The sequence below is a fragment of the Manacus vitellinus genome, unplaced genomic scaffold (genome assembly GCF_001715985.3).
Source record: "Manacus vitellinus isolate BGI_N305 unplaced genomic scaffold, ASM171598v3 scaffold_5_pilon, whole genome shotgun sequence".
In the NCBI taxonomy this organism is placed as follows: Eukaryota; Metazoa; Chordata; class Aves; order Passeriformes; family Pipridae; genus Manacus; species Manacus vitellinus.
Genome location: NW_021940682.1, coordinates 12111078 through 12252401, shown reverse-complemented (window position 1 = coordinate 12252401; position 141324 = coordinate 12111078). Strand labels below are relative to the sequence as shown.

The window sequence follows — 141324 nt, the reverse complement described above, 5'->3', positions numbered from 1 at the left end:
TGGGTGCTTGGCAGGTCTCCCTGATTCCCAGCACTCACCAGGGCGACCATCCTCCCGGGAGCTTGTTGGCACTCCTCAGCCCACCCTCAGGGCTGTTGTTTATCCATCAGGGGCCCGCTGGTGTGCGGGGACACGGGGACAGCTCCCCTGTGCCGGCCCTGCCAGGGAGGGACAGCGTGATGAGCAGCTGGGATCTGTGGTACCGCTGCTCAAGAGATGGGACATTCCCATCCTTTTCCAGTGTCCCTTTCAGGGATTGCAGCTTGTGAAAAAAAACCACAATGCGTGCAAATCCTGCAGTGCGTCGGTGTTAACAACTTATGTTAACGAAGTGCTTGAAACCACTTCTGACCCCCTACCCACCCACCTTGCCATACTTAAAAAATCTGCCCAGGCTCTCATGTGCCAGTCACCCGTTTCAGTTTACACATGTACAACACTGGATTGGGGAAAAAAACACTAACAAAGTGACAATCACTGATTTAATGGACTTTGTACTTGGAGAGGAATGTGTTGGAAAGATACAGATCTGTGATGTTCAGTACAAAAAATAAAAATCCTCACTGGGTTTACAACTTCACAAACACAGAACTAGGTCTATCAGTAGCTAAAAGTCTTGGCAAAATGAAGTTTAGCACCTTTAGTTTTACAATGGGCCGGGTAGTTTTTTGTTGTTGTTGTTGTTGTTGTTGTTTTTTTTTTTTTACTTCAAAACTCAGTGATGTACCTTTTTGTCCTGCTGGTAATTAAAGTACATAGAACTGGAAAGGAGCCTCTGTATTGTGGTAAATAATGGTTATCATTGGGTTCTTCTTAATGAAGTGTCACGGTTCAACCCCAGCTGGCAACAAAGCCCCACACAGCCACTCGCTCACTCCTCCCCCCAGGGTGAGGGGGAGAATCAGAAGAGTAACAGTGAGAAAGCTCCTGGGCTGAAACAGAGATAGTGTAGTAGGTAAAGGAAGAGCCACGCATAAAAGCAAAGCAAAACAAGGAATTCATTCACCACTTCCCATGGGCAGGCAGGTGCTCAGCCACCCTCAGGAAAGCAGGCCTCCAGCACACATAACAGTGACTTGGGAAGACAAATGCCATCACTCCCAACATCCCTCTGTTCCTTGTTCCCCCAGCTTTATGTGATGAGCATAACGCCATATGGTCTGGAACATTCCTTGGGTCAGTAGGGGTCAGCTGTTGTGGCTGTGTCCCCTCCCAACTTCTTGTGCCCCTCCAGCCTCCTCAGGGATGGTGGGGTGAGGGGCAGAAAAGGCCTTGACTCTGTGTAAGCTCTGCTCAGAAATTATGAAAACACCCCTGAGTTATCAACTTTGTTTTTAGCACAAATCCAAACCCATACCAGCTAAGAACATTAACTCTACCTCTGCCAAAACCAGGACATTAAACCAAAACTCAATCTTGACCTGTTTAAAAATAATCATGTAGCCCTTCTCTGTGATTTGTGGTTTTAGTAGTTGTTTTTTGCTGATCACAAATTATCAGAGAAATACAAAGGAAAGCTACTCTCCCAAAATGTATATGAATGACTGTGAAAACTAAGTATGAGAGGTCGGTGTCGGGGTTGCAAGTGAAAAATTATCTGTCAGGTTTTTCTGGAGACCTGTGTGAACCAGGAGAATTATTTTCCAAAAAGTAGTTTTACTTATTTGAAAATACAATTTGTTATTCAGAAGTCTAAGCAGAGAAAGTTTGCCTTTTTCCAAAACTCACTTACAAGCAGTTCAGGATTTGATTTTCTAATTGTACCTGTATGATTCCCAGAGTGAGATATGTTGCTTTATGACTGTGAATTTGAGGGCCATAGGGATTCACAGAGTAATTATCCCTGTCTTGTAGAATCCTTGCATTACCAGGTTTTTATGGCATTTCTGGTTTTGCAGTCATTTTGCTGGCAGCAGGAAAATATAATGCTTCGTGGCAATCTTTTTGAACTTTGGTAACTGGAATAGTAAGAATGCAAACCAATTCTGTTATCAACTGTGCTAAACCAATAGAGATTTTAGATTAAGTTTTGTGGAATTTGAATTTAATTGGCTGCTTTGCTCCTATGATTATACAAAGTATATTATATGTTGCTTTTGAAGGAAATACAAAACCTGATAAATCTGTGTTTGTCTGTTGAATTGAAGCCAGACTAGTAAGAACTGTAATGAGTTTAGTGACATTCATTGCTTTATGTAAATTATACTGTTTACTTTCAAGAATGCCCAGTTGGATTACCCAGGACAAACTGATAGGCAAGAATGAGGCAGCTGAGTACTTATGCTCTCAGAGAGTTTGTTCTCTTTACAAGGAGGTTGTAAATTGAAGAAAATATCTTCTTTGAATATTAAACTTCTAAAAATACTTTCTTTAGTCTATTTTAAAACCATACATATACTATCAAATACCATTGTCAATGTTATAAGCAAATCTGAGTAGAGTTTTCACTGAAAATTTATTCATTTCAGCTTAATTTCTGCTTAAAAAACTTAGGGGGGTTTTTAAGATCTTAGTTGCGCTGACTACAGCTGCCATTCAGAAGAAGTCTGAGTATCACCTTTCAGGATTTAATACAAAAAGAAAGGTGTAACAGTCAAGTGGTGATAGTTCCTCAGCAACTTAGCTACATTACAGAGCAGTTAGATATACTTTGATAATGGTGTGCATAATGATTGAAATAGTCTATTTTAGTACTCTGTTGTTCTGTTAACTAAAAATTCAGGGTCATGTGGTGATAAGATGAATAGAATAGAGGCAGTGTCTCCTTTCATGCCAACAGAAGAGCAAGACCCTCTCCAGTCCTCTGAATGCAACTTTATCAGGTCATCCACATGTCTGTGTGGAATTCAGCTCACTGAAGCAAGCCATGTGATTCCAGCTCTAAGCTGCAACCAGCAAGAAGTATAACCTTGACAGAAATAACTGTAAAGATAAACTGAGAGGAGTTCATAAGACCTGACTGTGGATATTTGACTTTAACAGCTAAATTAGCCAGCTACTCTGCCCAGGCTCCATCCATAATAGAGAGCCAGTCCTCCTTTCACTGTCCTGTTTTGGTGTATGTGAGACTCTTTCCTGAGCTGATTTAACTCTCTAGCCCAGCAAAATACTCCGTAGTTAAATCAGTTTAAATCAGGTCCAGGCTGCACCAGACTAGAGCATGGTAAAGAGGAGGACTTTATGGGTGAGGGAAGGTGATGTCCTCGTTTCCATGGTGGTGGGCTGAACCTGGGATGTAAATTACACAGGACAAAGATTTTGTACATAGGTGCAAACATAAGGAAGCCATAAAACCAAACACTGTGTTTGCATTGTCAGAATATCACCTCTTTTAATACACAGTTAAATTGAAATCTGTAACTAATGCAAGTTACATTTTTGTTCATGGATAATTAAAGTGGTTTAATTTGTGTCACTGCTAACTAGCCATTTACTGTCATAGTGTATTTGAAAAAGACACGTGATTTTATTTAAGAATAATTAATGCAGTCTGAAGTTTGTACCATCAAATTGAGTCCTGTCCTTCTTACAATATAATGCATTGGAAATATGAAGAACTACTTATCTGTATTCTCTGTAATTTGAACTTCATTTGTGTCTTTTAAAACAATACACTGAGAGTTTATATTCCCTTCTTCTGCAATGTCTGCATCAGAGACTAAATATTGTATGTACAGCACAGACTGAAGGCTTAACACTTACACAAGATGCTCTACAATATTTGGGACTGAGAATATGAAACAAACAAAATGCTGCCATTGGATAGCTTTTCAAGCTGATTATCCAAATATTAGGAGATTTTAACAGTAACTACATACAAGAAGGATTAAAATACTACTGTTTGTAAACACTGACAGCTTTACTAAATGCCCCTGCTATGTAGCATTCCTACCTGCTCTCTTTTTATCAAGAACTTGACCAAAATACCATGCTTTGATTTCAACTTTTTTTTCCAGTTAGGAGAAATACATCCTGTATCCACTGCCCACAAAGTCAGTCTCAGAATTAGTAATCTCCACCAAACTGGGAATCCAGTAGTACTCCAGTTTTCAGAGCTGAGAAGGCTAATGAAAAAGTGAGCTCTTTCATTCCTATACTGTGAATGGCTGTGCAGCCAAATGTTCTGCAGCTTCATTTCTTTGAATCTTTTGTTCTTTGCAAAGGAACTGTAATATGGTTTGTTTTATGAAAAATTAGGCTTTTATTGATTTGTTCTCTTCTTGTCCTCTGTTCTTGCCATGGCATCCACAACTGGCTGCTGCTGGAGACAAGATCTGAGATGGCCATTCTTAGGAACTATCTAGGAACCTCTTCAGCTCTTATAATAACTGGAATGCCTAGGGACCTGAATGCAATGAATTTATCCAGGAAACTACAGGCCAGTCAGTCTGACCTTGGTGCCTGGGAAGGTTCTGGAGCAGATTGAGTGTGATCACACAGCACATACAGGACAACCAGGGGATCATGGGTTTGTGAAAGGCAGGTCCTACTTGACCAACCTGATCTCCTTCTACGATCAGGTGACTGCCTAGAGGATGAGAGAAAGACTGTGGTTGTTGTCTACCTAGACTTAAGTAAAGCCTTTGATACTGTCTCTTACAACATACTCCTGGAGAAACTGGCAGTCCATGGCTTGGATGGGTGCACTCTTTGCTGGGTAGAAAACTGGCTGATGGCTGGGCCCAGTGAGTGTTGGTGAATGGAGTTATATCCAACTGGCAGCTGGATATACTACCCTGGAAGTAGTGCTTCCCAGGGCTCAGTGTTGGGTCAGTTCTGCTTAATATTTTTATTATTAAAAGGAAGAGGGGATTGAGTGCACCCTCAGTAAGTTGGCAGATGACACTAAGTTGGGTGGGAGTATTGATCTGCTGGAGGGCAGGAAGGTTCTGCAGAGGGATCTGGACAGGTTGGATTGATGGGCCGAGGCCAATTGTATGAGGTTCAATGAGCTGAGCTGCTGAGTCCTGCACTTTGGGCACAACAACCCCATGCAGTGCTACAGGCTTGGGGCAGAGTGGTTGGAAAGCAGCCCGGTGGAAAATGTCCTGGGGGTGCTGGTCGACAGCGGCTGAACATGAGCCAGCAGGGTGCCTGGGTGGCCAAGAAGGCCAATGGCATCCTAGCTTGTGTCAGGAATAGTGTGGCCAGTTGGGCCAGCAGCACCAGGGAATTGATTTTCCCTCTGTACTTGGTATTGGTGAGGCTGCAGCCTGAATCCTGTGTCCACTTTTGGGCCCCTCAATTCAGGAAAGACATTGAGGTGCTGGAGTGAGTCCAGAGAAGGGCAATGAAGCTGGTGAAGGGTCTGGAGGACAGGTCCTATGACAAGCAGGTGAGGCAGCTGGGTGTCTTTAGCCAGGAGAAAAGGAGGCTCTGGGGAGATCTTATCACTCTCTACAACTGCCTGAAAGGAGACTGTAGCCAGGTGGGGGTTGGTCTCTTCTCCCAGGCAACCAGCGACAGGACAAGAGTACATATCCTCAAGCTGTGCCAGGGGAAGTTCAAGTTGGACATCAGGAAGAATTTCTTCATGGAAGGGTTGTTAAGCATTGAAACAGACTGCCCAGGGAGGTAGTGGAGTCACCATCCCTGGAAGTGTTCAAGAAATGACTGAACGTGACATGTAGTGCCATGGTCTAGTTGACGAGGTGGTGATATGTCAAAGGTTGGACTCGATGATCTTGGACATCTTTTCCAACCTAAATGATTCTGTGATTCTGTGAGTGTGGAATACAGTCAGAGCCAGATCCACAGGGAGCCTTGGGCACTACAATATTGTCAAATCAATCCTTCATTATTCAGCACAAAAAATGGAACAACTGTAATGAAATGTGTTGCTGCATGTTTTCAACCTTTTCTTCCTTTCCCCACCATTTTCATATCACCATTCAGAGTAATGAGAGATATGAGGGTGAATACCCTAAGGTAGAGAACTAATTGAACTGAAGTTTCACTCAGCTTGGGTTAATATTTTAATCACTGAGTCACTGGATAGAAATGCTGTGAATAGCAGCTAGTTTTTGAAGGAAGGAAGCAGTCTCCACCTGTTTTTGAAACTTGATCTAGAAAGTATGCTCTGGGCTTCCTTTCTGGACTAAAATCACTCTGGCGTGAAAGATGGAGGGAAGTTTGTTTTGTGAAGGTCAGGAATGAGCTAGGTTCTTCACTACTTGACACAATAAACATTTGCAGTACCAGAAAAGAGAGTTTCTGTGCTTGGAAAGCTTCAGAGTGAAAACTGAGATGCTGACAGAGCAATACAGGGTTGTTCCCGGGCTGGAGAAGGATTTTGGAGACAGCTGGTCTCCAAAGAGACACCCATATGTCTGAAGAGGGAACTAAAGGTGAGTTATCACTGTCCATGAATTTAAAGTTCAGTAATGTCCAGAAGGTCAAAAGGATCTAGTAGAAACTGGGTCTGAAATACCTAACATTTCAGATGCGACATTTACAGGAGACATAGTACTTGTATTGATATACAAGTCCCAGGAGACTGATGAAAGATTCATTGATGTTAGACACACTATACATGTGGTCAGAGCTGGTGTTTAGACATCTAAAGGACTGGGGTCTAAGTTGTTCCTTCAGCAAGCACTTTTGGTATAAATGTTTCTTTCAATATTACAACTGCTATTCACAGCACTATCCAATTCACATTAGGAAAAACCCTTCATCTGTATCTTTTGTCATTTTATATTTGTAATAATGTCCTAAAAAATGTTAAACACTGACTTAGACATCAATGTCATATTTACAGTAGTTCTAACTTTTATTTCTGCTCTGCTCTAAGTTTGGAAGAAAGTGTTTGTTCTTCAGGTATTATTTGGCTTTTAGTTGTCTTTATCCCATTCCTCCTGAGACTGATGACTGCACTGCAACTGGCACTGTTAGTGAAAAGTCAGTAATCTGTGGGGCTTCCCCCTGCCCTTCATCAAGTATTTTTGAAATTTGCAGGGTGTTCCTTGAAGTTTAGTGCTCTGTAGAGGAATTCATAGAAGAGAATGGATTTCAAGGAACCTAGCATTAAGGGCAAAATTAGTTAAGGTGAGGAATCATAACTAAAAAAACCTTTGTACAAATAAAATAACCATGTTTTGATCATTATAAAAGCCTCCCTGACTCTTCAAATACTGAAACCTCTGTAAGTTTCAGTATCACTAGAAATCTGCACCTGCAGCAACATATTTCTGTGGCTAAGAATAAAAAATACATCACAGTGAATATCACTCTTCTCAAAATAGCTATGCCTTATTCTGATCTGTAAGTACTATTCTCCATGGCTGAAGAAAGTCTAGCTTGAAATGGCTGGCCACAGTGAGTGCTCAAGTGGTGACATCAGCTATGAGTTCCCTTTGGTTTCACAGCAGCTTCTGCCTTGTGGTGCATGATTGGATTTAGGGGGTCAACTCCATCAAAGCACATATTTTAACTAAAACCCAAGGAAATTATTGACATCTTTGAAGTTAATGCTCCCATACTGTGCTGGTCTGAAGTGTTAGTACAGAGAAAGAGAGAAAAGCCAAAATGGTCAAATATTCTATTTGTGGAAGAGGGCACATTTCTGTTAACAGAGGACGAGCTTATTGACACCTGCAGCGGAATGGGCCCAGCAAACCCGTGGTGTAAAGAGTATCATTTCTGCTTCCCCCCGGGGATGGCAACCGGGGAGTCTCGGCAGCAGAACAGAAGAGCTGCTGGTGAGGAGGTGTCGCCCTTCGGCTGGGGCAGGTCCCCAGGGCTCAGCTGGGCTGGGGGAGCAGCTGCGGCAGCAGAGACTATTTGCATGGCATCACCCAGATGTGTCGGGATAGCTTCCGGCCTGTTCCTGCGAGCTGGGCCAGCTTTCTTATCGCTCAAGAGAATGTTAAATTTTTTCAGTGTAGAGCCCATGTCCACAGCGACTACATCTGAACGCATCCGCGGGAAATACAATTTCTGCGCGCTGGCACTCTTCTTTTGCTCAAGAACAGAGGCACGAAGGTATAAAAGGTTTCGAAGAGACGATATTAAGCTTTAAATAACGTGCTTTCTTTTTTTCCCTTCCCATGCGTGGAAGCACGGGAAGAGGGAAGGACCCAAAGTGGTGGAGCTGCAGGGCTGGGGCTGGATTTGCTGGGCGAGAGCTCGCCCTGGTGGCCTGTTGGCAGCTTGTCCTTGCAAGAGTTCACCGCTGCCAGGTCCTTACGAGCACACGGCTGTGTTACATTTGTTGTTCCTCTTACTTTACCATGGTATTCTCCTTTTCCCGCTGCTTTTATATATTTATCCCAGTGTAGAGACATTAAGACTAGAAAGAGACATTTCTCAAAAATTTCAGTTGTTCTTTGCATGTATGTTTTTGTGTGAAGTAAGTATTTCTCTAACTTTTTAATAGGGAAAATACATTTTTTGTCATTATAGAAATTGCCACCTCCTTGAAAATGTGTCATGACTTCTCTCTTGTGTCCCAGAAAGAGGCTCTTTGCAGTACTGCCAGAGAAGGTTAATAGACAACCTTTCAGGAACCTTAATTTGTGTCAGAAGTCCTTATTCCTTCATTCAGAAACATCATAAGTAAATACAGTAGCCTGAAAACTCCAGGCCTGTTGACTGTACAGAAAGGAGTGCCAGGATCTCTCTGAATAGCTGGAGGTATAGTTTAGCTATCTCTGTTTTTTGTTTCTTATATGTTAGGTCAAATGTAATTTGCCTGGAAAATAGATAGTATAGGACTATTGACTAGAAAAAAAAAATCATTAAGCTTTCCCAAGGTATGGCAAGATATTTTCTTTTCAAAGTAATTTTGTGAAATCCGAATTTATATCACTGTAAAACCCATTTACTGATTGCATGTCCAAATATACCTAGAAATAAGGAAAAGCCTTATACCATGACAGTGAAATGAATTTTAAGGATGACACCACAATTTTTTCCTTACTAGACTTTGAATGATGGTAGCCCAGGTGGAGTTGAGCCCAGCCAGGAAGTCACTTTGCCTATACCTAGAGCACAGCCTATATGGGGACTAAAGCACAGGCTTGAACTTAAAGGCAACTGGTGAGGCAAAGGGTGGGAGGTGTGTAGGTGGAGGCACAGATAAGGCTTCTGACAGCTGTTCCACAGGAGCCTGTTCCAGGTTACAAAGCTGTGCCACATCAGAGCATAGCTTGAACACTGGCAGCCAGAGCCTGGATGGACAGATATATCATGATGATGATAACAACAAAAGTTTTGTAGGGAAGAAAGGTTACAGGCTTCTCAAGGTAGTTAGAGCCTCCTTGTTTGCCTTGGGTTTTGATTCTGAAATATTTCCTGTTTTGAGTTAGGAGGTAGTGACATACCCTAGCCCAGGTGTTCTAGCTGCGTACACAAGTATGAAATCTCTCTCTCCTTACTTAATTCAGGAAACTCCAGTGACCCCTTGTACTTCCATCACTGTAAAAGCCCCAGAGAACATGAGCAGCTTGGTAAGTGAGCTACTGGATAATACAGTAGAAAAGAACTGAAGTATTTATTGATCAGGACAATGCTCTTTTTTTCCTCTAGGGTGTGTTAGTCTTCTACACTGGACTTGGTTTCTTGGTTCTGGAGCACACTAGTCACAAAACTCCTTTTCAGGTCTTCTCTATGATGTTGGACCATCCTTTCTGTTCTGGGGCCAAATGATTTAATTATTGTATGTGAAGTGAAACAGCTTTAACAGGGGTGATTGAGAATATCTATTGTTTGAATACTCAGAATTACATGTCTAGCTACTTTTCCCATGTGCTTTTAGCCTGGCATTTCTCAGTCATTGTACATACTAACTCACTTGAGTCTCTGTTCTGTCTCTTGGTGTACAAGTGTTTCATCCATAGCTGCCTTGCTATCCTTATGTATTAAGAGCTTTTTTCAGCACTTGTGAAAAGTGTGTGCTTAATGTGGTGATAAGGCTGATGTAAATTATTTCCTTGACAGCATGTGAGTCCTTCTGCAGATTTAATCCAGTCTATCACTTGAATATTCTGTGTGAAATATGGTGGGGTATTTAATAGGAGAAAGAGTGTGTTTCCTAAGATAAATGGTATTCGTAAGAGGAGAGTATCCTAGCTAGGTGATGAGTTGGCTGCACAAACCCAGCTATAGGATACAACACTGTTAGACTCTAGCACGTTTAAAGCATTAAAAAGCTTTATGAGGGCTTTATGTTTGTAAGCTGCATTTTATTCAGCTTTATCTGAACGGTGGCAAGCCAGTATGTGGTAGTAATTCTCAAGTACTTCTGAAAGCAAAATGATTTTTAGATTGCATGGGAACTACTCTGACAGATTTTCTTTGAGTCACAGGTAATTGTAAGCAATCTGATACTGATGGATGTTACAATAAAGTCACTATACCTCTGTATCCTGAACTATGATATGGGTTTGGAGGGTTGAATATAAAGAATTAGTTTTGAAAATTTTTTGAGAATTCATTCTGTTTGTATCCAACAGCTGACAAGTTGTGAAAATGCCTGTAGGAATGATTAGGTAATGAAAGCAGACAGTAATAACATTTAGGATAGAGAAATAGACTTTGGATATGACAAGGTGCTGTGTAAGACAAAATGCTGTCATGCCTGCCCATTAAAGCTATGGGGGAAAAGGGCAGGAGTGAATCTTCTGCATTCTTCTGAAAGACAGAAACTGTCAAAAGAGACAGATTGAAATCTGTGTTAATAGTTTTGTACCAAGTGATTCTCAAGTTCTCCGGCTACAAGGCCTAGACACTTTTAAAGAAATAAATGCTTTTTGGTGTGAGTTTTTATTAATAGCAATGCTAAATATACTGCTCTATTAAAGAAGCAGTAGAATGCAGTAGATGATGTGCTGAAATTATCAATCTTAAAAAATTAAGAACTCTTTAAAAGGATTTGCAGTAGATTTTTAAGAGCAGATGTGTCTGTCTATGGCTTTAGATCCTTCTGAGTAACTTGCATTTTAAGAATGGTGTATTATGATGTATTACTACGGCTGTAATACATTTTGCTGTACATACTGGAGTAGCATTTCAAAGGCCCCCATTATCTGAATTTAGATCTATCAATAGGCATCCAGATCTTAAAAGATATAATTGCTCAATAGAACATGAGAGTCAAATCTTAACCCAGACTTCAAACTCAGGCTGTACCCAGCAATTCCTTATTATGGTTGTTATTAAGTGAGAGCTACTTAGCATTTACCAGTTCTGGAAATGTTCCCTATAGTAATTAACTCTTGGAACACTCCTAAGGAAATACAGCCAAAATTCCTATCAATTTCATACGTGCATGATTAAACCTCTATGGTCTTATTTTGTAATTCAGCCACTTAAAGATATATGTTACCTTGCAATGACAGGGTTCTGTTATAGTTTAATGGAGTATTCTGTGTTACCGTGTTGGCACTGAATTTTCCTGAACTCTCAAATGCATGAGAAGTTTTGTATCTCTTTTTTTAAGGTTGCTCTAAAGAAGACACAAAGATAGCTTCAGTTATTTGCCAAAAATGGATTTCCATGAGAACAACTTGAATTGTTCACACTAGAAATTAAGGGTAGATTAGAAAGTAGGGTACTTCATTTTGGGTGAATTATTATTGATTTAAAGGGTGTTGATGTTTCCTGACTGGCTTGTTAAAAAATGTTCATAGTGTTTAATTCATGCAAGATACACACCATGATTTTTCCAGATGGCACAGTGATGCACTGGATGGCTGTAATGTTATGTTTCTTCTGTCTACAGTCCTTACCAGTAAGAAGTTCCCAGCATAAACAGGCTGATTTGATTTATGGTGCTCTTGATCTATCCTGATTATAGCATATAACTCACTTTGCCATGTTTGGTCAGCAGACGTAATTGGACATCATCCTGTTTTCCAAGTCCATGTCCTCCTTGACTACAGAATGGCCTGCCAGTGATTGCCATCACTGATGGTATTTCTGCTCTGCTTCTGTAAGACTGGTATCATTAATCCAGCAGTTGTGCCATAAATTCTACAACACGTGGTTCATTTCTTTAGGATATTGAGATTTCTTGGCTGGGCATCTGCTGCTTAATATATCAAAAACGTAAAGACAAAAGCAAACGTATTTAATTTCATATCAGAAAATGTAGAGAATATGAAACCCACTATAAATTAACTGTCTATTTACTCTTTGTGAAATGAAATAGTCTGAGCCTTTCTTCCAATAAAACTAATTATAGGGTTCAGAAATTACTCAGATTGCAGATTGAAGCTGTACCAATTTTATCTGACAGATCACTGTAATTGCAGCAGTAAAGTGCCTGCAAATTTGTGTTGCTTAGTAACATTATGGACAAAGTTATGAGGAAGGAGTCATACTTTTTAACATATACATACTTCCACTGACTTTTCTGTTGGAATGTCATTCACTACTTGCATACCACTGTTTAAACATTATGCCCTGGCAAGACACAGTCCTGTGTTCCTGGAGCTTGTGCCGGTGAAGACTTATCTTAGGGAATACCTTTGTGCAAGGAGGAGTTAAAGCTTCAAGGAGACTCCTAAGCCAAGTGTATCCATAAATCTTTGCAAGCTCCAGACACGGTGTAGTTATGCTAAACTTAGTTACAACTGGGATGCAATGTAATGTAATGGATTTTGTAGAAAGGATGCACAGGCTTGCCCCATAGAAGGGAGAGCCATACAACGTCACATTGAAGGAACATTAACAATATGGTGTATCTATCTTCACCTTCACCTCACTTAATGTTTATCCTTGCATATTATTATGGTTATAGGTGGCAACATTAACCAATAGAAAATTATAATAGCAATTAGCTTTAAAGTTTGATTCCATGCACATACTCTCAAATCTAGGCCCAAAAGAGGAAACAAATTGTCTTCCAACCAGTGAATACTGGCATCCCGGTTTTGCCAAGTCTTAGAAATGTAAAATGTTCTAAGGAGTATGTATTAACCCAGAGATGGATACATGTCAGGAGTATTATTTCTGCTACAAACTCAACAGTTAAATGCTGATGTGGATGTCTGGGTCTGCCACAGCCTTGTGCTCAGCAAACAGACTCCTTTACCAGCATAAAGCACAACTCATGTTAGTGACACTTTGTGAGAAGAGAAGAATTCAACATTTAGTCAGACGTCAGTTTTGAGGTTTCCAATTTAATTCGTGATAAAATGTGTTTAAATGTGTTTTCCTTTCTTCCTTCTTGAAAGGGCAATGGAGATAGAAACTTTGACCAGTCTTTTCTGATATAATTCAAAAACAAATTCAAATACACAAGACCAGATAAAGTAATAGGACTGCATGGTTGGAGGCAAATCCAATATGTCTGGCATTAGAGTAAATTTTACTTTTATCTTCTCTGAATAAATATCTGTTTTCAAGGAAGCTTCTAAGAAGAGAGGTTGCATTTTTACAGTATATGTGTGATATATTCAGTTTGAAGTAATACTGTACACCCTTACATTGTCTCTCGGCTTTGAGATGTTGATATTTAAAAGAAGGTAAACCCACCTTTTTTTTACAGGATTTTTTAAATTATAGGCACTGCCTCTAGTAACAGGAAACATCACAAAATCTTAGTAAGGCTGTTTTCAGTTGGTTTTGACTTTGGCAAAGTTTTGCTATGTGGACTATAGGGTTTACAACAGGCTTTTCTCCTTTGTTTTGAAATTTCAAGTAGAGATTGCCTAGGAAAAAGTATACATTGTTAATTAAACGACTCTGGTTTAGAACAGGGGATGGAAATGGGAGGCTGTGTTCCATATGCTACAAATGACCCTCTGAAAATCTGCTTAACTGTCTAGGTTGCAAGTGTTTGCAGAATTGCAGTTTGTATGAGCTCAACAGGGACTTGGCTAAACCACCCTGACAGTGCTACTGTGTGCAGTCCCAGCGATCCCAGTGGGCTGCAGTGTGATGTTCCCACAAAGTTTGTATCAGGTTTCAATATAACTTTATTTGATCAGTTAAGTCTATTCAGGCAAACAAACTGTCCCTCAAAATTAATCCTTTGGTTTTGAGCCAACATTTGTTTTTGCTTGCTTCTCTTCAGGAATAAAAGAAGTTTTCATTCACTTCTTGCTGTGGTGTTTGGTTTTTTTATTACTTCTTTTTTCATCTTCAGACTTTTTGGGGTGAAGGATATTTCCTGTTTTGCTTCTACGTTACATTGTGCATGACAGGATTAATCCTTTAGTTGGAGGTCAAGGACAGCTGGTAGAGTTTTCAAGTGATCTCAAGAAAAGTCAGGGCTATATATAAAGTGTTGAGTAATAAGTGACATATTATATGATCACCTCACCTAAATTTGTCAGTAAAGGAAATAATGTTTTCGATATATTTGAACCCTTATTCAAGTTTCATTAGTATCTTTAAAGATGGAAAACTGCTCAGTTTTCCCCAAGATCTTCAAACTTATTGTCAGTGTTATCTCTGCTTAGCTGGGTGAGTGACAACAACCCAATTCCCCAGGTGTGGGGGAACCCTGACAGCTGATGGATTACAGACTCTTGGCTTTTACCTGCTCATAAACTCATTGAAAGCAAGACTTTTTACTGAGCTCTGGCTAAGTATAGTGGGGGGAAACCCCCCCCAGACCTACTTAGTCACATAATGTGATGTCCTGTGTTATGCTGATAATTGGGTCAGTTATGTAAAAAGTGGTCTTCTAGTGATAGAGAGCCAAGATAGCAAACGCTATGACATCTTCTCTTTCTGCAACTCTAAGGTGAGGCAGGCCTTTGGAAACTAATTCCTAGATCCTGCACTTGGAACACCTTGGCTGTCACTTTTTGAGAGGGAAAGGGCAGCATCAGCTGGAGTAACTCGGAGGATACTCTGGCCCATGTTAGCATGTCTGTGCAATTCAAAAATATTCTTTGCTCTTTGAGCTATTCTAACTCAGATTGGTGTAGCATAGAGATGCCTGAGCTACAAGACCAGAAGCAGTTTGGTGTGATAGCACCAGCTTCTGTATAGGCTAATTTGTTCCTCTCAGAGGCAAATATTTTGAATTATTAGCTAGGATCAGAATACTGATGTGTCTGCAATGCAAAACTGAATTAGTTGTAGTTAACAACACTTGGTGGGCTTTTCTTAATTCAGGATATTTTTTTATGAGTGTTAAACAAACTTGTGCAAGAGCTAATGGAAATGGTTGAGGGTGGTGGCAGGCAGAGGTGTCTGGGATGCGACCCATCTTCCAGACAGTTTGACTGTCTCTGGAGTGTGTTTCTTTACATTTCCTGTCCACTGTGAACTTAAGTAAAGACACTCTTGGCTGTGCCTCCTTTGCCAGCATTATTATTTTGAGGTTTGGTATAAAATAGTTAAACATTGCTTATTTTTTACCTTGTGGACTCAGAATATCCTTTGGACCAGATACTGGTTAAGTGCTCACCTGTCACATAACAGGTAGCGTGTGCTGTACTGGATGGTATTAACAAAAAATAATGACAGGCATCTAACTCCTCTGGTAAGTTTGCTCCTAAGTGATATATAGTTCAAAATGTATTTCATGTGAAAAAAAAGGTGGTTTTTTTTAATTGCCATTTAATCTTCTCAGTATAAGGCTGAAAAGCTAGAAAGTTGGCCAAAAGCAGTTATAAAACTCATGTCCCTATTTTTGTTTTTCCTAAGTCTGTACAAACTTAATGTGCTACTTCAAATTATATTAAAAAACCTTGAGAGTTTTGGCGATGTCTGTAGTGGATGGAATAACGTACCAGAATTCACATTCCAAGTTTTCTGGATAGCAAAATTGTCCCACTTTGAGTTACCAGAAAATCCCCTAACTTGTTTGGATTATGTATTTCTTCTCGGGGGAGGGGTGGCTGATAAATTTTCACCAGGCAGAACTAAATAGTTGCATTATGGAAGTGTAACACTGGAAGTATTCAGCTGTGGTTTATAGCGAAGTTTGTGTGGAACAGCGCACGCACTAATGTTTCTGTCGATTGCTTTATTTTTCTGCTCTCATTTTAACCATGTATTAATATGCACAGGTAGTGTGGGCTTATATTCTCATTTTTCCACTTTGGAAGTGGCAAATTAATTTTACTTAGTGATAGTATTATTGAAACAGAAGCAAAGGAAGCAAATATGTAGCTCAGGAAAAAAAGTTTTTTTTCTTCTCCAAAGAGTTAGATGCTTTTACGAAATAGCTGCACATGAACACAATTCCACTTATTTTTAAATACCAATACGAAAATGAAAAGCATGTAAAAATTTAACATATGCAAAAACTTTCCATATGGAAGTATTTGTTAGTGGGAGAAGTACTGGCTGGTTAAAGGGACTGTAACAGGGTGTGGTTTCCAAGAAGACTAGAATCAATAGCATCTGATGGCATTCTGTGGCCATTAAAGCGAAATAATTTTCACAAACACATTTACGAAAATTTGTGTAAGCAGGAAATATGTTAAAGATGAGGAAACTAACATACCTCAGAATCTTTTAAGGCAGTAAGAAAGACTGTTCTTTCTTTATTCTTTCACAGGATGTTGTTTCTGTGCTGCCTTTGCCCATTCTCTGTCAGTCCAGGGTCATTCAGCTCTGTAATAAACAACTGTCTGATAGAATCTGTCAAAAGCTTTTATTGCTTACCAAGCTGTTCCATTTGGAATGTTGCACCACAGAAGCTGCAGTAAGATATTGTCAGCTTTCCTAGCCTTGCATTTTAATTTCATTCAATGGCACTTTAATGAATTGTAGTATCTGTTAGCCCAATCTGAGGCTTTATTTGAAGGCTGTACTAGCTGATTAGAAATCCATCCCTCAGTGACTTAAGTGCAGGAGTGTCTTTATTAGCCAAGTGGTTTCCAAAGTGTTGAGTGCTCTCGGTGATCTCAGACATGAGAAGGAGCTGGCAGGGCTGAGCAGGCTGTGGGGAAATTTGCATGTTTCCCCTTTGTGAACAAAACTTTCAAAAGCAAGAAATTAGAGGTGGTGTAATCATAGGTCTAGCTCGTCATACATAATATATGTGAAACACTTGACAAGTTCTCAAAGGTGTTTCAAATATGCACACGTGGAGATCACATGGCATCTGTGTCTTGAACCTTCAACATTGTTAACAGAGCTGGTGTTTGTGAACTGAGGATTCTATGTAGCCTCTCTCCAAATTACTCCCAGCCATAAAATTCAGTCAAAAATAAAACTGTTAATAAGCATCGTGTGTATTATCCCCAACCAGACCCTAGTTAATTCCACAGGCCTTGAATAGTAGTGGGATGCCAGTTATAAATCAGGCTCTGTGATATGTACATAACACAGCTTATGCTGTTTTGCTTTTAGGCCCATGCTTTCTCTTGTTCTATCCATGCAGTAAGACAGCCCTCTGAGACTCTTCCTTGAAAGGATAAGTCTTCTGTGAAACTCTTTATGTCGGGTAGGGGTTTTCATTTTCTTTTTTTGTTTTTATTTTTTCATTGTCAGCCTTACCTAAACACCTTTCAATTTGTACCAAGTAAGTATCATAGGTGTGGTAAATTCTGAAAATAACATGAGGGAAAGTCTGGGTTCTTTTGTGCATTGTGTAAAGTATTGGAAATTTCTCTTTTATTCATCTCTAGGATCACTTGGACTGATCTGATTAGAAGGGACATTTAAAGTAAGACTAGCCTGTAGGATTATATTTCATGTTAAGTGCCATTTTAGAAAAAAATTGACATCCTCTACTTCTGCATGTTGTATTCTGCTTAAATAAAAACTGATACAAGTATTGGAAGATGGGATGTGTATGCAAATAAAGGCTAATTAATTTCCACGCATGCTCCTTCATACCAGTTTACATTACCACATATTTTCCAGCATTTGAGTTGGAGATGAGCAGACTCAACTTTAAGCAATTCAACTTCAGACACCTCTGTCCTTTCCTACTGAAGTTGAGTTGCTTAAAAACTTATTTTTAAACACCATTACTTCATGTTTTAGCTCTGTCTCCAGTCTTGCTGCTAACACTTAGGGATTACATTGATTTGTGAGAATAACCTGCTCACTAAACACCCCACTGAAGTTGTCTTAGCTAACAGAATCACATCAAAGAAACAACTTTTCTTTTAATTTGTACTGCATACATCAAGCATTAAAAAGGCATGTTGTCTGATATGCAGGGACAATGATCTTTAAAAGCACTGGGACTAGATACTTAAGCACACATCTCTTTTTATAGGTTAGTCCTGGCTATCTGGGGAGCCAAACTTTCTGCAGCAAAAGTATAGGTTTCTACCAACAATAGTAGTTTTCACATTCAAGCCTCTGTCTTGCACATGCCTGCAGAAGAAATAGAAGTATTGTCATTCTAGTCTATTAGTATAAAAAAAGAAATGAATGTGAAACTTCAAAGCCTTCAGGTTTCAAGGAGTGAGTGATATTGCTACTGTCTTTTTCCAGATTTCTATTAGAGACAAGTTTTCTAACCTTAATCCTGGTGTAACAGTGAGGGAACATAAATCTATGTCTGCAATACTCTCTTATTGCTTATGCCAGAACAAGCAACACCTCCACTGAACTGCTGGAAATGGCTTCTTCATTACTGCTCCTCCTTGTATTACTCAGAGCAGTCCTTGTAACTTTTCCTTGAGAATGCCTCACCTAGCAAAGTGGTTATTGTTCACAATATTTATAGTCTTGGGACTGGGAGACCAGGCTAGGCCGTGTTCAGGAGAAGAACAATGTGACTTTTTCTATTAATTTCAACTGAATTGCATGTGGGATTAATTAACCCATTGGCTGGAGTGAAAAAGCTGTCCAGTTGTAATGCATTTTTGCTTTGTTGAAGGTGATTGATTAGGAGTTGGAGTGACAAGAAAACCTACAATACTCTAGAACTATGCCATGAATTCAGAATTTGTAATTTCATAGATGACTTAATTTTATTTTCTAGTTGTACATGAAAAATCTGATGCCAAAACTTAAATGGGAGTTTTCATTTTCTCTGCCGTAGGGTGTTGCAATGAAAGCGTTCTGTAAAAATCTTCTCTGACTAGAAAGATCAAAGAAAGCAAGTACCAGCTCAGGCATTCTCTGTGAAGCTGTCTTTCCTCTCACCTTGTCTGTTTTCTAAATATTGACCATCTTGTTCTCTCCTTGTTCCCAGAATTTATCATGATGTATTTGTAGTGATGTATACCAGAATCACTTACTGAAATAACAAAATGACAGTGTAACATAAATGATAATGTTGGAACTTCGATGAAAGCTGTATCTTGTCTCCACCAATAACCCAGTGTTGGAAGTCTGTAGAGTATTAGACTTTTGACGATCACGATTGTAATGTCAATCAAGGACTCAGCCTTGCTAGGAAGGATAGAGCACATATCTCCCCAGTGACAGACACTTCAAAATCCAAATTGATTGTTTTTCTTTCAGTTTGTTGTGGTCTTGCCTGTAAAAATAAGGTGAGCATCATTCTTTGTAAAAAAAGAGAACGCTCAGGGTAGTATTTAGCCTGAAATCCTTCAGTTTTGTATAGGATTGCTTTATTTAGAGATGTTTGGGGAGGAATGGCTGAGTAACTTCCAGCCATAAGTGACAATGGGTTATGTGGATCTCCTTGGTATAAGAACAAGTTGTATTTGATGTTTACTGTACTGGAAAAAGAATATGTTCCTTTTGTTGTAAAGAGTTTCTGAGCACATCAGGAATTCTGTTTTGACAGTGGTCTGGTCTTTGTTCTTTTTCATCCATGCATCATCTAATATATATATTTTTTTACAAGTGTTTATAGATATGGCTCAAGTTCTCAGACTGCCAGAATCTACAGCTATCAGTGGCAAGTGTTTCACAAGCACATGGGGGGCCTCAAGGCAGCAGTAGAACTTCTGTGGGTTTCACTGTATTTTATTCAGCTTGTGTTTTGAGCTTGTTTTTCTCACGGATTTAAGCAGGTGTATAGAGCACTTCCGAAACGCACGCTGGCTGAAAAGGTAAACATCTGATGTGGCGTTTGTGGTAAAAGGACCCCAGGCAGCTCCGAGCACAGCAAAGACCAGAAGAGCAGCAGAGGCATGAAATTGGGGGACACTCCGAGAGGCTCCACTTGACCTTGACCCTGACCTTGACCAGCAGGTGCTGGAGGCGGTGACGGATGGGGGGACGCTGCTTTCCCTCCTCGGCTCGGCAGATCCCAGAGTCCCGGCCCGGCGGCCCCGGGTGAGCCCCGAGGGCTCGCTCCTGCCGGATCCCGCTGCCTCACCCCGCAGCGCGACCGCCCCGCCTCCTTCCCCCCGGCCGTTACCTGCGCCGCAGCCGGACCCGCCTGCCCGCCTCGGTGCGCGCCCGGGGCGGTTGGGGCCCCGAGCGAAGTGACTTCCGCCGGCGGCCGGCTGCGGCGGCGTGTGGTGCTCGGCCGGGCTGAGCGGCGCGGAGCGGTGTTGCGAGGGCATGGCAGCGGCAGCGGGAGCAGCGGGGAAGCAGCGGCGCGCCGGTCGCTTGCTTGGCGGCGGGCGGGGCGGGCACGGCCTGGGCGACGGATGCCGGGTCCTGGCCCCCTGCCCCTGCCCGCGCGCGGGGCCGCTCCCTTGTAGCACCAGTGGCCCGCAAGTCCAAGCAGCCAAGCAGCCGTCGCCGACATGAAGACCGCTACCTGTTGGTCCGCGCTACAAAGGCAAGAGGTCCGGGTCCACCAAGGGTGAGCGGCGCCCCGCGCGGCGGGCACGGCGCCCTCGCCCCCCCCGTGCCCGGCAAAACCTGCCCCGGGGGGTCGGGCGCCGCCGCTCCCGGAGCGAATGCTATGCGGGCTGGAGGGCTGGGAGCAGGGGGAAGGACGAAGGGCTGTGGGGCAGGTGAAGGCCGGGGGGCGAGCGCGGCGCGGGTCCCGCTTCCGACAGTGCCTGGAGAAGCCGCTCTCCCCTCCCCGTGGTCTGCCTCGGTGCCCGGGCTGGGAGAGGGTGTCGGCGCACCGTCCCCTCGGCAGGTCCGCAGGGCTGAGCCCGTCAGAGCACCCGCCGGGGCTGCAGGTGCCTCGAGGAAGGAGCCTTTTGTGCAGCGTGGGCAAGGTGGCAGGTGCTGGAGATGCGTTGTGTGGGGAAAAGCAGGTGTAAAAAGGAAATCGAGAAGTTGGTCGTCTGTTTGAGGCAGTTTCTGCAGTAAGCTGCTCTTCCGAAAAGTTAAAATCCTGTGAAGTTTTGGATGATGTTTTTCATTTTTCCTGTGGTTCCATTATAACACTATAAAGCGTTGTAAGATGCTCGTGATACGTCCGACTCTGGGGAGCCCTCTTCTTTGGCCCAGCTAGGCAAAAAGCTAGGGGACAGATGCTTGCTTGCTTCCTTGCTTCTGCTTTTGCTCTGATGGGACTAGTATTACTAAGGTAATACTTGATCTAGTGCAAGCTTGAACATGTGATCTTTTTTGGGAGCTGAAAGTGAAAGAGGCAGTGTGTTCTACAATATCAAGTGAAAAAGATTGTCCCGTAGTGGCAATGGATAACCTTTAGATAGCATGTTTTGGCCTTACAAAAAGAAATTACTTTGTTATTCTGTACCTAAGAGTTCTGAATGTGGGCTTCACAATGCTGGGTACAAATAAAGCATTTGTGAACATAAAACAGCATCAGCATTTCAGAAGTGAAGTTAAAAACTGTGTTAGAGATCTCAAGAGAGTGCTGTGGGATTTTGGAGGGTCAGATAAGGGATAGGAAAAAGAGAAGAGCCTTTTATTTTGAACCTTTTTTCCTTTTCTTGTTTTGGGAATTAACTTTCTCTTATTCTAAGCCACACCCAAATAATACTTCAGGGTAATGTTATGAAAAAATAAGTCGGTCAGTGGGTGTGAGTTGGCAAAAGATGAGGCAAGTGCTTCTAGAATATTTCAGACTCATATTACAGCCTAAGTCGCCCAATGGCTTCAAATACGTGATGTTTCATTCAGTTATGATGTTGAGATGATGTTTCAACATCTCCCCTGATTTTTGAAATAAGGTTTATAGCATTTTGGATGCTTTCTGCTAGCCAGAATGTCTAATAGCTACCAAGCGTTTATGCTGTCTGTTTTCAGACAGGCAGTACTCAAGCTCTTTTTTAGCTGAAATATCTTTTTATCTATGTGTAGCTATATAAATGTCTTTGTTTTTAAAACAAGTGTTGAGTCACCAGGCTGAACAATTGACATTTGAAAAAATACTTTAACTATAATGCAGAAATGGGTATTGTAACGTGATTTTAGAAGTTCACAAAAAACTATGCTTACGTCTTGAAGTTAATTGAATGATTCATGGCCCTTTTTATAGAGGAAGAGTATTTGCCTTAATTGTAGCATGTCAAATTGCATTTGATATGATTCCTGGGCTTTTTTTGAAATTTGAAATTAAACTCAGTGAATTTGCCTTTCTTCCTCTCTTAAAAATTAAAAAACTCAGGTATCTGCATCTGATAAAGTTGAATGGTTTCAGATTACTGACTGTAATTGGGCATCTCTATGTTTCTTACTATATCTGCCTGTCAACTGTGCAGCAGTTAAAGGCATTGCTTTTACAAAAGAAGTGTAATTTCTCATTCCATGAGTTGGCCCGTTTTCAAAATGGAGTGCTATTTAACAGACCTGGAGTCTCCACACCTACCCCCACCTTGTTGAGATGTTCCTCTGGTGGTGGAACATGTAGTGATCTGTACTCAGAGCTGAAGGTGTTGAGATAAACTTGAACAATTCCTTTTAAACCTATATAGAAAGTAACCAAACAGACCATATTCCCTTTAGACTTACCTTTCCAAGCACAGATTTAAGATGATAGTTCCCCTTTTTTTTTTTTTTTCCCCAGCAGTAGGGAAGTCTGGAATATATAAAGATAGTCTATGATAAAGGAAGGAAGGAAAACATACTCGTGTTTTATGCTGACAGGAGAGTAGTATTTAGCCTCCTAATGTTGCTGTTTCAAGTTTTCTAAACAAGAAATATAAACATTCTTAATGTTTAGTTCTGACATTGGTGTTGGTCTGAAGTTACTTGATATATTATGGACTTAACTTCTCTGTATACTTTTCCATCAAATATCAAGAGAAACAGCCTTAAAAATGGAAGTGGTTTACACACTCTAGGCACGTTAAGTAGAGAATAAGCAGAATATTTTTGGTTTCCTGATTTGCTAGAAGGTTAGTAAGCATAGCAGTGTGTTTGCAACAGTTGTTTGGAAACTATGGCAGTCATATAAAGTTTACTGAACTCAAATAAGTAATGTGGTAACCTTGAAATGGTGAAGCAAAAAAAATAAAGCAATGTCAGTTCTGCTTCTGTGGCAGGAGCTGGACCAAGTAATGGGAGGAGAAGACAAGGTTCCTAGAGGAGTAGTAATAATAATAATAATATCATTCTCCAACTCCAAATTAATTTTCAAAAGCCTTAATAAATGTATTAACAGAGTTAGCAAGAAATTATGTCTGCCGTTCTCTGATAAGCAAGATGGCAAAATGCATTTTCTCTCCAACTTGGGCTGGGCAGAGAAAAGTGTGCTTCAAATAAAAACTATGGGTCATCCAGACAAGTTTGGGACAGCATGTTCAATAGCATCATATTGTTAAGGAATAGCTGCTTAGTGTGAATTAGTTTGGTAGTTTCCATCATCATTTATCTATATTTAACAGTTGCTCATTGATTTCTATGTCTTTATTTAAATAAAACTGCAAGGCTGATATAACTTTTTTTTTTTCTCTTCACAGAGTTGGTTCCTTCAATTATGAGTAACATGCTGAATCCAGATGCTATTTTTTCAAACAATGAAATGAGCCTGTCGGACATTGAAATTTATGGTTTTGATTATGACTACACGTTGGTCTTTTATTCTAAACATTTGCACACGCTGATATTCAATGCTGCTCGAGATCTTCTTATCAATGAACATCGGGTGAGTAAAATTAATGGAATAACAAAAAATTTATGAATAAAGAGTATAATAAATAATTTCTGACTGAGAGGCATAACTCATCTTTTCATACCTCATTCCTAGCTTGTCTCCCTTGTAGCACATTTTGTACAACAGCTACATATGAACAACAGAAGTGCTGGTTTATTCTCAGCTGCAGTTTTGAGCAGAGCACAGTCTGTTAATGAGTACAGTTATTTTTGTCTTATTTTTTAATGTGGTGGTGTGGTGTGTTGTTTGTTCCCGACTGTCATTTATTTGAGTCACATTAATGAATAAGAAGCTTAAAACTTACCATTACTCTGTTTTATCTACTGCTGTGAGTGCAGTGATTATTTTCCATATGGAGTATTTTTAGATTGACTTCTGAGGAAGGTCTTTGATTGCACTGTGTGCTTGCAAGGTGCTCTGTGTGCACCGGGCGTCTCAGCTGTGTTTGCTGAAGGGGCAGCGTGTTCAGTGACACTGTAATCAGAGCCTGGATATGAGTCAATGTTCAGCTCAGGAGTCCCCTGACCCCTCGCCACTGTGTTTGCAGGGGTGACCAGTTGACATCCAAGCATTTTGGAGCTGGTTGTTGTGTAGTTTGGGGATGGAAAAAGTTCCCGTGTGTTGGGAAGCAGGGCAGGGGGGAGATGGGTGACGAAGGAAACTGAAGGTGTTGCTGGCATAAAGACTGGGAAAAAAAAGGTGGACTAAAAGAGACAAAGGTTATTGAACTGTAGGACTTGCAGGAAAATAAAAGACAAAGTCCATGGGAGAACTTAATAAAACTGCTTGTGTATTTTTATACAACCTAAATCTGAATGGGTGGTGTTATTCTACTTTCGTATTTGAATCTAAAGGTTAGGAGCTATATATAAACATCTATAAATATCGCTGCAAGAACAAACAAAACTTCGTGGGTGCTACAAGCATACACAGCTTGATCCCCCTACAATTTTGGCATGATAGTGCCTTGGTAGTGATTTCTGTAGGATGTGTAAATACATTTTATTAAAGCTGTGTGGTTCTTGTGAAAAACAGTGTTACTGTAGGAGTCAAGATTTTTTTTTATAGACAAAAATTGAAATGGTTAAAATGATTAAAAAATGATTCTTGATTAAAGTCTCGAGCTTTAGTAAACAAAGCTGTAATTACTTTTTGAGACAGCTTACCAAAATACATTGTCTCCTCTTGGAATTTACTGAGGGACAACAGTTTTTATTGGTGCTATCTATGTAACTGCTTATGCTGCTAATTTTTTTTTGCCTTTAACATTAGAAAAAAAAAATCTAGATATTATTGTCTGTTATGACTGTTACAGTCAGTCTAAAAGATGACCAATTTTGGTCATTGCAGTCTGAGGTAATTCATCAGAAATTGCAAAATGCAGTGTAGGAAGCAAGGAATTTTGAAGTATGTCCAAGAGAATAAACATCAGTTTAGTGCTAATCACGGAGGTGGCAGCAGGTGCTCAGTGTAAGCTCTTGTTCTTGGGTTTATTTCTTTCCTAGCATACAGGCCTTGTGCCATCCTATTGGGACTGCTCTTTCAGTCCAGTTATGTTTATCCCTACCAAAAGCAGAGTAAGCAAACAGTACAATTTTTATAATTTTTGTTTGGTTTGGTTTGTAAGGAAGCTTTGATTTGTGTGCTGGGGTAGGCTCAATCTTTATTTCTTGTGTACTGCCATGTATGTGAAAACTCAGCCTTCTGGTAGAATAAAGTAGGCAAGTCAAGTATGCAGAAATTTGATAAAAGTCAGAAATAAATTTCATTGTACATGCTTGATGTGGTTGCTTTCGGTCATGTTCTGCACATGGTAACTTTTAATTGATCATGTTTCTGTATCCTTCATTGATGTCCCTTGTGCCTCTGCTTCATGTCCTCTGGCCAAATCTTTGTCTTCTAACCTCTTTAGGCTTTTGATGCTGTTTTTCATTCAGATCAGTAGCCTACCACATGTTTTCTTGAAGTGGTAGTAGGGATGATAGTTAGGAGAAAGGACTGTTTTCTTTAATTGTATATGCCCGTGCTCAATGCAGGCAGGGTCTGCAGGGCAAGTTGCAGGGTAAGTCCTCTTCAGCAAGATAAAAACTTTGGGCAAAATTGCAATTAATTTATTTATTGTAAGAGTGGCTAGAGCCTCCACTGAAGCTGCATGATGTACCCCCCCCACCAAGGCTTGTAAATTAGCCATACATGCATGGAGACTGTTGTAGACAGGGTGAAAAATGTGCCTGAGATGGATTTGTCAAGATCTAGGACTACTGTAGCCTGTGGGAGGGAAATGAAAGGTTGCCTTTCAGAGGGTTAATCAAAGAATTGATAGTTTTCTCAGGCCTTGTTGAAACGACTGAAGCATTTTACCTTTTAAAAACAAAACCCTTAGCCCCAGGCACACATCTAACTTTTTTTTTTTCATGGCAACCTATGGTTAAAGCAGGACAAAATTACAATGGACTGAAAATGAGCTTGTACTGAAAAATGCTAGAAAACTGTATAATAGTGGTGTGAGCTCCCTATGTTACATATAAAGAACATGAGGAAAGGGTACATGACAAAGTCATTCAATTCACATGCAACTCTAAACAATGAGCTTTTAAAATATATTAAGAATATATTAAATTAACTTTTCTGAATGAGAGGCTGATGTTCAAAGTTAATCACTACAGAGTATACCTGGATGTCCAGCTTCAAGTACCATGATTGACTTAGATTTAAAACAATGACCTTGGATTTTTGGAAAAATTGTTGACTTGTCTTGCACTGTGTACATATGTTCCTGCAAATCTTCACCAGCCTATCAAAAGCCTCTTAACAATTAGAGAAAATGAAAAGCATAGAAAACTTAGACTTTTAAAGTTCTGCGGAAACAATTTTTATTTGTTTCTACTATGGATTTAAATTAACTGCTCTCTTTTCTTAGTATCCTGCAGAAATAAGAAAATATGATTATGATCCAAATTTTGCCATCAGAGGACTTCATTATGATGTGCACCGGGTATGTATAAATAACTTTGTGATGTGTTACTTGGTGCTAAGAACCCAACCAAAGAAACTAAATAGAGCTTTTAAGTCTTCCAGCTTTCCACTCTATGTTGATTTGTAAGGATTTTGTTTCATATTTTCCTCTTTCATAGTAAGCATCATTATTATTAGTAGTTGTATTTGAATAGCTCCTAACTAGAAAACGTTTTGGGTCTTTTGTCCTCATGGTGGGCAGGGGAAGGCAACTTAAGAGTGCAACAGAATAAACCCAGGTAAAAACAATTGATAAAAGTTTTTTGGAAGCTGTGAAGGAAGTTGAAGTGAGGGTGCTCAGGTGTTCTTGAGACAGGTTAAAGGTAAAATCGGTTTGACTTTTATAATTTCATGTGAAATAGTTGATGTGATAAAAACTGTTACTTTCTTTTTTTTCCTGCAAGGCATTGTTAATGAAGATCGATGCTTTTCATTATATTCAGCTGGGAACAGTTTACAGGTGGGTAAAATTATTTTCTATTTATAATAAGAATGTTTACTCTTATTTTTTGAATCTTTTAACTGCATTTATTACTGTACATCTTGGTTTCGTATCAGGAACTGTGCCCTGACAAGCACAGACCTGAATGAACATTGCAGGCTTACTGAAAGGGGGTTTCTTTGCACCTCTGTGTGTACACACAGACATGTGTACACGTTTACTGACTGATACAGTACAGCTGATTCCCTGGTCCAGCTGGGGAAGTTGGCAGGCTGGTTGGTCACATAGTGCTGACTCACTTTGTTTCCGGCTGTTAAATTGTGCTGAAAGACATCTAAAAATACACTGATGACTCTTCTGCTGTTGCTTTCTATGTAAATAGTCACAGAGTGCCTGTTAGTGTGACTTTGGTGTGGTTGTGGAGACATTTGAGAGGTCTTGCTGTGTTTGCACAGAGCTTTTAAGTTTGGACACATCAACCACATCATACTTGCAGAAGAAAGCTTGATACAGCCTGACACCTTTTGAATTTACTGAATTGATGTAACATGGGTAATCTCTGTGCTGTTCTTTGTTGCATCATATAGACCTACTATATGTGAACTTTGACAGGAAAGTTTTTGGTATGGCTCAGTTTGCTGTAATGAAGCAGTACACATTTGACTGACTTGAACACCACACACAGTACCAGATTTTAAATCAAGCAAGAAGCCAGACCACCTTTCTTAAAGTCATTGGACAAAAAGTTTTCATCTGGGACCAAAAGATGATGTGACCTTGAAGTGATTTACTGTGGGGGATTGTATATGGTAGTATGAAATGATGATAATATGCTCATTACTTATTTTTGTTTGCCAGTTGTGCGGATAGGCAAGATGATTCAGCCATAGTCATTCATCTGTTATTGTACTAATTTGGCTGAGATGCCTTTTGGGAGAGGGTAGAGGAAGGCAAGGAAAATGAAAAAGGACATGAGATGGCACGGACCAGCATTAGGCTCCTACCATCAACACAGTAGCTATCTAAATCTACCAAAACAATGTGTTCTGTATGTATCATCAGAGTCTGAGGGGAACTTTATACCAGTTATTTGTGTGTGCTGATGTAGAATAATTATTGTATGTTTCAACTGACAAAGCCTGTTGTGGTTTTCAAAGAAATCATTTATGCAGGGCTAGGAGGGAATCAGAGAACTCGGTGTAAAGGTTACTGGTGGTAGGATTTGCTGTGAAAAATGCTGGTTTGTTAGATTAAAGGCCAGGTGGGGTAACCAAAGCTATGTTTATCTGTAGCAGTATGTAGTAGAAATGTAAAGATTGGTGTGGATGGAAACATGTATATATGAGAGCACCAGAAGAAATGTTGATTGAGGGGACAAAAGGATGGCATGTGTTGGTGGTGCCTGCATGAGTTGGTCATCAGAATTTCATCACATTTGCATGCTGTTTCCCTATTCACCTGTACAGTCATGAGGGGAGGAAAAAAGAGGCTGGAGGATGTGAGAAATGATGTCAGGAAGAGCAGTGGTAGGACTGGAACCGTATAGGTGTCCTAGATGAGAAGATGAATGGGTGGTGAGTCCATCAGCAGTGTTGTGTTATGGCTCAGAGTGAGACAGAATAAAGATGCAGAAAATCAGGTTGTTGTCAACTCCTAGTACAAAAAGCACATCCAAAACCAAAACATGAGGACCATGCAAGAAAACTCTAGAAGGATGTTGAGATTAATGAAGTGCTGGTGGCCCTTGTTCTCCTTGTCACCCAAAGTAATTCTGGATGGACTGCTAGGCAGCACATCTTGTTATTTATGAACCTGTGTGAGCGTGAGAGTGAAAGCTACCACTTCACTTAGTACTTTCTCTTAATTTTGTTTAAAACGATATTACCTTTTCTCTTCTGTACCAACACTGAGCTTTGCTGTCAGGTGCTGCATATCAGTAGTTGTTAGTTTTGTCCATGCTGTCAGTGAAATAAAACAAACTTTTTAGTTTTACAGCTGAGCTGTGAACTGTGTCAAGACTGTGAGTCTTCTGGTGAAACTAATCTGCAGCTTTACCTAGACAATCATCTCTCCACTTTGGCTTTTACAGTTGTCCTCTCTTGATTTGTTCTTAAGTAGTTACAGATCCACAAGTGTTTTCTTTAGCAGTGTTCAAATACCACTTGGCATAGCTGTCTGCAGACCAGAAGGTACCTTCTCAATTCTGATGGTATTACTTGGTATCCTTTTAACGTTTAGTTGCATTTAACATTTGTGTTTTCTGCTGTGGAATGGGTGATGTTGAACTCTTTATGTTACAAAACCGAAGTATTATCTGCCCTGTTTGTGTGCAATACTGACTTGAATGGTGGAGTCCTGCCAAGAATAGCTCAGAGTTATGTACTAGTCAGTGTAGCATTGACAAGAGCAGTAAAGGAGCTGGTTAATGTGGGACTCTGCTACCACAGAAGCCCTGAGGAAGTTGATGTAGCATGCCTTTTCACTGCAAAGCCGGTGTGGATGATAAGCACTGAAAGTACTAGGCTAATCAATTTATTTATTTATTTTTTAATGCCTGAAAACACTTCTTGGTGAGACCAGGAAAGGGAGGCACTGAAATAACAGCCTGTTTTAAAAAGCTGCAAAACACCATAAGTAGGCATAGAAAAAAAGAGACTGGCTGATCTGGTTTTCATTTGTGGTTTTTATTCCTAAGCAAAATCTCAACACTTCTGTGTCCTTTGGTGAGGATATTTGCATGCCTGCAGTCTTTTAGATGCTTTAGTAAAAGATGCTCGATGATGCAAACATCTAAAACCAAACCAAAGCCTTTACTCTCTTAATAGTTCATAAAGAAACTTTGGGGAGAGATCATATCCCCTCGTTCCCTGTTTGTTGTTGTATTTTTTATGTTTTAATTACTTGTCAACCATCCTTCAAGTAATCTTAAGTTCTGTGAAACTGAAATGTTGGTGCAGTTTAAAACAAATTCTTATTTAGTTAAAGGCTGTGTATGTTTTTCTTTCTCTTGAATCTTCAAGGTCATGATGCAGAATAGTCTGGTTTAAACGCTATCACATCATTGATACTCCATGAAGGGAAGGCAGTGAGAAATTACTTTGTGATAAGAAACTGTAAGCTCTAGCTACTTACAAACCCTTGAGGCATAATTTCAATGGACTAATTAGCTCTTTTTCTGTAAGAAAGTAAAGTTAAATTTTAAAGTTAAAATTGGAATGTGTTCTGTGTGTATCAGTCTGTTAAAATGTTGCTTGTTCGGTAAGAAAAGATGCTGGTTTAGCTTATAGACAAAAGTGTTCCTGTGACATTATTAGTATTTTAATAAGGTCCAGGTCTAAGTGTTAATCCGTTGGACTTTGGTGATTACTTGAAAATTTTAATGTGACTTTTGAACTAAAGCTGATGTTGTTTTCCAGAGGCCTCAGTGTTGTCCCAGATGAAGAAGTTATTGCAATGTATGATGGTTCCCATATCCCTTTAGAACAAATGAGTGACTTTTATGGAAAGGTAAAACCACAAATTGATCTTTATAAATGGTTGTGGGGGGATTTTTTTGTTGTTGTTGTCGTCACGTGTGTTTTTTTGTTTTGTTTTGTTTGTTTGTTTGTTTGTTTTTGGTTTTGGGGTTTTTGATTTTTTTTTTTTTTGGTGCGAGGGTAGTGGTGTCTAAATTTTGTTCTCATTATAACTAGCAGTTATATTTTCTCAACATGTGATTGACTTATAGTACTAGCTGTGAAGTTTGCCCTCTAAAGTTTTTTTTTTTCCTGCTTCTTGTAGTTTCTTCTTTGACTGCTCCTTTGCCCAGTCATTCAGACAGAGTAGTGGAACATGGAAAATCAAGTGACTTGCTTAGTGTTGCACAGCAAATCTGATAAAGGCTGAGAAATGAACCATATCTAGTGCTTTACCCAGGCTGTGTACTTCTTCCTGGTGGTCTGATGGCTTGACTGATGTAGCAGCAAGTCAATGTGTGGAGACATCTCCTGTGTGCAAACTGGCAGAGTGATAGTAAGAGGATCTGAAAAAAGAGGAATGATAAGAGATGAAACATTTAGGTTTAAGATCTGACTTTCTCAGGAAGATTGATCTTTTGCTAGTAGGTTCCTTCCTCTTTTCCAAATGAAGAATGGTGCTGTCTTTTTACTGAAAAGTCAAGTTTATTTTACACCTTTTACTTAGGGGTGTTAATTCCATTTTGGCATGAAAGGACCTTCTTTGTGCTGTGGAGCAGTTTATTGTTCTTGCACTTGTTCTTTTTTTAAGGAGCTGAATTTAGGATTCCCGAGTCTGTTCTCCGCAGCAGTTGTGAATATCATCCTGGCATTCCCTGTAGGCCTCCCTCTTTAGGCCTATACTTTCTTAAATCTTGGAAAGGAGAGTGACAGGACAAGAGGCAAGAGACACAAACTGAAACACAGGGTGCTTCCTCATCAGGAAGATGACTTTTCTTTACTGTGAGGGTGATATGACTATCATTATAGCTTTTACAGACTAGAAATCTCTTCCCTTGTTACTGCATTAGCTGTTGTAGATTCTTAAAGCTTTTTATTATCTTATTTTAAGGAGGTGAATTGTTTTGCAATCCCAATCAGTATTCCACTTACTAAAAAACCCCCAAACAAATAAGAAAACCTCCATTCCCCATCACAATAGCCAGTGCTCCTTATTTGCAGAAGTGGAGATTTCCAGTGAAGACCTTTAAGGGCTTTTCTTGACTTTAAGCTGAGTGCTGTCTTGTTTTGATGAATTAAAATACTGCTTTTAAGAGTAATGAGTTGGATTTATTTGAAGAATTAATCACAATGCTTTTGTTGGAGATACTTTATCGAAGGTTTTAGTTCAAGAAGAATCTGAAGCCATGTGAAAGGGATGGCAAAACCTGAATATCTGCAACTAAGCTGAAATGTTTATACGGAATGAATGAAAGTGTTTTAATCTGACAAATGCCTGACCTTTTTTTTTTTTTTTCCCACCACTGTAGAGCTCACAAGGAAACACAATGAAGCAATTCATGGATATATTTTCCTTGCCAGAAATGAGACTCCTTTCTTGTGTGAATGAATATTTTCTGAAAAACAACATAGACTACGAACCTATTCATCTGTACAAAGATGTCAAGGTAGTAGCTTTGAAGATTTAGGTAAACCTCTATATTTGTGTGTCTTCTCTGTGAGCACTTCAGGAAGCTTACACCTATTGTGTCAGCCTCAGTGAAATACCTCACCTTAGGTTTTGTATGGAGTAATTATTGCTATATAACCTTAAAAACGTAAGTAAAATTAAAGTAGAGCTTGGAAAAGAAACACAGAATTTGAAATTTTTTTGAAATCTGACATCCTCTAGGGCTGTTGCTCTTTTTGTAGGTTTGAGGAGTGGATAGAGGGAAAGTGGAGAAGTTCTTTCAAGTTGATAAGACTTCTTTTGCTTGTTATTAAACAAAGCCTTTTTCTCACTATCAGGAATGTGAGAAGCTATAGGGTATTCCAGTTTGGAGCTTTCAGTTGTAATGCCTCTACATCTTGGCTAGTATACAATCACTTGCTATCTTATGCTTCTGGGCTATCTGTTCTGCCTGTTTATCTCTCTTCCTCTTCCAGAAAAACTCTAGTACTAATCTAGTAATTTGACCCTCTTGATTCCTCAGGATCTATCCTGCAGAGGAGATCATTTTATGTCATGGTTGTGTAAGAACACAAGAGATAATGCCCAAGGTGATAGTATTTGTCTGCACAGGCATTCCATCCAAAACCTTTTCCTGGTTCCTTGTTGACTTGTATTCAACTTGTGTAGTTGTTCAACACATGTGATGCACTCATATGTTGAATTTCTCACTTTTCCAAGTAGATCATATGGATTTTAAGAAATTTTTTACCTCTAGAGTAATTTTCGCTTCTGCCTGTGGTTGCATAGAGTCAGAAGGCTAGTTCATGTAATTCCTGCTGAAGTATGTGTAGGAATTTCTGTACTGTTCAGCATTACCAGCATTTTGGAAGCCCTTTACTGGTATTTTTTGAGGATTTTGAGGACGTAGTCCATGTAAGTACTAAAATGGCAGTGCCACTGATCTAAACAAAGTGATCTGGTGCAGAGCTGGCTCATGAGAGCTGCTAAATGCCTCCAGAGCTCCTTACGAGTGCTTTGCTCAAGCATTTAGCTTCTTTCATCTGTTCATAAATTCCTTATTTAAATAACCAGGGCATTTGTAAGTGATTGTAATCTAAAATCTGTCAGATGTAAAACTTTTGGTTAGTTTTTTTTTTTTTTTTCCCTGCAAGAGGAGAGGAATGTGTTCTGCTCCAAAGGTCACTAGAAATCTGTGGTGACTCTGCTGCTGCAGAGGGCTTTCACCCCACTTCACCCTTCTCAGCAACCTTTCACAGTAGTTATGTAAAACAGCCCCTCTGCTATACAGTTTTTGTACTTCCCAAAATTATAAAGTTAGTGTCTTGGAGGACAGGCTTACTCTTTTAGTAGTGACATATATATTTGATGAACATTACATGGGATTTCTGTAAAGTGCAATTCTGAGAAAGGAATTGTTTTAAAAACAAATTGCTACTGCTATGCAGTGAGCATGGATTTTATACTTGAAAAGATTTTAAAGTTCTCTAGTGCTCTGTTGCTTTCCTTACAGGACTCAATCAGGGATGTCCATATCAAAGGAATAATGTACAGAGCAATTGAAGCAGATATTGGTAAGTACTAACAATACAATCTATCAAAGCTTTTTTCAGTGATAGTATACTGATCTTTCTGGCTTCCATATTTAAGAATACAAATTCTAAATTTTTAAAGCTTGAAAGCTTGTCAAAGGTGCCTTTGTTAAGTGCTTTGTGTTCTGAACCCCTTGGTTGAATGCAGAGAAAATTCTTTTGAAAAACTTTCTCAATTAATACTGTGTTTTCCCCAATCCTGACAGAGAAATACATCTGCTACGCTGAGCAGACTCGTGCAGTGTTAGCTAAGCTGGCTGATCATGGCAAGAAGATGTTTCTCATCACAAACAGTCCCAGCAGCTTTGTGTAAGTGAGCAGTTGTTTTTTCTGTTTAACTATACATTTTTAAAGCATGGGGAGAATGAGCTTCTCCAGTGTAGTTATGTTGCTCTGATAACTGCACATCTGTTATGCTTCACTGTTAATATCCCTCTGTCCTTTCTAGGGACAAAGGCATGAAGTTCATAGTTGGCAAGGACTGGAGGGATCTCTTTGATGTGGTCATTGTCCAGGCTGATAAACCAAACTTCTTCAATGATAAGCGAAGGTGGGTGTTTAGTCAGTAAAGAATGACTCAAGCAGCTTATTCTATATAAGGCTGTAGAGGGTGTTACGAAATATTTTAATTTGGCTGCAACGTAAAATGAAATCATACTTGGTGAAATCCTGTATGAGGTCACTACAAAATGCAGCAACATGCAATTCTGAAGTCTAAATATTTACCATGTCTTACCTAAGACAGTTTCAGGAGCTATCACAGCTACTGGAGTCAGGGTCACAGAAGCTATTTTTAACATCTTGCTTGTAAGTTGGTGAAGTGCACTTCTTTCCTAAGAAACATGAGACATTTTGATGCCTTTCAGAATCATCCCTTTATCTGGAAATGTCTTCCGTTGCTTCAGGTTTTTTTTTAGTTACAAATTATATTTAAAGGGTGCCTCTCTGGCTGACAGACTGGAATATTTGGACTAGTTGTTCAATTAGGTAAACACATTTGTAATGTGCATACACTATTCTTACATTAGAAAAAGACCTGTTCCTTTATGTGTAATTATGATTTGAAAGTGAGATAGAGGAAGGTGGGATTTTTTCCCCTTTACTTTTCTTCATTTTATTTTAAAAAGAACTTTGCTGTACATCTTGCCCCCAGTCCTCTACTCTTTTCTTCAGTTGTCCATGTGTAGAAAATGAGGTATTGGGCAAGATTTTTACACATCTTCAGTTTTTTTGTGTTCTCTCCTTCTTGGCAGACAATTCATACTGTGTCTTCCCCTCTGCCTGGGGTCCCTGCCTTACATCTCAACAGCTGTTCTCAAACTAATAAACGTCATAGGTATACTGGAGAGATACATTGCTTTTCACTGGTTAAAATGGAAGTTTTGGAATCTTGCTTCTTCTGTTACACAATGTTCAGGTGCTAGACAGCATGTTTTCCTTTTGAGAGATGAGTATTGTTAATGTTAAGATATTAATCTCCTAAGAAGTGACAGAATTTCTACAGCAACGTAACAATTGTATATCTATTCTAGACCATTCCGGAAGGTGAATGAAAGGGGGGTGTTGCTTTGGGACAAGATTCACAAGCTGCAGAAAGGTCAGATTTACAAACAGGTATGCTTTCAATAAACTTTTTTGGTTCAACTTTAACACCTATTTCCTAGAATCCCAAACTTCTTTAGACATAAAAGCTTCTAAAATGTAATATGTTCTTAAAGTTATTTTCATGTCTGAAATTGTAGAAATTCATTGTTGGTATTGTATGTCCTTGCCTCTTGAAATGATAGTATTACTGAAAACCACTTGCAAAATTTGGGCTTCATAATATGTAAACTGAGAACAAGATTAATGATATGAAAGTGTTTTTAGGAGTGTACTAAGTACCTTTTTCATGCAAGTTTTATGCTTCTGCAATGTACATGTCATTTTTTCTGCAGGGTAACTTGTATGAATTTCTGAAGCTTACTGGCTGGAGGGGCTCTAAGGTGCTCTACTTTGGTGACCACATATACAGTGACTTGGCAGTAAGTAGTTTGCTTTCACAAAATAAGATAAAAGAAGAGGCTTTTTGTTAGTTTTCCTGTCTCCCTCCCCAGTTATTCAGTATAAGACATTTTCATTTGAGATTTTGAAATACAACAAAATTTGGTTTGTGGTTAAGCCATATTGCTTTTTTCTGCAGTGAAGAACATTGGTTTCTTTAAAGGCCAACCATGTTTTCCACCTGACTTGTAGCATTTAACTTGTTTACTAACTGTGGTCGGGAATGTGTGAGTTTGTATACCTGATCCAGATACTGATTGTGTCAGATGTAGCAGAGTAAACAGAGATATCCAAATATACAGTATACACGTGATTTGGATGACATTTACTGCCAAGTGTAATATGAGCTGAATGAATTTCTGTTTTGAATGCAAGAGGAAATCTTCCTGTCACTAATGGTAAACTTCCTTCTTAAGACTTTGCTCTGATTTGTATCCCAACTCTCTGAGCATTTTCTTACCACCTTATGAGAAAATGTATTTTAGCTGTTTAATTTAGGGTAAGTGAACACCACTTAAGTCTTTTGTAATTGATATCATACAAATGCCTGGATAGGACTTTTCCACTGCCAAGCTACGGATGTTTCAGCAGCAGATGATGTTAACATTTTTTTCCCCAATGTGCTTTTGAAAAGAAGAGTAAGTTTGGGTGCTTGAGAAGACTGAGGATCAAAAAAAGGAGGATGCAGCTGTGTTCTAGTCTGGCACAATGGATAAGAAAGCAGAGGTGGCATCTGCCTTGTGTTGTACCTGTCAGGAGGAGTTTGAATAGCTGGGGCTCCTGATAGGAGCCTTCTGTCAGCTGAATGTTAGGGTAAATATCACAAACCCAACACATGGTTCTTCCAGGTACTTCCGACAGCAACAGTGGTCTCATCTACAAGAGAAATGTCCTGCTGTTTCTTTTAAACCTAATGAATTAGTGTTTATTTGCAAGTGCTCGTGTGTTCTTTATCTCTCTTCAAAAATACAGGATTTGAAGCTTAATTTGAAATTAAGTTTTATTGCTTATTGGCACAGTTAAGTCCCACGGTTTCATATTCCTGCTTATACGTAAGAAGCAATTAGTGCCTCTGGGATACACAATAGTCAAATTCTTCAGTTCTTTTTAAGCAGTTCTTCTTAAGACTAATACCTGTATTTTGTAATTCTTGGTAAATAGGACTTGACCCTGAAGCATGGCTGGCGCACTGGTGCAATTATTCCAGAGTTACGGTCAGAGATTAAAATCATGAACACAGAGAAGTACATTCAAACCATGACCTGGCTGCAAACCTTGACAGGATTATTGGAACACATGCAGGTTTGTTCTGTGTGTTTGTAATCGGCTCTGTGTAGCAGAAGGGATCCAGCCAAGTTTCTACATGCTGGACATCGATGTTGCAAGTGTTTTGAGTCTCATTGAAGTGTTTGACTGTAGATAAATAAATGCAGTTATTTGTGTGGCTAGTTAATACGAGTTTTCTTAAAATCTCATCCCCTTTCTCCACTGGTTAGCCTGGATCAATTCCTGCTTTTGTTTGTTTAGAATGCATGTGGATAACTTCTGTATACTGATCTCTGAAGTATTGCTCATGTCCCGTTGGCTGATAAGGGTTTATTAATGGAAAGGCTTATCTATGAGGGTATCCTTAGTTACAGGTTATCCATACTTTGCATTCCAGGTTCACCGTGATCCTGATTCTCAGATGATTTTAGAAGAATGGAAGAAGGAAAGGAAGGAAATGAGGTAAGACACAGGAGGTGAAGATTTGCAATATGCTTAGTGATAGCCAAGGGTTCTATGTAATGTCTTCCACAGTTTTTTTCAAAATTTCTCTCCCCCCCAATTTATATTCCCTGGTAGTTACAGACCTTATAAAATGTTTTTCTATAGCAGTATTCTACCTGTCTCTTGTGTAGCTCTTCTCTCCTCTGACACTTTGTGCATATGAACCCCTTTTCCCTGTTCCCCTTCTTTAGAACAGATGTTATTTCTCTGCATGAAAAGGTAACATCAAATCAAATACTTTTCTCATTTTGGTTTTCCTCTCCCTCTGTGTTCAGCTGCTGATTACACAGCTTCTGCACAATTAATGTATTTCTTTGTCAAGGCTTAGGTTACTTTTTTGGTTTTTTAGATGATTTCTTCAGATGACATGTAATATGTTTTAGAATACATAGAAACTGGGCTCTGCACTAGACTGGATTTAGCAGTGGATTTATCACGAAGATAGGTAATGGGACTAAAAGTCTAATAATCTCTTATCGCGAAGGAGAGGAGTAATCCCTAAATGCAGGGGGTGTGAAGGGCACAATTGGCAAGGCCAGCAGCTGTACCAGCAGCAGCCTTCCCTAGAAACATGGAAGTGAACGAAATAGGAGTGATGCTTGGCAGCAACTAATGACAGAAATTAATTCTGTCAAAAGCGTTTAAGCTTTTTGTGTGCATTAGGCCAAATATTTGACTTTTTTTAAAAAGTCTGTTATCTTTGGAACAAGTGGATGTCATTAGGATATAGATCAAGGTAAAAGTCTTCTTTCACAGTCTCTAGAAAGAAGGCTTGAGATGTCACGTTTCTAATGTCAGAATCAACTTGTCAGAATGTCAGAAGTTTGAAGCTCTTCTGTTCACAGCTGTGATTTCTAGATCTGGGCTACGTGTGTGCGAGGGGTGAGAAAATTTCTTACATGGTACATTTAAGTGTTTAGAAGTAAAATGGCAAGAGAACAATGCATAGACCATCTTACAGGAACTGCTTGCTTCAGGTTCTGGATGCTGGCTAGCGAAGAGATGTGTGCAGGTGTGTTCACTTCATTGTCTTTGTTTTCTTTCTTCGGGGGACAGGGAGATGAACAGGAATTTCTTCAACGCACATTTTGGAAGCATATTCAGAACTGATGAGAATCCAACTTATTTCTTAAGACGTCTCTCTAGATTTGCGGATATCTACATGGCATCACTGAGTTGTCTCTTGAACTATGAGCCTGATTACACGTTTTATCCAAGAAGGACTCCTTTGCAGCATGAACTTCCAGGCTGGTCAGATCAGCTGTGCACTGGTACATTCAGAATACCTTTCCTACAAGAAACAGTTCAGATCAAATGAAAACTTGGTGACTTCTGTCTAAAATGGACAAATATATCTTGGTTTTTTTGAACGTTATGTGTATTTTTATTTAAGTCACTTAAATCTGTTACCTTGGTTTAGATGTATCTCATACTTAATCTCATTGTAACTGTTTTCTCCTCTTCTGCTCAGACATGTGAAAACTCCTCTTACACACAGAAGACATGATGGACTGCCAAAACAGTAGTAGGCCAGGAGGGAGGGCAGCACATCTGAGGGGAAGGACTGGTGGTGTTCTGAGGTGGTTGTTTTTGTTTATTGGAAACTTTGATCTGCAGCCTTGCGGTTTACAGAGAAATACCTGTACTCTCATTTCTGGCCCTTTTCAGCACTCCAGCTGGAGCCTCTGATGGATCTTGGCACTGAAAAGCTTAAATCCAGTGTTAATCAATTGTCATTGTCATGGCTGGGCTTCGCGAACGAAGATTTGGGGAGGGCTCTACCCACGTTTGTTACAAGCGCGTTGGTGGCTGAAAAGGCCAATACGAGATAGACACGTCCGGTTGCAAAAGGCACAGCAGAAAGAGATAAACAGCTAATAACCAGGTCAGGGTGAGACTCAGAGGGATAGTGTACATATTGTACCTTTCCTTGCTGCTGTGGCTAGAGCCTGACTTGACTGAGCTGATGGCTGTAGTGTCGGCGTGGCTGTGCTGCACTGACGGGCTCAGGATGACGGGCTCTTTCTACTGTCTGTGCAGTTTCTGTTCTTGTAATGTTTGTGCTTGGCTGCAGGTGGACCTGAGCCTAAACCTGAAACTGCCAGTAGCTTGGGCTGCTTCGGCTTCCTCTTGTTAACTTTTAGGCACCTTTCTTTTTAAGTTCCAAAACACTTCAAATATCCACTCTCTAGTAATAAAGTAATTTCAAGAGGTCTTGCATTTTGCATTTCGAAGTGGAGAGAGATCTTTCCATCAAGCTTTAGTTTGATCCTAAATGCTGCTTTTAAAATTTTTAACAGTGTCTTATTACAGTGGTATGCAATGTGGTTTTGCTGTTTGCTAGGAGAGAATGTATTTCATATAGCCTTTTACAGTCAGAAGTAAATACGCACAATGGGCAGAGGAGTTAAAAGAAAAATTAAGAAATGAGAAAATGAAACCCAGAGTATTTCTGTTGACATGTTTTTAGCTCAAGCCCTGAAAGCTGAATTAGGGATGGTGCAGATTTTGCATAAAGAAAAATAGTTTTGGTGGTGCAGATTAAAAGTTTTATTGAATTACTGAACATGAAGGTAATGCATAAACACAAACTCTGGGTAGCATTTGTTCCAAAGATTTGAGCTGAAAAATGTCTACTTTGCACAAGGAAAACATCTGTTGATGTGTTTCCTCTAACAGGCACTTTATAGAACTGCTATATAGTTGTTTTTAAGTAAGAATTATTTTCTTTCTCTGGATCCAAAGGAAATGGGTTGGGTTTTTTTTTGTTTGTTTGTTTGTTTTTTTTAACTGGTGCTTCCCAGTCCAGCCATTTTAGCAGGTAGAATATGATTAATAACTTCCAAATTTTAGTTATTAAAGCCTTGGTTTTAAAAAGCATACAATTAACAAAACATATAGCACTGGTGTTCTTAATTTCACTTGCTTTCTCATGATTGTCAGGTAAACAAACTTTTGGTGACCAAAAGTTTTCTCGTTTTGGCTTTTTCTTTTTTAACCTGTCTGTATTATGTGCAATTACCTAGATTGAATTTCATATACAGTATCTTTCATGTTTTTAAAAGCATGTTTGCAAAGTAAAGAATGTATTTTAATCTAGTCTGCACAGTTTTATAAGTAGTTTTCCTGTATGCTTGAAATCAGTATGATGTCCTCAGAGGTGATTGTGGATTTTGTTTTCTTGTGCTCCTATTTCAAACTTGACGTGCAACATGCCTGAAGTGTGTGTGTGTATTTAAACAGATGAATACAATACACTTGAAATGAGGAAGTTCATCTGACTGTCCTGCTGTTTTGCTGGATGGAAAGATAAAGTTTTGCAGGAAGTTAGTCTGACTTTATCAGGAGACTTGTTGGTGAGGCTGTGCAAGAAATATTTAGCATAACTTGTTAATGAAATGTGGGGATGGAAATATCCCGATTTGCCTTCAGTTCTTTATTCTAATGCTCAGCTACAACTGAACTTGGTGTTACAGGTGTGTAGCACCACTCGTGCTCCAGAGATTTTAGTTCACTCTTTAAGAAAAGAAAAAAAAACCACCAAAACCACTCTACATTCTCCATCTTACTACCAGCAAATAAGAAGATTGTATTATTCAGTTCTGTATTATTGAACTTCATCATGTTTTGTTGATTATAGCTCTGTGATGTTTATTCTTTCAAAGCTGGCTAGGAGCCAGTTTGTTTGCTTAATTTTCCTGTGTTAAGCAGGAACAGTTTAATTGGCTTGGATGGTGTTATCCACATAATACGCATTTTGTTTCAAGATTTTCTTCTTTTACCCTTCCGTTCTCTTAACTTAAAAATCAAACTTCTGTACCAAGTTATGTTACAACAGCGAGCTCAAGTAAAATATTGTTTATATTGCATGAGTTCTTGAAATAAACAACGTTGCATGAAAAGAATTAAATATGAGAGGGTTGTGTTTCCTTAAAACAATCCAACTATATGTAATATGAGTTTAAGTGAGAATATTGAAGTGTATTATTTATTTTTCAGTGCTAGAATGCAGCTCTTTAACTTTTAAAAATATCTTGCATTTTTTTAATGATTTCACCTTGGCACTCTCTGTGTTACTTATTTTAACCTTGTTATGCTATTGACTTCAAAGAGATTTTTGAGCATGTTTAAAAGGCAGTGTTTCTTTATATTAATTTTGAGAGTACAGTTCATTTGAACACCAAAGCAAGAAGAAATTTTTGTTCTGTTCTATCAAAAACACAGAAGTGAATAGTCTGTCAGTAAAAGAAAGAGTTTTATGAACTGTGGGGCTTTTTTTGTGATAAAAATATTTAATGATTATTACAAAAATAAATGTTTGGACTTTATCTTCTGGTCTCTCTGAGCCTTAATATTTTGGGTGACTGGGGAGAAGGAAAGAACATGATCTGTATTAATTGCAAAATTCTCTGGGGAAAACTCCTAGATACATAAGTGTGTGTTTTAACTCTGTTTGTGTTCTAAACTTTTTAATATAGGTAAAAAAAAAAAAAAAGCAGGCATATGTAGGGGTGCAGGGGAAGAGGTTTGGGGAATTACTTCGGTCTGTCTGTTAAATCCAGGTGTTTTTACACATTAGATTCCCTTTGTTGTGCTCGAAAGCTGCATCAACAACCCTGGGTTTGCCTGCTTATCTTGTCTTGACAGTAGACATCCTGGGGTGACACCACCTAATGCCCCCCAGGCATTAGGGGGGTGTTACTGCTGCCAGCAAAAAGATCTTCCTTTGCTTGCTGTTTTGTGGTTTCCTTTGTGTTCTCGCTGTATTGCTATGATATGAATATTTTGGTTGAAAGAAACTTATTTGATTCACTTCTAACAGTGTGGTGCCAGTCACAGCTGTTACTGCTGTGCTTTGTAAAAATACAGTTTGTGAAGAAGCAGCTTCTGCTCCTCCCGGACCCGAAAACCTGAATGTGGGCATTGCATGGTAAGGGGATGTTCATATTCATTGTCTGTCACAAAAGTGGGTCGGGTAAAGATTGATTGGCATTTAAATGCTCTCACATAGCCTGCATGTCTTGCTAAAGATGCCTCAATGACTACTTCCCTTTGTACAATGAGATGAGATGTAAACAAACCAGCCAAGTTCAAGGAAAGACAGAGGCAAGTGGGGCAGACGGGGTGGTTGTGTTTCCTGCTGCTGAATATCTTACCTGGAAGTACACTAGCAAAAAAATCCCCTCAGTTTAAAAATAGATGTTTAACACATATTGCGTTTCATGCTTGTAGCTGAGCCAAATGAAAGCACAGACCTAGAGAACTAAGAAATGTAGGATATTTGCCAAGTTAGCAGCCCTGTGTGTTTGTGGCCATTTTAAAGTCTGTGAAGAAGAATAAAAGCAGTTAAAAAGCAGGCTAGTGAAAGTTATCTACTTTTTCAGAGGAGTCTGTTTTTTCTTCTGGTTAGGTTTGTTGAGACTCAATCTTGCATTTAGTGCTCATAGTTGGTACTGCTCAGATACAGCCAACACGTCTGAGGTTGGTAACTCTGTGAGTTATATAGACTGCATCTTAAAGCCAAGCTTTTTTGGTTTTTAATTTTGAACAAGATTTTATTCCCTGTAATGTGTAGGTGCTGGTTTTCTTCACAGTAACTGTAAATAGAAATGTGTTTAATAACTGACTAATGCCAAATTCAGTCTTTAGTTCTGATCATGAGGACCACTCATCACAAGCTGTTGGTCATCCGAATCCTATAAAATAGAACAAAAAGAAAATCAGGCTTGCACATTACGTTAAGAAATGAAAGTAACTTTTTGGCACATTTGTCCATACAGGTGGCAGAGTTGGCACCCAACATTTTTGCATCAAGTGACTTTTTACTGGATGCAAAAAGGTATATTTTGATTTTAGACTCTGCATGTACATGAGGGTATTGCTAACTTAGAGCACTGAAGCTATTCAGATACTCTGGCTTTACTCAGTCCTTTCTTCTCTTGATCCCCGGCCCCCTCCCCCTTTGTGTTTCAGATTCTTTGGAGTGCTGGCATGGCACTCGGCTATGTTTGCAGCAAGGAGACACGAAGACAAAATTAGAAGGCTTTTACAGTTTGTATACACATATCACTGTCATCCAGAGGCATTTGAAGTCCAGTTTAATTCAGCTCTCTTTGAAGGTGGACTTGAGATACCACTGTAGACCACAGCCTCAGTTTTGCTACAAGAAACAACCCAATTCCACACACTGGTGAGACAGGAGAACCAGGAACTTTTATGTTGTTTTCTTGAATTAATTTCTCTTTTTTTCCAACTAGACATTTTCCTTTCATGAAGTCATTCCCTCTTAACCTTATATTCGTAGTTTCTCAAACCAAAATGAACACTTACTGAGAAAAGATCATAAGTAGGTTCTGGTGGAGTCAGCACAGAAGAACTTTCATATGAGGGGTTGGTGATATTTGAAGGCTGTGACTTGTCCAGTGATGATGTGTCAGTGTCATCTTTTGACTACACAAAAGCACATAAGCCTGCTTAAAATTCATCCTCCTTCCAGTGCATTAAGTGGAGCACTTATGCTTCACTGCCAGCCAGTGCAGTGTTGTGACTGAACTGGCTGTGTCATCTAACTCACTATCTCTGAGCATAAACTATGTTTTGGATTGTTATTGTATTACTCAGGTCACCTAACACTGATTTTCCTCTCCCTTCTTATTTTTAAGCCTTAGCAAAGAATGGGAGAGGAAGTGTGGCCCTGACCTTGTGCCTGGGGTAAAAAGTACCTGATTGGTCCCGAGTGCTCTCATTGCAACTGTATAAAAATACAGGCATTTCCCCTGGCTCTTGGGTCCTGTGTTTTGTTTCTAGAAGATGATTCATATTATATGCAGGGACTAGAACAGGAAGGAATTTCTGTTTACTTAAAGGTGGACTTTCTTTTGGATTGGTTCTTGTGTAGTCTTAACTTTTTTTGTCATCCCTTATCTCAGAAGCTTGGCTGTTGCTGGCTGTTTTCACATCGTCATGTGACGTGAGATAGCAAAGTTAGTTAAGAGAAATCAAACATGAGAGCACCTCAATATAAAAACCTGCACCCATTTAAATTTGCTTGTCTTTTGAATCTGGCCTTTTTCCTATCAAACATTTCAACCTCCAGAGCAACAGAATGATTAGCTATGCCACAGAGGAGGGGGAGGAGAACTTTCAGCGGTTGCAATTACCTGCTGGAAGCTTCCATGCATGCAGGAGCCCATTGGGCACCCTGGGTGGAGATGTCTGGGGGCAAATGTAAGCTTGTGCCCAAGACCAGTGTGGGAGCCTTCCCCACTTTCTCCGTCTCAGTCTGAACAGTTCAAGTGGGAAGCGATGGGGAGTATTTCTGTCTTAACAAAATACGCAGAGAAACTGGAGGTTGTGAATTTGGGAGGTGCAATGGGTCTGGAGAAGCCCCCCCTGCTTTGTGTTCCTGTCTGCCACCTACCTTGAAGTTCTGGAAGCTCGTGTTTCTCTTCTTAAACCTGAGGTAAGAATATCCAATAAGAGCCACAACTCCAGTCACTAGACAGATGCCAAAGAATATTCCCGTCCCAGTACTGGCGTGGAGAGGAACCTGGAAGCAAGCAGGAGGGTGAATGAGCTCTGGGTGGGCACTGGTCACCTTCCAACAGCCAAGCACATGTAGTGTTCCTTGGAGGTATGCTCTGATCCTGAGCTGCTCTCATGCTTGAATTCCTGGTACATGTTCCCTAGAGACAGCTGAAGTGGCCTTTTGATAGAATCATAAATTGTTTAGGTTGAAACAGGTCATCGAGTCCAACCATTCACCCAGCACTGCCAAGTCCACCACTAAACCATGTCCTGAAGTGCCACATCTACACATCTTAAAGCCTTCCAGGAATGGTGACTCTACCACCATTTTCTGGCAGTCTGTTCCAATGTTTGACAACCCTTTTCATGAAGAAATTTTTCGTGATATTCGGTCTAAACCTCCCCTGATGCAACTTTAGGTCATTTCCTCTTGTCCTGTTACTCGGGAAGAGAGACAGGCCTCCACCTTGGTACAACCTCCTTTCAGGTAGACTTTTGTGGGGGTACTGGACATTGCCTCCAGTACACCTTCATCTTCTTTATGGTTTTAAAGTTGAAAGTTTTGAAGAATGCCTGAGGCATCTTTTCCGGTCAAGTTTTTCAAAGGAGCAACAGGGGCTACAATGAGACTTAAACCTTCCTGGCTTGAGGAAGAGAAACAGGTACCAGATTTGCCTGAGTAGTTTTGTAAACCTGTCCTACAAACTCTAGAGGGCTTTGCATGGGTTCAGGCTCACTCCCCACTGCTTTGTGCACTGGGGAAGCGATGGTTATTGCCAACTATCAGTAGCCATAGTATCCTCTAAGCCCTGCTTACCAGGGCTCAAAGCAAACCGAATCTGAGACCTAGGCCCATCTCATCACTGGTCAGAGGGACTGTAGCCTGTGCAGAGGGGTTGTAGGACTGGTCTTGGCTCTGCCAGTAGCCCAGCACCTGCTTTCTCTAGGTCCTTTTGCCTCAACACATGCAAAGCCTTTATCCTGAAATCATTCTTCAGTCAAGCTAGTAAAGTGCCAATCCATATAACTGTGTATAATTTTTATAAATATTTTAATAAATATGTAGGTGAAGGACTGAAAACATTCTCACATGATTTGGATTTAATCTATAGGGAAGAAATGCTTCTAGACTCTGACTTGATTTGCCTTCTGCAGTTCTGTGGCCTGACAGACAGGTATCGTGAAGGTGACTGATAGTTTAGGGGTCATGGTAAGCTTTAGGGGCCCCAGGGCACGCAGCCACTCAGGCTGCAGTCTCCCCAAAGCATTGTGCTCTTTGCTGACATTCTGGGAGATGAGGAGGGTCTGGAAACAGTTAAGAGGTTTGTATTGCTTTTCATACAATGCCTTAACTCTGTGGCCTTGTACTTAGGAAAAAAATTATTAAACTTACCCTGACAAAAATAATCATATTGTTGTCTTAATAGATATGCTGTCTTTGTGTTTGTTTGTTTGTCTTTTTTTTTTTTAGAAAACAATTTATATGGTGCAGCTGGACAGCTAAATATTAGAAAAGGTTTAGTTGCCCTATAGCATGTGAAAGGTATTATAATGAGTGTAATATCATGATGCTGTAGACTGACAGAAATTGCCTATTATTTTGAATCATTTGCAGGCATTAATTTATACTATTACCCAAGTGTGTCGTTTCCTACTTCTGAGAATTGTAGGCTGCAAGAGGTTTTTGTGAACTGAGATTGTGCAGGCATGTTACCGAGCTTCTTGCAATATGCCTGCACATAAAAAGCTGGTTTGTAAAGGAAAAAGGGTTGCTCAGAACAAAATGAAGGTGAGAAATAGGGTGTCAATAGGATTAACCTTGTGGACCAAGGCGATGGCTGGATAACTAGAACCTTTGCAGAAATTCATGCAGGCAAAAAAAAATATCCGTTTTCAAAACACCGTGTTGTTTTGGATAGGAAAGAACACCAGGGCAAGAGTAAACAATGTTCCTTAGAAGCTTGAAAGATCTTTTTGGAAGAACTAAAATGGAGCTTTATGAAATCTCCATTACATACATGAGCTCCATTATTTTATATAAAGAAAATAAATTTATAAATGTGGGAAGAAATTGTTCAGATGGCAACATTTTGATTAAGCTTCAATGGCACCTTGTTTTCAACTTCCAGTTCTCTTTGAAAGTAGCCTTTTCAGTTGAGAACTGCATATATGACAGGGAAACTGGGAATATATGAAGTTCGGCAATGAGTTTAGGATCATATAAGCCACAGCCACCTCCCATCACATCAAGAACCTAAATCAGTATGTACTTACAGGTTCTGGTGGAGCCTTTAGAGGTTCTGAAATGATGTGGATTATTCCATTGGAGGCAATTATATCCCACTCAACGATAGCGCTTCTGTCCACATATCGGATCTCGCTCTGACAGGAAAAAGAGGAATGAGAGCTGAGCTTTGCTTCTCCCTTTGGGACTGAAATAAACATTGCCTACTTCCCCAGCTCAGTTACTGGCACCCAGAGAGAAAAAAACACATGAGAGCTTACACTGCTGCCTCCATGGACATCAACCTGGGATGGCCCTGGGCTGGTCATGGTTCTCCTGTGCATGAAGTAGCCATCATCATGAACTGCATATTGCCTTCAGGCATTCATCTCTCCTTTTTTTTCCCCCCTTGGCCTTTTCTCTTTTCTAAGTAAAGTGTTTTGTGATGCTTGTGCAAGTGCCAAGCTCTTGGCATCGCTGTTACTCCCAGGTACCAGGCAGCTGCTTTCTGGGCTGAGGCTGTCACTTGTTTGCAGGTTTAAGAGAGCTGGGTCAGCCCTGATGGGGAATCACTGCACATGTTTTATTTGGTGCCCCCATTTGGCAGGTTATCAGAATGGGATCAGTCGCTGCCAAGCCAACACTTCTCTAAACTCTGCTGATAATGGGAGTCTTTGACTGCTTCAGGCTGGTCCTGAGTCTCTCCAGCCTGCATTTGTGCTTTGGGAGGGTAGGTTCATGGGCATCTGCACTATTACAAGCTGTGCTTTCAGTTGCATCCTGGCAAAGTGGTTTCTCCTCAGTGGGCAGAACCAGGAGCTGCTGCCTGCTCTTGCCCCTGGCACGAGGCAGTACACTGCTGCTGAAGCATACAGCACCTTTCTGTGCCCAGGGAGGAAGGGCTCAGTGTGGTGTCAATGCAGAGCACTGTGGGAGTCACCTTGTGTCCTTCCTCTCCCTCACCCCTGTGCTGCCCTGCCAGGGTCCTGGTGAAAGATTTGTGGGCTCCAACCACACGTGCTGGGACAGGTGGGTGCTTGGCTGCCACTTCTCCTTCCCACCCTGGCACCCAGCTGAGCTTTACTGCAGGTAGGTGAACCGAGAACTTGCTCAGGTCCTCCACAAAGGAGGAAAATCAACAGATTTCTAACCAGGTCTAACCCGGAACAAGATGTGTGTTAATGGCCTCAAAGTCTTCCCTTGGCAGCTTTTGAAGAGAGGAGATTGCGGGGTTTCTTTTTGTTTGTTTGTGGTTTTGGGTTTTTTTGCCTTTTTTTTTTTTTTCTTTAAATGGAGAATGTCTTCTAGCTCATATATCAGATCAAAGTCACCCAAAAATGCTCCTGGTGTGCTACTGAGTGATACAGGTAAGCCTTGTGCTGGTGCACCTGATCTCTCTGAAGGATATACTTTGTTAATGCAGTTACTGGGTTTGCAGTATAAGGTGGTTTTAAAAATATAAGTGGTGATTCTTGTGCCAAAGGAGTTTCCTCTGAAAGGGGGAGGAGGAAGGCAGCAAAGGCAACAGATGAATCATTTGTGCACCTCTTCCTGCAGCACCTATTTCTTCATGGTTGGTGTCCATGAAAATCCGCCCTGGGCCCCAGTTGGTACGTTAGGCACCATTCTCTAGAGCACGTTTTAATTGCAAGCCCACAGCTGCAAAGCTTCTTATTTTTGTATTGATCTACACAGCATTACCCCCATCAGAGTCCCAGACCTGGTTTGAAGGGGTTGCTGCCACAGAGGTCATTTGAAACACTTGAGCAGTGAGTGTTTTCTTAATAACAAATGAGAAGCTGGGTGTGTTTTCAAAGGATGCATTCCTCTAATGTGTCAAAAAATACTTTCCATTTGCAAAAAGAATACACATTTTCATATTTAAACCCCACCAAAATAGTAATAAAAAGGCAAACCACTCTTTTGTCTGCTTTTGCTCTGAGCAAGGCTGTGTTGGAGTCTCCTGCCTCTCCCAGAAAGTTACTACGAAACTTTACAAATGCCAACACCTACCTTTAATGATACACTGCTGCTCTCATCTCCTCACCTATCACAGCCATTTCCCACAATCCTGCCAGGCTGAAGGAAGGGTTGAATCAAGCCTGTATCCCCATCCTGCCATTCCTGCAGGTCACTTGAACAGCTTCCTTTGAGTTTTGCAGGTCAGAGCTTGCTTGTTTGCAAACTTGTAGATTTGCAGTTTGCCAGTTGTTATCCCACAGTCTCTGGGTAGGAAGGAGCCTTCTGAATTCAGTCCCTCATTGCTGCCCACTCTAACCTTATGGAATTGCTCTCCAGAGCAGTGTGCTAACCGATTACAGGGTATAGCATGAGCAGGGGGAAAAGCAGGAGGACAGGAAATTTATTACAATGGTACCTGTTCAGCAGTGGGGGCTTGATGTTCCTGGCCCCTGGTGTTTGTAATGAGGAGTTTTTTCCCTAGATGAGTTAGAAGAGTGGTTCCATTGGTCAAGTCCTCGTAAAACACTATCCTGGCATTAGATAAATGATACTCGATGTCTCTCCCTGAAAGTGTCTGCAAATGAGGGCAAAATACAAGGAGCGTTAATGGATCTCATTAATCCTCTGGATTTACTAGTAGGCTAAGTGCCTGTGACCTTTTTCCCCTCTCTGCTGTTAATGCTGCAGCCAGTGCAGAAGCAATAGGGGCTATGGGGAAATCTGCATGTGAACAGTGGGACCTTGGTCCCTGCTGGCCTCTGACAGCTGCCTGCAGCAGGCAGTACCTGAATTCCTGCAGGAGAAAGGATTTTACTTTTCTGTATGATGAGCTGAAGTGATGAGCCTCAGAGATATCCCAAACAGCTTAACGATGTAAGCCAGTGCATAAACCCATGTGAATAGCTTGAGACAATGTTTAATTGAAGGAAGGAAAGAAAGAATAGAAGGGATAAGCATAGAAAGGAAGCTAGGAACAGATGCTTTTAATGTGTTTGTGGGAAATACCAAAGCTGTGTGCTGCTTTCTTCAAATAACTTCTCAATATTAATAAACCAGAACAGACTTCATCTCAGGCAGACTCCTTCATAACTGGGTAACTAAAATCCCTGATGGAAAAGTCTCTGTAGTTACTCAAATGCTTGATAACCTTGCACTTCTATCCGTGGAAGGGAAATGGAAACAATGAATTCACCTCTTTCAGGAGCACAGTTTAAATTATATGGGGTTACATAGAAGTCACATCATACTAAGATTTTTTTTTTAAGCTTAAATTTCACTGGGATACAGAAACCCCTAATGGCTGTTTAAAATGTGTTATTAAAATGAGGAAGGAAAAAAAAAGAAAAAAACCACTGACCTCATTTTCCTTTAACCCACTATCATTTGGAGCAAAGAGAGTGGCATGCACTGACAGGTCCGTGAGGAACTGAAGGAACTCTCTCCCCTTTCTAGAGCTGTTGGAGTAAGCCATGATGTCCTAGGCAGAAACAAAATCCAGCTTTACTAAAGGCAATTGTGCACTCCTGTGTGGAGAGTGGAAAAGATGAGACCATATAAATAACAAAGGAACTTTCTCTTATTAGCCATGAAGCAGATGTGGAGTGACATTACAAAGGAAGTTTGTATTCAAAATCCAGCTTTAGCTGCTGATTGGATGAGCACATCTTAAACTGAGTTGTAGTTGTACATATAATGCCTTTCTGAGTACTGGCAAGGAAAGGATTCTTTTAACATTTTTTCTTTTCCCGGTAGCAATATAATAAAGTTCCAAAGCACAGTGCTCCTTGTGATGTTTAAAAAGCCAGGAGCATTTGTGTAGAGAATCTCCTTTATGCTAAAGCTGCACCAGCATTTTAACTCCAAATACATTTTAGAAACCAGAAAACTGTTTGGAGCCAGCAATTACAAAAACAGTAACTAAGTTCTGATGTTGATGGTGCAGGTTTAGATCATACCCCCTTGCTTTACTTGTGTGTTGTGGTTATGTGTGTTTGCTGTGTTAGTAAAGCAAACACTGAGATGCAACCCACAAATTCCTCTTCGCTTCCCTCCCCCCCTAAGCAGCGTGTCAGCCACGGGCCGTACCGACAGGAAGTTTGTCAGCGTTGGGAAGGACATCAGCACTTGCAGCAAATTCCCACTGCAGGAGAAGCCGTCCCCCACGTAGCCTGGCTTGCAGGTGCAGTTCACCTCTGAAAGATATGAACACGGACAACAGTTTGGGCAGACTCCCTTCCCGAGAAGGCTTTAGGCTGCCCTGTGCCTGAGGAACAACTTGCAGGCAACATATTTTTTTTTTTTTAAAGTTAAAAAGCACCAGATTCTCTTGCAGTGTTATCTAGCAGCCTGTGGTTGATGAAAGGAACCAATACCTGGGCTGCTGCTCCCATTTAGCCCAGAGGGATGTGGCAAAGGACCCTCTTACCTTTCTCCCTGTAGCAGAAAACATCCCAGGTTTCACTCAGATTGACTCTTTTCCCATAGTCCACGATGCCGACGTAGCCAGAGCCACAGTTTGGAGAGGAGAAGCCGGTCGGGTAGCCCACTCTTTCCCCATCTAGCCAGCCAGCAGAGCACAGGTGGTACCTTGCCTGTGGTTGGCACAGCCATAAGGGGAAAAAACACAGGGAGTTGCTGGGTGGTGGGGCTGGAGAATTTTGGATGAAATGAGCAATCCCCCCGGGGTGCTCAGGCAGCACCTGCCTTGCCAGCAGCACCTGCCTTGCCTTTCTGTGCATCTGAGTAGTCTCTGTCCATCCATCTGTCCTGCAGCCTGCCCTGTGCAGAGCTAAGGGGCTGCAGAGACTGGAGCACCTCTGAAAGTTGGTGTCTCCTGATACAGACCAATAGATCCTTTCCTGGAAAAGCTTCCCTGAGTGCAGTATCAGAGGTGGATGTGAAAGCCAAAGGTGATGTGCAATTCTATTGTGTGCCAGCCCACCTTTTGCCAGTGTGGGAAGGACTGACAAAGTAGCTCAACACAGAAAGTAAGTCACCAGAAGTTCTGGAGCCAGCCCCATTGCCAACTTTGCTGCTTCAAGGGAAGTATTTAGACTATGGAGCACAGGGAACCTGCAGCTCTGGCTGCAATCTGAGTCTCCTTGAGCAGCAGAAGGAGGTGTATGTCCTGACCGAGGTACAGCCTCACATTTTGCTAAAGGTGTCTCTAAATGGTGTCTTTCTTCCTTCAGTAGGTGTGAATGGATCAGAAAGAGGCAGTCAGTCTGACCCACCTTCTAAAACAAGTTTTGCAAATCCAAGTTGTGATGCTCATCCCACTGACATCAGCCATGTGTTGTCTATAACACACTCAAGGAAAATAATACAGAAATGGGTCTGCTAACTTAACAGCATTTGGGGAAAAGATTCCTGGAGACTTACTTGAAAGAAATAAATTAAGCATAATTCTGAGGTGCACATTTCTCTAAGAAGCATTAAAACCCACATGAAAATACTCTGAAAGTCTGACTCTACCTCTCACCCCAGTATCACTGGAAACAAGAACTTGGCAAGTGGTTTCAGTGCTGCGTGAGCAGGCACAAAACCAACAAACAGCCTGAAAACTGCTCCTGGCCAAACATGGCATGAGGGAAGAAAAGGAAGGAAAATGAAGCTTATTAGCACAGAGCAGCCCCCTTGCTCCTCCCTCTCCATCTGTGTGGGGCTAAATCCACTCTGGGGATCTCCTCCCACAGAGAGGCTGCCTCACCTTCTGCGCGTACAGCAGCTGGGTATATGTAGCAATGGTGGCTGACTCGTTGGCACAGGCCTCCTTTGCCTTCTCATAAGTCATTTTGTACTGCCCTTGTGGGGATCGCAAATGGAAAACTCCAACCGTGGTATCTGCAAAGAGAGAGAAGAACCAGCTCTTCCTGAAGGGGTTTCCATGTCTGGATGCAGAGTCAGCTGTCCCACGCAAATACTCATGAATTTTGTGAAATGTAGTTAGGACAGATTGGTTCCTTAGGGGTAACATTCCCACCTGGAATGCCCTCACATCTTGCTTCATAAATCTGGTATTGCACGGCATGTAAGCACACGTTCTGACTGCAATCTTCTCATGGTTTCAAGGGGACATAGGTGAAGGGCTGAGTGAGCTCACAGATCCTGGCCACTGGCCTCAGTGCAGCGGCTCAGGAATGATGGTGTGCACGGAGTGCCATCCTCACCTTGGAAATGGAGGTCGGCACAGTCAGCATCGGGGTGGCACTGCCCGTTGTCTTGCAAGCAGCGGTCAAGAGGAAGCTGCATCACGGTGCAGTTCAGCCCATCACCAATGTAGTTATTTTTACATTCACACTTACGTTTGTCCTGGTCAGAGAGAGAATGAAAAAGGCCAAGTCAAGTACTTAGCTGACATAAAACCGCTATTTCAAGCAACATTCTGAACTGTTGGAAGAATTTACTTGATATAAGCAGGAATAGACAAACAGGAGAGTTGCTACTAACAACTAACCAAAATGTTTACAGATGTACTTTGGTGCTTTGCTGAATTAACACCAAAGCATAATTTCACCCACAAAATTAGTAACATGCATAGCAGAGTTATATGACACATAATTTACAAAAATGGATGGCAAATACATAAAAATTATATTTAAATGACTGGTCATGGAAGCAAGATAAAAATTTAACAGCCCACTGACAGTAATAAATGAAACCAAGCAGGAATTGGTGACATCCAGGGGTTGTGATGGTTGACAGCTGGAATGGATTAGTGGCAAGACTTTTCTAGATCACTCCTGGAAGGCAGCTCAGGCAAGACACCGAAATGGAACAGACAGGTGATCCTGAAAGCACCAAGACAAATGCTGGGTCAAGTCACCAGCACAAGTTTCCTAAATCACATTGACCATGTGGGCTGTGAAATTCTTATCATGTGGCTGCAGAGCTTTTTATTTGAGTCCAGCAAGTGACATTATTCCCTTGACTGTCCCTTTATTTAGCTTCCAAATTGTATTTAGTTTCAATCCAACAAACTCCTATTGCAAATAAAAGTATCAGTTAGGGTGAGGCAAGAGTGGGACAGAAAAACTGTGCGTGCAAAATATCCCATCCTCTGTGGTACCTCATTCCCCAGAGCAAAGATGTCAAACTATTCTCACCCTTCAGCTGAAAGGATACCAAACTGATGTGGAAAGTAGGTTAGAGCTCAGTAAAGGTTGTTTTGGAAAACAGGGACTTAAAGGGGTACAGAGCATGATCCAACCAGAGGAAAGGCTTCTCCTGGCACCAGGGAGAAATGCCCCAGATTTCCCTGCTGGGGACTGAAATCATTCAACTTACAGGTCCTATGACAGTGCAAATGGCATGCTCATGGCAGCCTCCATTGAACCCATCAGCGCAAGGATTTATTGGAAGGCACGTAAACCCATCTCCCTTGTATCCTTTCTGGCAGTTGCAGAAGACTTTCACCCCAATTTGTGTGCAGTCAGCTGCCTTGTGACACCCACCATTGTTTTGTTTGCAAAGTTCTGCAGCTGTGTGGGAAAAAAAAGCAAGTGAGTAAAGTTTACTTTTAAAGATCATATTCTTCGTAAAGACAAACCTTCACCGGTTCTTTCAAGGTACACTAAAGTACTAGAATAATTTTGCTGGGGAAAAAAGGACTGTTTCCTTTTCCTGAGGCATTACTGAATTTCTGTGAAGGCTATCCTTTAGGTCTCTGTAGCCCTTGTCAGAATGTTCTTGATTTAAGAGACACAGCATCACCCTACAGACTTCTGGCCAGGCTGACTTTGGAAGATGCAAAATACCTGGCTGAGAAAGAACAACTGTTTCTGCAACAGTGTTACCAGGGTACTACCTTGATAAAGGTCATCAAAGAAAATCATAGAATCATTTAGTCTAGAAAAGACTTCTAAGATCATCGAGTCCAACTCTAAATGCTGTCTGGGAAACCCTGCTTAAAACCCTGTTGTCTTCCAAACCTGACTGAGGTGCACTTGTTGCTCATGCTCCTGGTTGGTAAAGTGTGGCAAAATCAGCCTTATGCTTTAGAAAACCCTGATCTCTATATATTCTAAATTTGTTTCACTTGCTGCTATGTGGAATTTTTTAGGTTCAACAGGCATTTCATACTGGACATTAGCTGTGTGCATGTGTATGTGGCAGAGGGAACAACCTGCCTTCCTGTTGTGAGTGGGAGGGGGAGCTCACCTGTGCATGTGATCCCATCCCCGTCATACAGTGGCTTGCACTGGCACGTCTTATTCTCTGTGCAGACAGCGTTGGGGGAGCAGCTGGGGGAACACACTGGTGGCAGAGCTGTGGGGAAGGCAGAACAGCTGGAATGAAAGAGCTCTTTGTATCACAATGCCCTTGTTTTCATGCAGAGGGAGAACTCCCTCATACCAGTCTTGCTAACTGGAAAACCTGTAAGAATATTTTTTTTCTTGACTGCTTGGCCCTGGGGTGATACCTTCTCTCATGCACCTCCACAGGGGAGGTAAGAACTCCTATTCCCCTATCACAAAGGAGGAGACAGTGGGGTGAAGGGACTTGTTCACAGTCCAGAGTCCCTTAGTATTCTTTGATGGCTCCTGACATTAATTAACTCTTTCTCTCCCTTATCTATGGAAACCTTCTGTTGAATTGCAAGGGCTTTCAACCCATAGCTCCATGTGACAGGGTCTGATGAGAGGAGGCAGAGACCTAGCTTGGTTTCACACAGCCGGCCAGTCCATCCTGTTTCACAGAAACATCGTCCTGTTCCTGAGTATCCTTCATCACACTGCCCGTTGTTCTTGCACTCGCAGGCTGGAAAAGAAACACAGAGAGATCACGTGCAGAGCTGCCATTGGGAAAGGGGAAGATCTTTCTCCACAGAAACATCACCTAGACTGTCAGTTTAGATCCAGTATTATCCAGCAAGAATTTGGATGAGTCTAACCTCATGGTTTTTCACCATGAGGCCAATCAGCAGAGGACCAGACTTTCCAGAGCGGCTGAGCAATCTCCATCCTTGGAGGTTTGCAAGTCCTGAGAGGATAAATCCTGAAAAACATGAGCTCAGGACTGACCCTGTTTAGAGAAGAGGGTTGCACTAGAGACCTTCTGAAACCCCTTCAAACTTGATTTATCCTGTGGTCCAATGATTTTAGAGCTGGCATTAATTCAATGTGCCTCTGAAAATGAGTATTGATCTGCATTGTGGTGGAGTAGCAAACTCCACAAAGGACTGTGGCAGGAAGGAGTTAATGGCTGAGCTGAAGACCCAGGTGAATCAGTCCTAATGAGCAGCAGCTGGTAATTGTGAGGAAGCCAGAGAAAACCAAGGTGTGTAGAGGGAGAGGGTTTGATTGCAGTGTGGGAGAAGGTCTAGCTGAGGAAGGAAGCCGGCGATGAGGTTAGTGAGCTTTGCTGTAAAACATGGACAAGTTACCTGTATTTTTTTTAAGGTTTTAGATATTTTTGTGACTAAAAGCTTTTGAATTCCTTTTACACATGGGATGTTACTCCTTGTGCCCTGCAAACTGAGGCACGAGGGGGTGATTTAATCTATAGGTGATGTTTTTTGCCCTACTCTTTGGGTCCTGCAATAACTTCTATGCTGAGTCATTCTTAAGGAATTATTGATGGCTCTCTGCTTTATAAGGTAATGCTGTAGCATCCTTTCTTGCCTTATCTTTCTTCCTAAAATATTGTTGTTTAAAGAAGAAAATGATGTGGGGTTGGTGGAACTGATTTTTTGAAAACCTGTCCTGCTGAAAGGGAGCTTCTCTTGCTGGCTTCATTTCTTTTCACCTGGTTACTTAATTTCTGGCTGACATAAATACACATCAAAAATAAGGGGTTAGAAAACTTTTTTTTCTTAGAAAATTTGGGTTTCAGACTAACAGCTCATACAGTTTCTGTTATGGTGTGCTATAAATTGGATAAATTGTAGGTGAGCATAATCTTGAACATTGGTGTCCAAGGCTGTTTTCTTGCATACACCCCAAGAATATCTAGCCTGTAACCTCCCCATCCTATGGGCCTCAGGAGAAGTACAGGTGTACATGGTTAGGGTGGAAGGTTTAGTGTTACAGCGTCTTATCTGAAGGCTTTATGTCAGGAAAACCTTGAAGTCTAAAGGGTGATATTGATCCTGATTTCACCTACTTTACATTTAAAACCACAGAGAAGGGGATTATATGAGCAGTTGCTTGACTGTCTCTCTTCACAAATTGCCTTCATCTTGGTGTCCTTTTTCTTCTCTGCAGAAGTAGTGCATGGCCTTGGCCTCCTGCAGTCCTTGAGGAACCACATTACTAAAATGCTTAAAAAGTCTTAAGCTTTATGTGGATGGGGGAGAAGGCTGCGCTGTAGTTAAAAACATTTTTTGCTGGAGGCTCTGCCTCTATTCCCTGTTCCTTATGTACCATGTAAGAGTAGGAGGGGCTGTGCGGAGACAGTTACACAGCCTCTGCACCCCCTGCCTTCTCCTCCCTTCCGAGACTTTGTGCCATCTCTCCATGTGAGGAGGCACCCAGGAAAAATGTTGGTGTTAAGTGGGAAGCATTCTTTGACTTGCTTAGAAACTCATTGCTGACGAAATAGTTTAGGCTTGATGTGGGCATCGATGTGGAAAGGAAACTTAAACGTACGTCTGCAGTTGAAGCCGTATCTGCCTGGCAAACACAGCTCACACGAAGTCCCGTTGAAGCCCCTGTTGCAGTGGCACTTTCCTGTCCCTGTGTACCCGTCATTGCAGAGGCCATGGTTGTTGCATGGGGTCTCTGAGCCACCAGGGCAAGCTGAAAGGTTTAAAAAAAAAAAAGAAAAAGAAAAAGCAGCTCTTTAGCTCAAGTGTTTATTCATTGTCACTGTTGGTTATTTACTGTTCTGTAAAAATAATTGAGCAGGGAAATGCCTCTGAATGCACCTCTGGTGAGGCATGTAAAAGCAGCTGTGACACTTCTGACTACTGCAAGCCTTTTGCTCTGAATTCCTTGACACACTTTTACAACTCCTATTAGTAAGGTGCCGAGGACCCTTCTGGCCCTGGGTTGTGGATGCTGTTATCTGGCTGCTTGCTCAGTCAGACCCATCTGTGAATGGCACTCCCCAGATCCTGCCAATTTTGAGCCTTGTTTGTGCATATCTATGTGCCTACATGCTGTATGGGTGAGCCCAAAGCACAGGTCAGGCTGGCCTGGCCAAAATTACATGGGATCTGTATGTGTCTGTCTGTGAAACTGGGACAGAGTAAGCTGGCGGGACTATATGTCACTGGACCTGTCTGCCAACAGAGATTCTTACTTGCACCCTGATCCTGTGCGTCCTGGTGGGAGCCTCTGTACTGTTCCCCTACAGGGCTGGGGGTTGAAGGAGCAGTTTGTTAGTGTCTGCTAACTAACAGCTGAGATAAAGCCTCTCAAATTGTCTCACACGTCTTCAAAACTACAATTTCTGAGCTCATTCTGCTGGTGTGTGCACCTGCATGTGGCTGAGCAATCAAGCACTGTGCCTCAGGTGTGTGCTGGTGTAAATGTGTGAATCTCATGTCTGTCTGTGTATAAATGGGTTTCAGCTGGTGACTTATTAGGTCTCTCCAGGCTTGGTTATAGCAGGACAGCCTTTACTCTCTATAGTGTTCACTTTGCTACTACCGTGGACTTCAAAACTAGCTGTAAATGTGAAATCAGATTATTTGGAGCAATAACAATCTCTGTGTTCTTTGGCTCTTGCAACCAACTTCCCCCATCTTGCAGCTGGTCTCCTCTCATGCCCCTTATCCCAACTGTCTCAGTTCAGCCAGCTGGGCCCTATGCAGTTGTACTGGGGCAGGCCACAGGCCAGCAGTGTAGGTGGGAATCCTACCTTGGCAGTCTGGTCCAAAGTAGCCCTTGCAGCACTTGGCTGTGTGGATGACCATGGAGCAGTTCCGACGGCAACCATCCCTCCGCAGCCCATAGGACTCATATGTGCACCAGCTGATTCCTTCCTGGGCACCACGTGTGCCAGCACAGAGAGAGGAAGGGGGAAACACAGGAAAATGAATGCTGTGTGGGGGTTGTTTTTTTCCTCTTTAAATCACATTTTCTGATGTACATCGAATCAAAATGTGATGTGTGAAGGGTGCAGGTGTGACACCCTCACCTTCTCTTTGATTCCCGACATGTTAAGCACCATTAATGAGAGTGGTGGTGCTGCTCTGATGTCAACCAAAGCACTTGCTACAGTGGATGCTGTGTGAGACCAACAAGCATCCCCCATCACCAGCACCTGGCTATTTGCCCAGGGACAGCTTTGTCCTTGAGGGTTTATGGCATCACTTAGTAGTGTGGTAGCACTGTCAAGGGTTTCCTTTTAATTTATTTATGATAAGAAAATTTTTCTAGTTTGCTTATACGAAGTACAGAGAAGAAAAATTAGACAGCTTACATGCAAGATTTGAATGTGTTACCTTTGGTTTTGTCCCTGGAGGGCATTTGGAGTTACTGAAACAGCTAACACAGTGCCCCTGTTGTATAAAATGGAAAAGGAGAAAAAAGCATATTAAAATAATGGCTACAGAAGGCTATTTGACATAGACAAAAAAATCCATTTTTCTGAGAGCAGCAAACAAATATGAGTGGAGAAGAGGTAAGACTTATTACACTTGAAAAAGATCATAAAAAGCTCTGGAGAAACAAGAGACGAGAATGACAACAAAATAGATGCAATAATTTAGTGCCACAAAATACAAGAAAGTAGTTTTGATACCAGAATATAACTTCTACAAGAAAAAATTTAGTTTCATTTAACAAAATTGTGAAACAAAAGCCGACTTGAGCAGATAGTATACACACAACTGTTGGTATTATAATTGAAACATATATTCCAATAAGCTTTTTTTAAGACTGACTAGGGGAAAATTTTTTTATTTCTAGGTAATTTTCTCAGACATTCAAATTAAACTGAAGAACATTTGGTCTTGAAATTGTTTCAAAATGGCTTTTAAAATGTTCCATTTGTGGGACTCATCAGAGTTCACAGAGGAAACTTCCTCCGCTCTAATGGTGCCTGTTCAGGTGGGTTAAAGAATATTTCTGTGAAAGCAAGAAATGTCAGAGACTGACACAGGCTAAGTAGTTCTTTATCTTGTGCCATTCATACCCTGTGCTGTTGGGACAGCAATATTGTTCCTTTGTAATAGGGAACTTTGTAAATGCAAATGCTATGGACAAATCCAGAGTGTGAACTTCTACTAATTTAAAAGCACGATCAAAAGATTTGTCCTTGCTCAAATTTTTGCTTGCATATGTAAGATTCTGTTCTTATTGAAAACAGGGCAGGGCTTGCTAAGGTGGTCTTAACTGAAACTGCTTGTCCTGTATGTTGCTTAATGTGGATGCAGAATTTCTGTTGTTTATCTCTCAGGTGCAGTGCTGCACTTCATAATCTGAGCTCTAACCACATGAGGCCAGTCTGAAGTGGTGGGACGTGCTCTCAGTAGTACCAGAACTGCAGCAAGTGTTACCCCAGTCTCTGTGAAGAAATTTGGCCCTTGGGCTATGTCTTTATCAGGGTGGGGGACTGAAAAGGGGGCTGACCATGAAATCCACAGTGAAGAAGCTGTCGCAGCGTCCCCCCAGGCTGGGTTCCATCAGCAGGCAGTTGATGCCGTAGGCGATGCCCCCGTCAAACTCCAGCTGCCGCTGCACTATTTTGCACTGTCTGTCATTCAGGAAAAGGGCACCCTGAGAGACAGGATAGGGAGAGAGGGGTATGAGAGGCCATGAACTGTTCTTCCTTGGGGCCAGGCTGAATCCAGAGCCTGAATGGAGTTGAACTTTCCCCTACAGGAAAGTTCTTGGTGCAAGCTGGTGTGTCAAACTATACTGTAGGTAGCATTGGAGGCTGTAGGGGTTTGAAACTAATTTTGCAACCTCTCTTCTTATAGCTGGATGCTATAACCTCATAGATGAGAGATGTGTGTCTAGAGTACTGTGTCCAGCTCTGGGGCCCCCAAACAGAGGGAGGATATGGACCTGTTGGAGAAAATCCAGAGGAGGGCCACAAAGATGATTAGAGGGCTGGAGTATCTTTCTTATGAAGAGAGGCTAAGACTTGAGGCTCTTCAGCCTGAAGAAGAGGAGGCTCCAGGGAGACACTAGACCTTCCAGTCCCTAAAGGGTGGTTATAAGAGAGTTGGAAAGGGGCTTTTTAGAAGGGTATGTAGTAATAGGAAAAGGGATGATGGCTTCAAACTGAAAGAAGGTGGGTTTAGATTAGCTATTGAGGAAAAATTCTTAACTGTGAGGTTGATGAGGCAATAGAACAGGTTGATCAGAGATGCTGTGGATGTCCCATTTTTGTAAGTGTTCAAGGCTAGGTTGGATGGAGTTCTGAGCAACCTGGTCTAGTGGAAGGTCCCCCTACCCATGGTAGGAGTGTTGGAAGTAGATGATCTCTAAGGTCTCTTCCAACCCAAACCATCCTATGATTCTCTGATGTTTTTTCTTTGCTGAAGAGGACAGAGTATGCCAGCCCTACGTCCACAGGTTTACCTTATGCATATTTAGGCTTAGATGCTTGTCAGATATGATCTGTTACATTTGCAAATTAAAATGTGACATTGTTCTGATTTAACAGGCTATGTGCATGCCTGCAATCTTAATTTGTAGGTTTGCATGCAGATGCTGCATTCATGGAATTCAAAGCCAGGTTAATCTTAATGGGTTTCCATTGGTATTTCATTGTAGAAGTTAAAATGTGCTGGTATTTCAGTTTCAAGGTAGCTGAGAGCTGTTTTGAACACATAGAATCAGAGCAAATGACAGCTCCAGAGAGCCCTGCAAACCACCTCGTTTGCTGAATCTGTTGGTGTGGCCATTGACACATACTGGAGATGACCAATGAAGTTTTGGTGCCTCTGACCCTCTCTGGGGGCTGTGGAAAGGCACAGTGCTCTCTGCATGAGTGGATCCTGCATCAAGGGCGAGGGATAAACGTGCTGGCAGAGCAAACACTTACAATGTCCCCGTTATCCCCACAGCTCACACTGAGGTTGGAGCCTTGCAGGGTCTTCAGTGAGGTAGAGCTGGGGAGCTGGTAGGCCAACACCTGGGAAGGAAGCAGGGGAGATGCAGGTGTCTGGGCTTGCGCATCTTGGCCTTGGCAGTGCTCCTAAAAAGCAAGGGCTTACCGCAGCATCACGGACAATGTGGAATTTGAGGTACTGCACCAGTTTGTCAGTGTTGGACTTCTTGAAGAGGAAGTCCTGCTGCTCCTGTGGGAGCCCACGGATAGCTGTGTCTGTGGGCCAGAAGAGTGTGACGGGTTTGTGAATAGGGTCGTAGATCAGCCCAAGCAGGTTGTTTTTCTGCAACATACCAGAAATTGGGGTGGAGGATTAATGCCCTATCTAAAATGGCACTGACCCTATGGGGTGAATGTCTAGTATCACTGGGATGCAATGGCCAGTGGGGTGCCTGATCACCAGCTTGCAAACACCATGACTTTAGAATACAGGTGTCTAAACTGAGCTGCCCAAGTTGAGTTATATGACAGAATTCTCAGGAGTGCTTCATCACTGAGGACTGCCCACTGAAAACCAGTTTGATGGCCCAGCTTTGGGTTCAGAAGGTCATACTTGGGTCAAACCTTGATCATGTAATTCGATATACAGTAGGGCAGAGCTGAGTGAAGGGGGGAAAGGTGGCTGTGAGTCTGTGAGATATCCTCTCACCTCTGTGGGAGAGGAACTGCATGGTGACCAGGATTGCTGTGTACCGTGTTGTGAGACCTTTGGCTCCTCTGAACAGCATCCTGCTAGTGATGCCATGTGCTATGTGTGTGCTTTTGTCTTTAAAAAATATAGTTTGCAACCTTTGTCCAATAGCTCCCATTTCTGGTGTTCTTACCTCTAGCAAACTGCTGAACAGGATGTATCCATGTTTGGCTGCAACCATTTTAAGGCTTTCCTACAAAGAAAGAAATATGAGCAATTTATCTAGAAATTACACCATATGGATATTTAGAAAGCAAGATATGAGCTTACTTTTCCCTGTAAGTCACATTTTGCTATATAACCAAAGCCACTGTAAAAGTCCTGTGCAAAAGTTCCTCTTATGCTATTCTTAGTTTGTCTGTAATTCTGGTGAATTTTAAATGTAACAAACATTTAATTTATGCAGCAGTGTTAGTGTTTGCACAAGGTCTTTTTAGTATCACTGCTTTTTTCCTGACTTATATGATTTGTATATCTAACAGTAACTGTGGAAAAGCTCCTGGGTTGACAATGGCAATGGGCTGTACATACCTTCTTGAGGGGAAAATCCTGCATATGTGATGGGACCAGGATTTGATTTATGACATGGATCACACCATTTGTGCCAACAGCGTCACTGACTATGATTTCAGCTTTGTCATTCAAAACCAGTGAGTTCTGGAAAGGCAACAAAAACATGTTTTCTTTGGGACAGTAAGGTTGATGCTGAATTGCTTTGACACAGGGATTCCAGACCATCTTTTCTTTGCAGCAAATAGCAGTTTCAGCTTTAATAAATGTCCCTTTGCTTTTTCAAACTCTCATCATGCTCATAAAGCCAGTCTGAGGATAAAATAATGTTTAAAAGCAAGGGTTATATAACTCCACTCTGGGCATGCTGGGTAAGTGCTGAACACTTCAACTGAATAAGCAATCTTATTTGAATGCCATTGATTTTTGTGCATCAGAGAAGGAAAGGGAACCATTCAAGTTTTTTAAAATAGCTGAATGAGAGTATGCTGTTTAACTCTTCTGTTCCCTGCCTCTTCCTGTTCCATTACCTGAGAGTAGCTGATGTGTATCAGGTCACCTTGTAGAGAGGTGATGTTTGTGATTCTTGTCAGGTCATTGTACAACAGATTGGCACAACCCACCATGTGGTACCGAAGGACTTGAGCCATCACTCCTTTGGCAATCCAGTCCTTGACCTACAGTGCAAAGTGGAGGAGTTGAGAAGTAGTTGAACAAGGCTTCTGAACCCCAAAAGCTCATGTCCACCTCACCAGAAACATCTGGCCCTTTTACTTACTCGTGGGTCGGTGTTCAGTATGTCTGTGCGAGGTACAAACAGAGTGAAAGGGCCAGGGCCTGCGATATCTTTGATTGACAAGGCCTGCCAAATTTAAGAGGACAAAGCAGTAATGAGTTAATACACCTAATGCCATGCAGTCATGGGGAGGTGATGCCTGCAGCCCCAATGCTGCCATGTGTTGGGTTCCCTTCCCTGCAACACAAGGGTGAGAGAAACACTCTCATGTGGACTTTCATTCCTATCCCCATTTGTCACCTCCACTCACAGGAATGGAAGATTTTGCTCTTCCAGCTTAAAGCCAAGTTCTCTGTCTCCTTAGCAATAGCAAACAGAAGAGGGAAAGCTCCCAACAGACAGTAATGCAGGGTGGGCAGAGGGGGCTATTCCCTCCTGTGCAAGGGAAAGATGAAAAAAACCTTTCATCTTGGGAAAGGTGAGAGAGGATAACATGCATTTGTGTGTATATGCATTTAGCTGATACATGGTTGCTCGTACCTAGGAGTGGATTAATTACTCTTAGGGGTACAAATTGATCTGGGGTATTGCAGCCACTTTGCAATGTCCACTGACAAGCTGAAGGAAGAAGAGATCTCTGCTAAAGTGAGGGGAAGCCATCTGTCTACCATGATAACAGAATTGAAGCTGGAATATGAGTCTTTAGGCTAGCAGGCCAGTATAGAGGTCTGTGCCGCCCTGAGGCTTGGGGTAAACACAGAATGGCTACTGCCAGTCTCCAGAAAGCAGTGAGAGCTGGTTGTGCACACTGGCCCTCTCACAACACACACAGCATCCTGAGATGTTTCGGAGAGGCAACTGAAAACACTGCTGTTTGGAAATGCAGAGTTAGTAAATGAGTGGTATTTTATTGCTTCAAACTATGAATGGTTAAAAGCTTCTGTTTTATGTCTGGTCTGGAGGTCCTACATTTCCCTGGGATCTTGGTCTTGATCATTAATACTCTAGATTTTAGTGACAGCTAATAGTTTAAATTAGAGCATCTCAAGTATCAGTGACTGGAGATCCAAATCCAGTCCCAATTATGCTGAAGGATGTTGGTACATGCCAGGTTCTTGCCTGCTCCCCTTCCATCTACACCATTGAGGCAAGAAGAAAAAAGAAAGAAACACTCAACCTTTTCTTACCTCTAAGTGGAAATAAAACTTAGATGTGTTGGAGTTCCTGAGAAGTTCCTGCAATTGAGAACAAGACTCTGTAACAGTGATGAATATGTGAGGTAACATCTGTGGAGTGCAAAACAAATGCACCACTCAGACAAGAAGGGGAACTTCTGGTTTGGAATAAATATTGTTCCTGTTCTTTTCTTACCTTGCTCTGTCAAATAGCAGGCTTTGAAACCTAAAACTCCCTAATACTGCTCTGGTACTGCAGTCATAATGATTGATCATCAGGGATTTTTTTGGTTGTTCGTTTGTTGTTTGTGTGGGTTTGGGTTTTTTGTGTTGTTGTTAGGTTTTCTGTTTTTTTTTTTGTTTGTTTTGTTTTGTTCATTTGTTTCGGGGTTTTTGTTTGTTTGTTTGTTTTAGGCAGTTATCTTGCAGTATCCTGTTCCTATTCCTTGTTTCTTGGATTGGGGTAATTTCAAATTCTGGGGTACAAATTTGTCCAAGAAAAAATGGCATGTTTCAACTACTGTATTAAGTAACTATCTGAAGGAAACTAAGAGCAAAGTGCAGCACTTTACCTGGAAGATATTGCCTCGGCACAGAAATCCATCCCCAATGTAGTTAGGTTTGCAGGTGCAGGTCCTTTCCGTCAGCTCAGTGTCATTACAGATGGCAAATTCACTGCAGCCTCCATTATTCTTGTAAGATCAAATTTTAAAATATAGAATTCCTTTGTTGCCAGGTGCAAAAAACAGTTCTAATTCAGCACTTTCCTCCCCCCCATTTACATACTTTGTAGTTTAGAAAGACTTAATCACAACAGCTTTTTGAAATCACATCTTACTGGTACTTGATGACATGTACTTTCTTGCAAACACTATAGAGCATTTAAAGTTTATAACAAATAACTCTCATTTTATGCAGAGGACATAGTTTTGGTTCAATCCTTATATCTTTAGTTCATGATGCTATAAGGATGCAAAATTTTTACATGCAAGTCTCGTTCTGGATCTTAGGGATGAGTCTTAGCTGCTCTGCCAAAGCAGAATTGACTTACACTAAAGGGAACTACTTACAGCTGTAAATCACTTAAACAGTGCCAGGAGCCTGAATTTATGGAGGAGCATTAGCACAGGACTGTCTATTGTTCCCTGTCTGTCTGATGGCCCAGATCAACTAGAACAGGGAACTGCTATAGGTCTTTGACTCTAAAACATCCCCGATCTGTCCCTTGGGTCCACTGCCAGTGTAACCTTGGGCTTGGTGCAGCAGATGCATCTCACCCAACTGCCTGCTTCCAGAAAGTTCCCCGTGCTAAAGCGAGATGTTCCTCATTCAGGAGCAGCATGCTGGGGCTCAGATCTCTGCTCAGTCACAGGCAGATTCTCCCCAGTTAGCACCTCAGCTTGCAAATAAGCTTCTGTCCTCCACTTGAGAGCAAATTGGGAAAAATTGAGAAGGTCTCTTATTTTCTTTTTTGTGCTTGTTTCATGGTACCTTTTCTGTTGCTGGTCATCTCAGGGATCCTTTCCATTGGGGCATAAGGGGGACCAGTGGGGCCTGACTTTACAGGTCACAGAGCTGCCTGGCTGTTAACAGTGGGTTTGGGTGGGCTTGCTATGTATTTGTCTAGGTTTAGGCAGACTGCTGGGTGTCTTAGCTACCTGTGAAGCTTTGCTGCACAGAAGTTTGGTCACCATGAAACCAGGTAAGCCTCTGGTCTGACATTGGTGCTTCTCAACACTATCTTTTTTTTAAAATACATAATTAGCCTGGCTTAATTAGTCAAGTGGAAGCAGAGTTGCTGGAACAAGGCATAGGAAAAAGCAAAAGAATACAAAATCATAGGGAGCAGTGGCTCATAACTTTAATTTCCCCTTCCTCCAGCTTCTGGTTTTGCCCTTGCTCTTTCATCTCTGCAACCTTTCAAGGTTAGATCAAGCCTGCTGACAGGCCAGGCTGGGAGGGCAAGAATTATTGTTGCTGTGCTTAAAGCACAGAGGATTAATGTACACAGGAGAGTGGATATGTCCCTGCAACAGCTTGCCAAGAAGCAGAGTAATGCAGCTGGTGCAGAGAACCATGTTGCTTGCAAATATGTGGTTTGCAGTGTGTGAGGTAGCTTGTGCAAAATGAATCTGGCTAATTCTCAGCCTGCAATGACAAGTGAGGGACAGAATGAAGAATGCCATGGGATGTCCTGGGTTGCGTGTTGTTGATGGAAACAGTTTGTGTTGGCTTTTTGTATGAACTCTAGCAATGACAAAAAAAGATATGACTTAAGTTTTACCACTACAAACTAGGTACTGTTTCTCTGGATTGGATTTTAAGTAGTTTTTCTAAGACTTAATGATGAGTCCAGGACCTCACTTGTATTACGTCCGGGCTGTGGTCCAAGAAAAGCCCTTTCTGCATATTTAGTTTCTATCATAGCAACAGCACTAAAGCATGTACCGAACTAAAAATATTTATAGATTGGCAAAGTTAATGTAAGTTGGTTCTTAGCATACCTGACTTAGTTATAATGCATACAAACCCCAAAAGTGTAAGGATTATAATGAGACCTTAAATGGATACTTACTTGTGAACACAGACTGATGTATGTGCATCTTTTACCATCTCCAGAATATCCCTTTAGGCAGTTACATACTGCCTACAAAACAAAACCAGAAAACATGCATACATGGAAAAATGCTTGATTATTATTTCTTTTCAGCACACATATATTTAATTTGCTTTTTTTCCCTCAATCATTTAATAGTGATATGCTGTACAATTTGTTAAGCTGAAAGTACATCATCTCTCCTGCAGCAGTTTTTTGGCCAGCATGAGCAACCGGAGACTGAGACTGGGGAGTAACAGTTTTCAAGAGGCTCCATCTGTCCTTTCCTTGCCTATCCATTTCTGGTTTCCTCTCTGCTGCCCTGGTCATTTGACATGACCCCTTTGACATCTGCACATAATTGTCTTGCTGGCAAAACAGACTAAACCCTTAATTTGTTTCCCTCATTTTATTTGCATAGGTTGGTGTTCCCCACTTGTCTCTTTCCTTCCCCTGCTGTGATGAAATGTATCTTCAAAACACACCTGGAATTATGTCCTGATGTTACTAGCAGCTTCCCAGTGGGCATGCATCTGACACTTATGTCCTGATTACTCTATTTTGCACTTGCAATTATCAAAAAAAAAGAGAAATTAGCATAGTTGCAAAGAAATTAATTATCTTCTCCAATTCACTACTTAATGGTTCTCAATTTAGGATTTACGTTTAATATGCAGCAGAAGTAAACCTGTGAGGTGGTGCAATAACAGTGTTTTATGTATCTTCCGGGTGACTGACAGCCCTGGAGAAAGCAAACACGTTTCTGTCCTACAAGTTTACCTTTGCAGTGCTGGGATTTTGTGGTTATTTCTCTGATATTAATTACATCCTCACGGGTAAGGAGGGATAAACAGACATGTTGTAGCTACTACTTCTATCCCCAGCGAAGGTGTATGGAGGAAAGTAACCATCACCTGCCTTGTCCAGAGGGGTGGGGAAGATGGCTCTGTGCTTTCACCGAAAATGTACTGGCTTACAAATGACAGTCAAGGCACAGAGTTATTTGTTTGGACTGGCAAAAAGGGCTAATGGGGTTGTTACCCCTTCTGTCCCTGAACAACTGGAAGTCAGGAGGTGGCCTCTGGCTCCCAGTCTCTGTTTCCTGCTTTGCTCCTGAAGAAATACTCTTGTGCAGTACTCGCTGGAGGATTACAGTCCTGCCAATAGCCAATATGAAACTGTAGGAAGATGACAAGAAGTGCTAGAACCAGGGAGTTCAGCTTCTTCTGAAACTGTTAGAGAAATAAAATCACTAATCTATGTCACCTGCTTGCCCTGACCAATTTGCTTCTCCTTTGTCCCCTTGTTCTTTTATGCTACTTTCTCTTTGGAGAGCATGTGGCACTTTGGCAAACAAAAGGGACAAAACAGAGGAGCGAATGAGAACAGCAGAGGAGTGAGCAGATGCAGGAATGCTGCAACCCCTATGCAAGAACTATGAGTCAGGCCATGTTGTTTCCTTGTGAATGTGTTTGATCTATGCTGGGAGAAGGGCTAGTCTAAAATGGAATTTCTCCATGGAGAGTTTCTATAACAATAAAAGAAACATTATCTGGCAATACTTTCAAACTGACAGGTTTTCATATCAAAACCTCCCAAAAGAGAAAAACAACTACTTGAGATAGCAAAACACTGCTTTCCTCTGCAGGTTTTGATTTCTTTTACTGAAATGAATTTCTTCATGTTTTCCCACCCTCCCTCTCAAATACCTTTTTAAAGAAAAATATACTTTTGAGAATTTTTGGTTTGAAATCCACTTCTCTATTTAAAAACAAAGATGGGCAAATCTTTCCTTACACAATTGTAAGACTTGGCCAATCTTATTTTTCTTCACAAAGTACTTACTTGATTGGGTCCAATCTGTGTGCATTCTGCATTTCTATCACATCCACCGTTGTTCTCCAGACAAGGGTTGATTTCTTTATAAAACATAGACAGTGTAATAAAGAAAGATTGACTTCTGAAAACCCAAGAAGGGAGAATTTTTAAGTAAAGCATAGCAGGAATGCAGGTTTAGGACAACTGTGAATCAGTAAAATTCATTCCTTTAGCTGCTTAGTACCTCAGTCTAGGCCTTTAGTTGTCTGGGTGAAGGCTAAAACTCTGCCATCAGCATTTCTAAAACCTGGGGATGTGTGGTACAACAATGTCTGAAAGTCTTAAGGTTTGTGATGGTCAGAGGAGTGTGAGTGTATCAAGCTGGTGAAGATGAGGTTAGCCTTGCTGAGAGGTAGCTCTCGTTTAACGTTTGATGTCACACCACACTGCTGCAGTTGTGTGGTTTGCCAAGTAGTATCAGCCACATGGCAGGTAGAGGTGCCTTTGGCATCAGCCTATAGAGTGTCGGGAAACTGCACTTCTGGATCACAGTGGAAGGAGGATCATCCACCTGCAGGAAAACTCACTCCTGTGGTGTTCCTCTGTGTAATATGTGAGACACACCCACGCTTACCGATGCAGACTATTCCATCCCCGGTGTACCCAGCGTTGCAGACGCAGACTCTGTTGCCTGGCGTTGTTCTCCTGCACTCTGCCTTGGCAGAACAGCCACCGTTGCTGGTCTCACAGGCATTGATAGCTGAACAGTGACAATGACACAGATTAAACCAATGTGCTTAACTGGCTTTTCAGGTTAATCTGTCTCTGTGTTTTAAAGGGATTAACTAACATTTTCAGAACACAGAGTCCTCCTGATTTAGGAGGCCACAGACTTCACTAGTGCCAGATATTTAACACATTTTATTGTTTAAAGAGGGAAAGCTGAGAAGATGTTTCTAGTATGGAAGGTAAGAATTCATCCAGGACTGACTTTCAGTAACTTCCCATCTTCCAATTCCACCCATTTTAATGAAGCAACAAAACAAGAGACCTTTGCATTCTTCTCTAGTTTAAATGGCCATTTTTAAGCTTTCCCTGAGTTTGACTTTTTCTGCACACAGATCATACTCCTTCTCTCTTGCAGGAGGTCTAGAGTATAATACCACTTAGCCCCTCCTGTGACAGAATGTCCTGGTTGTTATTCAGATGGTAACTGCTACTGTTTCTCTGACTCTGGGTGAGTCAGAGAGTGAATTTGTGTGGATTACCCTGAGAGCAGGGAGGGAACCTTCTCTGAAGTGTGAATAAAATCAGCTCAAACATTGCTATAGTTTTTGCCTCAAATTATCCTGAATTGCTGTTTCAGCAGCCTTAACAGCCACACTAGGGAGCTGACTTTTCCCGTAACTAATTTTGCTCAGGAATCCTGTATAGGGGAACAAGGGTGAGGGCAGAGTCACTATGGATGACCTGTGTCACTCAGATCTTCCTGCACATGGGGAATTGCCCACCACTAGATTAAAGTGGATTTGGCTGTTTTGTGCCAGAAGAGAAAAGGATTAGTACCCTGTCAGCCACAGTGAGTAAGTAGAAAAATATATTCTGTTCTCAAAAGCATTAGTATTTTAATGAGTTAAGGATTAAGAAACACAACTGTAAAATTAATTACAATTAGTGTAGCTGGAAGCTGTCTACTTTGTAAGTCTGGATATCCCAGACTCTTGGAGGAATACCTAGGATAAGCTGCTATTGCCCCTTTCTGAGGGTCTCTCAGAATCTCTCTGGTCTAAAGAAACGGATTTTACCATACCAGAAATCTGAGCAAGTTCAGAAAGCTGAGGAAGTGGTAGGCCTATACAGCTTCCAATAGCTGGAAATGTTACTGTACCCTGAATTGCCCTCTCTTTGCTGGTCTTTGTTGGGAAAGGGAGTAAAAGTCATAAACCAGGTTTCATTACTCTGCAAACAATGGGGCTGGGCTTGTGCACGGCATGTTCCCTTTTCTCTGGTCTCCCTTAGCACAATGCCTTGCAACTTCGAGATTTTGAGCCCTTTGTCTGCTATGAATCCACACCTGTTGGGCTGTTACTTGTTTTGAGTGAACTGGCAGCAATTCCTGTTTTTTAACTGGTGCATGGGGAAGTGCTCATCTCTCACCAACTCTACCGTGACCAGCGAATGCTTCAACCTTGTTTCTTTTCTTTTTCAAAAGGGAATAAACAAAGTCCACTTGCCTGTGCAGAACGTCCCGTTCCCCTCAAACCCAGCTGCACACTTGCAATAGGCAGTGCCATTTGATAGGAGAAGGCAGCTAATGAAGTAAAAAGAGGGAGATGACATTTAAAAAAAGAGAAAAAAAGGAAAGAAAAAAAGGCAGTCAAGTCTTTTGTACTGCTGTGAGTTCTTCTGAAGGTAACATTGCATAGAAATAACAAGGCATTTAACTATACCCATAAAAACGAACCTAGCTGGATTAAGCTTTTCAAATGTATTTTGAATGTTTTATTTTACGTATTAAAATTCTACACTTTGGTCATTAAGTGACCTATTTTCTCATGCAGAACTCCAGAGTTCGCATGTCTACCCCCTCAAAAACTGTGCATAAATTTTTTGGAGGGATGCTGCAGCCCTGATGTTCAGGGGCCAGACATCTGAATTCTCTGGGTTCAAGTTTGTTTTTTTTTTTTTTTTTTTGTGGGCAGTTTGGCCTTCTGAATGCAAGTGTGAGCTTATTGCCCCGTGAGCTCTGTGCAATACAGGGATTGCTCCCTGGCGTCGCTCAGGGATAACGTCACAATGCAGTCAGCACAGTTCTGCCATGCCTGCACCTATCCTTGTACATACAGGTGTACATCAGTGGATGAAAAATACTCAAGAGAAGAGCAGTCTGCTTCTGTCAGAAACAGTCTTGATGACAGAATGTGTGGGGTTCCCATGAGCAAATTTGAGAGTGGAGTTTTCCAAAAAAAGCCTGTTCAAATATCACTGCTGTGAACTGCTGTTCACTAACACAAAGGGGAGAGAATCACCTGCATCAGGAAAAAAAGGTTTTGCCCCTCTGATTTCTCAACTCCTACAGAAGAGCTGTGGCTGAAAGTGAGGAGTCTTTTCAGCCATCTTTTCTCATTTTTTTAAGTGTCTTGGCTAGTGTAGGTCTTGCTGTCTGGTCAGTGATGAGGGGCCAGTGGGGGTCACTTCCTCCTTTGAAAACTAGTTAGTTCCCAGTATTGGTGTGCTGGACTGGTGAGGGCATTTTTTTTGTTGTTTGTATATTTTGATGTGAAGAGGAGAGCTGTTTCTTGTCCAATGTAGTTTTCTTTGGGGAAGTCCCTAATGCCAATGGCATTTCTCAGTGATATGTGTGGTGGTGGATGGGGCAAATAGGAGGAGCTGATACTCCTAAAGGTCTCTTCAGAAACCCACCTTTGTCATTAGTCTTGAACTGACTTGCTGTTCTCTTTAGTGCTGCAGGCCCCATTTCTTTATATACTGCATGGTAGAATGTCTTGCTATTTTTTCCTCTCTCGTTTTTCTTTTTTTTTTTTCCTCACCCCAAAAATCCTATTTTTCCCCCATTTTAACATGAACACTTTGAACTTCTTGGCCTTCTCATTGTGTACATTACATTTGCATTGCTCCTTATCTCTGTGATGGAAAATATGAGTGTTACCTACACTGCTGGGAAGTCATGAGCAAGATGGACTATGCTTTTTGCATTGCAAGAGATCCCCTTTTTCTCCCCTCTCCTTTAAATAAGTGGATTTCATACATACTTAGCACTGGTATGGCATGAAGAGTTACATGCGTCGTCTTTGATTTCTGCAAGTGGAAAAAAAATGAATCAGGGATCAGAATCTTTTGGGTCAACATCCTTTGAAGCTCAGAGTCTTTTGATCCCATCATGTGGAGCTGGAGTCTGAGTTCTGCACCAGACAACTGTGTTCTCAGTCTGTATAGAAACTCCATCTCTATAGAGAATCCATCTGTATAGGTCAGTGGATACCACTTAAATTCAATTGCAAGTAAGAGTTATGTCATGATGTTGCTAGGAAAATATTTCACCCATTTTCATTTATCTGTATTTAGTCTGGTGAATCTTGCATATTATTAGTTTAATTATGTAGGTGTAGGTTTTCTCAGATACAGCAACTCTCTTATAAAATTCTATTCATTACTAATTTTTTCCCTGGGAAAATTTAAAACTGATATTGAATGCTATTATTAATGGGTTTATAGCATTTTTTATTTTATCCTATTATAGGCAGAGTTCTGAAATAGTTATTGAACACATTTTAATTACGTCCAACTAAAATATAATGTGATTGGATATAGGAGATGGATTTAGCCAACACAAAACTATTTATTTGCTATTTACTTTTTTATTGCATTAGCAAGAACATAATTTAATAGGCAGTGTGGTGTAGCTAAATCAACTTATTGAAGCACTTGAGAGGCCAAAATTTGATCTGAGAATCAAAATGTGCTAGGTAATCCTGCTCTGGAAAAGATGTAGCTTTTATAAATGGGATGTTCTTTGGGACAGATACAGAGTGACACAGGTAGAGAAGTAGCTAATTAGAGAGTTTCAGTATCATGAGCAGTATCTCAGCTGGCTCTCCATTAATACAGTAATTAATCGCCGTAACACAGGAGTGTGACCCGTATTTCACTCTGTGTGGGAAGTCACTGGGTGTCTGGCAGTGCACTGGGACCTGATCGTGGCTGTAGTTCTGTCATTTCCTGAAATGCTCACTTCTCACCTCAGGAAAAAAAAAGGAGGGGACACTCACCAGTCTCACACACCACCCCTCTCCAGCCAACGTCACATTCACAGGAGCCATCCCCGTCGATCCCACTGCTGCATTTCCCATGGACACAAGTGCACGCTGTGGGGAGAGATGGGAGGAAACCACAGTCCTGTGCAGTGTGCCAGTGTGCACAGCAAGGGGAAGGAAGGGCTGGAGAGAGGGCCCAGACATCATCTGCTGATGGCAGCATCTGCTGTAGGCTACTTCAAAAAATGCTTTGTCTTGTGCTTTTTGGCTTCTAACTACAGAATAAATCTAAATTCACACTATGCTTATCTTTCCTCTGTCCCCAAATACAGGGACGGAAACTGTATTTTAATGAAAAAACATTGGAGAAATAGCAGTGCTAAAGGGGATTATTCTTGTTGGACACTGTTCTAAGCCTGTAGTGTGCCAGAGTAGGAGGCACTGTCTGCAAACAAGAGATTAAACACCAAAATGAGGAAAGAAAAGAGGTTAATGATGTTTTAAAGACTGGCCTATTACCCCGAAAGCGCTGCACCTTTCTAGAATCTAGAACAGACATGGTTAGGAGATGTAAGGGGAAGGTTTTGATGTGTGACAAGACTGGCAGAGCTGCCTGTGTGGTTTGGGGATGCTCAGTACCTTGATCACAGTTGCGGCCGTATTTGCCTTCAGTGCAGCTTTCACAGGCTGTACCGACAAACCCCTCTTCGCACTGGCAGGTGCCTGTGCCATTGATGCCGTCCAGGCAGACGCCGTTTCCGAAGCAGGCATTCCCTGCTTTTCCTGGGCAGGGCTGGCACTGCTGCCCGAAGAAACCTGCGCAGCACTCCCTTGTCTGGAAACCCAGAAATGCTGTGTTGAGGGTCAGGATAGCAGGCAGGGTGAACGAGAGATCTGGATTTTTACAAGGGCATGTAGCAATAGGACAAGGGGTAATGGCTTCAAATGGAAAGAAAGGTGGATTTAGTCAGGTATAAGGATGAAATTCTTTACTGTGAGGGTGATGAGGCACTGGAACAGGTTGCCCAGGGAAGCTGTGGATAACCCATCCCTGGAAGTCTTCAAGGCCAGATTGGAGAGGGCTTTGAGCAACCTGGTGTAGTGAAAAATGTTTCTGCCCATGGCAGGGGTGTTGGAAGTAGTTGATCTTTAAGGTCCCATCCGACCCAGGCCATTCTATGCTCCTGTGATTTTTAGCAGGACTTTGCTGGTCTGTGACCACACTCCTCAGTGTGGCAGGACACAGGCTGCCACCCCGAGTCCTTGGTGGGACCAAGGTGCCCTTCACCTCTTCAGGGAAAGGTGGACAGGAATTTAGGGACATGTATAGGGTTACCCTTCCCAAACCTGTGCTCCCTCTGCACCCTCAGCTCCCAGCCTTTCCTGTGCTGTAGCTATCAGTCTTTAATGTTGCATTGTGTTGCATCCATAATAAAGGTCAACAAATATATTGTCAGGAACTGCCTTGACATGCTGTGTGTGCTTAGCAGGGATTATGAGGAGGGCGAAGTTCAGGGATGGGGGTTCCTGGCTTTTACCTCAATAGAAGCAGTGTACTCACAATGATGGTTTTAGCACACTTTGGCTGGCACCCGATCTGGATGGTGTACATTCTCATGTGGTTTTCTGTGAGGACACAGTATTTCCTCTCCCCTGCCTGAGCAAATATTGGAGAAACAGATGCACTTCTGGGTAATAGTGATCAGCTACTTTAAAATATTTGAAAAAATGGGACATTACCTTAATGCATGTTGTGCACTGATTCACATATTCACAATGAAAATGAAGGAAGTACTTTTAGAAATAAAAATATATTAGCAAAAGGATTTTTTTCCTAGTGAACACATGATCAGTTTAACTCAGTGTCTTGTGGTGTTTTAAAGATATGTCCAAATATTGCCTTTGCTCAGAATTGAACAGGTTTTATTTTCTGACGTTTGAAAAACATTTATTTTCTTTTCTTTTTTTTTTTTTTTTTTTTTTTTTTCCCCTTCTTCTCTCACACATTTTCTGATCTTTCTAGTTTTTGGAAAGCTGAGTTCTGAACTTCTGCAAAAACAGCTGTTGAAACATTGTCTTTCAGGTCTGGACACAGTTAGGAAAGATTTCTCACTAAAGAAAACTTTAGATCTCACTGTATACTTGTGAGGAGATTGAGATAAGCATCCACCCAGCTGTTCATTGTAAAGGAAATGTTAAGGTGTTTGGGTTTTACCCACGAGTACACAGTTTGGTTTTGCCAGTCAAGTACTCTAGTGAGGTAGATGGGACTTGATCTGCTTTGGAATACTATTACTGGCATAATTAATTAAAAAATAATAAATAAAAAAGGAAAATATGTAATTTCAGTGGAAGAGCTTTCCCAGATAAACTTAGATACTAAGAAAATCTAAATATCTGCAGTTCTCATGTGCTGGATCTAGGCATCCAAAGTCTCTACAGTCTCCAAGTCTCCTTGTGACCATTACTCACAGCACATTGCTGGGGATGGGTTGAGTTTTCCCTTCTGTACATCTCTGATTTGAAGGGCTCAGAACCACTTCTGTAGTTCAGGCATACTCCAGACCACGTTTAATTCCCTCAGTTTTTCATGGTAGCGGTAAACTTTGCAATTTGAGGAGTCTTCAGTTGTCCCAATGCATACTAGACACTGGCCTTGAAGGAAAAAGCTATCTTTAAGCTGCCCTTCTGCTACCTTGACCAAAGGTAAATTTTTTATAAAAATCTCTAAGGTCAGGGTGAATTGAGTCTATTGACTGTAAGCCGTGTATGTAGCAGGCTGAAGTAACTATGATAATATGATAACTTTTGTTGAAACTGAGGCAATTGTATTAAAAATGGAATTGAATGCATGTGTACTCAGTTCTGATATGAAGAAAATAAATTAGCATTAATGATAAAGTACTTACTATTTCTTTTGTTCTTGGGGGGCAACTTGATGGGTGTGAACAAATTCTGCATTTTTCCTTAAGCAACAGAAATGGAAAGTAGTTAACAGACTGTATAGAGCTGCAGACAGGTTGTGTCATAGAAAATGCATGATTTCCAGCTATATTTCTAAACCTAGCCTTGTGGTGCATAATTAGGATAACCCCTTTGGTAAAGGTGCTCAGCAAGGAAGAATATCCCTAACCAGTGGCTTTGTAGGGCAACCCCATGGGAAGCCTTCTGCCAATGGGAAGGAGAAAGAAAGATCATTTGGAAAATTTTATTTGCTCTTCTAAAGTGACGCTTCCCAAAGGTCTTCCCATCTAAACCACAATAAGAGGCAAATCTTGAGCTTGGATATAGTTTTCCTGTGGTGCAAGGGCAGCTTGGAAATGGAAAACTCATGCCACGTGTGTGAATTGTTCACACACATAAGGTTGGTTTCTGCAAAATGCTTATGTGTTGCACCCAGTACACAGTTTTTAATACTATTCCTGTTTGCTTAGCTACATCTTTACTTTCAGCAAGGCTTAAGTGAATGTTTTAGTATGTATCTGCATTTGAATAAAGCAGAGAAGATAATTTTCCATTGGAAAACAGAGGACGTGACACAGCCAAGTTGTAGAAAAGTCTTGAGTGAAATATGGGACTGTTTTCCAAGGAAAAGCTGCAGAAGTTCATGCCTGTTAACTTTGCTTTAACTAAAGTGCAAGTTTGACTTTTTCTTCCTTGTCTAGTTTGTTGCATGATCCATGAAAAGGGAGGAAAGCTGCCTGTTTGCTGTCCAATTTGATACACTCAAGAGAAAAGACAAAGGACACCTTTGTGAGGAAGTCACATCCTATGCTTTAGAGGAATGTGAAACAATTTATATTTCAAATGTAAAGTGAATGAAGGAGGGAGAATGCTTTGCTCAGAGGGTACCAAGGAGTTCGTGTGTACGTACGGAGGTTATCTACACTTGGAATGAAAAGAAATTATTTTTCCTTACAAAAAGCATTTCTTTTCCATTCTTCCCCCCCTCTTATTTACTTTATAGACAAGTGGTCTGGCTAAGAAGATGTATTAGAATAATGCATTACTATTATTTCCTGAAAATTATAGCTCAGGAATTGCTTATTCCTGTGTTACTCTGATTATATGATACCCGAGCTGTCAGTACACTGATTGTGGGATTAAAGCTGTCTTAAGAGATGCTAAAACTCATTTTAGCAATATAATTTGTAGAAAATGTGTGTATTTCTTGCTGGGAAATAGTATCTTGCTGGGAAATATCATGTACAGTTGAGCTGTGTTTGGCTATAGATCTCTCTGATGGGCCTTTAAGCATCTATACAAACAGAACCACTTACAATGATCACTGTATCATTGATATCACATCTGTTCTTCTGGATTTCCAGGACCTTTCCCAGTCCATGAATAATTCCTTTGTCTGTTGCAATATTTGTATAGCGTATAGGTGCATCATTTATGAACAGCTGCAAAAGACATCCAACCAGTTAGAAAGCAGCAGAGCTGTTTGGTGGCTGTATGGTAACTAGAGCAGTAGCAGGTGAAAGAGGGAGCAATGTATAAGTATCATCACTTCAGGAAAACCAACAAAGGCAGTTAACATCAGGCACTTGTTCGTATTCCTGTTGCTGCATTTAACTGCTCCACTGGACTGGAGGGCATGAGATGACTTGCAGCCTGTTGAAGTTTCTTAGCAACAGGATTTGGGGGAGCAGCTTTTTCCAACAAGGTATCTTAAGGTAAAGCATATGGAGAAGGACTCTATAGCATGCCAAAAGGTGGGTTTGCTGTCTGGGGGGTGGGGGGTTTCGGGGAAGTTCTCCTAGCAGCTGCTCTTTCAAGGAGGGCTTTCATCACCTCAATGCTACCCCACACTCCCATCGTGCTCTCACCAGCAACAGCCCCACTGCAGATGCTTTTCCAAGGCTCTGCTGTGGGCAAAGAGCAGGGCTAAAACTACTTGGATGAGAAGATTTCTGTCTTCCTTTGCCTATTCCCAGAGGGAGTTCTGGGACAGAGAAGGAGGAATGAATTCCCTTCCTGACTTTCACTTAATCTTGCTGTGCCTGATTTTTCCATGAGTGGTGTTGAAAGACAATTGATATTTGTTGCCCTGTGCTTTGAGCTCTTAGGTTTGAAAGTGGAGTAAATACACAGAAAATAGAATTAATGTTGTATAATTAAGGGCAGGTTCCTAATAGCTCTTGGAAGTCAGATTAATGACTGCTTTGGAATGCAGGCTTGTAGTTGCTAGAGACAGACATCTGAAATGCAATGCTAAATGTGAACAGCACAACTGAAATCAAATTCAGTCAAAGATCCCTTCAAGGGTGACTTTGAATTAAGCAGGTATGAGACAGGCCTTGCATTTGAGAGAGAACTTTTGTGCTGTTATGTCGCAGAAGCTGGTGGGGGATGCAGAGCTCCTTTGGACTGCATGTTAGTTTAAAGCTGAAGCTGGATTTGTAAAAAGCAGGAAACCTGTTACTCCAAGCAAGTGCAGACACACAAGTGCAGTACCTGGCTGTTGTGGAGGAAGAACCCAACCTGGTAGGAGAACCCTAGCATGGTCTCCCTGTGCATGCCATTGTGCAGATTGTTCTTCAGGAGCTTCTCATCCAGTACAATATGATAGCGGATTTGACCTTCATCCTGCAAACAGACAGTTAAATTCAGGGTTATGTAGCAGAGCATGAAAAGTTACTAGGAATAGCATTTTCCAGAGGATATAAGCCAAACCTAGATTGGCTGAATTTAACCTACCTTTCCAGTAGGCAGGTTATTTCATACTTCTTACTGTAGAGACCCTGCATTCCTGTCATAATAAAATTTTTATTGACCGTGGAGGGTGAAAAGCTATTGAATTGTGAGGGCCAAGGTTTGCTTGACCCTGTGGCATCTGTTTCTGTGCTTGAGGCTGGCTGATAGATTCAGAGAAAAGTCAGATGACATTTTAGGACTCTGAACTTCATGAGTTCATTTGACATCAAAAGTTGCATATTCGTGTGTGCTTTTATAATCTTTCCATACCTATTCTTTCTTCCTGAATGATCTGTGGATGAATGTTTAGAGCATATATATATATATATATATATAAAATACATCTCTAAGGTAATTTTCAGTTAATAAAGAGCTAGAGCCACACCTGTTAATTGAAAAGTTTTCTATGCCTCATTACTATTCATATATCATTGAAAAGTGATGAAGTTATTCTCTATACATCAAAATTTTGTGAGGGCTTCTCAAAGCTTCTGCATCTTGTTCTGAAGCAGGAGACTTCCAGGAGGAAGGAAGCAGAAACAAGACGTGTTTGGGAGAGGTTTATAGATGTGAGAGAAACTGAGGCATTTGGAGAGTTTTGGGGCTGACTAGCTGACAGATATAGTGCTTCTGCAGCTTTATGTCTTTGCAATAAAAGGTGCTTGTGGGAAATCCTGCTGCCTGCTGTCCCCTTGTTCTGAATGTTCATACTTCTCATTCTTTGGCTCCTTCAAAGTGTGTGAAAGCATGAAGCAGCTCCAGGCTGCAAGATTTGTGATGTAGCCTGGCTTTGCCCACAGAGTGAAATAGTGGCCTTGACATCTCTTGAGGTGGGCCTCATTCTATTTTGATTTCCACAGATTTGGCAAAAAAATATTTGCAGATGAGAAGGTGGGAAATAAGGTAGAGCTAATCTCCATCAGTATCCAGCCCTTTTTAATGCTCCTGACTTGGATAAATTGGAGGAAAAGTTAACTCTCATCCATCTTGATTTCTGTCTTTTGTCACCAGTAGAGTTAGGACATCTTGTCTCATCAGAGCCAAGAAATGGGCTCTCCTCCCTGTGCCGAGCACTTCCCTCTGCAGCAGAGTTCTCTCAAGTGTTTCACAAAGAGGTTAAGGCTCAGGTAGGCTTAACCTTATGGTTGTTTTCTGATTTTTTTTTTTTTTGTCAGATTGCCATATCAGGCAAGGTTGGGAGCACGGCAAGGTTCCATCCTCCTCTTGGGAAGATGAAAGAAAGACAGGTGGAACATTGGTAAATAGTGGAAGTGAAAAGGATTTCTCTGTGTATGTAACCCAGACCTAATGGGATTGATGTCCTGTGCATCTCTCAAAGTTTGTTATAAATGCTTCTTGCAGTGATGAGGAAATGATGATGATGTGTCACAAAACACCTGAAATAGCATTCAAAAGTCATTTGAGCAGATGTAGCTTGATCACATGTGAATTCTTCTGGTGAGGTAGGAAGTGGGGCTTTTGCCATGGGTCTGCCATTGGTGGTAAGTGCTTTGGGATGATTTAGTTGAACCTTGTGCTCCTCAGCTTCCTGGTTGCAAATGGAGACCATGCAAGTAGGGACAGAGTGTGGCAGGGTAAATATTTATGAAAGGGACAGGGAAGCATTAATGTCATTGAGCAAATCATGGGTAAAACTTCCTCTGCAAGGTGTGTGGCTCTCCATATATGCATTCCATAAAACTGTTTCAAATTGAAAAAAACATGAAGAAAGCCACTGGGATGATTCAGAAAAAGGATAGCTTAACTTGAGAGGAGACTGACTGGCTTGAGAAGGGTGTTTTGCCTTGTAAATATGCCAGGGCATGAGTGCCAGAAAGAGAAAGTTGCTTCAGCTAAAGCATATTCCTGGTATAAGGATAAAGGGGTATAAACTGGCCAGAGGTATGCTGTCAAAATAATATAAACTAGCTCAGGGCACGAGGACTGAGGTCAGCAGGGGAGCTGGGATGGACACACCCATGCTGGTGGGAGGAGCTGGTGGCCAGTCAGGCATGAGCCCGTCGTGGGGCTCCTGGGGAGTGGCAGCAGCAGTGGGCTTTGCCTGAGGAAATTTTTGTTGCCACAAAAATGTCAGAAATTTTTGTGAGCCCTGGGACTGACCAACTGTGTTTGTAACCTGGGATTAGACACCATATGTGGGAAGTAGCTGGGCAACAGTATTCTTGCAGGAGTGACAAGGGCAAGCATCTGGATAGTTTTAAGAAAGAGTCAGAGTATTTTGTGGCATTATTAATGATGGGATATTTAGTGATGTCAGGGGGCTGGACTTGTTGACCTAGAAAACTCATTTTAGTGTTTTTCCTGGTCACTCCTATACTTATCTTTGCATTAAAAAAAACCACTCAAAATACCCCAAACCAAAAAAAGTTTACCGCTGACATGTCTTGGATATTATCAGGATGATTTTAATCTAGAGAAGGACAAAACCCAGAACAAATAGCTAGGTTCTTCCAGCATGCCAGGAAAATATACATAGATCTGTGTCTTCTCACCAACTCAGGTGTTAAAGAAAAAAACCAAACTCAACAGATCTCTCTTCCTGTTTTTGTGTCCTCTCAATCCATCCACTTGAAATTGTGATGAAATACTGAGCTGTTAAGACAAACCTTGTGAGTAATACGTACCAGAGTAGCAGACTTTTTATCCTTTAGGTAATTTTCTATGGCATCATTATCTGGGGCAAAGACTGTGTACATGTTTGCTGCTTCTATTTCGTTTGCCAGGCTGTATTGCTGTTGTGAAACACATAGAAACAAATCATAATGATTGTCTGATATCAGTCCAAATGCAATCAAAACAGAGAACTTCCTCTGTTCTTAAAACATTGTGAAAGAAATGTGAAAGCTTACAACGATGTAGCCCCTGAAAATGGAATAATCAGGCATTTGCTCCAGGCGGGCCAGCAACCTTGGCATGACAGAGCTGCGGAGGGGGGTCAGAACCTGGAAAGGGAGCAGATATCCCACATCAGCGTGTGTGCACCTGCTGTGGATCAGATGCAGGACAAAATGCTGTTCTGTGCAAACACTTTTTTTTTTCCCAAAGGCAGTTAATTATTTTGCACTGCCTGTGGTGCAGAGGAGCAAACCCTCCCCTGTGTGGCCGTGTACCTTGTCAATAACGTGTATGACCCCGTTTGTGGATGCGATGTCACCGGCCACGATGTGAGCGCCCTCCACGGTGAGGTTCTGAAAGAGGGTGAGGAGACAGGGTTTTCATTCACATCATGGAGGTGGCGTTTTCCCAGCAGTTCATACTGTGGATTTCCACACCTTCCCAAATGCTTGCCTAGGGCTCCACCATGGCTCTGCTCACACCAGTCCACACCAGGGGCTGGTTACCCTCTGGGAATCACGCACAGGAGAGGGGGCTTTGGGACTCTCTGCTGTTCCCTGTGTGCAGACTGGCAAAGCCATGGGGTTGCTTGCTCTGGAGTGGTTACCTGGGGTAGGTGCACTCCCCCACCCGCAGGCAGGCTGAACCCTGTGCCTATTCACATCAACTTGGTTCTATGCAGCTTTAAAAGACCCCGTCATGATTTTTCCTTCGGGACATGGAGATGGGGGGAACTTTCCCCTCCCTTAATGGGGATGAAGTATTTAAATGTGCCTTGTGTATTTCCAGAAAATCCTCCTCAGAATACAGAATTTACCTCATAGAAAGTGGAAAGGGCTGTCAGTTGTAGTTATTTACCTTCAAAAATATCTTCTTGTGATTTAGGACTATTGAGTTGCATATTTGGAGATGGGTGTGTTATGACTGCTTCCTCCTATCTTCCTGATTCTTTAAAATATGTTATTTGGTTTCCTTGATGCTCTTTGTCTTAACTTAGTTCACACAGTGCTCCAGGCAGAAACTGCCCTTTTGCTTGGTTACAAGACAGCCCAGAGTTTGTGGCAGCTACTGGGACATTAGGAATAAATAATATTGTGGACAAATTTCAGCTAGGTAAAGTGGTGGAGAAAATCAAGCTCATGTTTCTCCCAGAGGGCCCAATATAATCGATCTATTCCCTTAATTTTATTACGTGGTCTTTTTTTAAATATAACGTGTGGTTTTGTAATACAAGAAAGTCAGTGGCAGTGATGGTCAGGGTTTAGTGCATGATACCAAAATGGTTTTCAGGTCATCTCACCCCATTTTCTTTCGACAAGTGTAGGAATTTGCTCTGTAGCGATGTTGGCAGCACGTCAGAGGACGATAAATTCTGGAAATCAGCAAAGCTGTAAGCTCCTGTCAGTACATGATACCTAAAGGAAATTAACTGGATTTGAAGGTTTGGTATTTTCTCTATCTTTCTCCCCCTCCAGATAAATATGGTTAGTGTGTCTAAAACCATGGTTTTTAAATAGGAATTGTTTGTATTATACCTAGTTCAGCTGTGTTCTGATCTTAGCTTGGCCTTTAAACATTTCTGACATAATACAGATAATGCTTTGTTTCCAGTGGACTTGCTACAGAGATTTATACTGCTGTAACAAGAAGGGGAATCCTATGTCCTTCCTTTAAAATCATAAAACCTGTCTTGCTCTAGTGGCTTCAAACCAAAGGCTTGTTTGACATAAAAAGAAATAAATTAAAAAAAAAACAACCCCCCAAACAAATAACATACTTCAGTAGAGTTGGAATGTTACTTTTTGACATCCAAAAGGCTTTCTCTTCTTCATCCATGTTTTCAATTGCTTGCAGAGAAGGCACGAGGACAGTTAGATTAGAGGCAGTGGATAACACTGAGTTTATCTTGGCCTCCTGCATGAAAGTAAAGAGAGTAAAATAATTCATCCCCAGGACAGTCTATAAATAGCAGCTGGTGACTTCTTAGCAAGGTGGAGTATGTGACGTCCTTTGTGACCAACGCGGAGAGGAAAAACTATTATACTGAGCAGTGACTTGAACAACAGTACTTTGAGCTGTACAAAAATGGTCAGTGAGAGTCTATTTTTTACACAATAGATTGCCAGCATTTAAAGGACAGAAATAATGTTCGAGTCAGAACTGTTTTTTATTATGAAACACATAACTTGTCTCCTACAAAAGTTAGTCTGTCTCATGGATTCTGTTTTATGCACTTGAATATTGAAAAATAAACAAGATGATGAATACTAGTAGTTACTGATAACTTCAAGTAACTTACAGAGCACTCTATGCTATTTAAAAGATAGAAGGACTATGGACTGTGAAATAAGAAACTCCCACGACACAATGTTCCCATTCCAAAGAGGACTATTTAACATGGCTGGCATTTTTCAAGATGTCCAGGACTTATTTGTGTCCATTAGGACTACAGTGGAGCTTGCTGCTGACAGCTCTAATTTTAGGTGGGGCTTGTCAGCTCTGTAGTGTGCATGAATTGATTCATCTTCCATATGTTTTTGTCTGCCTTAAGGATGGAGAAAGCCTCCACTGGAGAGGATTTTTCCAGTTGTGTGGTTTTTTTGTTTTTGTGGAGTGAAAAAAGGAGAGCAAAAGATTTGAGCGTGATCTTGCTGCAGATGGGATTCTCCAAACTTTTCACAGGCTCCACCTTGCCATTTTTGATGCTGCAAAACTCAAGGGAGCAATATGAGTATAGGTTGTACCTTTTTGCAGCAGGTATGCTGCCTGGGAGCTGGCTTGTTTTGGACAGTCCTTCATTACCCATATTGGTTTTTAAATCAAGAAGGGAATCATCTCCCTTAAATAGCTGGGAATTTTGTCTCTGTTAAAATCATCTTTCTTTCTAGCCATCATCCCAGCCACCTTCCAAATATTTAAATATAGAAATAGCAACACACTTCCCCATCTCATCCTTCCTGATCAGCAGGAAAAATATATGGCTATAAAAAGTGGTAAACATCACATTCCTGTTCAACTATGAAATTAAAAACCTCACAGATGGATCTACCTCCCTATTTTGCTCATGTTTGTAGTTACCGTTGTTGAGTTTCTTAAGTTTCTCTGTGCAGTGTCCAGTGCTGCAGTCCGAGCTCAGGGCCAGGCAGATAACTGACTTGAATTAGCCACATTAGCTTCTCTTTCAAGCAGCTCCCTGAGGTGTTTGTTGTAATTGTGTGCTTTAATGATCTCCAAGCCATCTAACTTTGAAAAGCATGAAAGCAACTAATGTGCTGTGACTTCTCCTTCTGATGCTTTTCATTAACACATCACTGTTCTTTTTTGTTTGCCTTGTATTTGCTATACACTTCCTATATTTAGGTTATAAGCTCCTTGTGAGAGAAACAGGTTTTGATCTTTATTCCTACAGTGCCAATCACAGTGGAGTAGGACCTCTAATGTTACTGCTGCTCCAGAAATAGATGATAACATGAAAATAGAAAGTAGATTGTGACAATCCATCTATCCAGAACTTTGGTTTGTAAAATTTAATTTGGTGTTTCTTCCATAATCTGGAGCCATACAAGTTAATCTATTCCTTCAGTGAGGTTGTTCAGCTTGGAGAAGAGAAGACTCCAGGAAGAACTTTTTCAGCCTTTCAGTACTTAAAGGGAGCTTATAAGAAAGACAGGGCAGACTTTTTAGCAGGATCTTTTTCAAAAGAGTAAGGGATATGGAACCAGATGATCAACCCCTCCATGAGTGGTAGGATAGGCACTCTGATGCCTCTCCAGAGCTGCAGCCTCTGTTCTCTGACTGCAATACTGCTGCCAAGGTTCCCATTCCTAAAGGCTACAAGGCTTATGTAAACTGGAACATACTAAAAAAATTAGCCATGAAGTGTACTTACATTAACCCACTGGTTAAATGCAGCTGCTTCTGACAGAGTAGATAGCTCCTGATTAGAAAGAGGAAGAGAGAGTAATGAGCAGCTAAGCTGTAATTAACTGTACCAAAGTACTCTTGCCTGTGGTGTAACTCACTGTGTCTGGCCTGGCTGATGTGACATGGAGGAGGAGGTTTTCAGTGTGTCTGAAAAGGGAAGACATCAGTGTTTTTCTAATTCTAATATTTTCTGGTAATGGAAATGGTGAGTTACCAACTCTTGAAAATCAGGCTGGTGATTGCTTAGGTGTATTAAGTGTATCTGACCTTGGTGTATATTGTGTACTGACCCCAGGCTAAATGTTAATTTTCAGGGCTTCTAAACCTAAATCTTTTCTTAACTCCATGCAAAATTAATTGGAATTCATGTTGTTTTGTTTGGTGTTTGTACAGCATCTTACATATCATGCTGCAAGTAGATAGCCTTTATTCTGCCACAGTACTTAAAACAGAGATAGATGATAATATGAGCAGGGGCGGCAGACAGTGCTGAAAGCCATGAAAGATTATTGCCAGTGGCTGAGGCAGAGGACACTTTCATTTTTCCTACACTGTTAAATGCATATTTATTTCACCAATTTACTTGCTTTTGTTTTATCTGCCTGTGGGTCAGCATGGTTTGTTCCAACATGATAAATTGATAATTTCCACTGAGAAAGACTTCAGGGCAGAATTTCAGAAGAGCTGACTGCTTGCTGCTTCCAACTGGGAGGTGAGTGCTTAGCACTTTTGCAGGTTTGGACTCTGGGATTGGCATTTTTAAATTTTTTTTTAAGCAAGAAGTATGCTCAGATTCCTTAAGCCACTTTCTAAGCTATGTTTTTAAACACAACAGATCATTTATGTATCAGGCAAGTGTCTCCTGCTGGAAGACTGTTTGCGGATAGCACTGATGGGCATCATATTTTTCTAGCTGTTTATAAAGGCTTTGCTATTCCTCTGGTTAAGATCCAGCATGAGAACTGTGCAGTAGGTCCTGTGCTCAGAGAAAGTGACCATCCTACTTACATCTGCAGCATTTCCATAGCATATTGTACCATCTCCTTCGTAGCCCTTTGGACACACACACTTCCAGCCATGAGAAGACTCAAACTGACAAGTTGCCTTTGAACCAGAAAGAGAGAGAATTTGTCAGATATTCAGGAGACCACTCAAGAGCAAGAATGGCCTGTAAAGCCTCCTACTGGAATCCATTTATATACAAACACAAACTTAAAAAGGATCTTTGTACCATCTTCTGTGGATGTCCTCAGTCTCCTATAGGACACACGCCATCAGCCCAGGGCACTAACTTCCTCACCTACCCACCCTGCACTAAATCTGTAGGAATCCAAACTCTTGCTCCACCTTTCTTATTTCCTCCCTACATAAACTGGACCCTATTCCTTCATCCAAATATGACAGACTGATCCTCTGCTCCCCAGTGCTCCTCACTTTAGCTCTGTCCCTGTGCCCCCCCCACGCTAGTGTGGCTCTTGCAGGCACTACAGGACACAGCAGAGCACATACAGCTCCTGATACAGCTGATAGATGCCCGGGGAGAGATGTGTGACTTGGGTAAACATCCCAACAGTCCGATGCATTCAAGTTGTAGTTGCTGGTAGAGAAGCAGCACTTATTTATACTGGGCTCGAGATAATCCTTTTGTGCAGGCAGATTTGGGAGTAGCCCTTGCAGTCTGTCCTCAGCTCATGTACCATACTGACATGGTTCACACAGCATTTTTGGTGCTGGTAGCACTGCTTGGAAAATGCTTTCTCAAACAGAAATTGCAGGCTTGAAATGGCAAGTAAATTCTATGGCGTGCGCAGGAGGTGAGGTGTGATATGTATCTGAACACTTTGTTCAGGGAATGATAAATTACTCACCAGATGATGGCATTTTCCATTTTGTTCCAGGCACGAGTTTATGGGTGTGCATTCAATTCCATTCCCCTGAAATCCATCCTTACACTTGCAGTCATTCTGTCATTTCAATGAAACACAGCAATTCATTAAAATGATTAAAATAGTGTGCATATTCTAGACATGGTGAATTAGTTTCTCTGTGTTTCTGTGTAGCTTAGCATTGACTTCAGTGGAATGACATTGATTAATATCTCCAGAAGACCTTTATACCTGACATCTACTAATTTATTTACTGAAGAAGTATTTGCTGCCATGGCATCACCATGTAGGAAGGAGAGAGGACTGGGATAAGAACTGAAGGAGACTGCTTTGGGTAGAGAGCACTGTGTGGAAATAACATCATAGCTGGGAGGGAGGGGAGGATTTGGGGAAGAGAACAGATAAGGAAGCAGAGCAAAAGGGTTGAGGACTAGCACCTAAGATGGCAATGAATGTGACATGTGAGGACCTACCTGACCCGGCCCAACGTATACGCAGGTGGCATTTTCGTGGCACGCTGCCGCGATGGGTAGCAGGCAGTTGTTGATGGCTGAGCAGTCCCTTCCATCGCCTGTCCATCCTGCCTGGCAAACACACATGTGCTCTCCTGGGCCTGTCTGAACGCACTCGGCCTAGGGGGAGATGCAGAGGCATCGGTTCAGGACAGTTAGGTGGCATCTGGCATAAAGTGCAAGGCCTGTCTAAGCCACAGTGATCCTGCTATCTGGGGAAAGAGCCTGGAGCTCCAATGAACATCGTGACTCTTCTGCAAAAGTTTCTGGCCCCACCTTCCCCTCTGCCTACTTTTTCATGGTGTCAAGCTCTGTGGGGAAAGCACGTACTTACATTGATATTGCAGCCACCAGGGTTTAAAGTAGCACAAGGATCAACTTTGCTGCAGCTCAAGCCATCTCCCTCATAGCCAGGTTTGCAAACACAGCTACAGGGACAAGAGGAGGAGGGAGGCGTTAAACGTGATAGGACAGCTCTAAAATAAAGTGATTGTTTTCCACTGTAACATGCTATTTATAGGGAGCTTAAAATTGGTAACCTTGGATTCATGATGCAAGTAGCCTAAGTGCGTACATTATGTTTTTTTCCAAAATGTTGACTGGGTTAATTGAGTCAAATCAGGGATCTATTCTCTGTGTACGAGATGGGGAGTGAAATTAATTCTGAGCTGATATGATCATTGCAAAGTTGAGCTAATAGCTCTAAATTATTTATGAGCTGGCTATGTTCTTTCTTTCAGTGATGTCAAAAATAGCTCTCTCCCTGAAACGTATGCAAGACAACTGTTTGCCTGGGTCCCCTCCCCCAGGATTAACCTATATTGGAGGGAATTACTTAAGCCCTCAAGTTTGACAGCATCCCCCATTCTGCTTTCTGCAGTGACTCATTATGAATACACTGGATTGCTGCATCTGAAGGTGAGCTTGAGGCAAGTGCAAGGCAGCTGTAGCAGTAACACAGGTTTGTGACCAGTCCTGTCAGGACTGGGGAACCTGTGCTGAAGTCTGCAGGGCTGTGGCATGCAAAACTTGCCTGAGCTGACCAGAGTGAGATATCTATCCCCAAACTGCTTGAGAATTCCATTGTTTTTCAGCAAGGCTCAAACTTGTAAATCACTAGAAATAAAGGGTTCCTGAGAACCTATGTAGATGTTGGTAGGAAGGTAAGAAGGGTCAGATCATCTATCTTTCAGTATGCATCTATCTTTCAGTGTTAAGTATAAGGTACAGGACAGGGTAATGAGATCTCTTAATTACTATCTTGCAACTCAAGGTCAATGTGGTACATGATTATGCTTATTTGCAGCATAGCAGTATTGCAGTGGCTGATGTTTGTGTACTGCTGCCAGGGACTGTTTTGATCAAGCAAATGGCAAAGAGCTGCAGCATAGTTAATATTACTTTGATGAGAGTTACTGACTTACCTCACTGCACCATCACTAATCTGACAGTCTGCATGTACATGGCAGAGATGTAGGGAGGGCTCACAGGGAACAATCTGCTTATCACAGAGTTTCCCTGTGTATCCAATTCTGCATGATCCAGGAAGACAGATCCCATTGCTGTCTACTCGATTATCACACTTCCCATAAATGCAGAGGCAGTCTATTAGAGATAAATTACAGTGTGCAATTCCATAGTGGTAAAAGGTATTTATCCTTACATAGCATTTCTTATGAATCAGATCCTTCTATTTCTTCAAGAATCTAAACTTTCATATTTTTTAAGTCTCACTTTGATGGGGGACTTACTGTCTATTAATCATATCCATGTCTTTTCAGGTGTGTTTTATGGGTAATTATTTAAAACCCATTGTATCTTTACAGTGCACTTATCTATCAACTAATTTCAAAGCACTTCAGCAAAGTAGGAGCAAAATGCTATGTTTTAGGCTATTAAGTTTGAAGTCACTAGTTGCACAACTTTTGGTGTACTTTCAATGGTATGGGAAGCCTTCAAATACTGAACCCACAATCCTACAGATTGCACAGTGCTGGGCTGGTACACAGAGCAGCAGCACAGACCTACCAGCACTTTGCTGGGACTGGGCTGATTAATGCTGCTGGGAGGCACAGCAGTGTGCCCAAAGGACACAGCAGGTAAGCTCTGTGTATTCCAAAGCAGTGCCAGTGGTGACTAGTTAAGCAAACACTTATTACTTCAGTGGGACTGGAGCTTAAAAAATTTTATTTTTGAATTTGTCTCTCAGCTTTTTTCCAGTTACCTCTGAACCTTCAAGTGAGCTGTGCTTCATGAATGACAGGCTGTCTCATAGCAAAAAAGGCTATAATTATGTTATAGAGGGGGGATATATGTGTGTTTGATATTGTATATGTTGTGGACTCTCAAATGTATTATGGTTTGACTTAGCAGGATTAAATCTGTCAGTATATGAAAGATGACTGTAGAACTGAAAACTATTCAATAGATCAGAAATTATTCAGTAAGGATGATTATTAAGTGGCCCTAAATAAAATATGTTTATAGATCTAGCTGTTCTTAGATTACATGTATTCGTAATTGCTGGCAGAATCTGTTCTGTTGTGGGCAAGACCAGATGGGAACAGAATAGCAAAGATTTTCTTTTCTATTACTTATATGAAGGACACAAAAATTAAAAGAACAGTAAATAAGTAAAAAGTAAGCTATGCCCCCTGCAAAAGTCCCCAATTAAGTCAATGAGAAGATTTACGCTGACTGTACGCTTATGGTGTGTCCCATAAGAAATGAAAGTACCCCAGAGACATCTTGCTCATCCACCACAGGGACTATTTAGTGATCAGTTAATTCCTACCTACATAATGTTCCAGAGGTCCAAAAGAAATAGCCCAAGCTCTTACACTGAGGATGTGCTGCTCTACTTACGTTTGTCACACTGAGGTCCATATTTGCCAGGGTCTGAGCAGAACTGGCAGTGCGAGCCCTGAAATGCCTCAGTGCAAATGCAAGTCCCATTTCCATCCAGGCCATCCATGCACTGTGATATGGAAGAGTGGTGATTGCTACATATAAATTAAAACAAATCTTTACCCTTACCCCAGAGAAGAGACTATATATCTGTACATATTATGACTATGATAGACTCTCAGGAAGCACCTCAGGTTTGATTACAAAGGTGTTTCAAAGTAAAAGCTTTCCTTATGCTTTTCCTTTGCTGCTATATATTCTACCCTCCTTTACAATTTTAAGGTGAGAATAGTGAGCTGGGTCATTACTCTGTGCTGTACAAACGAAAACAATGGGAATGGAACATGCAGCATTACCTATGTGCTGTATGTTGGAACCTCAAAAATCTGCAATTTGGACATCTGAGAGGGGACCAATTTATTTTCCCTCCTCTGTATGACTGAACCTGAAGTTCATGGCCATAAATGAAGGGGACAGCTCTTGTGGAGCCCAACATTCCAGTTCTGCAGAAGGGCTCCAGGGACTTTTGGGACACAGCCTGTCCTTCCTCCCTTGGAGTGCAGGGTGCTGCCAGATGCTCTTCTTACCTGCCCATTTCCTGAGCAGGGTTTGGAGAAACCTCCTGGACACGGACTGCAGTCAGGGCCAAAGAAGCCTTTGCAACACTTTGGTTCCTGTGAAAAAAAGCAAATATCCTCTTTTACGGTGCCTTAGTGAAGAGGCAGTACACAAAACCCAACTCTCCATTGTGTTTTGGCCCTCTGGCAAAGGCCCATAGGGATAACTGGCTCTGAAAAGGATTGTGTTGGACCAGAACCATCCCTGTGATGGCCTTGTCAAAACCAGGCAGGGTGCTGGCAGCCCAAGAAGGGGATGCACAGGCCACCAGGTCCTTCCCTTGTTCTTATCAGACTCATCACTGTTAGAAAACCTCGTCCTGTCCCCACGTACGAACATGTCTATGTGTGTCTGCTTGTATTGTGTGCACTCTTATATTTGCCAGTGGGACTGCAGTGCAACTGGGAGACAGGCAGTCTCCTTTGCATCTGAGATGCTGTGACAGCCAGACATGTTGCTTTGATCTTCCTCCTTCCCCTCTGCACCAGTGTGGGATTTAGCCACCACACAGCCCTAAATGGCTTTTTCAACTGCATCTTTTATTTTATTCATGAATTGGCTGCTTGGTCTGTTTATTTATCAAGGGCACAGAAAGTGCATTAGAAAAAACCTCATTTATGTGTGTGATTTGAGGGAAATAGGGATTAGCAAAAGGCTTTCAAAGCTTACAGTTTGTAGACTTATCTGCTTGTTACTACTAAGTGGCACTCACGAAGTGCAGAAGCCTATTTAGGAGCCCCAGGAGCTGGAAAGGTGTAAGTACTTCTTAGAGGCTAATGAATTCTGTGAGAACTAGACTTGTCAAGCAGTAGTTGGACCAAAGTTCTTGTGTTTCCCATTCATTGTTATCCAATATGATGTGAAGTCCTCGGACAAGAGTGGCTGGGACCAGGAGAGACCCAGCTGTTCTGTTCTTCATGGGTGAAGCTGTATGGGGCAACAAACACAGCTGGGCTTGGAGCCCTATCTGAAAACTCCTGCAGAGTATGAGTGTGGTGTTGTCAATGATGTGAAACAGCTAAAAAACCTCTCTGGAATTTGTCTCATATTTAGCTCTAAGATTTACAGTGGCTCCTTCTCAGCCTGCTGTATAGAAGTGTACGGAAGCTACACGGACACCTCCAAACACCTCTCAACTCCAAAAGGAAAGCTCAGAATGTATGAGGCAATATTTTGGAAAAAGAGCCTTTCCTTAAGGAACCATAACTCTATACCTTTATTGTTATGTTGCAGTCTCTAGCGCAGCCGATTTTCTGAAAGGTTGGGTGTTCAATAATGCACCTCCGTTTTGAGAAAGGCTGGAACATGCACAAAATGGAAGCATTAGTTATTTCTAAGCAACACAACCTTCTGTGATACAGTCTTAATATCACCACATAACTTAACCTGAGAACAAAGCACCCTGCTAGTATTTTATTTTAAAATTTTATTAAATTACGTATTTTTTCCTAATATGAACTTCATTTTTATTGTTACTGGATACTGACTTATAGGACTACTACCAGTGAATTTTTTATAACATGGGAAATAAAATTCCTGTGGTAGCTAGACTTGAATTTTGTATGTGGAGAAACATGTAGCCAGATTTGCATCTCTTAGATGCAAAGCAGATGGAAAATTTTCAATCCTTGCTGAACCTGTGTCTGCAGACTGTTACTTCAGGGATGAAGCTTAATCAAAAGGAAATTTTTAACAGATGTGAGGTCTATTTTAAACATATCTAGTTTGCTAATTCTCAAAGCATCATCATAGTGATTCTCATTCCTCATGTCTCTCTTCTGCTGAAATAGAACTTCACCTGACAAACAAGTCAGAGCTTCTGTGAATTGTACGAGAGGTCTTGCAACAGCAAACAAAATAATGCTGGAATTACCTGATAATCCTGTCATTGCCCAAAAGACATTAAAGTACCATGTATATTTGTATTTTATTCAGTCCCCTGTATTCATATCTGGTTCTTTTGATCACTATTTTTTGGGAGAGCAGTAATCAACATATGGGGATGCCTTTCCTCTGTGCATTTTGTACAACTGGTGAATCTGCCAGGAAATGTCACTTACGATGGGCTTTGAATCCTGTGGGCAGTGAGCCAATGAATGCGATAAACAACCTGCACAGACACCCTAGATGGAAACAATAAGGATAGTAATTTGAAAAGGTATTATACCAACTGCTGAGATACATATTTAAGAATGATACACCCTGTAAATTTTAAGAATATGTTTTATGACTTAAGCATGATTTCGCATCCAAAGAGCAGCAGCAGGACTATATCTACTGCCTCTGACTTTTGTGGAGTGGTTGTTCACTTCCACCTTCCCCTTCCAATCTCCATTTGTCCTTCCTCTGCTCCCTTCTTTTAAAGAATATGAAGCTTCCTCAACAGGAACACAGGGACATGAATGCACTGGTGTTCTTTACTCAACTGAGTATAACAAAGAACTAATATTGTCTGAGAGTCTAGTGCAGTCTGTACACTTAAACTCTATGAGAATTTTTTATTTCTTCCTGGAAGACCAAAAATTAGTCGAGTCTTTTATACAGACAGTGTGAACAGAAATTTGTCTTGTATATAGGTGATGAAGAGAAAAACAGTCTTTGCTCCCACATCATAGATCCTGTACTCCACTATGATCCAGTGATATATAGCTAATTTTATGTTTTCACCTTTCAGTTGCCTTTCCCACTAGCTAATTTATCACCATGTGATGGTGACAGTGACTGGCAATTACATCACTGAGGAGATATAAACTCCAGTGGCAGTTTTAAAGGTGAATCCTCTGCAAGCTCAACATGCAGTAACTTCAGAGAGGTTGAGCCTTTCAGAATGTGGATATGGAGTTTGTCAGAGCTGTGGTGCTTGTGACTACCGATGTCTTGTTTTTCAATCAAGTTAGCATAAAACCTAGAGCCAGCATCCAATGTGTTCCATCACTGTGTTTTGTAGTCATTGGACAAGAGGTCATGAGGCTGAATTATGGCATTTTCCCCACAGGTTTCTCACTGGAGCTGTGGTGAAAGAATCAGGTACTGGTTTGGATTTAGTAGTCCCTCATGCTGTACAGCACTTACAGGAATAAAGGAGCAGACTTACAAAAGCATTTGTGCATCAAATTGTTGAGGTACCGATGCCACTATTATGTTTTAAAGGTTTGTGAGTCAGATGTATTTTGGCAAATACATTTGGACATTACAAAAGCTTTTTCAAAAGCTGCATAGTCATGCCTGAAGCTGACTTAGGCTCTTGCCTTCCTCTGTGCTTCTGAAAATCCCTGCGTGTCTGCTTCTTTAGAGCTTAAAACTCCGGTTAATTGCTGTGGACAATGTTTCCCTCTGTTGGTGTTATTCTCCCTGCTGCTCAGTGCCATTTGCTGTCACCTATTTACTCCCTTTCTCCACCTGGAATGGCCTCAACCACTGACATATACCTGCTCCCTCCTTATCCTGAGGATGAGCGTCCTGTCTCTCTCTTCTGCCACGTCACAGTGAAGGACAGAGAAAAGTGTCTGCACTTCCATGCAAGGCCAGATCTGCCTATTTTCAGTGCTACATTAAGATACTGTCCTTGCACTGAAGTAATTGAAGCATGGATATATATTCCCCTCTATCAAATCTGCCACAGGGGCCATGCTCTGGGAGGAGGTGGAGTAGAGAGCTGGGTCAGCTACTGCTTCATTGTTCAGACCACCTCCTGTCTGAGGTCATCAGAATTGGCCACGGTCCACACATCAGGCAGGTACTGCAGACCTGTTGTCCCTCCTGTGCTCTTTGTGACATTAAGAATAAGCACTGCTGTCCTTCAGTTAGACTCAAGTGAAACTTTTAGAGTTCTGGTATGGTTACGTGGATATGGATGCCTTAGCCTAATGGCATCATCTTTAGGGATGTAAACTTCTTGTGAGTGTATATACCTACCAGTTCCTACAAGGTTTGTGCCTTTTAACTCTTTGAATACAAGCAGTATTTCTGAGGTGGTGTTACTCCTGTTTTCTGAGAGTGATGAAACTGCTTCATGCAAAGTAAGAACTGCCAAAGCCATTGCTCCCTTCTGGTGTTCTCCTGGCCAGCAGTGTTCTGCTTAAAGTCTTGAATAAGTGGTTGCACCTTAAACTACGCACAAAACTTTCAAAGCTGACAGGAGTGCCTAACTTGAGTTTGGGGAATAATTTTCGTGACTATTTGTTTTTTCTTTAAACAATTTTTTTCTCAGTGTTACTTTAGGATTGATTGGTGCTGAATTTAATTTTTAAGTAGTTTTTTGGTTAGGAATTCAGATTACCGAAGTTTTCTGGGTGGGGATTGCTTTTTGTATCAGAGATGGCTGCTTGGACCTCTGCCCGGTTTATGATTATATTGCACATGCAGCACTTTGTAGTTACCGCCAGAGGTAATAGATTGTTACTGCCAGTGTTTTCTTCATTACATTTTGATGTTGTCCAGCTCTGCTGGGAACCTCTTTCAAGGCTGTGGTTCTGGACTGTTGTAAGTTAAGCCAGTAAATATTTTCCTTTTGTACCGGAACTGTTACTGGCCCAGACATGTGCTTGAACATGGTCCAATAACAGCTCACTGGAGCCACGCTCACTGCAAGTGAAAAGCTCTGTCTGATACCCTGTTCTCTTACCAGAAATAGTATCTGAATGTTACCAAATAAAGGCCTGTACTGTGTTACCTAACTGAGCAAGGTATGTCAAAATCCACCCTTTTAAATATGAAACAGTTTTGTTTCTGAAAGAAAGCAGGGCTAGGGGAAATTTTGGCTTCTGAAAATAACACATTCCTAATATACAAATATAAAATTAATTATTATGTTAGTATTTTAATTTGCTGTCTCCTTTCCCTGCATATTTATAGAAGTGAAAATATTGATCTAGAGTAGTTTCCCTGAGAACTTGACACTGCTTCCATGTACTTGTATGTACACATGGAATTCAGGAACTGGAGGACAGAGCTGGATTGGAGAGACAACATTTTTCAAAGGGCTACTGCAACAACCAGTTTTTTTGAAATGGTGTAGAATATGAGTTCCCTATTTGCAAATAATTTGCATCTGTGCAGTACTGCTAGGTTGGTGGCTGCATGTCATTGATATATTAATTTCCCAAAATACCCCTTTCTAATGAATAATATCAGAGAAAGCTATTAAAGAAGAAGCTAGAGTGCCTTGAACAGTTAAGAACTACCAATTCTGTGTGATTCTCTTACCTTTGTGACTTGACTTCTTGTCTCATCACACCGATGTGGTAGAATTGGAACAATTGTGGGTGGGATAAGAACTCCCTCAAGAGTATAAATACGACCATTTTTTGCAACAATATCTGTTTCTTCCATTTTTTCTCCACTCACCAAGACTTCTCCCTATGAAACAATAAATTATCATTAATAATGTTCATAGCTTCTCAATTTCCGATAATTTAATTTAAAAAAAATTAAATTACTTTCTGTTCTTGCTTTTTTTTTAAAATTGGCTATCTGATTTTTATCATGCTTGTTTATGCAAGAAGCACACATATATTGTACATTTTCTTGACTATTGATCTACAGCAGAGGTATCAAAGATTTTGCTATGAGTATGCACTGTTAGCCTGTGGAACTGGTGACTGATAGACTGGCCAAAACGAGAAGACTACTGATGACTCCAGGCACTGATTTTAGAGGGCATAAACACGCTTTAGTATTCTCTCTGGCAAAGGAGGAGGCAGAAAAGTGAGAGAGAATCCGTGATCTATGTAAATTTACACGAGGAAAAAAAAAGTATTCTTTCTGCATTTATTCCTGCAACTGCTCTACCTTCACAAGAATTTTCATAGGTGCATCTCTGCTCCAGAACAGAAGGAAGCTAACATAATAGATAAGTTTGGTTTTGCAAAAGTACTGAAAAATTAACACCTTTAAAAATGTATTCACTGGGTACATCAGAATCAGAAACTCTAGTAGTAAAGAGAATTAAAGAATATCTTTATGTGCACTGAGAAGTGTTTAAAATAACTAAAACATGTAACAGAATGATTCAAAATATTTTAGGTAGATTTTAAATTTTTTAAAAAATTATGCAGAGCATGAATGAGGACCATTCCTGGACTGGGGCTAATCATAAGGGAAAAAACCCTGCAGGCTGTCCTTATATACCAGTCATTTCCTCTGCATCCTTTATATTACTAATGGTAACAGCAGGTAGGAGTGGCAAGTTGAAAATTTCTGCCTCATTGTAGCAAGAAATTCCTCTGCTAATGTCCCCCCTTCCCCCTTCTTTTATTCCCCCTGCATGTGAACAGTTTCCTCAGTCAGAGTGAGTTGTTCACAGGTGAAAGCTGTGACTTACAGTGCTGGTCCTGTTAAAGTAAATGAACTGCTTTGCCATGCTTCTGATGTGCTCTATCGAGACAAGGCTGGCAACCTCGAGCTGAAATGAATATAAATTGATTGAAAGAAATGTAAAAACGTTACTTTTCTCAAATCCAGAAAGACCTTCTTTGGGGTGAGGAATTGATCCTGTTATCAATGTGGGCAGCCTTGCACTGACTAACCTGCTTGTATAACAAAGTTAGTGTCATTAAATTATGACTGAGCTTGCTGGTTGCTGTGTGTGAAGAGCTTGGTGCTCAAACGAATATTAATTTTTCTTCTAATTATAGCAACCAGTCTAAATAGAGTTAACACTTCTCCCTAAAAATAGCCCTCTTTGCATCCACAGACCACTGTAGAAATGGTGGTGCTGGTATCCCATGAAGGTACACTTGCACGAGAGCATCTCATGTCTCTGTTCCCTCTGATCCCGGTCTGTGCTGGGAGTGGCCTCCACCTCAGATGCTCTGAGTGGGACCTTTCAGTAAAAATAAAATCACTTCTTTCCTTCCTCCCCCATGACAGTGACTGAGGTGGGGATGAACTTCCACCTGGGAAAAATGGGGGGCTCGCTTAGAGTTTGAAAAACAGGAGACTAATTTTATCAGAATAGGCTCAGAGAGAGCTTGATTTTGATGGCAGTAAGTACTTTTCCTGCTATTTGTGCCTGCAGTCCTGACAGTACCCCCTGACAGTGGTTCTTGCTCTTACACTCTGGGTCAGTAAAGCAGCTGTACTCACCTCAGTATTGGAGACAATGTGGTATCGGACGAGCTCCAGCAGCTTCCATGAACCCTGCCAATGCAGAAAAGAGGCTGTTTTACCCCAAACAGAGTCTCAACAGCCTGACCTGTTGAGAGGCTGTGGTGAAGAGAACAGCACCACTGGCAGGTGCACGAGAAACCCCTTGTCAGTGGTGGTGCTCAGCTTGTGGCATGCACCCTGACATTCCATGTCCTCACTCCTACCTATTATTTGGACATGGGCCTTCCATGACTTGCATGTGTGTCAGGACAGGCAGGAGGTGTCCGGGGGACAGGACACCAATATCCACCTCCTGAGAACCCACAGCAGTGTCTCCCATGCAGTGGGGCCCTTGTAGCATCTTGGCTGTTCCCACCAATGGTGACACCTTTCAGGAGAGGGTTTGGGGCTTTGCTATGTGGCTGTCTGGGCAAGAGCAGAGGACTGGGGGCCTGGTGTGGAGGATCATTGTCGCTATATGTGATGGGAGACTCCAAATCCCCTTCCCCTCTAGGTGTTGTCTTGATCTTTTAATTGTTAGAGATGGCTTTAAACCTTGGTCATAGGAGCTTAGTTTAGATGAACACTGGACAACATATGTATGTATCTCCTATCTGAGGAAGATTTGCGTTATAGAAAGATTATACCTGTGTAGAAAGCAGGTAATCCAGAACCTCAGCTTTCATATTATTCAAAGCCTCATTACTTGGAACAAACACTGTGTAAGGCCTGTTGTCCTGCTGCAAATCCATTCCCAGGCCAGTTTTCTGTTTTGGTTTAAAAATGAAAGTGAAATATTAATATTGAATAGCACCTGAAATAGCTTTATGTAATTGCTTTTATGTATCCTTACCTCTATCAAAGATGTAAATTGGCTGTATCTTCCATTATGTTGAAGTAGTGACATTATGGTTTCCTGAAATAAGATTTGTTTTAGTTGGGGACGTGGAATAAATGCCAGTTCTTATAAGACACTTCTTGAGTTACTGTGCAAGTCTCAGTTATTACAGATTGAATGCATTTTGGTTTCCTTTTTATTTGGGTGACTGGTGGTGCTTGGAAATGGCTTGTCTTGGTGCTATAGTGGAATGTAGTTAGAGTTTGTCATTGTCCTGTGTAGCCACAGAAAAAACAGTATGCATATGGGGAAAGGGTTATTATCTCTTCATTCCCAGTGTGAAAGGGTGGAGGAATAAAATATTTGCAAAAACATCATATAAAGAAGTGAACTTTTAAGGAAGTATGATAAGCACGTCACCAAAAACCCCAAAGCATCCAAAATCACGGGTTTTATAATATTAGCCTTTTAGGGGGAGGAATTGTAACTTTAAATACAAGTCTTGCTTGATATCTGTTCAGATGTCCCTTCTTTTAGTATGCTTTTCAGGAATTCAGTGAAATTCACTGATTATAACTGCCAGTTTTCCAAAGAACCATTCAAATGCAGTGAGTCCAAATCCTCCATGAAGTAGTCTGGCAGAAGAGCATATGTCTGTTTGCTGTGGAAAGTGTGTCATTACCTTTCACTTTGAACGTTGCTTTGCTGAGCTGAGGCACGATGGCTCAGTAGAGTTTGTTTAGTTGCTGTCAGTCATCCTCCTTTGCATTCAATCAATGTGAAACTATTTTAAGAGGAAGTTTGCCATTGCATGTATATAGCTTATTGCTCACCTCTTTGCTGCTTTCAAATGTTGGCTCCACATTGTCCATGGCTTTGTCAATAATGTGCAAAATTCCATTGGAAGCAATAATATTTCCCTGCAAAAGTTTCCCTTTCCTCCTTCCTCCTTGGATTCTTATTCTTAATTGATTATCCTGAAAGAAGCAGGCAATGGATAATGAATTTTTTATTACAAAATGACAAGAGAGTGAGTACACATGTTGAATGCAGTCTAAGATCCCATTATATTGCCAACACCTGAGAAATTTAAATCTGGGGAGGCTAAAGACTGCTTCCAATGTTTATCAAGGAAATGGAAAAAATTCCTTTGTCTTTGGATCAGGATCAGGTTCAGAAGACAAACAGGGACAGGTCCTGTGGTGAAAGCAGTGTACCTGAAAGGGCTCTGATGACTGCTACTAATAAAAATCTGCCAGGAAATGATTTAAAATGTCATTGTACTGAAAAGCTCAGCTTCTGTAATCTCAAGGGACTACAACCCATTTCCTTATATTATATGTATATTTAAAATAATAAAATGTTGCTGATTCTGCACTGTACTGAAGCCTGCAGGAAAAAAACAGGGCTCAGACAGCAGTGGTATTTCCCTGTTACAAATGGAGTGTGTACTCATCGAAGACAAAAAATAGATCTCTCTTCTCAGATGCCACCGATCTACTGCAAAACATGAGAAGCACTTGATTTCAGCCTCCACATAGGCCCAAGCCATTAAGAGACACTTAATGGGCCAAGAACAATAATTCTAGATTATAAAATCTAGTATATTATCTGTAGAGAACAAATTTTTTAAACTGTGACATCAGACTGCCCTGATGTTTACTGACATCAGATGAGCTGGGCTAATGATGAACTCTACTATTCATTTTAATTGCCATGTGCATTCTATTTATGCTGAAGGCTTCTATTTCCTACATCGTTTGAAGGCTGCTGATGCTCAGTGGGAGGTGGGTTCTGCAGTGCAGTCAGTATTTGCTCCATGTAAACAGTATACGCAGGTTTCCAGCACAAACGCTCGCTTCTCCCTCCCCATGCCACTTCTTCTTTCATTTGGGCTCTCTTAATGCTCCTCCTCCCCTTCCTCCCTCACCTCCCTCATTGGTCATGCCTGCAGATTTAAGATGACTTCATTTTAGCAAACAGTTTTAGAGCAGTCTGAATTAGTCTGCTCTGTCACTCAGCGGTGAGACATGTCTAAAGGTAATTTTTGTTTTTGCTTGTTTTAGTGAGATCTTTGATGCTAGCAAGATTTCAGGTTTTACTTGAAGTCCTTGTAATGCATGGCCACAGCTGTGCTTTTTCATAATCCAACAGTTATCTTCCACTTGATGTCTCACTGCAGAGGGAACTTTCCTACTCCTTTTCAAGGGAGCAGAGACCAGTATTCTTGCTGTGGTAGGCTGAAAGGCCACTTACCTTTTCTCCCTTTGATATCTCTCCTGACTTCCCAGTCAACGTATATATTATACTGGTATTATTCAAGCTACTTGTGTTAAGTTGACCAGCAATAACATGAAGTTTAGTGAAGTACTGGGCTTTCTGTTTATTATTCAGAAGATCCTTTATCTAGAAAAGCAGAGAAACAGAGATGCATTTCAATGTAGACTTCATCAAAACAAAAAAAAAAGTCAAGGTGAATGCTTTTTTTGTCCTCTCCAGCTGTTACATTCTGAAATTATGTGTTTTCCTCTGAAGTCAGGTGATGGAATCTGAATGGAGACTTCTCTTGGTTTCAGTTCAGCTCACATTACACCCTTATGTCCCTGTATGAGCAATAAGTGTCTCTAGAATTGTCCTGATGTCAGTGGAAGGTAATGGATGCTGACTACTTACATATCAGCCTCCTCTTCTTTTTTCTCACTAAAGCTATTATTTTTTGTATCCCCCTTATGTAAAAGGTGACCTTCAGGCATCCCTGCTGGCAGTTCAGATCTTAATTCAACCCCTGTCTCAACCAAGTGAAAAGACTTTGATCAGAGACATGTAAGACAGTCCAAAACTAGAAGCATGAGAGTGTTTTACCCTAACTCACCAAATTATTTTGTTTTTCTTTCAAGTAGGAACAATACAATCTCTGGCCCCTAGATATAAATGTGTCCAGAAGTGTACTAGAGCAAAGAGTTCTTCTGTATCTTTTCAATCAAAACACTTACAACACAGATGAGAGATTTCTGAAGGAGCCAAATTCCCCCTAATGTAAATCCCTTTATCTTGCTTACTTACATTTGTACCTTTGAGCCCCTTGTTTGTTGGTACAAGCACAGTAAATGGTCCCAGAGTGCTCAACGGCCATTCGTAGGTATTTTCTTATGAGAAAAGGAAATAAAAAAGTTTAAATGCCTATTGAAAAGCTTGTTGGACAAAGGGACTATGCAAAGTATGCAAGGGCAGAATAAGAAAGAATACTGTCTGTGGTTATTAAATGTTAATTTAAGATTCTGAATCCAAGTTGTTAAAAGATGAGAGACAGATGGGATGTGAAATCCAGGTGCTGCTGCATATTTGACACAGGGATGAGGCAGAACATTGAGAATGCTTCTGTGGCATGCAGGCCAGGACAATGAACATGAAACCAGTAGTTTCTTTGGAGATGTGTCCTTACAGGAAGACAGCCTTTTGCTTTAAATCAATTCAGTCTCCATGGGGTGAGGGATAACCTGCTGGTAGTGCAAATATCAGCAAACACAAAACTGGTAATCAAAACTGATGCACCAAAAGTTAATTAGAGTTCATTTACTACCCAGCGGCTTTTTCTGTGTCCAAGACAGCAGCATGAGACCACTGGTTCTACAGCTGAAAGCATTAAATATTTCTAATATTCAGCTCTTTTGCTAGAGGTATAAAATCAGAACTGAAGAAATATTTACAGTCATTACAGGTGTGTTGTATCTTAAAATTAATAGGCTATCTTACAAAACATCTGTATATTCTTAGCTTTTGAAAGATACCAATGTGTAATGAATGTAATATAAGATAACCTGTGTGGTTATCTTAACCTGTGTCTTTGTAGCTTCTGGCTAGTAAATCATACAGCATATTTATGTCCAAAACACAGCCAAAGAACAAAAAATCTGGATTGTTAACAAATGGTGGTACTCAGCACATTGGGCATTTTTCAAACACATAAGGAGAAATACACAAAGAAACTGCAGCTGAGCACTCAGTGCTGAGGCAATGGGTATTGGTCTTCAGTGCTGAATGTGAAGGTCACTGCCAGGTTTTGCCCTTGGCCAGCTATGGGGGATTCTCATTCCCTTCTAGTTAGGAATTAATACTCTTCATTTTAATTGCTGGGCTCTGTGAAAAGGACTGAACAAATTACATTAAACAGAAGATTTTTTTTTTCATATTTACAAGTTTAACTCAAAGATCCAGCTCAGTTTTAGCAGTGTTTGTTCACAGCTCATATTTTTGGCCATGAAACAGAAGATGATGAAGGCAGTTATGCTGTTCACTTCGCAAGGTGACTGCAGTAATTATGAAGAGCTGGAAGCTGTGAGCCCTGATAAGGGGCTTCATCTCACCTCTTCAGGCAGTTTGGAATGTGGAGACCACCCAGCTATGGCTGAGGTGCTCTGCTGGGGGGGTCCTAAGGTTGATGGAGACAATGGATGGATCAGTCCCATCATCTTGCCTTCAGCCTCTTTCCTGGTGAAAGCAATGCTGCTGCTGATGGCTAGGGACTGGGGAAGAGAGACCCAGCTGGGAATGACAGTGGTTTTGGTGAACTACTGTGTGTTGTTCTAGATCTAATCTCAATTGTCCAAATCAATGGGGGCAGGGAAGAAGAAGAAGTGGGATGATCCCACTTATTACACTATGGGACAAAATCCACTGGTGATATTAAATGATGTGTGAGGGGTTGAGGAAATAAGTTTAGCATTTCTGCTTGGAAGTTCTTGCATACTATGTGGCATGATGAGCAAAGCAGCTGTAGATGGTCTGAGGACTTTGCAGTGAGTCACATGCACTCTCTGCCATGCTGTTTGTGGCACCTTCCTATGGCAGGGGGGCTTGGGGAAGACAGGGTAAGATCAACCCACTGGGCAGGAGCTGCCTGAGTATGGTTACTTACCCAGAAGCGATAGGGTGGATGTCAGCTTGCCTTGCCACCGTCCTCCCACTTCTGCATTCAGGTCTTGGAGGCGCTCCATGATGTTTCCATAGCACACAAAACCATTCCCCACGGAGCCCCCCTGGCACGTACACCTGTGAAGAGATTGTGACTTTAGCTGTGTGCTGGTGCCTTGTAGTGTCATAATTGACTGGCACCAGGTGTTACCTATTGCTTCTCTGAAGACATTTTCAGGGAGCACCAACGCATTTTAGTTTAATCTTTACTTCTGCATGCTGTGAAGTATGTCACTGTGCAGGGCAGCCTGATGGCTTCTTGCCTGTTCTCCTGTCATGATGTCCTGTCAGCTGGGCCAGGAGGGAGCAGTATCTATCTTGCTGGACTCCTTTGAACAGGGGCTATTTGACGTCCCTGGCTGCAGTGCAGCCTCTGGTCCCAAAATGTTGTGATTGCTGGAGCCCAGAAAGCTACTGAACCTGCCTGTTTGTGGGTGAGGAGTGGGTACAGAATAAATGTGTAGGGTGCTACCTTGGCAGCGGAGAGGCTGTTTTGGGAAGACCTCACTCATGATGTGGGATTTTGCAGGATTAATGGTAGTTAAATGGGGAGATGGCAGCTCGTCAGTCCTTGCACTAGCTGTATGGGTCTTGTAGAAAAAGCAGACAAGGTTGTCAGTCCTTTCAACAAAGTAAAGTTGTGGTTTGTTACCCTGCCATTTAAGAAATGCAATGATTTTGGCAATAATACTTGTACTTTCAACATTATCTTTTTTTTCCCTGAAGCTGTTGAAGCACAGAATCCCATGCTTTTTTAGATGTATATGTTGTGTTGTTGCTTTCTCTGTACTGAAATAACATCTCATATGTAACACCTTGGCTGTTGCCTGGGCATTCCAGCCTGTGAGAGATACCAGTGAAGAATGCCTGACCCAGTACTATGGGTGTCTAAAACAAATTCAGGTTGCAGTGCTCAAGAGATGGGCAGGCAATGCCTCAAGATGGGCTCAATGTCCACTACATTTGAAGTAGAGTGCTGCAGTCAAGGCAAAATGTAAAGGAGACTTATGAAAGAACCACCACAAGCATCAGCCTTACATTTTCTGTCCTGTGAGGGAGGGAACACTCCTTATGGAAATGTAATATTGTGGCCATGAAAGACCTCAGCTTCATGAGAGAGGTGGGGAAGAAATCGTTGGTTGTCAATGTGATTGACATATGCTTGCTATTAGGTGCTGGTGGGTACAAATGGTTGTGCATTTTGAAAAGCAACTAGGTCTTGGGTGTGCCTTGACCTTGTGTCAGCCTGATTGTTCACCAGGGGAGGTGGTTAATACTTTCTAAAACATCTGGACTCTTCAAGCCTTGTCAATGTGAGGGGCCATTGATGCCTGCTGATTTTGCCAATCTGAGTTCTTTCTGTTGCAGTCTTCAGGAAATCAGCCCCTCCTTGCCTGCACTTGGGAGACTGGCTAGAGCTGTCACCTCAGTCATTTACTCATCCTTAGTGCTAAAATTAAAGCAGGCACACATCAACACACACAGAGAAAAAACACCTAACTATATTTAGGAAGCTAAACAGCTATATGGTATGTGTTGTCAAACACTGGCTTTTAATTGTACCTTTCCTAATTAAGTCTGCAGTGTGTTCAGTATTTATATAAGCCTTATCCATAATGATTAATCTCTCTGGATATTTTTTCTAATGGCATCATTAGAGAAGGAACATTACTTTGTGTGAGCAAAAAATGTTCTTTATATAACTAATGGCCTAATAATTTGCATGTGCTGGTTGTTAGAAACACACATCTGCCACTCACATCTGCCCCACAGCAGTATCAACCCGATGCTGAACCCTCTCCTGTTTGCCACATGGTCTCTGCTGAAGCTGTATCTCTAGAGATAGCAATAGTATTTGAAAATCCCCAGGGTCCCTGCAATCTGGGAAGCTGCATAAAGTCTCAGAGGGGTACTGCATTTTGGGACAAGAGGCTCAAGCTTTGGTTCTTTCTGATCCTGGGTAAAAAGGGCAGTCTAAAAGCATCTTAAATTTTTAGAATGTGATTCTGAGGGTGAGCCCTCTTCGTTTTAAGGGCATCTCTTGTGCAGAGAGAGTATGACTGGAGCCCAGATGGAAGGTTTAGGGGTGGGATAGAGGAACATCTGTTCCTTGGGAGCTGATCCCTTTCTTCTGGTGGGGTAAACATTGCTGTATTGATGTTGACAGCCCCCTTCCACTTCTGAACAGAGAAGAAAAAACCTGAGCATTCAAAGGAGCTGAGAAATAGTTTAGTAGAAAAAAAGGAACTACCCTTGAAATATTGCACAAATCAGATTAAGGTTTCAAAATAAAGGTCTCCTCTTTTTCATCCAATGTCCATAAAGAAGCAGGTGGTTAAACAGAGTAATTTTTTTTGGCTATCATTTCCAGGGTCACAATGAACTGCAGAAGTACCTACCTAGTTTGAAACTTCCCTTCTGAGGACAATACTGCTTATAACTGAGTGGGCATCCAAGCAACATAGTTTGGGTTTGTATGCTGAAGGAAAGCATTTAGCAATTACAGGTTAGCACCTATTGCACGGGATTGAACCCATCACCCCTTCTGATGAAGTAATTTATCTGATGAGGTAATTTACTCTGTGTGGCAGGGTTTGGGAAAGACCAGCTGGGTGAATGACTAGATCTGTTTTGTCTTAGCTTTGTCTGGAGAAACTGCTTTGCAACTCATAGTGCATATGGATTTACAGGTATTGCTTTGGTTGCATGGTGTATGGGCTGGGTGCAACTTTACAACAAACTCTACTGGACTACCTAAGCTTAGCTGTTTGATGTTTTCATGGTATGCTGCACAGACAGTATAGCCAGGACTGAAAAAGATGGAAACCATTACTATTTCAGCTTGCTCAGAGAACAGGGAAGAAAACTTTTATCTCACTATAAGAGGAAACATCAGCTTTCTGTCTCCATTTTACCAAACCTCTACGATAGAGTTTTGGTTTATGAAGCTACTAATTTCTGCATTGAAGACATAGAATAAAAATAAGAATGGGATTGAGAAAGAAAATAATAGAGTTTAACCGATGGAAAGGCATTTCTCCTCGGAAACCAGAGAGGTTATGATCTAATATGCAGTGTAATACTGCACTGGCTGAAGCTTCGTAGCTTCTGGGTAAGGCTGAACACGATTACTGTGCTGAAGTAGTGCTATAGAAAAGTGTTAGTACTCACTCAGGAAAGATGTATGTGGGAACATAAAACAGAGGAGATTTTGACTTTTGAGGAGGTTCCTATGTTATATTCACAAACTAAACGTTCGTCTTTTTTCAATCTTTGCCTGTATGAGAGATTTATTCCTTTACAAGTCATTTGATTCTGGAGTAAGTAGAACTGTCTGTATGGAGAAAGCTAATAGCATAACTGTATCCGTAATAAAATCAAAATGCAAAACAGTGGAAAGGAGGCAATGCAATTTTGTGGCCTCTGTTACAGTTTTGTGTTTTAGAAGAAGGAAAAAAACAACGACAAAAAAAGCCCTCCCAAATACATTTAAAATCTGGGATGCAGCCAAAATACAGCCTGTCACTTATCAGAATTAATTTATTGTGCCCACATTTTCCAATCAATGTTTTTCTTTGTAAATTCCCTCTTTTATAAATGGATTTTCCTTAGTTGGAAACTATTCAATACAGTTTCAATTTTTTTGCCAAATAGGTAGTTTATTTTGATTTGGATCCCACTCCATTCTTCTGTACTTGTTTTTGCCATTAAGTGTCATTGAATGAATAATGTGCAAAGCATTTGGATTATTTTTTTCCATCCCCCACTCAAAAATTTTTCATTTTCCCATTCTGAAATTCTCAAAACTTCCTCAGCTTTTGAAAATTCTGTTGCAATAGTGAAACAGTGATAATTAGGAAAAAAACAATCTCCTGATTTGTGTGATGTGGAATTTTATTTTAAAGTTTCAACTCAAGTGCTCTAAGTATAGCATGAGTATACACTAAGCAGTTTGAGTCATATACTGTGGTCTAGAACTGAACTAGAGGATATTCTAGATAAATTTGTTTGAAATGCACAATAGCTTCCATAAAAGTGATGTAGATATTACACTGCAAGAGAAAACTCCTTGATGACACAAGAACTGGCAATAAAAATACTCTCCTGAGTGAATGCTTTCTGTCTACAGATCTATATGATAATTTATTCCTAATCTACAATTAATGGCCTGTCTTGTCTTTGGCATTCAAACTCTCAGCTCCTGAAAACTAACATTTCAGGAACAGCTCTTTATACCCAGTTCTTGCCATCACTGGCCTACAGAAACATGTAAGCCAAATGCTGTGAGAATTGGCTTAACAAAGAGAGCTTTGTTAAGTGTTAAAAATTGAATTTCTTCCTAACATCTGTGTAGCATACTTCTGTACAGGAAAACAAACTCTTCCAGAAATTTTGCGGTTTCCCACCTGCTTGACTCGAGATTTTGAGGAATCTTCTGAATTTGGTGCTGCTTTCACAGCATGGGGGTCAGATTCCCTAGTTTTATCTGTATTAGGATACTAAAACGAGGCAGGGCTCCAGCACTGTTCCATGATAATTAATGCTGATTAATTTTTAGCATGCTGCCTGGCATGTTTCTGGCCCACACCAAGTAGCATTTTCCCAGGCAGTGCCCAGGCACAGTCGAAGGGATAGCATGTGCCAGGGACTGCTGCCAGGAGGCAGTTACTCTGTTTTGGAAGAGACTTTAGCTGTAAGACAGACAATGCTGCTTGTCCTCAGAAAGAGAAAAGAGGTTTTGGTTCTTTTTATTTACTAGTGTAGAAATGACCTCTGAGTGCTATAAAAATGAAACTTAACAGGTATTACCAAATGGTCTGATGAAATCTGACACTATGTTAATTGGCTGACCCTAACCCCATTAAATCTTGTGATTTGCCCCTGGTAAAGAGACCATTAATGATAACTTCAGGAGGTGTTCATCCACTGCATTTGTTTTAGCAACCCATTACTGGGGGAGGAGGGAGAAACCGTGTGAAACTTTAATAAGCAAAAAGACTCACGTAATCTGTCCTGGTGCAACTGTTAAGCATTTAGCTCTTTTATGGCAGGTGTTGTTTGTTTCACAGATGTCCATCATGCTGCATCCTTTCCCAGGTACAAAGTTTGTATAATGTTCCTTGCATTCACAGTGAGACTAAATCAGAAGGATGTGAGAGGGGAGAGAAAAATTAGCCATGCACAAGTTATGGTTTTCAGCATACTTTCTGGAACTAGAGCTTGCAGACAATGAGCCTTAGTTAATCACCTGGTGAGTTCAAATGCAAATATAAAGCTTACCCATATTTATACAGCTCCTTTCCAGGTTTTATCCACTCCAGAAGACTACTGACTCTCACATAAATTTTCTTCAGATAAAGCCCTGTAGATTCCCTTTTCTGACCAGAGAACATTTAGAATCAGTGTGGCTAGGTCAATTTTTTTACCTCTGTTCCAGCCCACAGCCCTCTGCTTCCCAAAAGGAGTGCCCAAGCACACCATTAACAAGTGAGGTTTATCATCACTGCTGTTGTACACACCAGCCTGTGGGTGTCAGCTATGTGCAGCTCATCGAGACATGAACATGAACTGCAGAACGACCCTGGGTGATTGAGTCCCTTTTTGGCTCTTCAGGGTTTCCAAGCAAACCTGGCATGGTCTTCTCAAGTCTTGCTTTTTTGATGATGTGAATTTTACACACTTGAAATCTGAGCCAGTTCTCAACATCATGAATAATGTGTGGTCTATATAAAGTGCCACTCACTGATTGTTCCCAAAGACCCCGATTACTTCTTTCCTAAATAAACTAACTTCAGGTGTGTATCTGTGGTACCTGTGTACTAGTCCTACAAGCCCTCTGTGGTCAGAGAGACAAAATTTAACTGGGAGAAGATTAATTTCAATGCCTCCATTTTGGGGAGGCAAATCAGAGCCAAAATACTCTCAGAAAAAAGAACACCATTGCCATTCCCATTTTCAGAGTGGGAAACATGATATATATACATTGAAAAGGGAGCTAAAGGGACTCGCTCTTCATCAATTTGGCTTATGCCAAATCTAGGAATAGAGTTTGATCTCCTTGAGACCTGTTTCCATACCTGCATGGCTCCTTTTTGGAGACAAAGCATTATTTCTTCTTAGGCAGTTGCCATAGGAAACATCTGGGGCCCTCTTTTAACACTGACCTTTCCTGGACTGTCATAGATGCAAATGGTGGACTGTGCAGGGCAGTTCCCGTGTGCTGCTTGGCAAGGGTCTACAGGTAAGCAGATCTGACCATCCCCTCTGTAACCTTCCTGGCAGGTACATTTGTGCTGATTTGGTCCGAGGTAAACACAGTCAGCATTGGGATCGCAGACCTTTTTGGAACATGGGTTGATAGCTTGTGAAAAAAGAAGTGAGGTAAATGAATTATTGCCCACAGTTCTCAAATTGAAGACAAGGATTTAGCAGGGCACCTCTATGCCAAACAAAGCCTGGGTAGACTAAACTTTTCATAACAGCCAAGTCCAAAGTATGGTGGCAGCATGAAGGCAGAAGGGAGGAATGCTAACATAGCAACCAACTGTTTGCTTCTGAACAGAAATGATCTCTTAACTTGGCAAATTGAGTTATAAACAGATTAAAACCTGTAACGTGCTCATTAAAATATCACAACTATTTCCTTGTTTGCAGTGGGTTTTAACTAGAGAAGGTCAGGTAGGTGGTGCGAGGTCTGTACGAGCTTTGAGCACATGTAAGATCAGTTGGAAAATATTTCTTGAGACAATAGGCCTTCACTGTTTTCTTTCTGGTAATTAAACAATATAATGTCATCAGTTCAGCTATATGGAAAACTGGCCAGCAAGTACTTTGGTCGAGTCTTCAACACTGCTCTATTTTCAGGACTGCACTAGAAGACCATTAGTTATTTCCATGAACTGTTTTTTCGAGGCAATGGCATTGTTTGTTCTTTTTCAAAATCAAGCAGTGCTTGGAAAGCATCTTCGTACACCTTTGTGTCCAGTTTAGGTTATGGTTAAGTACACAGTGTAGCTACAAGATGGCAGGCCGTGGACTCACCTAAAAAGTGATGCTTCTCACTGCTTTCCCCTCTTCCCTTTCTTATCTCTCAGCTGGGACTGAGAGAGTTGACAATGCTCAGCTTCATTTTTTCAAGCCTTCTCTTCTGTTCCAGTGTGAAATCAAACTCACACACATATTCACATGCTCAAAATCAAGCATAAACAGTGTCACCTCCAAGCTGAGACTGAGGCAGCCACCACTATCCTCACTTAAATACTTAGATTCTCTGGAGGAGCTTTGATCTGTGCTTCCCAGCCAGTCAAATTTAAAACACACTGTCTTAAACCACTTATCTAAAGGTGCTGGGACAGAGGATCAGCATCCATGCAGGCTGCATCAATATAGGCCCCAAGAGAGGGAGAGATAGTAACATCCTGCTTCTCTGCTGGTTTCTGCATTTTCTTTGTGTCTTACTTGTCTGTGCTGCCTACTAGAAGAACCTCACATTTCCTGAGGAATGACCTGCTAATATCTTGCTCTTGGATGGTGTTCAAGCCTATGCAGAGAGGATGACACCGTAGTTAGGACCAAGAGGACTGAATGCAAGTATTTCCAGACAGAATAAGAAGCATTGCATTTGTGGCCTGATCCAAACCAACATTTACTAAATAGTGCTTCCAGCGTCAGATGAAGCAATTTTCTTCGTTGCAATTGGTCTAGAAGGAAGAGCTGGTGCTGTAAGACGTAATGTAAGTAGAAGAAGGAAAATCTGGACTCATAATACAGTAAATTTGGGCATTCAGTGGCAAGTTGAGGAGTCTGTAAAGACTCCCGGATTTTTCCTCTAGCTGAGATTCTTTAGCTTCATTTCATGAAAAATAGGAAAGCTAAAATGAGCCTTACTTTTCTGTAGAGTTTATGCTCAGTGATGGAGCTGAGCTGCTACATGATGGATGTTCAGTAAATATAAGTCCTTGGTCCCCGTTGTTGATTTTTATGGAAGCAAGCTTTGAGGCTGAACTTTAGCAAGCAGAGAGATATGACAGGAGTAGATTTGTAAGCACTGATGACCTCGTATGCACCCTATGTATTTCAGGGGGGTTTCCTACCTTTATTCTGGTTTCATGGGCTGAAACTTGTTAGCAATTGGATGGATGTGATTCTGAAGGAGTCTAGTTTGTGCTTTGGGATATGAAACCATGAAAAATTAGAGGGTGAGATTTGGCTCAAAAGCACATTCCATATATCTGAACTATAATACTAATGATGTTGTATTCGAAGAACTAGGTAGACACGAAAATTACTCACGTTCACATCGTGTACTGTCCCCCTGATAGTTGGGCAGACACGTGCATTCCAGTCGTCTTCCATCCTCACCTGAGGCAGTACATCTGGAGTTTGCAGGGCACTGCAAGGCCTCACATTCAGCTATCGCTGAGGAACAGAGGGTGATGGGTTAAACTATGCCCACACACTGTGTCAGGAGGCACTGCATTCTGCAGCAAACCACTTCAAAGTGTCCCTGATTCAGGCACCATCGATCCCACTGCTGTCATTTTTTTTTGCTGCTGACTGAAGAGGTGATCACAGTTATGGGAATTACAGACGGGGTTTGAGGTTTAGTGTATGTTTGGTTGCTCTTGTGTGTCTAACCTGAAACTAATTTCACATTTGTCCCTACCAATTCTAACCGTATCAGAGATGCTGAATGTATCTTACATAGGAAACAATCTACTTACGCTGATCACAGCTGAGCCCTTTGTATCCAGAGAAGCAAGTGCATCTTCCATCCCCTGTAATTCCACTGTTGCATACTCCATGAACACAGTCACAAACTATATGGAGAAAGGGATTTGCTTTACTGAATAATAATGGTGTTCAGAAAGGCATCGTTAGTGCTTACTCATAGCAAAGGGTGTACTGGCCAATAACTTTGGCCAAACCAAGCTTTGACCTGAGTGCCTGAATTTCTAGGCTTCCATTAATGAGAAGATCAGTATTTGCAGTTGCACATATCAGTAAATTTGTGCAAAAAATTCAAAAATACTAATTTTTGAAGGGTCTTAATAGCCTGAGATCTGAAAATCTTCACAGGGTACACACTATAAACACCAAATTGACTAGTTGCTGATGCCATAAAACTTGTAAAATTTGACATACAGTCTGGAGCCAGAGTGGGATATAACATGTAATACAGACAATTTTTATAACTCTTAACAAATTGCTTGAGTTTGCTTCAATTCTATTGGTGTCTCTCAAACACCTCAAGAAGAGATGAGTTTTGTGACTTTTTTTCCCCATCCCTAAACAGAATTTATTTAGTTAAAAGCATAATTAATCACAGTATAGGTCTCAGGCTTCTTTCCTTTTCCTATACTCTGTCATTTCTGGTTATAAACCCTGTGACAATAAGCACACAAGATGCTGCATTCAGAGTCCAGGCAACTATGAAACCCTGCTGTAAGTGTTTTTTGAAGCCTTAAGTATACTCAAAAAACTTTCTAGTTATAACTGTTTGAATTGTGGTAATGATGCTTTTTAAAAAGGCCATTTATAGTAACATTTGGAAAAGCCTATAAGATGTACAGAGTTGTATTGGTGACTTCATGTTAAGCTGCAGTGAGATAGCATATCCTCTTTCCCTTAAAAATATATCCTGTGTTCTTGCAAGTCACCTGCACTAATTAATTATTAACTTCTTACCTATGTTTGTACTCATAATATAAAAACCAGGAATGTCTAAGGTATTACTGAAAAGCAGTTAGCCACAAATGAAAAATTGTTTATATTTTATTTATTCTGGAAAACTTGGAGGAGCTCAAATATCTAAAAGTTGAAGGGTAAAGTGTTGCTTAAATTAATATGCAGTTGAATCCTCTAGTAGCTTCTTGGAAAATAATTACCTGTATGTATTGAATTAATTCAAGTACCCTATATTCATGAAATGTTGGCTCAGTTACATTTCTGTGTATCAACACTGTCATCCAGTGGACAGCTGGTGGAAAAAGGGCCTTTGAGTCAGCAGCGGTGCAGGATCAGTGTAGAAAGGCGAATACAGATTATTTAAATTGAGATCGTTTGTAACTCTTCAGAAGTAACATTATGTAGATCTTGAGGGGAGAAAGGGAGTTTTACTTAGAGATAAACAAGCAACTATTACCATTTCAGAATGAGACAGTTTTAAAATTTTTTTCAGGCAGTTTCCTGGTTTGTCAGTTTAATTTTCAGCAAGGATCAGGAAGGTAAATAAAATACTAGAGATCAGTAAGAAACAGGCGAGACTGGAAAATGTTGTATAAATATATACAGTTGTGATACATATACATCGTAAAAAAATACACATAGTTTTGGTCCCTACCTCAATGTTCCATTTCTCCTGACAGAAGTATGGCTAATCAATGAAATCATCAACCAGCCAAACCCCAAAACTAAACCAAACCCACCCTCTTTTATACTTCTGACAGAATGGTGGAGCTCCTTGGCACAGAATAGAGTGAAGAGTAAAAGCAAGTTGGATTCAGAGACAGTCTCTGGATGCTTCTACTCTTTTCCTAGATATAAACTATTGGCCTCCAATACGGGATACTAGGCTAGAAAGATTTTGGCCTGATTAAAAATGGCCTTTTTTGTGTCAGATATACTGATTTAAATACCATATGAGTATTGCATGCCTTAATACAGATGGTTCAGTTTGTGGATATGCTTGAAAATCTACCAAAACACTGTAAGCCATGACATATTATGCAGTTGATATATTCCCATCCAATATTTTAAACACCATAACAACCTTCTGTATTTAGATCAAACAAATGCAAATCCATAACTTAGGCTGAAAAATGTGTAATGTGATAACTGGCCAACAGGGAGCCATACCTGTGGGAACACATGGATGATTCTAATCCTTAGTTTATTTGACTGTTGGCTAAAACAAAGATATTCAAGACAAGATGCAGATGTTTTTGTAGCACTACCCTGAGAGGCCTTTAGGCCCTCTATGCATTTCACTGTGATTTCTTAGTGTCTGAATACAGCTTTCATTCACCTTCTTTTATGTAATCAAATAAAGAAAACTCAAACTTACCTGATGTGCAGTCAGGACCAAATAAATTATCTTCAGCACATTTTTCACAGGCTGTCCCACCAAACCCTTTCTGTGAATTACAAAACAGAAATCAAAATTTAGGTTTCTCATCTATTCAGTACAGACAGATACATGGTTAGCAGCCTGAAAACAGCCTCTTTCACTGCCAAAAGAAAATAACTTGAAAGTTCAATCAGCAAATAAAAAAATAACTACCACAATCTAGACATTGTTTTTTGAATAATCTTCCCCCCTCCACCTTTTTTAAAAATAATTTGTAGATCTTCAAATCAGATGTTCTGACTATCAAGTTAACAATAAACTGCAGTAATCAATCCTAATGCCCTAATCAGTCTTACAACTGTTAGGTTGCATTTTCTGACTACTTCTCTCTCTGTCTCTTTTTCACATGTCTCCAAAGGAAACATTTTTGATGTAAAGAAAAGATCAACCAGTAGAGGGGGAGGTAGAAAAGATTAATTTGAGTTGTTTTCTTAAAAAAATCCTTTTGCCTGAAGTTAAGCACTACATGTTGCACTCTCGGCAAAGGAAGTTCAGTTGCATGTGTAAGGACTTTCTAATTAGGAAAAAAAAGTAATAAGTAATAGCACACTCTAAAAAATAGAGGAACTCAAAACACCTGTTTCGTAAAGGCAAGATGAAAAAAGTTTTTAAGAATTTCACCTGAATATGCTCAAGAAATAATAGTGTGAAAATTATTGCAATCCAAGCAAAAAATGAACTCCAAGCTAATCTTCTCTGCTGTTTCTGGAATACGTAGCTTTAATGTGTTTATACAGTGAAACATGCATTGTTTCTTAGCAGAGCTTATGTGCTATCATTGTATTTTTTCATTTAAAAGAAAGGACATACCTGACAAGTGCACGTTCCATTTCCAGTTATACCCTGTGAGCACTGTCCTCTCCCGTTGCATGGTGATGCAGCTCCTCCTGGACATGCTAGACATGACAATGTTTAAGCCATCAGTCAGCTTGCTCTGACCCTTATGCTTCCCTTGCACAGTCTGGAAGCCTCAGAAGCTGCAGGGTTTTGGGCCAGGCAGGGATTTTGGGTGACAGCTGCTGTTTTGCAACTGCCCGAATCTCTTCACTAGAATCTCAGATTCAGCAGTCTGTAAAGACTGTTTACAGTCTTTTCTTGTCTGTAAACTTAAGCTAGTGACTACAGTCAAAGGATTGAACAAAAAATTAGTTTTCTTATTCTAAAGTACCAAATGACTTTGTCCCTGAAAATCCACCTCTCTCTGCAGACACTCTAAGCTGTTAGCTTTTCTGTTGCAAGTGGAGTTTGCCTGATCACTCCTGTATGTTAATACAACTCTGATGGATTGAAAATTTGCTCTCAGAATTACATTTGATGCTAAGTTAGAGTTTAAGACGACTTACCCTCCCGCCCTCCAGATTGCATTTGCTTTATGTGGAAAGTTTTTCCTTTTCCCCGCTACTTTCGTAGGACTGTGATAATTGATTCAAATGATCTTGGAATTTAGAATTTGGATATCTCACAAGCAAATCCCATCCAGTGGGCTGGGGTCACTAGGAAAACTTGTGTGCCAAAGATGTGTTATGCTCTTCAGATCCTCTGGTGCTAAAACCATGATTACGGGTAGTGGTATACCAGGTGGGACAGTCTGAACAAAAACCCTAACCAGCAGGATTGGATAAGAGAAAATGACCATATTTCCAAATAAAAATAGTTTATTTTTTGTCTGAAATGTTTCAAAATTCAAATTTTTACTAAAAGATTGTCTATAGGAACTGTATATTATAGTATCTTATAGGAAATAATTTTGTCAGGTTTTTCCTCCTGTAGGGATACCCTTATTTTTCATAGTTGTCCAGCCACTCCTTGGAAATGATTTATTAACTCTCTTCTATAAGCCCTTCCTTCCTGTAATTAGAATTCCCATTAGGTACCATAATTCAGATGCAAGTGGTATCTAAATGTATCAAACTCCTACTGGCCTCACAGGTACTCTGCTGCACTTTACTCGTAGATTTATTGCTTATAAAGAGTCTCAAGAGTTTGTTCTGTGTGAGTGGAGCTGGGCAGCACCAGATTTATGCTCCCACTGCCTAACTTAATCCTGGTTTAGAGTGTTTAAGTAATGTGGAAGTTTTAATAAAAATGAATTTGATTTGGACGTAGTGATGAGTAAATAAGTCGATGTGCCTATGCATACATCTAATTTCACTGAAAGCTTTGGCTTTGTACCAGTCTGTTAATATTTCTTAGTTTATTCCTTAATGTAGTCTGTGAGGTCTATTGTATCCAGGTAAGCTTCTTGTGAAAAGCTAATAAATTTAAAGACAAAAAATTTAGTGCAGTTTGTCTTGTACATGGTGAAATAACCAGAATTGAGGTAAAGTAATAAATATATATGTATATATACTTTAATCTTTAAAATTGCTTTTAGTGAATCTTGTTTTCTGGCTACCGTACAATACCTAAATCTCATCTTTAGGACTTGTGCCAACTCTTTAGTATTTGCACAGCATGGGAAAATGTTACCTGCATTGATGCTTTACTGAATGTGCAAAGATACAGAAAACTCAGTTTATGGTATAACTTCTAGGAAATGTTATGTTAAAATTGTTGACAAAATAGGCTTTTTTTGCAGTTGGAATTCATTACACTTCCCCTTGTATTCACTACATCTTGTCTCTTGTTTTGATACCATTACCTAGGGACAGCTTTATCAAAAGTTTAGCAAATTTACCATATCATTGTACAAATTTGGGCAGGCAGGTAAAGTGCTTCCTGCAACCAGGGGGACCACAGGAAGCAGTGCTGGGACACAGGAGCAATGCTGGGCACAGTCAGCTGCTGCCACCCTGGGGAGAAGTGAGACCTTTGCTTTTATTGAGGATTGTTTTTGAAAAGCAGTGAGAAAAAGATGTTCTTGCTTATCTCTTACAGCAGTCAGAGTATAGAGGCCAAATCTTCATATCTAGGCCAAAAGAGCTTAAATCTATCAGCCTTTTTTTTGCCTCATGCAGTTAAATTCAGCACCTCCCAAGTGTCATCAAATGCAGCCTCTTAAAATCCTTTGCTTCACCTGACTCCCTGCGAGGCCGAAGCAGTGGGTAGAACTTGTGAAGATGTGTTTTGGACCATTTAGTTGCACAGAATTAAATGTATTATTGTTCCTCTAGTTTTTTTTTGTTTGTTTGTTTGTTTGGTTTTTTTTTTTTTTTTTTTTTTTTTTTTTTAACTTTTCACAATTCCCCCCCCCCCTTTAGTCTTACAGTGCTTTCTGCTCAGTTGGTCATATCATACACCTTTCAGTTGGTACCCAGGCTTTTCTTTGGAGCCATGTAAATATTTGCCCAGAGTGGGAACCAGTGCTGGGGTAGGGAGTAGCTCCTGCTGCAGTCCATCAGTTACAGACAGGGGACATCTGAGGTCCACCAGCTGTGGTGTCTGGGGTTGGGTTATACTGGCAGTGTTAAAAGGTTGTGATCTTTCCCCCTGGACCTTTTCCCACGTGGTACTTTTCCCTTTTGACTTTATGACTTTTTACAGAGGGGTTGGTGTGTGGCTGGATGGCTTGGTGTGCTTCGTGGGAGGGAAAGGGACAAGACATCTTTCATTCACTTTGTGCATTTCAGCTATCATTTAAGGAAGTCAGAGTGTTATTTAAGACCTAGTTTTATCCTTGCCATCAGATGCTAAACGTGAAGTAAACCCCTAGTCAGGGATTTTTCACTGGCCTCAGGAAGGGCCGTCTTTCCTCCAAACATTTCAAGTTGTGCTGTATCCTACTAGAAAGATTGTGATAACATAGAGAGCTATTTTCTTCCTACAAACGACAGCAGAAACAATACTGAGACCTTGATTTCTTGCTTTTTGGGGTCAGGAAGTTTGTCCAAAGGAAGAGAGGGCTTCCTTGCCTCTGCACCTTCCTTCACGCAGTGTTACAGGCAGGGCTTGGACTCAGGGGCAGTGAATTCTGCTCCTCTCCAGAACTACTGATGTCCCTTGTGTGGCTTCCCAGGGCACTCTCAATATGGGATGATGAGCACTAAGGCTGCATTTGGCAGTGGGATGGTAAACCACCAACCTCAAGTGGTTGTGTTCAGAAGAACACGACCACGTACTATGCACTCAGATATTTGCTTGTGTTTTCTATTGCAGTAGCTAAAAGTTGGACTGTTTTGCTTTAGTAGATAAATAACTGCTTAAATAATAGCTCGGGCTAAAATTATATTTTTTAAAATCTATTTTGTGGACAAAAGGACTTCACAGACATTGAAACAGACCTTGACGCCATTAACTAAAGAAGGAAACACTCTGGCTGGGCAGGGAAACTTCCTCTTGGAGTTGGGTCTTGATGCCTATCTTGGCAGCCAGAGATTTGATGCACTTGTGGAGATGCTGAAAGGCTTTTCCTGAGGAAGGGGTAGCTTATTACCCCTGCTTCAGTAATGGCCTTCAGATTCGCTGGCAGTTCAAGAAACTATTTCAAGTTGAGCTAAAAGAAAAGACTCTACCTGCATCAGAAAGTAGAGAACTAAACAGATTTGGAAATATTTCAGACACAGGTGAGGGTGATTTTGACTTAAAATGAAACATTTAAACTTGTAGTTTGAAAATCTTAACTTTTAAAATATGAAATAATTTTGCAGGCATTGACTGAAATGATTTGTTTTGAAAATCTCAAAACTACAGAGATTTCCTGAGGTTTTTTAAGTTTTCTATATTTTTTTCTTTTTAAATGAAGCTTTGAATATCTGTTTAAATCCTCTAAGTTTTAGCTGAAAACTGCCATTTATTTCTACTTCTGCAACAAGCTCTGAGGAGCAAACTTCTCATAGCAATAAGTTTTGAAAAGCATGGAAGTCACTGCTTTATTTCTGTTCAAATTATATATTTTAAAAAAAACCAAACCAAAACAACTTACTCATGCAGTCTGGGCCCCAGTGTCCCTGGCAGCACTCAGGTTGTTCAAATTCCTTCACACAATGATGCCGACATCCCGGAAAAGAAAGTGTGTGTGTTTTAATTTCCAGATAATACCTGCGGAGAAGAAACTGGAGCTGCTTTAAAGTACTTAAAAGCCTCCCATGGGGAAAAATAAAATTCTTAACTTCCTCTTCTCCTTTCGGTGTCAGACAAGAGCATTTTAAGCTTAGTTGCACTGATCTGCCTTTTTTTCTTCATTAAAACATTAAAATGTAAGGGCCTAAAAAGATCCTTGGATCCTGTTTCTTTTGAATAGTATATTTATCTTCCCCCCTCAACATAAATAGAACCTTTTTCTGTAAGTTTTGATTTGAAATAGTATTTTAAAAATTATTTAATATCAAAGTTACTTAAAGGCTAAATAAACTCAAAATAGTTGCATTTTCTCTAAAATACTGCTTTTTTTTTTTTTTTTCCAGTCTGAAAGGCAATATTTCAAATTTGCTTTGAGATTTTTTCCCTGCCCTTCACCCCCTCACCTCCCCAACTTGGCAGTTTTAAAAATCTATTATTTACATGATAATATATGATAAGGATAATACATAAATGTAATTTGATACTATATATATTTTTAATATATTTTTGTATCATTCATATCAAGTATGAAGAAAAAACAAGGAAGAGATTATATGATATCACTCAAAAGAAAATCTGATAACCATTAATAGCAATGTTTATTTTCCTGTTATACCATTTGCTGATTTAGTTTAAGCACCAAGTACTCTGAATGAAGCTTGAGTTCTGGAGCTGATGAAGCCAATAGCAAATGTTCTATAATGAAATTGCATAGACTAGAGCATTTGTGATATGAATTAACATTTTCTAATTCATGAGGAACAGCATTAACAGAGAAAAGCTCTGACAGAAGAGATACCTGCAGTCTGGTATCCCAGTCCCATTGGTAATTTTGGTGTAACCAGCAGGGCACCGGGTGTCAAGGTTTAAAGAGCAAGGTACACATTCAGTTTTCATTCTAATGAGCAACTTTTGATCACATTGCTTCTTCATCTGTAATAGGAGAAGAATAATTAAAAAGAAGGAAAAACTCTGCCCCCAGTGACATTTCTGAAAAAATTTACCTCAAGTTTGCTCTCACTCCCACACACATGTTCCTCTCAAAAGTGGACTTTGTGTTATCAGCACCACTGTATTGGACCAAAGGGCTTGGGAAACCTGACTATAGTGCTATAACTTAAATGCCAAAGGCTTGTGCCCCTTGCTGTTGTGGTCCTAGTTTCAAGAATACAGATCTGACAAATGACTCAAGAAGGTGACAAAAGGAGAAAAGGCTTAGGGTATTGTCACAGTAGTGGCGTTATATTTTGGGGTTGTAGAAATCATAGATGTGAAAATGTCTATATACCTAATATAGTGTCTGTTTCCTACCATTTAAACAGTCAACCTATTTTAAAGCAGCAAGTCTTTGATGAGCTGCTTTATCTTCTTTCTAATGTCAGCTTCATCTTCTTTCTTCCTGCTATTTGTAGAAGTAAGTTTATAATTCACAAGTGGTGAGAAATGATCTAATGCAGAGTATGATTTTTAAAAACCAGCAAAATGACCCTGTGCAGTCCAGATAGTACTGGACCTTCTGGGCACATGTGGGATGCTGACGCCTCTTTGCAGAAGCACACAATTGGTCTAGGTGGGTACACTGGCACCTTGGGTTTTCTACATGTCCCATTGCCTGGTAGTCCTGGATGAGGCCCTCACCCCTATGGTTTCTCCTCTTGAGAGATAAACATTTCAGTAGCAAAGCTCGTGAGGATGTATCACAGACATGATGAGGAGATTTAGTTTGATAACCTCTGAGGGACTACCCTTGATTGTCATCATCCAGTTGTAAGTACATTTCAACATCAATTTAGTTGTCAAATTTTAGTCTATAAATGCACTGTTTAAATCTAATTTGGGTAGTGCTCAAGTGTTTGGGTAGTGAAGCCCCTTGCTGTGTAGATGCATTTCAGGTATCTTTGAAGTAAAAATGTGACCTTTTTCCATATGTGGCTATGATGTGGACACAGCTTGATCAGACACTTGGTAAAGCAGTGGTGAGCAGTACCATGCTGGCAGGGCTGAGCAGCCTCCCTTCCCTTGCAGCAGAACCCAGCACTGGTGAAGCACTGGACAAGACCTGGCTTTTTGGGCATCAGGCTCCCACAAATTCAAACCAGAGCACCTCTGCACCTGATGAGGTGCAAAAACCAAAACCACCTGATGAGGCAACAACATGAGGGAGTTTGAATGTTTCCAATAATCCTGGTGCTCAGCACCAGTGTGACCACCTCAACAGCTCATCCCTAAGGAAAGCACCAGAGCACCCATGCACTGGAGAAAGAACCAAACAGCACAAATGCACAGTTCATGCACATGAAATCCTATGAGCATTTCCACTGGGTGGTATCATTACTGATAATATTGAAGAATCATAAAATCTGGAGTGCTGGTTGATTTTTCTGAGTCTTTTACCAAGTATGCTACTGAAGCCCTGCTCCTTGCACTTGCTTGGTGTAAGCCTGAGGCTGGATAATCTGCTGGGCCTGTAGAGTATTCAGGTCCAGAAGTGGAAAAGCTGTTGGCATTAGTGGTTGAAATGATCTTATTGCAGATGTTGTCGTCAAAAAGAAGGAATGCCATAGATTTTCATTTTTGGAATGAGAAAATTCAAAGGGATTTTTGAAAAGGTAAAATCTAAATAAAAATAACTTATACCCTTCCCCTATGACCAGCTCTACAACACTAGGAATGGTGGTATTATTTCAACTTTCTTTCATTTCCTTTTTTGTTTTAGGGAAAATCAAAGAAAGTTGAATTTGTAGTGACTTTTTTTTTTTGAGATAGAATAAATTTAACACATTTCCTAGTACTTTTTGTACATTTCAAAATATCTTTCAGTTTAAAAAACCCAATTACCAACCAACAAAACACCTGAAGTGCCTTCCCCCCCTCTCCAATTATCTCTGCCTTTCTATTTCCTCTTCTACAAGTGTTTTTATTTCAGAACACGGTAAGTTAAAGTCTCATGTTGTGATGTGAGACAGTTTAGAGTCTCACTGTTGAACTCCTGGTTTAGATTTGTGACCCAATGCTTCCTGCCTCTCTACAAGGGTGATGGAAACACATGTTGTGATATTTCACAGATCCATAGGATTTGTACATGACAAACATACCACTTCCCGAAAAGACTACAGATCTTAAATTTATAACTTTGTACAATTACTTTCAAAAACTCAATTCCTTAGATTTTTCTTCCTTACTTATCTGAAACAGCTGTCCCTTCTTGTAGTTAGTAGTGTGGATAATTTTCACTATAGAAAAATTTCTGCTTTCATCTTCTGACTTATCAGAAATCCTAAGAATTTTCTTTTGATAAATGCATCAGCTACAGTCTTTTGCCACATTTGCCATTTTTCAGAGCCTTTTTCAGTGTACTCATAACATTTCATTTGAGCCGAATTCTCATGGGGAGTAAACAGATGCATTTCTGTTATTTCAGAGGACTGAATTACAGAACTTGTGGTTTATAATTCAGTGTCATATACATCAGTGATTGTTCAGGTGAATTTTTCTTCTATAGGATACAGTATCTGATAACTGGTCTCTCTATAACACAGAGTAATACAGACATATAATAATCCATTACTTAAATAAAAAGCTGTTTCTTACCTCATCTTGGACTTGTGATGACGAACACAGTTTCATTGCAACAACAAAAGCAAAAAGGAATAAAAAACCTGGATTTTTTCCCATTGTGAAAAATTGGATTCTTGTTCTTTCAGAATCCTCCAAACATGGAAACTCAAATTCAGACATAAAATTATTGTTCTTCAGAGGTGCTATTCCTTCTGCATTCTTAGGTAAATAGTTTAACAGGACTCTTGTGTTCCCCAATGTAAATGAGTGTGGGATTTGGCATGCAGAGCTTGCCCAGCCAGGAGAGATTCCAAAATGCAGGGTATTAGCTGAAAGTTTTCACTGGAAAGCTGAATAAAGCCTTCCTAACTGAATGACAGGATATCCTGACAGGGCTCTGATCATTTATTCCTCTCTCTGAAACTGTTGACAGTACAAAATGAAGGACACTGAACTGTTATGACAGAAGAGGATTTCTTCTTTTAGGTGGGCATTGATAGGGGACTGGAGTAACTGCTGTGCTTGTTATCATTCATTTGTTTAACTGATCTAAAGGAGAGCAATGGATCTCTGAAGTTGTCTTATCAGCCATGCAATTAACCTACTGTAAGAGTGCGTCCCCTGAATGTGGTTTTGGGAGAAATACTAGGGACTTTATCTCAGGAGACCAAACGAACATCTTCCAGCTTTGGTTAGCTGGATAAAAGGGGCACTTTTTCCTCCCATTTTTGCTATTTTTGTTAAATAATTTTGACTCATTTTCTGGATCTAAGCAGAGGAAAATTAACTCAGATGTTATTGGATATGGTTAGGAGGGATGAGTATACAGACAATTTGATTTGTCAAAAGCAAGACTGTTCTTTCTTCTCAGAGGTCTTCAGCTCTTTTCTAGTGCTACTCTTTGCTGCTGCTGTGGTCAGTCTTGTAAGGGCAGACTCTCTTGTGTCTTAAATATTTGATAACTTGGATACCTCCAGATTGTCATCTTTTCTTGGTGCCCCTGACCTCATAATTTTTTTAGTCATTTGAAGACACTCCGTAAGACTGCCTTAATACAAAGTTGTGCTTTGTAACATCTTATCTTTAATTTTGTGTTGTTTTCCTAAAGAAAGAAGTGTGATATAATATAATGTACAAATTAATCTACTTTTGTTATGTGCTCTAACAGAATGTTGCAAAATTGCTGGTAGGAGACGGCAGGGCAAGATGTTTCCTGTGCACTCATCAGATCCTGTTCCTCTCTGCTATACGATGAGGAAGGTAAATCATTTCTTGTTTATGCAGACATGATAGCAGCCAGGGGTTGTGATGTACATGCTGACAATATGTATGTCCCTGAGAAGGGCTGTTTCTCTTTTATGAGGTCAAGGCCTTTTATGCTGCTTTGGCCTTGCATACAATGTAAAATCTGGCGTGGCGGAAGGAATGGCTCAGGATTTTCTCCAAGAGCTGAATCCTGGAGGATCTTCTTTTCCATGTGGTGATAGCTCACGGCCACATCCCATTCTCTGTGGGATGTTTGGGAGCGAAATTTGTCCTCCCTCTGCTGCAGATGTGCCTTGTTGGAGCATGGACAGAATGTCTGACTGGGAGGGGTCTGTGCTACCTGGGCAGACACGTTTGCCTGGTCCCTGCATGGGTGATGGCAGGAGCCAACAGCTTCTTCAGCAGCTTGAGGTCAGATGGGTTTCTTGCCTGTGTTACCACTTCAGACAGTACAGCGATGAAAGGAGCTGTAAATCGAGCACGTCCCTTTCCTGTCCTGTAGATCGAGATAAAGAGCCAACAACATCAGCTCTCTTGTTATCTGCTCTTGCCTCCTGTATAGGCATTTGTGTGAAGTAAACTCTTTTTCCCTTTCCTTCCTCTCCCTTGTCAGAGCATGGCCTCCCCACTAACTGCCATGACGGCCACTTTCCTTGCTCCAGAGGAACCAGACACCCTTTCCTCCTTTTGGTGATGGGCATTTTCCTTGTTCATGGAGGTTAAATACAGACTGTGCCAGGCTCTAACTATAACTCTGTGTGGCCGGCTCCTGCCCTACTTTGGGCAGAAATACAGGCTAATAGGTCCCCTGGCACACAGGACAGGGCTTGCTGGGCCTCAGAGTGTGGGAAGGTGACACCTCAATGTTTAAAGCAGCCTGTGCAGTGTGGCAGTGTCCCTCTCCAGCCAGGGAGCTGGCACACTGCCTTGCTTGGGGGGAGGCTGTCCTGGCCTGAGGTGCCAGCAGCCATGCTGATGTTGTGTGCTGGCGTGCTGTTGGCATGGGCAGGAAGCCCTGACTGCCAGGTTTTGCCCTTTGCTTTTGGAAACATGATAGTGGTGTTCTCGGCAGGCTGGAACCTGAGTCCTTCCTCCCCTTGTGCCTGGGCCACAGAATGCTGAGGAGTCCCCTGAGATCCCCGGTAGGGATTTCGTCAATGTGCTGCTCTGCATGTTGGCACAACTGTGCCAACTTTTGTCTTTGGCCATCCGCCAGCTCCTTCTCTTGATGTGTTTTCATCCTGTCCTGGCCTTGCAGCCCATGTGTTTCTGGGGCTGTCCTCCTCCATGGTCATGGTGGCAAGCTATCCCATCCTCGTTATCTTGCTGCTTATATAGCTTGCTGAGACTTTTGTGCTCTTGCATTCTCTGCTCTTACTTTTTCCTGGCTTTAGCCAGGATATCTTATTTTAGCTTTGTGTTGTATCTCATTCTGTGTCCAGCTGGAATGCTGGAGAGGTCTTGGATATCTTTGGTTCCTGCAAGAAGATGAAAATTTTGGAAGCCTTAGATGACAAATATCAAAATACAAATGTCTCTGTGGAGTTTGTTCCCTTGGAATTTTTTTTTTTTAAATAATATTGATACAATTGAGGGAAGTGAGAGCAAGGAATGTGGGAGTGACAGTGGCTGTGGTCATGGATACACCTGAAAGCTGGGATCAGTTTGACATGGAGGAGCTCAGCCAACTGTCCCTGGGGATGTTCCAACCAATTGGATGCTCTGTGTTTCAGCTGCTAGTCACCCCTGTACCTCTGAAAACATTCAAGGTGCAAGCAACCTGCTGAAAAAATTTAGGAAGAGTCACTGTGTATGCTGTAATTCTGCAACTGTACATGCTGTGGTACATCCTTGTGTGTGTCACTACACGTGCTGTGGCATATCCTTGTGTGGGTCAGAACTTACCTTTGCTCTGCTATTGCATTCCTGGACTGGATGCTCCTGCTTTCAAGTAGATGTGAATTGGCTGCTCTTTTATTTTCTTCTTCCACCTACTGCCTCTCTTCAAGTTACTCCTATTTCTGTGCTGAAAATGTCAACCAACCAGAGAAAACATGATGCTTCATTTATGTAGATGTTTTTGAAGACAATGTTTGTACTACAATTTATTTCAGTGTTACAATGAGGCAGTTGCTCTTTTTCACAGCCAGGCACTGGTTTATGAGGTCAGTTTAAAAGTAAAAAAAAAAAAAAATAGTGGAGAGGCAGACATACATGATGGTTGCAGTACTTGCTTTCCTCTACACAGTTTTGATGATCACACAATTTCTTGCATTTAAAAATTTTTTAATCGATTATTGACTGCACAACTTGCATTGTATATTGTTCCCCTTAACTTTCAGAATTTAAAGCTCTCTCAACCAGAGATGGCTGAACAGCATATGATGAACTCTCAGAGACTCACACGAAGCTCAGCTATTTCACAATCATATGGCAAAAGCATCATCTCAGAGGAAGAAATAAAAAAGAAATAAGACTGTTTCAAAACAAAGCACTCATTGCAGTCTGAACATTTGTGAGCTATGTGTGATAAAAGCTGGTACTGCTTTTATCTGAATGTCCTGCCCTACTTGCAACTTAGCTCCTCTCCCAGGGGTACAGCCTGGTTAGTGAGATCTTAGAGAGTGTCAAGGGTGAGGGCAGTATTGAGCTAAAATTAATATTCTTACTTACTAATTTGGAAGTAAGCAGCAGAAAATAAATGAATTACTGTTTTTTTACTGTATGTGGCTTCTGTTTTAGAGCCAATCACAGCAGGAAAACTATCACAGGGATGTTTGAGGCTCCACATGTCTGAGGGAAGTCACTTTGCTCTTTGTTTGGAAACTGGCTAAAGCACCTTGCAGCCGGGTAGGGAAAGATAAAATGTGTTCATAAAGAAGAAAGTTTCCTAGGGGGAGGGAGGCTTTGGCTCTGCCAAGAGAAACGTCTGAATGCTAATTGTAGGTGGGAGGAAGGGGGGTACAAACCATCAAGTTGCCTAGGAGGAGGCTTGGGGAAAGGAGGGGGGAATATTTGGGAAATACTGCATTTGATTAACACAGACTTAATTGGAACGTAACAAAGAGATAAAAAAAAAAAGGTTTGGCAAGTTAAATCTTTCCAGTGCCATACATCTGAGGAAGCCAACGGCAGCCTATGGAGAGCCTGAATGGGCAATGTGGAAAATGCCAGGGGTGTGTAATTTTATCTGTGGGGTTATGACAGCCATCATTTTGAAACATGGTGACTATCAGAACTAATTAATTCTCCAAGCCCACGGGATGCATTAAGATGGAGCTGCAGCTGGTATGCTGAGGAATGCTGTGCACCCGGCAGAGGCCATCGCTTTTATCGATGTTAATGAGGGAGAAGGCACAGACAGCTGATCTAAACCCGAATGTGTTCATGGTGCATACAGCTGATGGCAATGCAGACTGCCAGTCAAGGGGTGGTCTTAGCCATAGATTAGATCCTCATAGTGGCCTCTTCAGCTTTCTTTCTTTCCCTTCCTTTTTTTTTTTTCTTTTTTTTTTTTTTTTGTGTTCTCAAAAGAGTCTTTCAGCTGGTGAAATTGTAAACAAAAGGCATTCTAGCCAAAGCTGTGGCAGAGAGGGCTTTGCTAAGGAGACATGAGTAGAGTAGTGTACGCGGCACTAACTTGGACAATGTTATTTACTACAAATTTTAAGGGGAGTGTTGGGTGGGGGAGCTGTAAGGCTGAGCTTATAATCAGAATCATGCTCTAAAGAGAAAGACCACAATATCAGGGCCCACTCAGAGGTATCTCTGCTACCCTTTCATGTTATAATTGCAAGTTGTTTAAAAAAATGAAAGTAATCCTCAAGCAATAGGTAAGGCCCCAAGTCTTGTAGGTCCAGTAGGATACAGGATGTATAAATAAGTCCCTGATTTGTTGGAAAGTGTTCCCCATGTACAGCCATGAGACAGATGTACAAGGGCATGAAGCTACAGGGTTCCTGGGTAGCAGTGCCTCCACTGCTACCCAGGAAAGGACTTAATAAACAGGACCTGGAAGTGTAATTGGCATAGAGGAATATTAAAACCATCTTTTTGTCCTTGTCTCTACTCTGCATCTGCTTCATTGTAGTTCTGGATAGACCATGCATAGACTCTGGTTCCATGTTGTTGCCACTAATGGTGCGATAAGTGGAGGAGGTACTGCCCTGGTACTAAATCTTGAATTTTTTTAAAAAAACTATGGGTCTTTGTGGTGATATAGCACACTTCAGAATCATTACATCTCCTATATAATGGAGTATAAATATAGCATGTATTCCCTGCAGAGATTTGAAATAAAATTAACTGCAGTTATGAGCTGCTGGATAAATACATCAAAACAAACTTGTAGTTTGACTTAACATCTGTGTAATGTCAGCATGTAAGGAGCTTCAGCTTTAAGATGTGATCAAAAGATATTGGAAGCTAGGAACAAATAATGGGCTTCCACAAGATGAGAAGTTAGCTCAAATGGATCTTGATGGCAATTCTCAAGCAAACCTCTTTCACAGTTTATAAACATGCAGGAAGGAGACTGGGGTTGTTTGTATATGTCTTGTACTTCTGCAGTTCTGCTAAGGTTGCAGTATGTAAAGCAAAAATACCAGGAAAAGCCTGAGATTCCAGGATTTAGGATGGGCAGAGGGATGTAGAGCATGGATTTTTGGTGCTGTAAATGTTACATTGATTTTTCTAACCCTGTGGTAGAGAAGAAGGACAGAGAGCAGCACACATTTTTCAGCTTAGCAGTAGGCTGTGGTAGGATTGGGGATTTTTGGAAAATCCAGGCACCATAAGGTAAGGGGTTTTGGGGAGTCGAGGGAAGGAGGAGAGGCTCTGCTGACTTCCTTCCTTGCTCTAGACAACACAGAGAGCTTGCTGTAATTTTGGCCTACATAGAGCTTGTATCCTTTCATAGTAATAGTTTTGACTAGTCAGACTTAAACAAAGTTAGATTAATATAGTTAATAATTTACTACTAATAGAACTGAATTGTAGATAATGATATGGAGCAATCATCTCCTGCTCAGGTTTTCTTTTCATCCTTTTAAATGCAGCCTTTATAACACTATCTAAATGTGTGTGTTTATGGCTATAGTGGATTGATTTCAGCTACAAATTATCTTGTCTAGGAAAAGCCATATCAAAATATGATTGAGAAAGAAAATTGTGCAGAAAACAATACGGCATAATTTTGACAAATGGAACAACACAATGTTATTCTTTCATTGTCTTCCTTCTTGTGATGTGTAAACTTGCTGTGATTTATATCAAGTTACAGGGCTCTGTTATGTGCTGTACTAGTTGGGTAACACAGTGTGGGAATGCAGAATGGAAATCCCTAAGCCGTGATCCACGGGCAACAGGTTGCCCATGGGGACATCTGATATTGCTGGGAAGAGCCAAGTGCAGTATTGGCTGGCCAGCAACCACTGCCCTAGGAAATAGAGCTGGCCTTGGGAGAAGGAAGATCAGGCTGCATTTTTGGCTCCATTGCTTAAAGATACAGACAAGCCACTTTCCCTTCTGCCTTGGCTGCATCTTCTTTCTGCCTTTCTGTAGTTTGTCTGGCTTTCACAATGGCCCTGTGTCGGTGCCTCCAAAAGTGACGCCTGGGGCGAGGATGGCTCCTGTGCAAGTTAATGCCGAAGAATAAAATACAGTTTCTCCACCAGGATCCTCCAGGCTTCTTCAGTTCAGTTCACAGAACCGTAAAGATCTTCCAGTCCCGATCCCCGTGCCAGAACCCCTGGGGCAGTTCTGCAGCGGGCTCGGAGGCGGGGGCGGGCGGGGGTCCGTCCCTGGTCCCGGACCCTCCCCGCGGGACCACCGGAGGGCAGCAGAGCCCAAGCCACGGCTTCAACCCCCCAAACCCGCGGGCAGCAGCACCTGGAAGTGGCTCCTCGAGTCCCCACGACCCGCTGCGAGAGCCCTGTGGGAGGCAGCTTCCCTGCCCGGGTAATCCGCACAAACCGCGGTGTGAGTGTGAACGCGTTGACATGACCGAGGTGGTTTCCTAAAAATCCGAGAGAAAGTGGGTATAAAGAAATATTTTAAATAAACGTAGATTAAAATATATAATAAGCTATAAATATGTAGAAAATTAAAATATAAAATAAATACATAAACAAACATGGTAACATATAAATATATAAAATATATTAAAAATGTAAAAAGATAGAAAACAATCATATGAATGCATAAAATATATAAAATAAATATTAAATGGTATAAAATAATTATAAAAATATAAAATAAACATAGAACATAGATATATAGAAAATAAATATAAAATCTATAAAATAAATTCATAAAAATGTGATTATTGCCATATTAAAATGATGCATGGTTTTTAGATGATAGAAAAGTTTGGAAACAGTTGAGTTGTCTAGTTGCAAAGGGTGCATAGACATGAGGCACATGTACATGACCGAGTAGTACATGAGGTAGAGAGGAGAGGATATATCAGATACCTGCATGCTGCGTTTCAAACGTATGCTGCGTTTCAAAAAATGAGCAACCAGGGAACTGTTCTCTTTCCCCTGACTCCCACAAAGCTGTACATACACTATGAATAAAAATTTTGTAGGCTTTCAAGTACATGGGACTGTCCCTTGAAGTTCCATTTAAAAGTTTCTACTTTGTACCTTATATGTTGAAGACTAACTTTCGTAAGAAAGTTTACTGGTTTTTATGGTGATGAAGTAAACACACAAGGATTCTGTCCAATTACCCAAAAGGTATGATAAAAAGACTATACTTTGTTTCAAACATACTGGAAAGTCTAAATAAACATGCAAATGTAAAGTCAGTGTTACTGGCAATGTGATTAAGTTGAGCATACATGCAAAAAAATCTCTTCAAAGGCTCACTATGTGTAGCAAGGCTCTGTACAGGAGGCACTTGTGAAGGACTGTGCAAAGTCGTCATCTACAAACATAGATAAGTTTTGGATATGTCTAATGTAAAACAAAAGAGCTACAGTTTTGAAAAGTTTGATGGAGAAGTCAAGTATTTAGAAGTATGAAGAGTCCAGAATTAAATGTCCTCCCCAAGGCTATTATTCCTTTTAGCAGTTAGACAATATCATGAAGTATTCGCCTGAACAGAGGAAAAAATATGGTATGTAGGGGTTATAAATTAGAAACTTTCTAGTCTTTGAATGCTTGACTTGTTTTTAAATTTTAAAAATGGAAATGTTGGGGGTTTGTGTTTTGGATTTTTTTTCAATTTTTGGAAAAGTAATCACCTAAAATATTAAAAAAAAGAAAAGAAAAAAAGAGGAAGAAAAGAAAAAACAAACCCACCTGTAAATGAAGTTTTAATGTAGTTATTTCAAATCCACTCAGGTTATAAGGAACAGAGACAAGGTTGTTCATGTGAAACCCTAAGCAGGAACAATGCCACTTCTTTAGCCCCGGTACCATCACTCATGTTTGTATATATATTTTTTCCTGGCACTGCCAGATAGTCTTCCAAGATTCTCATCAGGCATTATCTATCTCTGTGATTACAGAATGTATTTTAATATTGTTTAACATGAGTAATATAACAATGTAAAGATAGACTATTTCACATTCACACCCTCTTTAGCATCCTTTTCCTGTGCATCAGCTTTGTTTGTTTGTTTATTTTAAAATTTTGACCTGCAGAAGTGAAATTACATGAATACCTCAGGTATCAATTGGGGAAATTACATTATTGATCTCCTGGGGAGATAGTACCTCTACTTCCTAGAAGACCAAATAGATAATTAAAGATATGGCCTGAATATTTTAATGACAAAGACTCTCTTCATTCTTCTTCTGACTATGGTGACTAGTTCTGGTCATCCCATCCCGTGAAGGTTATAGAATGATTTGGAAGAATCTGGAGAATGAAAATGGCAAATATTAGAAAATTATGAAGTCATGAACATCTGTGTGAAGTAGATAGAAGACTAAAAAAGAGATAAAATGAATAGAGGTATTATGACCTGTATAGAGATAATAAATGGGAAATTCTCAAGTTTTCTACTATTGTAATTCTACAGTAAGAGAATTTTTGAAAGAATTACTTTGAAAAAAAGACAAAAAAAGTTATTTTTTTGCAAATAAGAGTTTAAAAACTTTTAGTCTTTTCTGCTAATGCAACTTCTTAGTTTCTTATTGCATAATTGTAGGTAGGTAAGTCTTCACATCTTTTAGAAGTTTGTGGTTGAGAGGAACAAAGCAGAAAATTGTTTCACAAACTTCCTATGGAGAATTTAGCTAGAATCTATAAGAAGGAAATTCTTTTTTCTTGTAGAAAATATTTTGAATAAATTTGTTTTATTTCAACTCAACAAGGTTGAGTTGAAGAAATTTTACTGCAGGGAAAACATAAATGTTCACCTTTTTTTACCTCACTTGCTGGATAAAGCATCTGCCTAGCACACTGGACCCCTCAGAGACGTAGTAGCTTGTCTCGAACTTTGTTGAGGAGCAATTTAGGTGCCTAAATACAGGCACCTGGTACCTCTTTAGATGCCTTCGGATGTTCAGGATTACTGAGTGCTGTGATTTCCTGGGGTAGCACTTGGCAGCCACATGGATACCATGAGGCATCTAAAACAGTCCTAGACAACTAAAACGCACCCTATGGGCATAAGGACTCCAAGGAATTAGTAACCTGAAAGTGTCAAGAGCTGCAGAGATAGTGGGACTACAAGGGCAGGGCCTAGGATGACCACAGATATCTCCTTTCCTAGTCCCCATTAGGCAAACATCTACAGAATCACAATTTTTAAGATATAGTTTTCCTTCTTATTCACTTGATAATCCACAACTTAGGCTGCCTGGAGGTCTTGGGAACTGCAGTGCATGGAAAGGATGTTATGAAGGAAAATCAAACTGATTCCTTGAAATCAATATCTTCACTTAGAAAAGGTTTTTTGGAGCCAAGGCTTCTGTTGGAAAAAACAATATAAAGAAAGAATCACGTGTTTTTCATTTGATGCAGGCTGCAATCAGAGGGTAGAGTAGATACTCATCTGTTTCCATCAATCACTGCTGAGTATTTCAAGAGATGTTATAAGTTTTCTGCCCAAGACCCAGCTCTTGATGGCTTGGCACTCTCCGCTGTTGAGTAGTTTTTCAAAAGAACTCAGTTCCTATTGTGACTATTATGACCAGGTTTTCAAAAGATTTCAACAGACTGAGTGCTGAACTCCTTTGAAAGTGTCTTAATAATTATTTAGGTGAGTAAATAGCATCTGAATCTGGTTGTAAAAGCTGACTCTTTCCGGAAAATCTTACCAAACAGCAATGTATATTATCAAACTTAAATTTTCATGTTCCCTGCATGTGATTTGCCTTTATATATTCTCAGCATTTGAGCTGTTTTAGATACAGTTTCCGCAAAATTCGAGTAGTGGAGCAGCTATAGGCTACGCTGGGTGTGCTATTCTTAATTCAGAATCAATGAAATGCAGCCTTCCTATTGACGAATTGATCGTGTTAAAACTTGAATGCTATTATTGAGCAGAGTTTCCGTATTTGCTGATGAGTAACAACAGCAGACATGGTAGAAGAATGAGGGTGAATTCTTCAGTTAGTGTTATACCTCAAGACCAAAGACTAGGGGGAAAAGAGACTGTGCTGATAGCAGCCTTGCACCCAAGGATGGCGGCACTGGGGACAGCGGTGAAGGTTTTAAGCACTGTGTCTGTTACAAAGTTGGATTTAACTAAGTCCTATCACAGTGCTTAAAAGGTAAAATGCCCAAATTTGTGTTCTTGGCAAAACTCCTGAGTGAACACATTATTCTGAATTTAACCCTTAATATATGTGAAAATGCAAGAGCATAGCAACACACCATGTAAAATCAAAGGCTCATTTAGACTGGTGTCCTCTTTCCAAAAGGGTGCTCAGTACTGGAGGTCTAGCAAAAGAGAATAAGAAACAGGACAAATGTAGAATAATGTTTTTAAAGTACTTTTTCCAGATTCTACCTCTAAGAAGTTATTTTTGTCTGGTTTATATTAATTCTTTTGCTTCTATAGCATCTTGTGGCAGTGATTTCCACAATGTAGTTTCATGCTATGTGAAAAACCTCATCTCTTTTATTTCCAACCTTTTGTCAGATACTGTGTTGTGTGTCCCTGCACGCTGGGGTGTGAGAAATAACCAATACTCTGTTTGTGACTTTGTGGAATTGTATCGTATCCCTCCATCCTCTGCCCCCTTTATTTTTTTTCCTGGTACAAGGGTTATAGTTGATGTAGTTTCTCTTCAAATGGGAGTCTTCCTGGGCCTCTGACCTGAATTTTGCTCTTCTCTGGGCTAAAACCTCTTCTAGTTCACCTCTGTTGCTTTGGAAATGGGATGAGACAAACTGCCTTCAACATTCAAGATGTTTTTGCCTCAGATTTCTATTGTTATTTAACAGTATTTTTTTTCTGTTTTGTTCTCAATTCACCTTAAAATTCTTAGCATTGTATATGATTTTCTGTCTACTCTTAATCATGGAGCTGATGTTGCAAAGAGGGAGGCACAAGGGTCCCAGATTTTTTTATGGAGTGTGAATACTGGTTTAAAGGCTTTCCTTGGGTCATGGTTGTTTTTTCCTGTGTGTGTAGATGAACATGGGATTTCATTTACTGCTTCTCCCCCAACTTGCTGTGAAATGCTCTTGCATCCCTTCACTCAATTAGCTTTACAATCAACCTCTCCAAATATTTTTGTAACATGATATGTTTTGTTGCCTCATTATTAATGCCATTTTCATGTATGCTTTCAACATAGTCATGCATCTCATTTCCTGGCCAGTGTTTTCAGTGTAATGTGAAAAATTGGCAATCTGTTCCTTTCCTTTATTTACTATTTCAGCTAGTTGATAATCCACTTGAGGAACTTCATTCCATACCACTTGGTTCCTTTCAGAGGCTTATGTAAAAGGCTATTATGCTCTGGAGCCTGAATGGCTGGGTCATATGGACTTCTATAGCTCTGATGGAATTGAGGATCTACACTCCTTGGAAGAGCAGACTATCTGTCTTAAAGAAATCACAAATCTTTAATTCCTATTCTTAAAAGTACTGCATAAGAAAATCTATTATCTCAGTTTCTTGACCGAGGTGCTCAGTTGTGTCATCAACTTGTCACAAAAACTTTGTATTTCATCTATCATTTCCTTATCACAGAGCAAGGTGTTGGTGTAGATATGTACTCACACTTTCTTTTACTGTTTGAGGCAGAGAAATGAAAAGTGTTTGGTCATTTGGGATTCGTGCAGAACCAAAGTTAGTATGGAAGTGATACTGTAAAGTGAAATATTTATTATTTTTGCTTAAAATTGGATAAGGGTGTCTAAACTATATTATGTCGGCTTCATGAAAACTCTCTCTGGTGAGCAGTGTATTGCACAATAGATAGAATTACAGCATTATTCTGAACAGTCTTTGAATAACTTGTTTTCTGACTGTCTGGTTGCTATAACCTCATGCTGCCCCTGATGTATTTTCTTTGGTTGGAAATTAGATACCTGCACAGAGCTGCAAACATCATCTGCAGAACATGAAATAGAAAATCTCAAATGTATTTGGACTGAGGCTGCCCTATATATTAGATACACAAGGAAGTGTGCTTTGAGACATGATGCTGTGGAAGTTGTACTTTCTTCTTTCAATTATTTAAACCACTTGAGCTTGTCTCTCAAACTTAATAACACCATGATATTCCCTGGTGAAACTACAGTTTATGATACCAGGTAGGGTGAATTTTATTTTCTATTTCCTAAACTATTATTTGTCAGCAAGTGCTACAGATTGCTTTTCTGTAATTGTCTTCTGTATGATAGATGCACTGAGATGTTTTGTCTCGTAGATGTCTTGGTCACACGGAACCCTTTACAGAAGTATTCAGAAATATCTCTCATTCTGATTATTATTTACTTAAGAAGGGGTTTGGTGTTTCTTCTTAATGTTTAGTATTAAGAATTAATTAATTCAATTAAGAATTAATCTGAGTGCAGCTGAAGACATGGATGATTAGGCCCACAAAACATTTAGATGTCTCTTCACCCTGCTCTCTTTGTGAACTGGAGAGGTCCAGGACCACCAAGTATGCCTGGGCACCTCTGTTCCTGCCTGCACCTCTGTTTTGTCCTGAGGAGCCCCTCACTCTCTTGGGCTGTGGGCGCCAGGATACACTGTCATCCTGGCAGGAGCAAAGTCTGAGAAGGGGTGAAGCATCCTTTTATGAACTGGGTGCAATTAACTGGCTTGGGTAACCTGATGGAGGGGGGAAGAGATCTCTCTGCTCCTCATAAATGCTTGCCAGGCCTGTGTTAGAGTATGTGTCGTGTTATTAATCTTTGGTCATAATGATGTTGTAGTCATTGCCTGCCACCAAAGAACACAAGAGCTCATCCCCACCTGTAGTGCAAGGCAGCATGGGCAGTGGGATCTGCATGAAATTCAGGAGGTATATGGTTCATGGATGATATATATGTTTTTGTTTGCACATGTTGGGGTGTTGCTGGTACCACTTGCCACTTGTCTTCTCTTAAACAACCTAGTTGTTAGAGCAGTCATTCAGAAAATGGGGGATTTGACCTCTCTTTGGTTATTTTTCCATTGTCTGTTAGCTGCAAAATGTATCACCAGCCCTGGGACACGGTTGCTGTCTTGCTAAAATACCTGCATTCCTGAAGTGGTATCTCTCTAATTGTCTGGTAGAAAGCATTTCTTTATCTAAACACCATGGAAAATTTACAGGAAACAGAATGTTTTTAATTATTTTTTTTTTCTTTTAGGAATATAAAGCATAATTAAGATTTTTCATGAAAACTTTCATATTGATGCTGTTGGTCCAAAATTATCAGTCAAATATTTTGCCTGTTTCTATTATGAGCACTGGGAATTATGAATTCTGACATGAACACATAGGCAATAACACAAGTTTATCTTTTATTTATGTTAGAAATTAATTGCCACAATGAAGTAATGTCAATGTCATAGTGTTAAAACAAAGCTCTTGAAAAATCTGGGCTTGTGTAAGAGATTAATGAGGCTAAGTGTTTAATTACACAAAGCCAAGAGGTAACTAACAGCAAAAATGCTAGCTAGTATCTCTATAATTAAGACAGTGACGTAGTAGGAAAGCACAGCTAGAGAATTTCAGAAGAGAAAAACAATGGATTTTTTTTATGGTTGAGGCAATTAGTCCAGATAAGAACCTACTGGAGTGAGCTGGAGTCACCAAGCAGTGAAGGGAGATTTTTAGGTATCTTTCAAAAGCGTCTGCTACAGTTGTATGAATAGTTATGAGTGGGACTAAGTGTTGTACTGGAGGGCTTAGGGTGGATTGTGGGGACTGGTCTGTAACTTCTGCCCATGTTGGTCTTTGGGGCTTTAGCCCTTTTGCACATTTTGGCTTGGGTGTGTGCTTGAATTATGACTGAACAAGATGGAATGTTTCACTTAAATCACCTGATTTTGGGTTGTTATCAGAGAGATGCTAATAATGCCAAAGCTGAACTTATGAGGTAGATTGGATACCACATTCGTTGCAGCCCAAAAGGTGGTTTCGTGGTTTCATGGCAGCAGAGTAGAGAAATTACACCTGATTATAACTAAAATGTTTTCAGAACAAGGAGAGAAAAACTGATTTGTGACTTAAGGAGGTATTTCCAAAATTCATTCAAGAACAGCTAAGAAAAAGAGCCATCTAGCTGTAAGAAAAGGAGTGATTTACAAAGGAAGAATATGTTGTTGGCTCCAGCCAGTTGGCCTAGAGATGTCATAGGTAGGACTTCTACAGTAATTAGTGTTGGATTCATTCCTCTGAAAATCAACAGTAAATCAAAACAGCAGCACAGTGCTGTGATGCAGCATAGGATGGATTGGCATGTTACAAATTTACATGCTTTTATTCCAGTACTCTATTTTGAACATCTTTCAGCAAAACTCTTGTGAAAAATGGAAATTACTCAGTTAGGCCAAAGCTACATGGAAATGACTCAGTCAGGCCAAAGCTACAAGAAAACTGGGACATGCTACTGTCTGATTTCAGTTTTGTCTAAATCTTCTGTATTTAAGTTCTGGTTTTCCTGTGTTGGAGGTATTAAAACATGTCAGTAATTCATGAGAATGTGAAAATTCTCTGGCAGTTTCAGGTTTGGAACTCAGACTAAGCCAGACGAATGCTTCAAATATGGTTCATACTCTGCTGAATGGGAGGTCCACCGGCACTGTTGCCTCCTCTGGAGTGACAGAGGTATGTGTGTTGG

At 40.8% G+C, this 141324-nt stretch overlaps 2 protein-coding genes across 2 annotated transcripts; one reads left to right on the top strand and one right to left on the bottom strand.

The window, feature by feature from the left end:
* The first annotated feature begins 23585 nt into the window (after positions 1 to 23585).
* Positions 23586 to 42129, top strand: NT5DC3 (5'-nucleotidase domain containing 3). The gene is made up of 13 exons (XM_008927966.4): positions 23586 to 23806; positions 26736 to 26810; positions 27235 to 27290; positions 30689 to 30779; positions 32257 to 32394; positions 33910 to 33970; positions 34195 to 34297; positions 34437 to 34538; positions 35521 to 35602; positions 35926 to 36012; positions 37193 to 37333; positions 37695 to 37759; positions 38858 to 42129. The coding sequence occupies exons 1-13, from the start codon at positions 23639 to 23641 to the stop codon at positions 39117 to 39119; spliced, it is 1431 nt and encodes a 476-aa protein (XP_008926214.1). The 5' UTR covers positions 23586 to 23638; the 3' UTR covers positions 39120 to 42129.
* A 1108-nt stretch (positions 42130 to 43237) lies between these two features.
* Positions 43238 to 125999, bottom strand: STAB2 (stabilin 2). Its single transcript, XM_029963636.1, has 69 exons — positions 125842 to 125999; positions 123050 to 123183; positions 122114 to 122229; positions 118063 to 118148; positions 117190 to 117259; positions 114848 to 114943; positions 114417 to 114542; positions 112289 to 112485; positions 111128 to 111261; positions 106069 to 106202; positions 104217 to 104299; positions 103410 to 103559; positions 101987 to 102130; positions 101169 to 101231; positions 100963 to 101082; positions 100313 to 100366; positions 99549 to 99629; positions 98432 to 98584; positions 95287 to 95349; positions 94441 to 94524; positions 93196 to 93282; positions 92567 to 92678; positions 91126 to 91306; positions 90036 to 90129; positions 89663 to 89821; positions 89172 to 89267; positions 88312 to 88407; positions 87269 to 87316; positions 85157 to 85293; positions 84680 to 84794; positions 83655 to 83732; positions 83394 to 83486; positions 83169 to 83276; positions 80284 to 80415; positions 79104 to 79229; positions 77733 to 77789; positions 76385 to 76480; positions 75463 to 75658; positions 74839 to 74934; positions 73822 to 73867; positions 72283 to 72359; positions 70683 to 70808; positions 70076 to 70149; positions 68210 to 68281; positions 66207 to 66326; positions 65647 to 65694; positions 64502 to 64585; positions 64254 to 64400; positions 63745 to 63870; positions 63347 to 63406; positions 62629 to 62805; positions 62457 to 62546; positions 61034 to 61180; positions 59905 to 59961; positions 59319 to 59442; positions 58103 to 58252; positions 56169 to 56273; positions 55674 to 55781; positions 54801 to 54994; positions 53684 to 53825; positions 53224 to 53357; positions 51940 to 52105; positions 51600 to 51706; positions 50872 to 50991; positions 49930 to 50088; positions 47603 to 47710; positions 45222 to 45350; positions 44132 to 44251; positions 43238 to 43497 (listed from the first exon to the last, which is right to left on the bottom strand). The coding sequence occupies exons 1-69, from the start codon at positions 125986 to 125988 to the stop codon at positions 43447 to 43449; spliced, it is 7710 nt and encodes a 2569-aa protein (XP_029819496.1). The 5' UTR covers positions 125989 to 125999; the 3' UTR covers positions 43238 to 43446.
* Positions 126000 to 141324: the final 15325 nt, after the last annotated feature.

Excerpts from the sequence above, each read along its gene's own strand:
- NT5DC3 (XM_008927966.4), top strand. The coding sequence starts at position 23,639 with ATGAGTAACATGCTGAATCCAGATGCTATTTTTTCAAACAATGAAATG. Across the intron at positions 33,971-34,194 it reads AGCAATTGAAGCAGATATTG|AGAAATACATCTGCTACGCT; the intron begins GTAAGTACTAAC and ends CAATCCTGACAG. Across the intron at positions 37,760-38,857 it reads AAGGAAAGGAAGGAAATGAG|GGAGATGAACAGGAATTTCT; the intron begins GTAAGACACAGG and ends TTCGGGGGACAG.
- STAB2 (XM_029963636.1), bottom strand. The coding sequence starts at position 125,988 with ATGTCTGAATTTGAGTTTCCATGTTTGGAGGATTCTGAAAGAACAAGA. Across the intron at positions 89,268-89,662 it reads TATACGTTGGGCCGGGTCAG|AATGACTGCAAGTGTAAGGA; the intron begins GTAGGTCCTCAC and ends TTGAAATGACAG. Across the intron at positions 55,782-56,168 it reads GCTGTGTGAAACCAAGCTAG|CTCTGCCACCAGTGTGTTCC; the intron begins GTCTCTGCCTCC and ends CCTTCCCCACAG.